The following is a 144179-nucleotide window of genomic DNA, read 5'->3' on the forward strand; positions in this document are numbered from 1 at the left end:
GACGACATACTGATATTTAAAATAGAAATTAAACTACACAATATTAGCTTGGATACAGGAAAATAATTATACTGAATTTAACGTAAAAATATATAAACAAATAATTATACTGAATTTATCATCTTTTTCCTGTTAATTGCCAATAATATTATTAATTAAATGTTGAATTATTTTAATTTTAAAGTATGCATATTTAATAGAGGTAAAGTAAAAAACTTGTTAAATTTTTAGACATAATTAATAAAATTTAAGCTTTTTTTTTTAAATTTTCATGAAACATGTTGAAAGTAATTAATAAATAAAATGGAAGGAAGCGCATCTTTATTCAGTTTTGAAATGTGTTGATTCTGAATTTTTCAAAAAAATTTGATTTTTTATTTCTTTTACATAAAGATTAAAAAAAAACAGTACTGTCTAGTAGGAAAGCTTGAGAGGCACCCCTTGCTGTCACTGTATACATATGAACGCCCACAAACACAGATTGAGCACAAGCAGTAGTAGTGTGAGTGTGAGAGGAAAATGGGAAAGAAGAGTACTTCCAAAATTAAGATAGAGGGAGAGACCTCTCTGTTCCGCGAGAGAATAAAAAAGGAGGAATCACAAAGAGATTCCTTTAATTTAAATTAAATTTTAAGTGTTAAATTTTAAGAATTTATAATTTAATCTTTTAATTTTACAATTCCATTGATGAATTTGTAACTTATATTTTAAATTTTAATAGAGAAAATATTTTTTTCTATTCTTCAACCATGTTAATTTAAAAAATAAGTTACAAATTTATCACAATGTAGTTGTAAAATTGAAAAATGAATTTATAAATTTTTAGAGTTTGACCCTTGAGACCTAACTTAAATTAATTAATCCTTTTGATATCTCTTTATTCTTCTCCTAATAAAAAAAGCTGAGAGCTTCTAGGTCTGGAGACTGGAGAGCCTTCTAGGAAATCTTCCAAGAAGATAAGAAAGATCTACTTGAGAATTTGGACTTGTTCAAGAACACCGCCATTAACATAGCAACTCGCTCTAACAGTCCACAGCTCTTAAAGGAGTTGCTGGAAATGCTTTCAGAACAAGAACGATGGGTTGCCTTCACGAAGAAGTCCTGTGAAGGTAACACTCTCCTTCATGAAATCGCGTTGATTTGCAAGGTGGTGGAGATGGCAGATGTTGTACTTGACTTCCAAAAGAAGATGCCGTGGCCACTCCCGCAGGCAGTGGCTGAGGAGGAGGAGGAGGAGGAGGAAAAGGGAAGGCCATTGCTAGAGAAGAAAAACTCGAAAGGAGAAACGCCACTGTTCATGGCAGCTAAGTAAGGGAACCTAAAGATGGTGATCTATTTGGCCAAAGAAGCAGCAGCAACTCAGCCTCAGAGTGATATGAAAATTTATCTTCGTAACCATACTCAGACCATTCTTCACGCTGGCATGAATGGCCAATATTTTGGTAACTATCTTTCTCTTTGCAGTACTTGTTACTCTTATACAAATCTAGGTTGTGTATATTACTTTAATATATACTAGTATATCTTGATTTGTTTATTATGTTGTGAAATGTTAGTTAATCAAGGCTTTTTGGCTGTATCATTTTAATTTGAATAATCTGGCTTCACTACATATCACTTTCGACCAATTTTCTGTAGATCAAAGTAAAAAGAAATTAATAGATTTTAGACAAATAAAGCATCATTTTTTTGCCTCTTTCTGTACCGAGAGAGAGAGAGAGAGAGAGAGAGAGAGAGACATACATACATTGATCTGTAGATAATTTTTTTTCAAAAAAATAATTTTCAAGGTTGTTTGTTATATACATGTATATATTTGTATAATTTTAAAAGAAATTCTATTTATATAAATAAAGTAAAAAAATTGTGCCTTTTCTATTTCTAAATTATGGTGGTTGGTTCTTATATATTTTAAAATGACAAAAAGAAACGAAATATAATTAATATTTTGACATATGTAAGTGGGGATTAAAGTAATTTATTGGCTTGTTGATTAAGAGATTCCTTAGCTCACCTTAGGAGAGAATCTTATTACTTGTCCCTACAGTGAGATTCTGGTAATATAAATTCTAATCCTAGGCAAGTGTTGCAGATATACTAAAGATGTGTATATATTTTAAACTTATACATACAAGCCTTGTAACATGCGTGAAATCGGCAACACCACTAATGACTGGTCAATTTCTATGCACTTTAATGTGAGTGTAGATGTAACCCTTTGGATAATAATGAGGAAGGATGGGGGTAGTCTACAATACTGATAGAGAGGAATAAAAGTGGGTTGACGTGTCTTCAGCTTCTCGCTAGAATGCCCACTGCTTTTTAAAGCCAGTAACCAATGACATCCCTCCCCAACCTCATCTATAACTATGCCATCTGATCTCTGTGAGAGTGTGTGTGTGTTGGTGTTGTGAATGCAAATGAATGTGGATCGTAACGTAATTCAGATGATGTGTATGTAGTGCTTCCTGATGAAAGATATAAAATTGAAGGTTACGATAGCTTTGAGTTGTTTAGGCCCCCAAGTACAGACTTAGAATCTGGCCACCAACATGATGCCAAGCTGCTAATTTCAGGTACTAATATTTGATCATGAACGCAAATAATATTTAAGTTATTTCTCCATCACAGTTTCCAGAGAATATAATTTTGACCACATAAATGTATCATCTATCTATCTATCTATGTATATATATATATAGTTATAACTACTTTACTTTTCACTAAAAATAAGACCGTGTTATTGTCCGATCAATAAGTTGAGACTTCAAGCTCAGCATTTCCTCAATGATCCATATTAATCTATCATTGTCTGAGAATAATTAACTGATATGCAGGTCTTTTAAGGATCAACTACGCTGCTTGGAAATATCTGGCTAAAGGTACCAACATTTACATTGCTCAAAAATTAACACACACACGCTCACATTTAAATAAAAGTAATACAATTATCTGAATGCTCGACCAACATGAACAAGCAGTATTCTTGGGGATTGATTTTGTCTGGAAAAGAAAGAAGCATCATCAGCTAGCAGAGTGTCTGGCGAAGTTTCTGGTGAAGAATGACTACTCGTGGCAGGTATCTTACAATCATATCAAGAAAACACTCGTCGTATTGCCATCTGTTGTTTACAACGTAGCTAAAAGAAAAAAAACAAGTGGAATGGAAGGAAGAAAAGATGCAAGAGAGAGAAGACACCGATGATGATGACCAAGATCCTGACAAATAAGGAAAGAAACACCATTATGATAATCACACGCCATTGCTGGTAGCTATTAGCAATTGGATTATAGAAATCTTCAAATTGTTCCTTGAAGATGAGCAAAGCATACTGCACATGGCCGTCAAGCATATCATCAGCTAGAAATCTCCAAACTACTCAAGAAAAACCCATCATTTGACACATTGGTTACTCGAATCTCCCGAGAGAATCGCACCATGTTGCACCAAGTTGGCAAGGATGGATTATTACAGAGCAACACACCTTGCAGGTTCAGCTTTCCAACTTCAAGATGAATTAAAATGGTATAAAGTAAGCACTCAATTCTAGCAAGCTCTTGTTCATCCATACTTGATATTATTCACAAACCACTTAAAAATAATATTTTGTTGTGTGTGTGTGTGATGTGCAGCCAGTGGAAAAAGTTATTTCGAGACATCAACACTTGCATTATGACCATATGAGACTTACTCCAGGAGAGGTTATGGACATAGAGCATGATCAGATGCTTACAGACACACAATCATGGGTCAAGTAAACCGTCGAGTCTTGCTCAACCATATCGGTCCTTGTGGCCACGGTTGTCTACACCATCCCGGTTGGAAGATAAGGTGGCACGTTGGGTTCCTTAGATTGCCGGTGTTCATCTTCTTCACGTCATGGACATTGTGGCCCTCGCCTTTTCTTTGGCTTTCGTTATCATAAATTTTTAGGAAGTGACATTAAAGTTCAATTGTTCAACCAGGGTCAAATTAAAGATCAAACCAGTATCAAACTAGGATGATTAAAATAATATATTTTTATTATATAGTAAATAATAAATATCTCGTAGAAAATAATACCTACTTTTGTTAATTTTTTTTGGGACAATTATATTAAAATCCCACACAAGGAAATTAATTACTACAAGGTCTATTGATAACTGAACTAATACAGTTTAGTTCAGTTGTCAATGGACCTTACAGTAATTAATTCTCTTGTATGGGATCCAACTGTAATTCCCCCTTTTTTGGAGGAATTTACAATAAACAAACCTTACCTACCTATTTGTAGCCTGACACATTATTATCCTCTTTGCAGTTAAAATAAAATAGGAACATGTGATCTTAATTTTGAATTTCTTTACAATATTTGAAGACTTTTTTTTTTGTTTTCCTGTAATCCTGTCAGACTTGCCTCTACAACCATCATCTCATCATTTAAAGTTTTCATCTTTCTTGCATGCATTTTCAATTCATCTTCTTCTCTCTTGTTTCCTTATCTTTTTTCTTCATCTTCTTCCCCCTACTTGTTAAAAAGATATGCTAAGAATGCTTAGAACAGTAACGCAGAGAACGCGGGGGACGTCGAGGGATGAGAACGCTAGAGGTTGAAGATGAGAAGCTTGAAGAGACAATACGGAGAAGTCTTAAGAACTCTGAAACCATGAAACGCGAGTAGAGAAGGACATTGGGCTTCTGGTGTTTTGTCTAAGTTTTTTTTTAATATATTTTGACTCCCAAACCAATGTTGTGTGGGGGATCAAAAAATATATATAAAAAAAATACAACCCCTCTAACCCGTTGGACCTGTGGGGTAGGGGACTATTTCTAAATTACTCAGGTTAACTTGGGTCAATCCTTACCACTTTAAATCACAAAACTAGATTGGACAAACAATTTAGTTGCTGGTTCACCAATTTGACTAGCTGATCCAGTTTGATTTTGCAAATAATGAAGTTTTCGTTTATATTTCATGTTGGTCGCCCTTTAGTTTTGGGTTGTGACAATTTACAAACTATAAGCCACATTAAGTTCCTCACTCAAAGGATAAATCAATGTCTTATACCTTTTTCTCTCTATCCTGAATCCTGATTAATTTAAAGAAGAAAAAATAAAATAAAAAAGCATACTATATATTTTTTGTAAAAGGAGATTCACACTCAAGAACTTTTAAAGGGAATTATTTAAAGATAAGAATTAATAATAAGTTGCCATTTAAAAAAAAATTCTATTATCATTTTAACAATAAATAATTTTGTATTGGTCCTTGCCAACAAATAATTCTTTTGGAAATATATTGGATGTGATTCTCCCTTTTATGAATCAATGTTATATATCCTTCCCCCTCTCTCCGGACCTGATTGATTAAAAAAAAAAGAAAAAACATACTATATACTTTTTACAACAAAAAAAATGTTATATATCTTGATTTGTGTGTACATGTTATTATATATTGCGTAATGGGTCATGTTCTATTTTACTTTATCTTTTTTTTTTTTAGTGAAAGCGACATCATTAATCTAAAAAATGGTATATCAGGAAAACATAAAGATTAAACTAGTTATGTCAGGAACTTAAAAGTAGAAAAACTTTAAGAGTGTGGTTCACCAAGGTCCTAATATTCACAAGAAAGGAATCAACATTGTAAGTTTCGACTGCAAAATTTCTATGATTCCTTGCTTCCCATAATTTCCAGCATATGATGCTGGTTCCCACTTTCCAAGAATGTCGAACCTTGTAGATCTGAGGAGATTGACTAACTAGAAATCCACATTCTCCTTGCAGAATTCAGTATACATGTCGTGAGATAGGACTTTCTTTCAAACAGAAGTAGCAAAAGAGCAATCCTTGAAATCTTGGTTATTAACTTATTATCCTTTGTCTTTACTTTCCTGTGACTTGTTTTTATTTGGTTTGGGTTTTTAGTTGTTATTTGTTTTTGTAATTACTAGTTAGACTATGCTGCTGGCTCCCAAGTAGCATTTTAAAGGTCCATTTACTTTTGTAATCGTTTTATAATTAATAAAATGACTTTTATTCAAAAAAGTATATATTATTATATAATTCAAGTTTCAATTAAGCTGATTTTTTTTTCGAGTAATTAGTTTAGCTGATTTTAAATCAAGTACTTAAGAAAAATACTTGGCATCCAATTTTGGAAATAATGAAATCTACTTTCTTTTCAAGACACGATTGTTGGTAATTAGTCTGATGGATGTACAGTTGAACCATGTGATGAGTAAAGAATATAATATTGCTACTTTATTTCTTTCTTTATTTTTTTTACCAACAATATTGCTACTTTATTAAAGAATATAATACTGTGCCAAGGGTTGATTATCATGTTTGGTGTTGATACAATGACCTCCCATGTCAAGAATTCCTTTTTTTTTTGGCCTAACACATGTCAAGTGTTTGAATCATTGATATTGAAAAAGAATATAATATTTTTACTTTCTTGCAAAAATAAAAAGGATGATAAGTAAAGGCATTTAGCTATGTCAGGTGTGATACCATTATCCATAAAGCTATCTATTATTAGATAGCTAGTAGCATCTAACATTTTTTTTATTACTCATGTATATCTTATTACTGTTTAAAGCAACTATATAATAATATATTTAACTTTAACAGAAGATATTAGTCACTCATAATTTGACAACACATAATTTGAATTATCATTGAAAGAGATGTCCATGTTTAATAAAATGAATGATGAGTAAAGGTACTAGGTATGTTCTAAGTGATATTATTATGACTACAATGTATAAAATCTCTCTGAATTTTAAGACAGTTGTATATAACTCCTTTTACTTTTAAAAGTTTAAAATTAACTCTCCTAACCTTTAATTTTATTTTTCAAAATTTGCTATTGTTAATTATGTTATTTTTTCATGAGATTTAAAATGTCATTCAACTAAAAAATATTATTAAACAAAATATTATATTGTATAATTATTTATAATAATTTTTTTTATATTTTTGAATAGTTGAGGCATTGATAATAGGCAAAACAATGTTATTATTACCATATAAAATTTTAAATATTTACTTTTGTGTTAGTTTTTTTTATTTTTTTGTTATCAATGGTGAATATTTTCTAATATTAAAAAATAAATTAATCTAACGTGGTAATATTTAAAATTTTAAATATTTTAGCCATCTGCATTACATTAATCTAATATGAAAATATAAATAAAAATTTATTTTTTTAAAACAATAAAATCATGAACCATTGATAACAAAAAATATGGATAAAAATAATATGAACATAAATATTTAAAATTTTATACAGTGATAATAACATTTTTTTTTGTTATCAATGCCTTAACCATCCAAAAAATATAAAAATTTATTATAAATAGTTATACAATATAATATTTTTATTTAATAATATTTTTTAAATGAATGACATTTTAACCCCCATGAAAAAATAATATAATTAACAATAGGGGGTTTTGAAAAATAAAATTAAATGTCAGGGGAGTTAATTTTAAACTTTTAAAGGTGATGAAATTATTTGCAACTGTTTTAAAATTTAGAAAGGTTTTATGTATTTTAAACTACTATTATCTATAAATCTATCTAATATCGGCTAGTACCTATAACATATATTTTTTATTACTAATATATATCATTTTATTAAAAACAATTGAATACTTCTTTTACCGATGATTTGAAGATTAATTCATTAATTCGTAAGGGACTAACCCCTTCTATTAAATTCAAATTGTCTATAAAGCTACCTAATATTAGACAGCTAGTAGCATCTAACATATTTTTTTTTTATTACTCATGTATATCTTCTTACTATTTAAAGCAATTATATACTAACATTTGGCTTTAGGAGAAGGGATTAGTCACTTATAATTTGGCAACACATGATTTGAGTTATTGTTGGAAGAGATGTCTACATTTAATAAAAAGAATGATGAGTAAAGGCATCTAGCTATGTTCTAAGTGATACTATTATCTATAAATCTATCTAATATCAGCTATAGAGTAGTATCTATAACATTTTTTATTACTCATATACATCCTTTTATTAAAAACAATTGTATACTAACGAGTTTAAATTTAATAGAAGGGGTTAGTCCTTTACAAATTGACGAATTAATCTTCAAATCATTGGTAAAGAAGTATTTACATTTAGCGCATAATTATATCCCGAATTGAATTGTCTCAAATAAAAAAAAAATACTTGCATGCTGGGGTGGATTTAAGACGTGTCTGCACTTACCTCCTCATAATCATTTAAGGGCTTTGCGAATTAGTTAAAAAAAATTTTGTAGCAAAATCTTTCCCTTGAACTGTAGAAGAAGAAAATTTGGCCCCCCATGCATAAAATAATACTGAATACGTCAATGCTTGTATGCAATAAAAAAAAAAAGCCATATCATATTCACAATATGTTCTACTTGTATGGAATGTAAATATTGGACCTTATTTTAAGAGAAATTGAGTCTTTCCACTCAATTCAATATCATTTGTATTATTCTCTACACTACAACACAAATAATCACATAAAACTCATGAACCCAACTATACATATAAACTTAAAAGTTACTATGATGTTATGATTAAAATTTTAAAAAAGAATTACACACGATTTAGTGTTATAAATAACAGTAATTATTTTATACTGCAGGGATAGTAAAAATGAACTAAATAATAACCCAGTTTTAAATTATGCTGGTTCTTAATTTAGGAAAAAATATTACCATTTTCTCAGTACAAATAACTATATACACGAAGGCATTATTGCCTAAATAAGAAAGCCTGTGAGAGTTTTTGGCTAAAAAAAGAAAGAAAGAAAGCATGTGAGAGACTCCTTCGCAGTGCATATATAGCGTTGATCAGCATCAGTAGCGGTAGTAGCGTGCGTGTGGAAGAGAGGAAATAAATGGGAAAGAAGAGTAGTGAGGCAGACATTGGTGCGTTCAGCGACACAACAAAGAAAACTCAAAAGGCTTACTTTGATGAAGATTGGGAAACCTTCAAGAAAATATTCAATGATCATGACAAGAAAGATCATCTGCTCGAGAATTTTGACTTGCATGAGAACAACGCCATTGGCGTCGCAATTTACAGTGACAATCCCAAACTCTTGACGTAGTTGCTGGAAATGCTATCTCAAGAAGAAAAGTGGGTTGCCTTGACAAAGCAGAACTGTCAAGGCAACACCCTTCTTCACAAAATCACATACCAAAAGAAACTGTCAGCGGTGACGGAGATGGTGGACGTTGTGCTCGACTCCAAAGAGAATACAGCATCAGCTCCGCCGCCGGAGAGGCCGAAATTGCTGGAGATATAAAACTCAAGAGGCGAAACGCCACTGTTCAGGGTTGCCAAGCCCGGCAACATGAAGGCGCTGAAGTATATGGCCAAACAAGCAGCGGGAGACATGGATATTCATCTTTATAGCGATAACGAGACTATTCTCCATGCTTGTATTAATGGGCTATATGTTGGTAAGTATATATCAGCACAAATCACAGTAGAGAGCCTTATTATTGATATGTACTTGTCCTTCAGCACTGAGAGATGTTCAATTATATTGCATGTGTCTGTGCAGATATAGCTCTTTGGATAATCGATAACATGGATTGTAGTAGTCTAATTCTGGAGAGTAATAAAAGTGACATCACGTGTCTTCAGCTTCTAGCCAGAATGCCTCCTGCCTTTCGGAGCCAATACCAAAAAATGGGATTCTTCCACCAACCTCATCTATAAATGTAACCAACCCCCACCCAAAACAAAAAAAATCTTTATTTTCTTAATTTCTTCGCTAGCGTGACTTGGTTAATAATTCTCACAACTCCCTGTATGTGTGTGTAAAAAATGCAAATGGGGGATCTTAATTTTGGACATCGATGGACAGTGCTTCCTGATTTTAAACTCATACACCCTCTAATCCAATACATAAGTAGTTTTTGGAAAAAAATTCACATACTAATAAAGTCCTCATTTCCATAAAAGTATATATTGTTTTTTCTTTTATCTTTAGTTTTAATTACCAATACACTTTATAATGAGTAAGAGATATATTTACATAAATATCTAGATTATTAAATATAAGAGGTAAAATAGAGAATTTTTTTTTTACATGTACTAGGTTTCTTGGATTTTGAACTAAGATTAGTTGAGTAAAAATACTTATATTTTCTTGTGATCATTGCATGCTCCTAATTTGATTCTCTTATTTTTGTTTTGTTATGACCACACCTTTTAATTTGAAGATGATATTCTTTTAGGCTAATTAAGGAGAGTCCGGAAAAAAAGACGCTTCTTTAAAAAAGTTTACATGCATGTTAATTAAGTGAAAGCAAAACATTCTTATCAACAGGCCATCACAATTTTTATTCAAAATTAAAGCCATAAATAAATTAAGAAACTGATTAAATAATTAATATTTTTTAAAAAAATTGACTAAATCTGGGGCATGTATTGGACTCATGAACATATGGGTCTTGGCTAGCCCATCAAACTTCATCTGTGAATGAACCTTGATGTTCTGTCAAAGAAAACTTTAAATGGAAAAATTTTTAAGAGGCTAATACTGATTTAACATTCATGTTCATACTTGAATTCCAACAACCATGCATTTTTCTTTTCAATTCCTTCTTTTACTTTTGCTTTTTGGAAGCAACAAAGAACATATATCCCAGGTAATGCTTTTAGAATATTAGACGACATACAGTAAAAAAGCAAAAGTAGAACATTACAGGACAGTGTCACTTCTATTACAAGATTATTTATATGCTCTACAATTAATCCTGAAACATATATCCAGCGTTAAAGTCCCAACATGAAATGGTTAATATATAATTTTCATTTTTAGTGCTTTACAACTAATATGAAATTATGTTCACTGGTTTTAGCAACATATTATTGTTACTGTTATTTATATTTTAACACAGGTAGCTATCGCACAAAATTTAATGTTGAAATGCGCCATAGCTAGCTAAAAGTTAGATTACGTATTCAAAAGAAACAAAATTCAATTAGACGATGACGTAATGATATTTAAAATAGAAATTAAATTAGAAAATATTAGCTTGGATACAGGAAAATAATTATACTGAATTTAACATAAAAATATAGAAACAAATAACACAATTCAATGATTATTTTTTTCATTTTTATTATTTTGCTGCTGTTAATTTCCAAGAAGATTATTAACTAAATGTTGAAGTATTTTACTTTTAAAGTATATATATTTAATAGAGATAAAATTAAAATTTTATTGAATTTTTAGATATAGCTAATAAGATTTAAAATCTTCCAAGATTTTGATAAAATATGTTGGAAGTAAGTAATAAATAAGATGGGAGGAAGTGTAATGTTATTCAGTTTTGAAATGTGTTGATTCTGAATTTTACAATAAATTCTATTTCCAATTTCTTTTACATAAATAATTATTTTTTTAAAGGAAAAAAATACTGCCTAGTGAGAAAGCTTGTGAGACATCCCTCGCTGTCACTGTATATATAATTAGATATAAACACCCACAAACACAGATTGAGCACAAGCGATAGTAGTGCGTGCGTGATAGGAAAATGGGAAAGAAGAGTACTTCTGAAATTAAGATAGAGGGAGAGACCTCTCTGTTCAGCGAGAGAATAAGAAGAGCTCAGAAAGCTTCCAGGTCTGGAAACTGGAGAGCCTTCAAGGAAATCTTCCAAGAAGACAAGAAAGATCTGCTTAAGGATTTAGACTTGTTCAAGAACACCGCCATTAACGTAGCAACTCGCTCCGATAGTCCACAGCTCTTGAAGGAGTTGCTGGAAATGCTTTCAGAACAGGAACGGTGGGTTGCCTTCACGAAGAAGTCCTGTGAAGGTAACACTCTCCTTCATGAAATCGCCCTGATTTGCAAGGTGGTGGAGATGGCAGACGTCGTACTTGACTTTGAAAAGAAGATGCCGTGGCCATTGCCGGAGGCGGCGGCTGAGGAGGAGGAGGAGGAGGAGGAAAAGGGAAGGCCATTGCTGGAGAGGAAAAACTCGAAAGGAGAAACGCCACTGTTCAGGGCAGCAAAATATGGGAACCTGAAGATGGTGATCCAATTGGCTAAAGCAGCAGCAGCTCAGCCTCAGAGTGATATGAAAATTCATCTTCGTAGCGATACTCGGACCATTCTTCATGCTAGCATCAATGTCCAATCTTTTGGTAACTATCTTTCTCTTTACAGCACTTGTTACTATTATACAAATCTCGTTGTATATACTACTTGATATATATACACACACATATTCCTTCTTTTCGTTAAAAAATGTGAAACATTTTTAATTGAATCTTATCTCCTTAATAAAGTAGTTACCTATTTTTTAACTAACTCTGTTTTTTTCATATTTACCCTTATTAAACACCCTACAATAAATATAAAGTTATTATTAATAGGGGTACTTAAAAAAAAGATAATAATTACGTCTCAAAAGACTAAAAATGCTTTATATTTTTTAACATTCAACTCCTCAAAAAATACCTTATATTTTTTAACGGAGGGATTACTGGTATATCTTGATTTGTTTATTATGTTGTGAAATGTTAGTTAATCAAGGCTTTTGGCTGTATCATTTTAATTTGAATAATGTGGCTTCACTACATATCACTTTCTACCAATTTTCTATAGATCCAACTAAAAAAAATAAATAGATTTTAAACTAATAAAGCAGCATTTTTTTTTCTCTTTCCGCACCGAGAGAGAGAGAGATACATATTGATCTGTGAATAAGTTTTTTTAAAAAAAAATCCAAGGTTGTTTGTTCAATATATGTGTGTGTATGGGTATATGGATATATTTGTATAATTTTATAAAACATTATAGTTATATGAATAAAGTAAAAAAATTGTGCCTTTTCTATTTTTTAATTAATGGTGGTTCAGTGGTTCTTATATATGTTAAAATGTCAAATAAAAACAGAATATAATTACTATTTTGGCACAAGCATAAGTGGGGATTAAAGTATTGCATTGGCTTGTTGATTAAGAGATTCCTTAGCTCACTTAGGAGAGAATCTTATTACTTGACCCCACACTGAGATCCTCCTAATGTAGATTCTATTCCTGGGCAAAAGTGTCGCGGATGTACTGAGAGTGAAAATGTGTTGTGTATTATACTTCCTCCTTTTTAAATTATAAGATATTTTTAAATAACATCTTATATATCAATAAATTTAATTAAATACACTTTAACAATTTTATTTTATAAAATAAAATATAAATTTTTAAAAATACTCTTTATTTAATAACCTTAAATCTACATTTAATTAGTATTAAATAATAAGAGAGAACGGGTGATATTAAAATAAATCTATTTAATAAAATATCAGTCATCTCAAAGTGTCTTATATCTTAAAATGATAAATCTCTCTCAAAAATGTCTTATAATTTGAGACGAAGGGAGTATAAAATACAAGAAATCAGCAATATGTGCACTACTAATGACTAGTTAATTTTTATGCTTTTTTTATGAGGGTTTTTATGCATTTTATTTTCACTGTAACGACGCGTACACACAGATATATATATATATATATATATATATATAATTTTGATGAAATTCATGTGAGTGCAGATGTAGCTCTTTGGATAATACTGAGGATGGATGGGACCAGTCTAGTGACGGAGCGAAATAAAAATGGGTTGACGTGTCTTCAGCTTCTCGCTAGAATGCCTACTGCTTTTCGAAGCCACTACCAAATGACATCCCTCTCCAACCTCATCTATAATTGTACTCTCTCTCTCTCTCTCTCTCTCTCTCTGTGTTGTGAATGCAAACGAGTGCGGATGGTAATTTAGATGATGATGTGTGCGCGTGCAGTGCTTCCGGATGAAAGATATGAAATTGAAGGTTACGATAGCTTTGAGTTGTTTAGGCCTTCGAGTACAGACCTAGAAACTGGCCACCAACATGATGCCAAGCCGCCAACCTCAGGTACTAATATTTGATCATGAACGCAAATAATATTTGAATTATATTTGAGAATATTTAACTGATATGCAGGTCTTTCAAGGATCAACTACGCTGCTTGGAAATATCTAGCTAAAGGTACCAACATTTACATTGTTCAAAAATCCACACACACGCTCACATTTGAATAAAAGTAATACAATTATCTGAATGCTTGACCAATATGAACAAGCAGTATTCTTGGGGATTGATTCTGTCTGGAAAAGAAAGAAGCGTCATCAGCTAGCAGAGCGTCTGGCGAAGTTTCTGGTAAAGAATGACTACTCGTGGCAGGCATCTTACAATCATATTAAGAAAACACTCGTCATATTGCCATCTGTCGTTTACAATGTAGCCAAAAGAAAAAAACAAGTAGAACGGAAGGAAGAGAAGAGGCAAGAGAGAGAGGACGCTGATGATGATGACCAAGATCCTGACAAACAAGAAAAGAAACACCATTATGATAATCACACGCCATTGCTGGTAGCTGCTAGCAATGGGATTATAGAAATCGTCGAACTGTTCCTTGAAGAGCATCCAGAGTCAGTGAATCACGTTAGTGAAGATGAGCAAAACATACTGCACATGGCCGTCAAGCATCGTCAGTTAGAAATCTTCAAACTGCTCAAGAAAAACCCATCGTTTGACACATTGGTTACTCGAATCTCTCGAGAGAATCGCACCGTGTTGCACCAAGTTGCGAGGATGGATTATTACAGAGCAGCGCACCTTGCTGGTTCAGCTTTCCAACTTCAAGATGAATTAAAGTGGTATAAAGTAAGCACTCAATTCTAGCAAGCTCTTGTTCATCCATACTTGATATTATTCGCAAACCACCTGAAAATAATATTTTGTTGTGTGTGTGTGTGATGTGCAGCGAGTGGAAGAAGTTGTTCCGAGACATCAACATTTGCATTGTGACCATATGAGACTTACAGCGGGAGATGTTCTGGACATAGAGCATGATCAGATGCTTGCAGACGCACAATCATGGATAAAGCAAACCGCCGAGTCTTGCTCAACCGTATCGGTCCTTGTAGCCACAGTTGTCTTTGCAGCGGCCTACACCATCCCTGGCGGGAGTGAGGGTGGCACGCCGGTGTTCCTCAGATCGCCGGTGTTCATCTTCTTCACCGTCATGGATGTCGTGGCGCTCGCCTTTTCTCTGGCTTCGGTGGTCATGTTTCTTTCCATCCTGACGTCCCCATTTGAGCTATGGGATTTTCACAAGTCTCTGCCACGTAAACTGAATATAGGGTTTGCTTTTCTGTTTTGCTCGCTGACCACCACAATGCTTGCTTTTAGTGCAACGATTTTGCTCACTATAAAGTTGCAGTGGAAGCACTGGACTTCGACTTTGGTTTATAGTGCAGCGTTCTTTCCTGTGACCATATTTGGCTTGATCGAATTCCCACTTTATATGATGCTTCCGAGCCTGTTCTTCAAGGTATATAAGAAGACCATGAAGGTGATTCCAATTGATAGAGCCGTCAAACGTTGTTACTGTAGAAGGGTTCAGAGAGCAACGTATTTGTAAGACAACAGTACTTTGTGCAAATTTCAAATCGAAGGTGTGTTGATTTGTTTTTCTGCAGTGTGTTTTTTTTGTGTGTGGGGGGGTGAGAGAGAGAGAGGAGTTGGTATGCATGTGAGGAAGCCATGTCGTTGGTGTGTTATATTATTCTTAAATAATACAAGCGAATGCTGAATTTGGATATATTCGATAACAAGAAGATTGTAATGAACAACGTTAGATTTCTTTTAATTATTTCATTCTCCTATATCTATTCATCACAAGACATTACTCACTTTCATCTGTTTCAATTTTTTTTTCATTTTATACCTGTTTCAAAAATCCAATGTAACATTTATTAATTATTTATTAATTATTTTTAATCTCATACTAGCACTTTTTACTAAAAAAAGCAAATCCCATTATTATGTTATTTATATTTCTTAATATATGTGCGTGTCCTTTTTTTTTAAAGAGGTTTCCCGATAGCAAGGATATCTCCCTGCAATACTAAACGCAATGCATATTAGCGTTGATGAGGCCTCCCAGGAGGAAGAGAGACAAGATAAGGGGAGAGAGGTTTTTTAAAATTAAAATAAAAGAAAACATGAAGAAGTAAGAGGCAATTAAGTTCAAATATATCAAACGTATACACACTCACTGTTCATTTCAAATAAGCCCTCCAAGAGGTCTGGTTGACCACACATGATGAGCAATATAGATGGTATAGATTAATATATTTTTATTTTATTTTATTTTTTATTATATAATTATTGAAATAAAAATTATAAAAAATTAACAAATTTATTTTATTATCAACGTAGATAATATAGATTTAATCTTATAGCTTAATTTAACATTAAAAGTTTTTAGAGTTTTTATAAATTAACTATTCATAATTGCTATGAACAGTCAAGTTTTAAAATTTTAACTGCAGCTTTTTTCCAATTTTTTAAGTGGCAGTTTAGATATTATCTTTATTTTTAATATTATTACTAAAATAAAAAATTTAAAAAAATTTAATGTTAAATTTAAACTGTTCTATGTACATCTGAACACTAAATTTAAAAAATTATAAAAAAATATTATTAAATTGGATAATTATAATATTTTTTTCATCAAAATAAAAATTGAATTGTTCAAATTAAATCTATATTATCCAAATGGCTAAAAAGAAAGATTTATTAAAATTTATATATTTTTTAATAAATATTAAATAAAAATAAAATAAAACGGTTTAGGTTACTTATCATATAATGAGCATCGAAACCATTTCCTCATAGAGTCATGTTGATCATATTACTTAAACCATATACCCATATTTTCGAGATGGAGATAGTAATATCTATATTTATATATATTCGAGTCTTAACTTCATATATACTACTCACGAAGTCTCTTTGGAAGAAAAGCAAAGACAGAATATCGATATAGAGGTCGTTTAGTTCTTGGGAGGTGTGACCCTCGTGGTAGGTGCTAAAGAAAAAAGTTCTGCATACAGAAGATATATAATAAAGAATTGAAATGGAAGCAAAGGAAAAAAAAGTTATGGACATGGAAGATTACTAAAGAAGAAAACAAAAATCAAATGACTATACATATCACTCACCGTTGCAAGTGGATTGGTATAAAGTAATCAAGTAACCAACTAATAACTTTTTAGTATAAATGAATAAGCTCCCGATCGAAATATGAATAGTATAATTAGCGCTTTAGTGTTCAACAAAACCAGTTCTTGTTGAATGTTTCTTTAAACTGATGAATACATAAGATAATATTTCTTGTGATTGTTTTTTCCCCATTCTCCCACTCCCCCTGCGTTATTATATGACAAAAAAAATTATTTACAGTTAGATTTCTTTTGATTATTTCATTCTCCTAATCCCCTTACATGCTATATTTTATATATGTTCATCTCAAATAATAACAACATTACGAACTGTCCTTTCTTTCATTTTTTTTTCATTTTACCTCTCTTAAAAAATTTAATGACTCTCTTGTTTTTTTCATAACATCTAATTACTAGCCCCTTTACCAAATCCAACTCCCATTACTATGTTAACTATACTCCCTCCGTTTCTATATATAAAAAAAATTGTATCACGTAATTTAAAAAAATTAGTTAATCATCATAATTATGTCTAAAAATAAAAAAATTAAATTAAAATATCTTATGTTAATCAATATAAACATACATTAATTATTTTTTATTAATATAAATTATGAAGGGCGATTTAAAAAATGTGTAATAAATGTTTATTAAAATATGTGATTTTGCTTATAAAAAAGCAAGTAAAAAGTGATAGTTTCTCTTATAAATAGAAGCGGAGAGAGTATTTCTTAATTTGTAAGGCATGTACATGCTTTAATATATCTACATTTTAAGATGGAGGTGTAATGTTAGAAAAGTTAATCCATAAGTCCCTCTAGTAGTTTTCATTTATTTTGAATTAAATCCTTATAGTTTAATTTTTTTAATCAAACCTTTATAATTTGATTGATAAAACATATCAGTCTTTGAATATTAAAATTATCAATTAATGGTCAACTTTTGCCAAAAAAAATACTTTTAAAATTTATAGAAAAATTGATTTAATATTTTTAGCCAAAAAAATAAAAGGAAAATTTGATTTAATATAATATTTATATTTTTATTAACTTTTTATGAAAATTCCATATATATATTTATTTAGAAAACATAATCTAATTATATAATTTTTGACTAATAAAAATCATGAAATAAAAATTACAAGATTTGTTCCTTATAATTAATTACCTATCTTTCGATTTTAACTTCGGGTGGCACTAACCATTGACGAGGCCTCTAGCCTCTAGGCAACAAGTGCTGTAAATGGAGCTAAGAATACAAGCGAGTTTAGCTCTTAAGAGCCGGAGTCCTAAAGCCTGGTTCTTTATTTTAAATCTCATTTCTCAAGCTCGGCCCTTATGTGAAGGGCTCAGGGCCGGGCCCACAAGTTTTTTTTCAAAAAATAAAAAAATTAAAATAAAATTAAGCATTATAAATTAATTGAAATATTCTAAAATTAAAAAATTAAAATTCTCATAATTTTTTAGAAATTAATCAACACACATTTAGAAGTCTAGTAATAAAATTTAAATCTTGGTTAAAAAATAGTTCATTTTTTATAAAATATACAAATATAATAATTATAGAAAAATGAAAAATATCAAAAATTTTATACTACACATTGATATTTATTAAATTAATTTTAGAATAAATTAAAATTAATAATAATATAATGTGTGTAGGATCAGGTGAGCAAGTAATTGGTTTCAAATATATGTTCCATCAAAAATAATAATAATAATAATAATAATAATAATAATAATAATATAATAGGATTTAAAGGGTCACCCGAGTCCTTTTTTACAGGACTTATCAGGGCCAAGCCCTTAAACCTGATTACTTTAAAAAAATTCATTTTCAAAGCCCAAAACCTTATTTAAACAGGACCTCTAAGCCTGATCTTTCAGGCTCGACCCTTATTTTTAGCTCTAGCTGTGAAGTGGAAGGCTTTTTTGTTTTATAATAGTGAAGTTAGAAAAGTTTAGGCAGATATACACGATTGGCCTGAAAAATAGATGCACACGCGACACGATCACTATTAAATGTTTAATCTCAAATAGGCCCTGAGAGATAGATTAGTGGCATTAATCAAACTATATGGGCCACCTAAAGCCCAAAATTTAGGTCCTCAGCACAGACGACCAAGCACATTTGCATCTTAGCTGAAAAAATTGAATTTCTCAATATTACCCAGGCCCAAAAAATGAAACAAACAAAACACATTTCCTTTAAAGGTTCTTTTAACTTTTTTTTAAGGTTCTTTTATTTTTTTTTAAGGTACCGCCTCTCAAAGGTTAATAAATTAATTAAATAATTGATAATTCATTTCATTTAATTAACTTAATCATGACGATGTTGGCAAGCCCTTTAACTTGTATCTGGGAATGAACCTTTCATTTCCTTGTTGGTAATGGATTTTTTTTAATGTTAACACTGATTATATGGCAACATTCATTATGTTCACACCTTAATTCTAACAACCATTGATACTTATGCATTATGTGGTGCTAAATTAAAAGGCAGAAGGCAGTGTCTTTTCAATTTTTAACTTTTTTGCTTTTTGCAGGCAAAGAATATAAATATATATATATATCGATGCAACATCACTTTAGAATATATTAGAGAACATATGCCAACTCTTTTTTTTTTTTTCAAGAGGACATATGCTCTTTAAAAAAAATACTAGAGGGTGGACACACTCCAATAGAAGACTCTTTTATGATTCTCAAAGGGTTTTAACCCCTAAAGTTCTAACTCGAGGAGCAATAGAGAGAGAGAGAGAGAACAAAATGATAGAAAAGAGTGGTGAAAAAGAGATAGAGGGTGGGAGCATGTTCAGCAAGACAATGAGAAAAGCTCAAAATGCATACTGGGCTGCAGATTGGGAAGCCTTCAGAAAAATCTTTGAGCAAGACCCGAGAGAATTACTTAAGGATTTTGACTTGTTCGAGAACACTGCTATCAGTGTCACAATTCGCAGAGCGCTGATCCCAATCTCTTGACGACTTTGCTTGAAATGCTCTCCGAAGAAGAAAGGTGGCTTGCCCTCACCAAGCCCAACTGTCGAGGCAACATATTCTTTACAGTATCGCCTTGCGAAGAAGATTGTCTGTACAAATGGTAGATGTTATACGTGAGTTCGAAGACAAGTCACTAGCGGTGAAGAAGGAAAACACAGAGCCAATATTACTGGAGAGGAAAAACAAAAGAGGCGAGACACCACTGTTCAGGGTTGCTACGTATGGTAACCTCAAGATGCTTAAGCATTTATTCAGTAAACATATTGCAAAAGAGGTTCAGCCTCATTAGGATGACATCTTTCAAATTCATCAGTACAGTAATATCGAGACTGTTCTTCATGCTTGTGTTAATGCCAAACATTTTGGTATGTATCTATGTCATCACTACTATTATATTTTTTTCTTTGTATTTTAATTAAGATATATAGTTCGTACTTGTGCTTCAACTATATTGAGGATATATGACTGTATTCAGAAGTAGCTCTTTGGATAATCAGGAGAATGAATGGGATAAAGCTAGCTCAAGAGCACAATGAAAGGAACCTCACATGTCTTCAGCTTCTTGCTAGCTTGCCTGAAGCTTTTCGGAGCCACTACCCTATGGGAGCCCTCAAGAACCTCTTTTATTATTGTACTCTCTCTCTACATTCTTTTTACTTCATAACTGTCTATCTTCATTTCTCACAACTCTGCTTTTATGTGACTTGGATAGACAGGGCTTCCCAATGAAAGATACCAAATAATTGAAGATTGTGATAGCTTTGAGTCATATGGTCATCGCTTAGACATAGAAACTGGCCTATATGAGAGTGCCAAGCCGCCCACTTTAGGTGCTTCTTTGTTTCAAAAATGTTAAATTCATGGGCTCTTTTTTATGATCAAAATACTATCTATATATATTGTCTGAGAATTAGTACATGACTGGCTTGCAGCGGGTTATCTTTCAAGAATCAACTACGTTGTTTGGAAAAGTCTAGCTAGAGGTGAGAACATATGTTTCAAAAATTAATACACACATATATACACATTTAATCCCAATATATTGACATGATGAATTAGTGATATTGAAGCAGTATTCATGGGGATTGAATCTCTCTGGAAAGTTAAGAGGAAGCATCAATTAGCAAAGCATTTGACGAAGTTTCTGGTAAAGCATGACTTCTCGTGGCAGGTCTCTTATAGTAGTCTTATAAGCAATTCACATGTTCGACTGCCACCTATTTTGTACAACGTCAAAAAAAGGAAACAACAATTGGAACGGAAGGAGGAAAAAAGAGATCTCCAAGGTAAAGATGAACAAAGCAAACACCAATATTATAGCACACCATTGTTTGTAGCAGCTAGTACAGGCATCGAAGAGATAGTAGACTTTTTCCTTAAAGAGCATCCAGTTTCTTTAAATTACATAGATGTAGATGGCTATAACATACTGCACATAGCAGTTAGGCATCGTCAGTTGAAAATCTTCAAGTTGCTAAAGAAAAATCCAATTTTTACTTCCTTGGTTTATCGAACTTCTATTGCAAATCGCACTGCATTGCACGAAGTTGCCAACATGGACTATTACAAAGGATCATCCTAACCCGGTGCAGCATTCAAACTACAAGATGAGCTCAAGTGGTATAAAGTATGTATTCTATGACTTCAATGCTTCTAGCTCTTTAGTTGAAATAATCCTTACCTGTTTAAAATAATATTTTATTATGTGTGTGATGTGCAACGAGTAGAAAGAGTTGTTCCTGATCACCTATACTTGCATTGTGACAATCAAACACTGACAGCAAATGATGTTTTGAACATGGAGCACCTTGACATGCTTCAACATGCTCGATCATGGATAAAGCAAACCGCCGAGTCTTGCTCTACAGTAGCGGTTCTTGTGGCTACTGTGGTTTTTGCCGCCGCTTACACCATCCCCGGTGGGATTACTAATAGTGGCTCGCCAGCGCTCCTCAATTCACCTGTGTTCATCTTCTTCACTGTCATGGACATCGTGGCGCTTGCCTTCTCCTTGGCTTCGGTGGTCATGTTTCTATCCATCCTCACATCACCGTTTGAGCTATGGGATTTTCACAAGCCTCTGCCACAAAAATTGAATATAGGATTTTCTTTTCTTTTCTTAGCACTGACCACCACAATGCTCGCTTTTTGTGCAACAATTTTGCTAACAATTAGGTTAGAGTGGAAGCAATGGACTTCAACTTTAGTGTATAGTGCTGCGTTCTTCCCTGTCACCATATTTGGCTTGATTGAGTTCCCACTTTATAAGAAGCTTCCCGGCTTTCTCCACATGACATGCAAGAAGGTTATGAAGGCTGTTAATCTAATTGCTCGATTATTCGGGATCAAGAAAGCAAAGAATTAGTAAGGCCACTGTATTTAGCACAAATTTTAGATGAAAGTATGTGTTAATTTGTGCTTTTCTACTAAATAAATGAATATCTATATGAGGAAGCCTTATGTGTGGTTGGTTTTTTCCTTTACTCTTAACACTATTATATGCGAGTTTCAAATACAACCTTTCTGTAACAAAACAGTCATCGAATACTTCTTTTATGTCTTTTGTAAATTATAATGAACAAATAATATTTATTGTGATTATTTCACACTTCACACAATTGAATTCCAACAACCATATATCGTGACATGTATTGCATGGTGCTGAAGTAAATTAATAAAAAAACAATAGAAGAAGGCTTTTTTTTTCCAATTTTCCACTTTTGTTTCTTGTAATTAAGCAATAAAGAATATATCACAGCACATACTTTGTCTAAATTAAGAATTTCATTTTGGTTTATTATCTGATCAAAATCGACTTACGTGGAAAGTGTTCTTTACATAGGCTGTAGAACCGGTATATAGAAAGTGGTGAATTTATGTATTTGTCTTTCAAAAAATAAATAATTACAAAATTCTATCAAATGATAAAATTGAAAAAAAAAAATCTTAATCTACTCCACAGCACCATAGAGAGCAGCCTCGTAGGCTTTACAACCTTAAAAGTTAGGAAGAGGGGTCTCTCTAATTTTTTTCTCTCCATTTCCCTCCATTTTCCATTGATACTCAATTTCCTTTTTTATTTTTTTTCATTTTACCTGTTTTAAAAATGTCAATGTGACCTTTATTAATAATTTTTTATTTATCTATAATATCATACTAGCCCTCCTGCCAAGGGCAGAACCCACAAAGAAATCAAGGAGGGGGTTTTTTTAAACATACATATATGTTGACCTTTATAAAGTAATCCTCCACTCATATATTATAAGATGTTGTCAATTATTACATTGAAATTAAGAAATGACAGTAAATTTATTAAACATGTTTTAAAATAAAAATATTTCTCAACCTTATTAAGTTGGAAGAAAAAGATGCACAGTATATAATGAATCAAAAAATTAAATTAACAACAGGAATAAAATTTTAAAAAAAATGTAATAAATAACTCTCAATATGTCTTATACTAACAATCAAATTAAAAATTAAAAATAACTTATATATTGGATAAGAAAGTATAGTATAATCATTCTGTAATATACATGGACAGATTATTTGTAAAAATATATAGTCTGTGCGTGTTTATGACATACAAGTGGGGTTAACCTAGTGTGAAAGGACGTTGAAAGTTTAGTGTATGCTAGCTTGGATGCTGTTTGTAGGGGTTTGGTCCCGTGTCCTGTCCCGTCCCAAAAGTTATCCCGTCCCGTTAAGAGTCGGGACGGGACCGGGACAAGATCGGGACATCCCGCCATCCCGATAAATGAAATAATATTAAAAAAAAATTTGAATAATAACGTTCATTAAAACTTTAAATTATATAATTTATTAAGTTTAAAATCAAAACAACACAAGCACATAAATAACAATAATTTAAAATTAATTATTGAATTATATAATCACAACTACATATTATAATAACAAATACAAGTGATCTTTATGCTATAAGATTAGCGACAATAGGCAAGTCAAACACAACATCAAATCATTGTTCTTTTACTTTAGTGAAGATCTACTAAGCTAATTACTCTTCTAAAAATAAGCAATAAATATGTTATAAATAAAAGTTATTAAATAGATAGATATAAGAATAAATTATATTAATATAATTAATATATTATAAAGAAAGATATCACCATGTTTACTCCATGCCATTAAAATTATCAATATAAAAAAACTTTAGTTTTAAATAAGAATTGCAAGTATTAAAATTATAATTGATATAATTAATATAAGTATAAATTATATTAATATAATTAATATATTTAAAATAAAAAATAATATATATAATATTCAGGATGGGACGGGACGTCCCGATAGTAATCCCGTGTCCCGTCCCGAACATCTTTCCTATCCCATCCCGATTATTTTTGGGTCGGGACAAGACCCATCCTGAAATGATCGGGATGATACCGGGCCAATCGGGATGGGTCCAGACTGAACACCCCTAGTTGTTTGCTCTTTTGCTGTATGCCTATCCTACTTATATTATATGGGAAGAATGGCTATGCCCCCACAACATAAAAATTTGTATTTAGAATTTAGTAGAATTTAAAAATACATTACAAACTTAAGAGTCCTTTTTACAAATTTTGTTATGAACGAAAAAATACATTTGTTCTTGTCCTAATAGAGTGTTCATGTATACATAACACATACTCACAAATTCTCAACACAATATTTATGAATGTATGAAGTAAAATGTACAATTAAGCAAATGATAAACAACATAATGTCAATCAATCCTCAACACAATGAACATATGTAGACGTGAAATTTTTGTACAACATAAAATCCATAATGAATAATGTAATTTCATTAAAACAACACACTTCACATTAATATTCACTGAATGTTTGTGTATTCATAAACATTTTGTTAAGAATTTGTGAATATCTTATTATGCATATACAAGGACATTTTATTAAGACAATGAGCAAATGCATCTTTTCATTCATAACAAAATTTGCAAGAAGGGTTATCAAACTTGTAATACATTTTTAAATTTTACTGGGCTCTGCATGCAAATTATTGTATTTTAGAGGCCTTAAGGAAGATTTTCCTCATTATATATAAGAGATGGCAGAAGTTGGTTGGGGCCATATCTTCTCTTCAGACAAGGTGGATTTGCCACTGCTTCTCACTAGACCAAGCTCTCATTATCATGTTAACTAAATTCCTTAATCTGTAGGCATGTACTTTAATAAGTCTATCTGTTGAGATGGAGGTTTAATCTTGAAAAATTAATTCTCCTTCTAATTTTTATTAATTTTGAATTACATTTTTGTATTTTATTTTATTTTATTTTAATCACTATGCATCTTAAATAAGCCCTAAGATTTATAGTAGAGGCGTTAGTCAAACTATATGGACCACTTAAAGCCCAAAACTTAGTTCCTCAATATTGGAAAACAAGCCCATTTGAACCTTAGCTACAAAAATTTAATTTCTCAATATTACACTTTCACACAAGATTCAAGCCCAAAAAAGTGAAACAGAACAACATTACCTTTCAAGGCTTTTTTAAATTTTACTTTTTCTAGGTTGGGCCTTTCAAAGGTTGGTAAATTAACTAAAATAATTGATAATTGAGTTTCATTTGATTAACTTAATTTGGGCCATGCATTGCAATCATTCATGACAAGCCCATCAATATTCATCCGTGAATGAACCTTTGATTATAATGGATTTTTTTACGTTAACATTATTATAAAGTAATATTCATTATACTCACAACTGAATCCCAATAGCCATCGATACTTAGATTTGAGATGTTTATTATTCTTTTAATGTATGAAATCTCAGTCTTTTATTTGGAGGAATTGGATGAAAATTTTCCGACAATTAGTTGAAATGAGGAATTGAGATTTTGGACATTAGAGGAGATAATAGAAAAGGTTAACAAGCCCATTTGTAGCTAAGCTGTGCAAATTTAATATCAATATTACCCTAACATACAATGCCCAGGCTCGATAAAGTGAAACAGAGAAAACACATTACCTTTCAAGGGTTTTTTAATTTTAACTTTTTTAGGCTATACCTTTTAAAGGTTAATAAATTAACTAAATAATTGATCATTGTGTGTCCTTTGATTAACTTAATTCGGGGCTCATTCATGACCTTGGATCTTGGCAATCCCATCAACATGCATATGTGAATGAACCTGTAATTTCCTTATTAGTCTCTTCTAATGGATATTTTTTCAAATGTTAACACTAAGTATATTGTGACATTCATTACATTCACGCCTGAATCCTAACAACGATTAATACTTAGATTTGAGGTATCTGTTATTTAAGGTGTCTGCTATCTCTCTTATATCTAAAATTTTAGCCTTTTGTTTAGAGGAATTAGATGAAAATTTTCTAACCATTAATTAAAATGAAGAGTATTGAATGAGGTGATAGAGAAGACAGCAAACACTCCGAATCGTTGATACTTATGTAGTGCTAAAGTAAAACATAGAAGACATTTTCTTTTATTTTTTCTTTTCAATTTGTTTTTTTAAGCTAAGAATATATGTATATGTGTGTGTGCACACTTTGATGTAGCATTCTTTTAGAATATTATTGGAGTGCGCGCGCGCACACACACACGTGTTTTTTAAAAGTGAAACAGGAATGTAAGAGGGTGGAGACATTTCTATATGCACAAGACTCTTCTATGATTCTCAAATCTGAGCTTTAATGCTTGGGCATTCTTTTCCAGAATAGAATGATTAAAAAGCCCATGTGTCTGGAGGTCATTTGTGTACTTTACATATATCACTAATATGAAATTATTTTCCCCGGCCTTTAGCAGATATCTGCTTACGTGTATATTCTTTCCTCAAAGTGAAACCTAACAGGAATCACTTTAATGTTCTTATTGATATACTGACTTGACATATAGTAATTTGGTTGGTTTTTTCACTCTTATTTTTTTCTAAGCAGTTAGTTCAAATGTTAGCTTTCTCCATAAGGATAAGCTAATTTTGATGTATAATTATTTATTTTTTAGACAAAGAATCTACTAATGATTAAAATTTGAGGACAAGTTTCCTTGGTCATCTTTATGATGAGACATCAGATATGAAACATCCAGATTAATAAGCTAATTTTGATGTGTAATTATTTACTTTTAAGCTAGAGAACATACTAATGATTAAAATTTAGGGGTGAGTTTTCCTGCTCATCTTTGGGATGAGATCTGAATCATTTAGATTTTGATCCAGATTTCAAAAATTATTTTATATTATATTTATTAAAATAAAAATTCATAAAAATTATAAAATAATTTTAATATTTTTTTATTTTTAATCTAGTCTATATTTAATTTAAAGGGTCTAATTTAATATTAAAAATTTTATAATTAATATATATTAATTTTTCAGACGTATTCTGCATAGTTCATATTATTAAATGTATAAAAAAATTAATTTGGACTATGCAGAGTATATCTAAATAATCAATATACATCAGTAATAAAAATTTTAATATTAAATTAGACCCTCTAAATTAAATCTAGACTAGATTAAAAATAAAAAATTTATTAAAATTATTTATAAATTTTGTTTTAATAAATATAATAATACTTTAAATTTGGACCTCCAGATTAAAATTTGGATGGTCTAGGTTTCATCCTAAGGATGAGCATTGGGATGATGAGTAGGGAAACTGGTCCCTTAAAATTTGTTATCTTTTCACTTGTATACTCAAACTAATTGAATATTTTCTCCAATGAATAGTGTGACTTGTCACATAATTAAATTTAAATTGTATTTCATTATATTGATTGATAAAAAGGCATTCTCCTACCATTTTTTTGTTTTCCTTTATTTTTTAAAGAAAATAATAATATTGTTCATTTAATTATTTGCTTTTACTAAATGGCTGAGTATATACATGTTGATCATGAGTATGCATAGTGCTTCTCTTAAAAGTTGGTCGTCAAGAGCTTTTATTAGAGAAGGGTATAAATTTCTTTTCTCTATTTACTTTTTTCTTTAGGTAAGCAAAGAACATGCATGCTTTCAATTAATTATAATATTAAAATGCTTTCAATTATAATTTTAAAACACAGAAACGTGTTTAAGACAACTATATATTTAAAAACTATATAAATCATTTAGGCTAGTTGTTGAGGGTCATCTTCAATTTACACACTCATAGGAGAGACTCCATCAAAGTGTGTGTACGTAGTGACAGTGTAAAGGGAGAGGGAGAGAGAGGAAAATGATGGGAGGGAAGAATAGTGAAATAGAGATTAAAGGAGGGAGCATGTTCAGCGAGATAATGAGAAAAGCTCAAAATGCTTATTACTCAGTCTCGGATATAGATTAGGAAGCCTTCAGGAAAATGTTTGAGCAAGACAAGAAAGAACTGCTCAAGGATTTCAACTTGTTTAAGGACACTACTCTCAGCGTCGCTATTCGTAGTACTAATCCTAAGCTCTTGAGGGCTTTGCTTGAAATGCTCTCTGAATAAGATCGTTGGCTCGCCCTTACTAAACCCAACTGTTGAGGCAACACTATTCTTCACAATATTGCCATGCGAACAAGACTATCTGTGCAAATGGCAGATGTTATACTTGAGTTCGAAAACAAGGCGGTAGCAACACTACCTGAGGATGAAAAGCAAAAGAGACGGTCGACATTAATAGAGAGGAAAAATAAGAGTAGCGAAACGCCTTTGTTCAGGGCTGCTGCATATGGCAACCTTAAGATGCTAAAGCATGTATTTGGCAAACATGTTGCGGACACAGCTCAGCCTCTTTAAGATGACATCTTTAAAATTCATTGCTATAGCAATACTAAGACTATTCTTCATGCTTGTATCAATGCCAGATATTTTGGTATGTATCCGTGCCACTACAGGATGATGATCGTGTTTTTTGTTGTATTACCTCAATGAAGAGATTGCTTAGTGCACTATATACTGAGGATATATATCTGAGTGCAGATGTAGCTCTTTGGATAATTAATAAAATGAATGGGACAAGGCTGGCTCAGGAGCGCAATGAAAGGAACCTCAATTGTCTTCAGCTTCTTACTAGCATGCCCGAAGTTTTTCAAAGCCACAATCCCATGGGAGCCCTCAAGAACTTCATATATTATAGTAGTCTCTCTCTCTATATATGTATGTGCACGTGTGTGCACATATTCTTTTTACTTCATAACTCTATCAATTCATTTCTCACAAGTTTACTTGTATATGTGTGTGTATGAATATAATTTGGATGGATAGTACTACTTGATGAAAGATATCAAATAATTGAAAGTTGTGATAGCTCTGAGTCATGTGGGCAACCCTCAGACATTGAAACTGGCCCACACGAGAGTGCCAAGCCACTAACTTCAGGTACTTCTTCATTTAAAAATAATTGTTATATATATTCAAGGACTCTTATATATGATCAAAATACCATGTGTGCGTATTTCTATGAATTAGTAAATGACTGACTTGCAGCGAGATATCTTTCAAGAATCAACTACGCTGTTTGGAAACATTTAGTTGAAGGTGCGACCATTTTGTTTAAAAATCGACGCACACACATTCACATTTGATCCTAATATACCAATGACATGATGAATTAGTGATATGATTGACCAACATGATTGAAGCAGCATTCATGGGGATTGAATCTCTTTGGGAACTTAAGAGGAAGTATCAATTAGCAAAGCGTCTAGCAGAGTTTTTGGTGAAGCATGACTTCTCATGGTAGGTCTCTTATAACAGTCGTATAAGTGATTCACAGGTCTGACTGCCACCTGTTCTCTACAATGTTGAAAAAAGGAAACAACAATTAGAACGAAAGGAGGAGAGAGAAGATCTCTAAGGTAAAGATGAACAGAGCATACACCAACATTATAAAACACCATTATTTGTTGCAGCTAGCACAGGCATTGAAGAGATTGTAGACCTTTTCCTTAAAGAGCATCTAATTTCTTTAAATTACATGGTTGTCGATGGCTATAAACATATTGCACATAGCAGTTAGGAACCATCAACTAAAAATCTTCAAGATGCTAAAGAAACATCCAATTTTTACTTCCTTGATTTATCATATTTCTATGACAAATCGCACCGCATTGCATGAAGTTGCCGACATAGACTATTATAGAGGATCATCCCAACCCGGTGCAGCATTCAAACTACAAGATGAGCTCAAGTGGTATAAAGTATATATCCTGATGCTTCAATTCTCTTTAGTTGAAATAGTCTTAAATTGTTACTTAAATCAATAACCAACTTTAGATTTAGTTCAAATCATACCAAGGTAACCTAGATTTCTCTCTCTTCTCTCTCTCGGTGATAGCCAAGATTTTGTTGTATGTGTGATGTGCAGCGAGTGGAAAAAATTATTCCCATTAAGCTACACTTACATTGTGACAATCAGGCATTGACAGCAAAAGATGTTCTGGACATGGAACACCATGACATGCTCGAACAGGCACGATCATGGATATAACAAATCGCCCAGTCATGCTCCACTGTGGCAGTTCTTGTGGCTACGGTAGTCTTTGTAGCAGCCTACACCATCTTAGGAGGTAGCGAGTGTGGCTCACCAGTTTTCCTTGGTTCACCTGTGTTCATCTTCTTCACCGTTATGGACATCGTGGCATTGGCCTTCTCTTTGGCTTTGGTGGTCATGTTTCTTTCCATCCTCACATCACCGTTTGAGCTATAGGATTTCCATAAGTCTTTCCCACAAAAACTAAATGTAGGGTTTGCTTTTCTATTCTTGGCGCTAACCACCACAATGCTTGCTTTTTGTGCAACCATTTTACTAACAATTAGGTTGCAGTGGAAGCAATGGACTTCAACTTTGGTGTATAGTGCTGCATTCTTCCCTGTCACCATATTTGGCTTGATTGAATTCCCACTTTATAAGAAGCTTCCCAACTTTCTCTACATGATGTGCAAGAAGGCTATGAAGGCTATTAACCCAATCGCTCGATTGTTAGGGATCAAAAAAGCCAAGAATCAATAAGCGAACAGTACTTAGCACAAATTTTAAATGAAAGAGCGTGATACTTTGTGCTTTTCTGCTAAATAAAAGAATATCTATATGAGGAAGCCTTGTGTGTGGTTGGTTTGTTCTATTACTCTTAACAATATTATATGCGAGTGTCAAATACAATCTTTCTGTAACAAAACAGTCATTGATCGAATACTACTTCTTGTATGTCCTTTGTGAATTCTAATAAACAAATAATATTTATTGTGATTATTTCATACTTCACACAATTGAATTCCAATAGCCATATATTGTGACATGTATTATGTGGTGCTGGAGTAAATTAATTTAAAAAAAACAATAGAATAAGGCTTTTCTTTTCAATGTTCCACTTTTGTTTTTGGTAAGCAACAAAGAATATATCATAGCACATACTTTTAGAATATTATAGGACATGCAATCACTAAAAAGAACAAAAGAGAACATGAATTAGAGGACGAACATACTTCAATATATGACTACTCCATAAATACTCATTTTTATTTGCATATCAAACATTACAATCCCCAACAAAGCCTTGTGTCTAGAGGTCATTTTTGCTGGAATTTTTTTGATAAATAGTTTTATTGTAATATAGGAAACTGCAGTCTTCATGAAGCCGATATTAAATTACCAAACTCATTATGGAGAGCGATTGATCTTCAAAGGTAGTGATCCTGTGGAGTGAAGTGATCGGGCATAATGGGTCAATTCAGTGGAGCTTAAGCCTATGGATTACACATGCATTGCTACAATATGAAACTAGCTAATCGCTTGTACATATTTTAGGACCAAAATATCAACTAGCTCATACATTCAAGATTGAATGAAATAAAATAATAAAGTAAAATTTATGCGTATATGGATATCTTCTACTCTTAATACATAGCATCGCCATTACTTCATTGAACCGAGTTCAAGGGATGCAATCCATAGTCATCTCAAATAGGATCTACTCAAAGACAATTAGTCACAATTAGTCAACATATAAACAATAAAGTGGAATGAAACCATAGTTGGTCACTTGAAGCCCAAAATTTATTTCCTCAGCACTGATCAACAAGCCCACTTGACCTTTATCTACCAAATCAAATTTCTTTCATTCATACTTCATTAACAGGCCCAGAGAGAGTGAAACGGAAGAAGCAAGATTACCTTCTACAAATTTTTTTTTTAAGACTGTTTTAGTATATGCTAAAAAAATATAGACATTCAAGGCTTTATCTGTCTGCCTCGTGAATTCATTTTTACAAATAAAAAACAAAAACAAATATAGGATGTGATGAACTAGTCATTCCTTATTGTGAATTCTGATCGCATGCTTGTTAATTAAGGTTTTCATTTTGGTTCGATAATTGCTATTATCTGATCAAAATCGACTTATGTGGAAAGTGTTTTTTACATAGGCTGTAGAACTGGTATATAGAAAGTGGTGAATTTCTATATTTGTCTTTCAAAAAATAAATAATTACAGAATTCTATTAAAATTGGAAAAAAAATCTAAATCATCATTACACAATCAAATTCTACTCCACAGCACCATAGAGAGCAGCCTCGTAGGCTTTACAACCTTAAAAATTATATAACTTAAGCAGAGTCGTTCCTCATATTAAAAAAAAAATTGCATATACACCATAACAAGTTTTTATTTATTTTACAGGATATAATTTGAAAGAGGACCACACAACCACGTCGGATTTTAGAGTTTTTTAAATGAATAAATAAAAGGACACGCGTTATGGATGGGTTGGATTCCATTGGCCAGCTCAGTCCAATGATTGATCCAAAAAGCCAGCACGGCGGAGGAACGAATAATTCACCATCGTGCTGCTCCAATTAACAATGGACAAACTAATTCAAATATTAATTATTCAATTAATTCAATCCTATTTATTAATTCCGCTGCAAAACAAAAAATAAAATCAATTATAGCTTTAATCACGGTAGGATGATTTTGATCATCATGACCCTAACATGGCTTCTTTTACTTCGATTTAGGTTGAACCCGGCAAGGAAAATAAAAGCAATGGTGTACACTGTGTAGCGTGTGCCCCACCTCAACAAATTACACCCTCCATCTGCCTTCTCTCTTTCATTTTGTCCCCTCCTCTTTAAGTCTGCCTTCTATTTTTTTTTTCTATTGCTGAGTTTATTTCTTATTGCAAATTATAATGGCAACGAATTGTCCTATTACACAAACACACACACGCTCCTTTGGTCTGATAAAAGGATTATTTCTATCTTTGATGTATCTCACAATAATTTTCTTGATAGTAATGTTTCTCCACGGAAGGAAAAAAAGAGTTTTTTCTTTTTATCTCTATTTGAAAGAAATTGGTGATGGTGATTTGGGAAGACTTTTTTGATATCCAGAGTAAAAAAAAACGAACAAATGGACTTATATGAAATAAATTTAATTTAAAGACTAAATAAGGTCGCCCGAATTATTTTAGTAAAACATGATTTTTTTTTTTTGGTTTTTAAAGTAGGTTAAGGTCATTGTAGTTTTTTCATTGAGTAGAGGAATCAATCTTTAGAGTTGTTATTAACTTTTAACCAAAACCTCTACTATAATCAAATATTATTCTTACATTAGCAACTTACTCCTTTCGTACTAATTTATAAAATAATTTTAAAGGTGATTCGGTCTTTTAAAATATAAGATAATTTAGCAAGAATGAGGTTTCATTAAATATATATTTTTAATATTGCCTTTCCCTAATTAGCATATTTATATTTATATTTTTAAAAATAAAATTATCAAATGTATTTAATATGTTTTATTGATATCCGTAATTTTGTTTAAAACTGCCAACTAGGCTGGGGATTATCATCATTAAGGATCTTGACTAAAATGGAGTTGAAAACTATAATAATTGGTCCCTTGATAATTAAAAAAACTGTAAGGATTATCTCGATTCAAGATGATGATGGTGATTTTAACTTTTAAGGACTAAAAACTATGTCTTTCTTATTTTAATTAATTAACGTTATGTATGTTAGTGGTTGGAGATCAGATTTAAGGAACTGCTAGAATCTTGTATTTTTTTCTAAACCAAAACAAGTCGATCGACCTGATCAAGAAAATCAAGCCAGTCACGCCAGTTTGCATCCCTAAATACAACTAATCAAGGAAGATTCTTACGCATGATGCTACGTAAAGAAAGAAAATGATCCTAAGTGTGTGAAGGAGAGAATTTTATATATTTATATATTAAGAAGGAAGAGAATCAGGTTGCTCTTTAAGTCCAAGGCTTTGTAAATTTTATATAGGAGATAGAGTTATATATTTATATGTAGGTACAACTAAGAGGCTAGCATTTTCAGACCTGATCTAAGTTAATTAGGTTAATTAGGTGCATTCCTATTCCTAACTATATAATTGGACGTGAACCTTTGTTTCAGAATATATATATAAAATAAGGTTTCCCTTTTGTGTGCACTACCTATTTGAATCATAAATTAATTAACTACGGATTTTAAAATTTAAAATAATAATAATGCATCTATTTAACCCATTATATCTCTAGAGTAGACCCCTTTGGTTCACTACTATGACAATCTTAATCCGCTAACAAACTTATCAAGTACTGTTTAATTAAAGTAATTAAAAAACAAAAACATTATCCCGTCCATTAGTAATTACGATCGTGTCACTGGAATAAATTTAATATGAGCAATGTCTCAGATTTATTTTAACCCATTCGAGGCCTTAGCAAGGTTTTAAGACCCGGACCGACCCGGACGGTCGGACCGTCGCTCGCTGAAGAAAACGGGCTGGTTCAACCAATTAACCCGGATTAACAGTTGGCCCGCCTAGAACCGGACGGTTTTTAAAGACTCAAAAAAAACTCAAAACCCGGAGCGGGTTTTATGGGTCAACAGCGGGTCGCAAAAAAATGACAAAATTGGTATTTTCAAAAATAAAAAACCCTTCTCCTCACTCTATCTAGCAGACCAACACCTATAAGGACCCATTCTTCTTCTTTTTAGTCTCACTTCTCTCTGCCTCGCGCAATGCACGCACTCATTCTCGTCACCTTCTCAAATCTCAGCCATCTGGGTTTTGTTCTATGTGTCATCTCCCTCAAGCCACTCAGCCTTCTGGGCTCTGTCTTCACCGTTCAGCCATCTTGGACTCGCCTTCTCAACCATTTGGGTCTATGTTCACCCTTCGTTGTCTTCACCATTTAACTTTAGCCATCTCAAACTCTCTCAAACTTCAAATGCTTCTTTATTCTTCATCTTCACTTCACTTTCTTCATTTTGGTTTGTGACTTCGTGTTCTTGGTTAATTTTAGTATAGGCATCCGGTTGTTGAAAACAGTCAGATGGCGTCGAGCTCAACCCCTTTCATGATTCTTCATCTTCTTTGTTGATTGCTCTCTCTCTCTCTCTCAGTCCCGGTGATATTTTCTTTCTCCCTCGTTTATATCTCTACCCAATTTAATGTAATCTCTATGGTTCTAAATGGAGTAGAATGAATGCTAATAGGTGAGCTTGCTTTTTATTATCTGAGCTGTTTATTGCAAAATGAAGGATTGTTAAATGGATGAAGATGAATCTATTTTTTATTGTCTAAGAGTTGTTTATTGCAAATAGAAGTTTTATTTTTTTCAAATGATTATGCTTAAATCCTAATGCATTCAAGAATCTAGTGTTGTATTTGTTAACTTGTTTCTTTTATATATATATATATATAATTTTTTATTTAATTATTAGATCACCGGTCCAACCGCCGGTCTGACCGGTTGAACCATGAGACCCGTGACCCATTAATATTTCCAGTTCGCTGTCCGATTCGGGTTTTAAAACATTGGGCCTTAGTCAACAATGAGTAATGCCTTTATAATTATGTGTATGAAACCGACATTAATAATTGAATATATATGGAATTGACACAATAACATAATTTTTTTATTTAAGTCTTGGTCTTGATTATATTATTGTACGAACAGGGAATAGCATTGCAGACAGGGCGAATAATTTAATTTGTTCAGATATATAATTACAAATTTTTTCTTTGGCCAACAGATGTATAATTACAAATAGACGTACATAATTGACAAATTAAATATAAATATAAGGATTTATCTGATTATTATTTTATAGGCCTTGAGGAGCATGATACGGGCATGAAAAGAAGAAACATGGGAAGACAAACATCTGATACGATTCAAAGGACTAAGGGGATGATAGGATGATTCACTGCATGAACAAGTTCAGGCAAATACCAATTAATTTTAATTAAAAAGGGAATTATTTATATATTAAAATTATAATCGTGGATTAGAATGCAATTTTGTAGAAGGCTGCGAAGCGCCACAAAGCCAGAATAACTCGGTCCATGCGCCGGCTCATGCGGCTTTTCGACTTCGCTTCAGGCCGGCCACCAATCGCCTCATGTATGCTGAGCAAACCCACAACTAAAACACCCTCTTTAGTCTGCTGATTATTGTCATTATTATTAGCTTACAGTAACAGTACCAACAACAACCAGACTTTATATTATATCTGGGAAATTGGAATATTTGATATTTTTATTTTATTTTGTATTTCGATTTAATCTTTTTTTAAAAGAAAGAATCAGCAATTTACCGTATTTCTTTTGATACATGGAGATTTTGATACGTGTTTTCAATAAAAAGGTAAATAGAAACCATAAATATTGGCACCGCGAAGAAGGACCAGAGATTCAAGAAGCTCGTGCTTGCGTTGCTCAAAAGTGGAGAGAGTATAAAGAAGAATATTACTCTGTAAAGAAACCCCGTTTCGTCTGCCCTTTGTTTTTCATTCCTTTCTCTCTCCCTTCTCTTTTGTCCTTTCTTCCACTTTTCCCTCATTTTCTTCCTTCCAATTTTGATTTCGACGGAGCTTTGCCTTCTTCATTAATCAAACCTCCTCACTCCCTCATGTAGCTTTCTTCTTTGGACCCATTTTCTGCTCGCTTCGAGTTTCTGTCATTTTCCTCCCTCCTCCTGAACCGCTGTGCTCTTTTAAATGTTCTTCACAATCCTCACGGGTTCTTTTCTATGCTCTTAAATTGCCTTTTTCTTGAATCCTATCTCTTCCTCAGACTTGTTATTGTTGTGTTTGTCTGCTTCTGCATCTTCTAGCTCCTCTGAGCAGGCGCCGGTATGAGTCAGCTTGGGGTGATATTGCAGGAATCGCTTCGGAGAGAGCGGGAGGAAAGAACGATTCTGGGTTTATTAACGGAGCACATGGATTCGGTGAACAGGGATGATAATAATGATGGAGAGCCCCGAAGGAGACGGAGCTTGAAAGAACGGCTAAGATTTACCGGAATGGGGTGCTGTGGGGCCACCTGGGGTTTCCGTCCGACCACCGTAAGGGACGAAGGAGGAGGAGAAGACGAAGACGAACGGCGGCAGCAGCAGCAAAGGCTCCAAGAGCAGAATCCGGGTCAAAGATCGAGCTCTGCAGACCCGGATTGTTTGAGCCCGAACCCGTCAGGTTCGGGTATGAATCTTGCGGCGGCGTTGGCAGCGGAACGTCAATTTAGGGGGTCGCAAGAAGCGGCGGAGACAGGAAGGCAAGGAGTCATGGGGAACAATTTCCGGCGTGGAAGTGCGGGAGCGGCGCCTGGGACGCCGTGGAGGGTGTCGCTGATGAGGCTGCTAGAGGAGAGTGAGGGAGGTGAGGCGGAGGTGACGGGGAAGGTGACTGAAAACGGAGAAGGGGGAAATGATACGGTGTGCTGCGTGTGCATGGGAAGGAAGAAAGGAGCGGCATTTATCCCATGTGGGCATACCTTTTGCAGAGTGTGCTCCAGAGAGCTGTGGCTCAATCGAGGGACCTGTCCCCTCTGTAACCGTTCGATCCTCGAGATTCTCGACATCTTCTGAAATTCCTCGCCGTCTATTTTCTTTCTTTTTCTTTTTGGGATTCCGCGAGAACTCCGTTTTCCATGGGTGGATGGAAAATTTTGTTCTCCTGATTTTTCAATTCAATGAACTCGATATCTCGCCTGTAACACTACCCTATACCTATAGTATGAATTTTGTTGTCACGATTTTTTCCCTTTTTATTTTTGCCTTTTAAAAAAATATTCTCTTCCTTCGTCCCATAATGTGAAAATGTATTGTCTTCGGCTGATTGCTGACGCGATAGCTGTGGCCCGTGGCAATTCTATGATAAAGACAAACTTGTATACACGACCTATAAGGTGATTAGATTAGATGTTTTTCTTCAAATTCGAGTCTTTTTACTTACCATTCATAAGTGATAAGGATAACTTATTATGAATATTATTACATATAGTGACAATTGATGATTATATTGCGTTCTTTATTTTTGCGGACATTTTACTTAAAATACTATTTATGTGTGTGAATTAAATCCTTTATTGCTAGGTGTGACAAAAAATTAATGAATTAAATTTATACTTGGGATAATGGAGTTAAACAATAGTATAAAGATAGAAATAGCGGAAATTCAACAATAAAACAGTAGTATGTTGAAAAAGGTCAAAAATTGGGGCTAGCTTTGGTGTAGGAAATGGTTCAACGTCGAGAAGGGCAGATGGTTGGGAGGAGGGAAGATTAGGTTAGAAAATATACCGCAGATTCTCATCCTGAGATTTTGGTCAACCAAGCTTGCTATTGAGAAGAGTCTAATTGTGATGGATGTGAATAATCAGCAAACAAGTATGTGTTTTTGGAGTGATGTGATGTTGCATAATATAATAGTATATTTTAAAATAATAATAATTATTATTATCTATAATAAAGACAGTTCTAAAATTACTTCTCTTCATTTTACTTTTTAAATATCTTTTTTTTTCACCTCCCTTCTTAAATGAATGATATTTTAAAAAGTTTATATTTCTTTTAGATCAATTAAAATTTTAAATTATATGTAATTGACTTCATTTGTATTTTTAAATTTTATAAAAAATCTTATAAAACGAAAAAAAAAAAAGTAAGTTTGCCACCCTGAATCCCGGACAGTATAACTATGATTAGAAGTAGTAATATTAAATGTTATCTTTACATGTTATCTCTCTCCTGGCGACCATATCTTTTATATCTAAGAATATAGAAGGGTGGGGCTTAGGCACGAGGTTGGGTTTAACTGGTTTCTCAGTGTATGCTCTTTTTTCTTAAAAAAACAGACAAAATCCTCTTAAATTGAACTCAACCCGAAAATGTGAAGCAATTAATAATACAAACAACTAATGAGAGTTGAGTTAATGAAAGAAATTAGTTCTTTACAATATGACAAGTTAATGTTTAAATATATTTTGGGAAAAGTGCCAGTATTTAATACTCAATTATACCTCAAATAAGATTACTTTTAATAGAAAAATACTTATAAATAATAAAAAAATACAAGCAAGTAATAATTGATAACACCAAACAAAAATGAGTCTGGTGTTACATTAATCGGTGCAATATAGATCAAATTATGTTTCACACACACACACTCAATATCAACTGGTATTTAAAAGTTATAAAGCTCTTCAAACGGCAATTTTCCTTTCATTTTGACACAAACTTTCGAATCTATAGGGGAATTAAATATTTAATTGTATTTTCCCCAAAATTAAAGATTGCACTAAGCGAACCCAATGTTGAGTTTTGATAACTTTGATCCCATTCACCATGAATGGGATGGTCAAACATTCACACTTGAAACTACAAGTCACTGATCAAAGGCCCAGAAAATTATTCGATCAAAAAACTCAAAAGGCCTAGCAATTGTTAGAGCTGGTTACATATTTTCCTTTTGGGATCAGGCCCACTTTAAGTTAGGGCCTGACAGATAGTTTCTTGTTCGACATGGCATACCGCTATAACCAATCGCTTGTGAATTGAAGTGGTTCCCCACAATGCCTTTTGCTGAGATCCTAGGCTTCCACACAAAAGTTGGCCGATCTAATTAATAAAAATTTCACTCATAATTTGCAAGATTGTGAAATTAAATACTGTTATTAATATGAAAAATTTATTAATACGTGATCTATAAATATTTCAATAAGCATTTTTTAATTTTAAAGGCATGTCCTGATTTTAACAAATTTTTAAAACTCAACTCACTTAATATTTTTTTATATAAAAAGTTGCATATGAGACTTAAATTTTTCTAAATATAGAAAATATTATTTTAAATAAGTACTTTAAAATAGACATGACAATACTTGAAATTAATTCATTTAGGTAGTCATGTACAAAAAATGGTTCCACTTTGGTGAAGGAATAGCTTCTCTTCGTTGCGTTTTTCCCCGTGTACAATAAATGTGATATATTCTCTAACAAATTAAACTGTTGAATAATAACCTAATAATTTATTTCTTAAACCTCATATAATGGATATTAGAAATATGTGTAAGTGCATTCTAAAAATATAATCCCTTAAAAAATCAATAATTAAATTTAAAAAGATGATTTTGTAGAAATTAAAGTTAGAATTAAAAAAACCTCGTGTATCGTTTAATATTAATAGTCAAGATATTTTTTTTGGACAAATAATAATCAAGATATTAATATTAATAAAATAATCAAGATACTAAGAAATAAAAAAATGAAAAATAACATGAAAAGTGAGCGAAGCACTAATGTTCTTACAATTTGTGATTGTAAGATGATATTTTGGTATGTGCTACGTGGTTGGGAGGAATTCGAATCTGATTCTCAAATTTTAGGTGATGCTCTTCCTAGGCATCATGGTTTAAAGATTTCAACTAGTAAAATTTCACTAATCTTAGATAATCACTTTAAGATTGAGAAATTTGTGTCCAAAATACAAACTAATTATTTCAAATACTCTTGTAGATATGTATTATTTAGTAGATGCTGGGTATGCAAATGGTTCAAGCTTTTTAGTACCATATCAAGGAACAAGGTATCATTTTACTTTATAGAAAGAAAACACACTAACAAATTATAAAAAGTTATTTAATATTCGACACATAAGAAATGTCATTGACAGAACTTTTGGATTAATGAAGAAGAATTTTTTTTTTTTGCCAATTTTTGTTTTCCTTCTTTTGAATAATTACTTCTTTTTGTCTAAAATATGGGATAGTTTTAACTATCTTCATAGGTATTAAGAAAAATCGTTAAAAATGATTTGTAATTTGAATAATTAAATAAGTAAAAAATATCATTTTTTTTCAAGATTAACCCTTCAATTAAAATTATCTATCTTAATTATCTTTATTTTTTATATAATATCTCCTTGCAATATAATTAATAATGACATTTGTGGAAAAAAAATCAATGCATTAGACTTTTTACAAAGCATCTTAATTTTTAGACCAATATAGTTGATAACAAATGTCATATTACCCAATTTTTTAATATAAAAGAAATTACTATGTGTATCTTTTTTATTTATAAGAAAAATTATAAATTTTAAGAAGTATTTATTATAGGTTTTTAAATTGTCCCTCATAAAATTAATATAATTCTTACTAAATAAAATCGTTTCCTTAATTATAGGATAATTTAGTCCAATTTTTTTAATTTCAAACATAATTAAAATACTTAATTAATCAAAATTTTTAAATTGTTGAATTGATATTTTTTCCTATATTTAAAATCACACGGAGTATATTTTAGACTAGATAGAATAGTTAAAAGTTTAAACTCACATTATGATAATATGAATATTGTATACAAGTTTTTCTTTTATTAAAACTGATTTGTAGTCAAAGAGTTCTTCTGTTTTTTTTTTTTGTTTTTTCCATACAAGCTTTTCTACATTTTGCTTTACTTGGTATTGAGAATATTTTATTTTGGCACTTGAATATTTTAATAAAGTTTTTAATATTTTGTTTTATTGTTGAATGATTAAATTTTTGAATTAAAGTTTAGTTTTTATCTATTAATCAAATTTTATAGAAAAAAATAATTAGAATATAATATGGATGGAGGGTCAATTTTGGTTGATAAATTAAACATAAAACAATAAAAATATAATTTTCTATAAGTAAGAACAAATAAAAATAGAATTTAATTATGATTATTTAAAATTTTGTACAATATAAACAAAAATTTTAATATTAAAATTTAAAGTTATTTAAATATTTAAATAAAAAATTTAAAATATATAAATTTAAAATGTGAAATATGACATCTAAATTTTAAACCCAAATCTTCAAATTCAAACAGTACTACCCAAACGTATTCAGCACTCATTACATTGTTGAAATAAAACTACACCGGCGAATATGTGACGTATTGCTCACGAACTACTTGGTCAAAAGCTATTTGTTTTGGCATCAGAATCTTTTTTATTTTCTTTTTTTGTTTTGCATGAATGAAGCATTAATTAGTATAGCCAATACGTTTCAATTTAAGTTTAATCTCCTGCCAAATCTTGTGGAGATATGATGTCGAACTAATACTGTCCCCACGTATTTGTTCTTTCCAAAGTGGCTTTTCAAAAAATAGAACCTGAGATCTTGGTTTTAATTTCTAATTATTGGGATGAGATATTAACACTGTAGTATATGTTAAAGGTCATGATGTAATTTTTTTTGGTACTTAACCACGTCAACCAGCAAATTAAATCATCTCTTAGCATGACTCTAACCCCTTACCAAATTTTACTAAGACACCTATTAGACACACACATTATATGCTTTAAGAAATCAATGCTCAATTGTAGCAGTGTTATTAGAAATGTACTGAAAATATACTTTCCAGATAAGCATTGGAATTGGTAGTCAACAAATATACTCTCTCTCCTGATACTGATTACCTTTAACTACTTTTGTACGTCTTTAAAAAGGAAGTTAAAAAATTGTTAGATCAATCATTAAATTTATAAAAAAAATTAGTACTTTTCACTATTACGTACTCTTGTTGATTACATTAATTTCCAACACAATCTTAATTACCATAATTCCAGACCAAGGGCATATGTGTGTATATATATATATATATATATATAACAATTAATTTAACAAATACCTCATAAAGTGACTTATTTTTTAAACCAAAAAAATTCTTTTAAATTTGGCTAATGTTAAACATATATTTGCAATTAGAAAATATGGGTAAACAATTTTGTTTTGTTTTGTTTTTTGAGTTTATACGCATAGATAATGGACAAATTAAACATAAAATCTAAGATGATCTGTAATGTGGTATCCTCTATGTACATATGGCCGGTTATAATAATTGGTTGCGTAATCCAACTAAAGATTCTACGACACATTGTCGCGCTTATATGCCCTTGAATTATTATTATTTTTTTGGCCTGAAATATATACCCTTGAATTATTACCATCGTCAATATAATATAAGATCAACAATATGCTTCCAATTATATATAGCTCATAAAACAATATTAAAATAAAATATATATACTCTTTAATTTAAAAATGTAAAACATTTTTAACTAAATATTATCCCAATAAAATAATTAATTATTTTTAAATTAATATAGTTTTTTCATATATACCTTTATCTAATAGGGCGTTTAACTTTTAAATAAATATAAAGTCATTTATTTATTAGGAGCACTTTCAGAAAAAATAATAATTATATCTTAAAATATTAAAAATGTCTTATATTTTTTAATATATAATGTCCCAAAAAAAGCCTTATATTTTTTAACGGAGGGAGTGTATGTGTGTAAAACTAACATAACATAAATATTTTAACATATATAGAACCAAAATAAATATGTACTTTTATTTTTTAAGTTTTGTTCATGAATTTTTCTTGGCATAAAAACCATCAATTATCATGTTTGTTAACAACTTTTCAACAATCTCCTTTTTAATATAAACTATTATTAAATTGGTAAATAAACTCATTTTCCATCTTATTGATAAGCCATGAATCAATAATTTTTTCTTAGACATCAATATTTCACTCCTAAAAGAAATGGATTGAAAAATATATTATGTAAAATATTGAAAGGAATAAAAAAAAACTAGACAAAAACCATAACACAAATTACACTATATTACACACACATATATAAAGTATTTCAAATCATAACACAAGTTGTAAAATAAAATAACAAATAATGAAAAACCAGGGCATATGAAGATTATTGGAGTAAATCACCTTAACATTGTCTTTTATATTTGCTTAATCGATATACTGCTAAGGTCATGAGATTGAGATTGCAACCAAGGTCATCGATTCTACGAGAAGGAGATAAAAACAAAGAGAAAAAAGAAAATGAAGGCCAAAGCATAGAGGGATTACTTTATTGATTCATCAATTCAACCAAGATCATCGCTTAATTGACAGTGATGGGATAATGAGATTGCTCAAATATTTGATAATGGGGCGGTGGCAATTCAAATTCTTACACGCAACATAGTATATGACATATATTTCCAAGCTAAAATGAGGAAACTTATCTAATAGAACATATTATATATGAGTAAACTTACCTAATTATATATAAATAAAACAATTTTTAACTTTCTATATTATTTTATATTTATTAAAAAGAAAGCAAATTTTATATTTTGTATAAAATACACACAAATATATTTTGATGGGGTAAAAAATATATAACTCTAACATTTTATTGAGAAAAAATGGCCCCCAGTCCACCCCTATCTCCACCACTAATTGGATAAGAATGGGCTTCCCCAAGCACATAAAGGAAAGACACTCACATACTCTATACGATTATAATGGATAATCAAATTTTGTTTTTTTTTATATATACGGTGATCAAAATATTGGTAACCAAGCATACGATTCCCACTGTCGAGTTTGGACTTTGAAGCATTTTTTTTTTTCATCATTCCGTGCAAGCAATATAATCCATGTTAATTTTGACAAATTTAAATAAGTCTCAAATAATATAACCAATTTTATTAAAGGACCAAAATATTGAATTAAAATTAAATAAAGAATAAAATATTTGAAAATACGAAATAAAGATCCAAGATCTTTTAGTGAATATTGATATAAAAGTTCATTGTTCTCTTTTCATGATTTGCGACTTAAAAAAAAAAGAGATTCACTTATTTAAAAAATAAAAAATTATCAAATATATTATTATTATTATTATTATTTGAAATTTGTCTTTCTTCACAAAATTAATTAATCTTATTTGGAAATTCATGTTTTAAGGGTTGCAAATAAAGATATGAGATTAGCATATCATTGAAAATGATGATATGTATGATAAGTTTTTCCTTTACAGATTAGTTAAATTAAATTCATTAGCAAATTTTTATTTTGATGGTTGCAAATTAGGGAAGAGAGTACTAACAAAATTGTAGGCCAATCCACTAAAGAATCTTTGATCCTTATTTTCGATTTTTATTCAAGTTTAATCTAATCTTTTAGTCCTTTGATGTCATTCTCATCCCAAGTTAATGTATAAATTAATTATTTTTTATATATTTGTGATTTATTTGATGTAATTTTTCAAGATATACATTGTACAATTTTTTTAATAGAATATTTTAAGTTTTATACAACTAACTCTCCTGGGGTTGATTATATTGTTATTTTTCCCACAGTACATGATAAAAGTCGGCAATATTTATTATCTACATATGATCTGAAGTTTGAGATTAGGAGAACTTGTGGAGCTCATTGTCACTTATATATCACATTCTGTTAATAAAATGACGTGCTAGCTAATGATATGAAAATTATATATATACGCAAATTTAAAATCAGGGTCATTCTCATGACCCTCGCTTTTAAAAGTCATTTTCTATTTCTAGTTGATGTGTTGATCCAGCCACCACTTGTTTGGAGAAGAAAAATAACAGTAATATATAAAAAATAAAAAGAATTGGTGTAACTAGCATATGCATGCATCTTTCCAAAGTCAATTAGATGGGTCGATTTCGCAAGTATAAATAATATATAGAATATAATAATCTTATAATAATTATCACAAAACTTGTGAGTGGTGCACAGAGGATTGGTTCTTTCCTACAGTGAGAAGCTCATTATTCATAGTGACTCACAGTCACGTCCCTTTCCTTCAGTTTTGAGCGTACAAGGCAGATCAACTGAATTGCTTTGGTAAATGCAAACACAATTTGTTCGTAGAAACCTCAAATTTAATTTTACCACAAAAATATATGTTGACGACTCATGCAAAATGAAATCAACGACGAAGATCGAAACTCCTCGAGCTTCATGCTTCATACAAACCACAAAATTTAATTTCACGTGTTACGCTCAAAGAAACAGTGCAGAAAATGCACGTGCTTGCATGGACCAATATAATTCAAGTGCATGCATATATATGTTTAGATTGTGGGCTTGGTACAATGGAGGGGGCTTCTTTCATCATACGAAATAGAAAAGTAATGTGTTTGTGTCTGTTATATTTAAGTGCTGTAACATGGAATACTATAGCTCTTTCAAAATTAACACCAACCCACGTTCTATTTAGGTATAGTATGGCAATTTTTTTGGGTATGACTATTTAACATCAATCGGACATGTGCAATAAAAATCATAAGAGGTGTCAGCGAGGAAGGTTGAACAAATGGTCTTGAGTAGGTTTATGAAAACGATTAGAAGATCGGTGAGAAAACAGTTAACGAAATTGTTAAACAATATCTTTTGATTAATGATATAATAAAATATGTTTGTTGATAGAGTACGATAATGTCCTATAATAATCCATGTAGCTAACCTTATACTTGATGGGATAAGACTTGTAGCAATTGTTGACTACTATTTGACAACTAGTATTATTATTGTCGAGATTAAATGGGGTAATTATTATATTCCAAGGCATGGCAGTTTTAATTTCTTATGCTTGCTCTAATTTTTCTTAAAAAAGTTATATATCCCATATATTATAATGGGGATGAAATAAATTTCTTATTTAAGTCTCCTAGCATTGAAATTGACTTATTATTTTATTACAATTTATCTATGACTTGTTATCAATTTTTTAATAAAAGCATGCAAATTAAATTTGTACAACTTAATCATCAGATGTGATTAGGTTCTTTTAATTTTACTTAATGCGCTGGTTTTTAAATTGAAAATCCTCTACTCAAAGCAAAGCAGGGGGAGAGGGCGAATAGATCTCAACACATTAAAAAAGACTAATTTTATTAAATATAATAAATACTAATCAATGTATGCAGATGAAAATTATAGTTTTGATTATCCAAATTTTGAGCAACTTTTCTACATCTTCTCATTTCTATTCCTGCAGAGCAGCAACTAACTAAGAAACTGAGATATTTCATATTCGTTTCAGCAGAATTAATCTTAATTTTATATAATTGGATCATTATTTTCACAAGTTTTTTTTCCAATGGGTGATAATAACATTATTATAAATCCACCTCATGGTAATATAAAAAGTTACAGTGATAAAAAAAAAGGAAAAATAAACGTACGTCTATATGAACATTTAATTTAGTTGCTATGCTGCCTATAGCACCACACCTCCTGAGTCCTATGATTTAATTATATAAATACGAATACTATTTTAAGAAGTAATATAAACGTATGATATTATAATTGTCATGGGAATTAGCAAAGGAATCTAAGGATAGATTTGATGGGAACAAATTAGATTTTGTCTCTTGTCATAGCAATAAGCAAAAGTGTGTTTTTGCAGAATTTGATTGGGTCTATATAACTATTCGGCGTGCTATAATGTAATCCATTGTGGCCGAAACTTTAGGCCTATCAAAACTTCCTCTCTTTTTCTTTTTAATCTATAACCTATCAAATTTGATTTGATCATTGCATTGTTTAATCTTTTCACAGTTTTTTGGCCTAACTCTTTTCTTTTTTTTTTTTTTGTCAAAAATACAAAACCTTTTACATGGATTGAAGCAAAAGATATGACTTCCTGTGTTAATATAGGTTGGCTACGTTACTATTAGTTTCACCTTAAGCATTTGTTAAGCTTATCAACTTAATTTGCCCTAGTTTAGAGTTCATTTTACGTTAATTAATGTGCCAATAAAACTTGTCCGAAGACGGGGCATTACGCATCAGCAGATGAGAAAGGATATTAGAAAATAACAGTTTATAATCCTGTATTATTACCTCTCTAGCACTTATTTATATATTATTTAGATTTGTGCTGAAATATTCAATTGAATTGAATTTTTAAATTTAATATATTTTATTTTAAAAACAGGGCACAAAAGAAAAACAACCTTGTATTATAAATTTAAAATATTAACATAAAATTCAAAATATTAATTAATAAATTTACAAGACAAAATTGACACAAATTAGATAAATATCAAAAACAAAATTAATACTCTCTTCATTAAAAAATATAAAATATTTTTTAAGGAGTTAAATGTTTAAAAAAGTAAAACATGTTTAGTCTTTTGAGGTACAATCATTATCTTTTTTTAAAAAAAAGTGTTCTTATTAATGAATAATTTTATATTTATTGTAGGGTATTTAATAGAGATAAATATAAAAAGATATGGTTAGTTTAAAAGTAAGCAATTAGATTTAATAAAAAATGTCTTATATTTTTAAACGAGAAAAGTAGTATTCACCGTAAATTCCAGAACAAAAACATGAATTTACCCTAAAAGAAAAAAAAATGATGATCGTCTAGTGGATATGTACGGTATATTTCTTTAGTCTTTTCTTTCAGTTCAATTCACTTGGTTCAAGTCCAGGTCACAAAAAAAAAAAAAAAGTCCAGATCAATAATTCGAAGGCGATGTTTAAAGTCACAAAATTTCTACTTTCTAACGAAAACAATATTTACCTAATTTTGGTTGACATTATATATTCCCTTTCATGCTGGAAAATGATATGTCATTCTGTTATATCGATGTCTAAAAGTATGACTAATTACTAAAAATATATACTATTCGATTCTCTTATATTATATGTATTTTGTGTCGAACTAATTAAGACTTGTGATGAGCCTTCATGATCCGTCAGGCTGGCTAGCTTCATTATCAATCACCCTTTTGAAAATGCGAATATATTCGATCCTTTGAATAATTAATGTTGGAAACCACACTTTTGTAATTAACACACAAATTTTAGACCCCAAAAGAGAACAATATTACTATAAGACAAACGTATATAGCTAGATATGACTTCCGGCCAAACCTCTCTCAGATTCTTCAAATGAATATTTAAAAATTATATCGAATTTCGAGTAGTATATAATTATACATATATTGTAAAAAAATAAAAAAAAATGATTTATTATGTATGTAATATTTGCATATATTTGTGTGATATTTGATGCTTTGAGTTCAATTTTTCCGATGCATTTCTTCAAAGCTCAATGGACTTGAAAAGGAATAAAATACAACACAGTGATGTCACACACACACACAACACACACACGACGTTGCGGCATAATTTAAATTCTAAATTTTTAATGGGTCAACTTGAGTCTTATCGTCTTTTCATCTAAATTTTTAATAGGTCAACTTGATTCGAGAGCCCTATAATCTTTTCAGCTGAAATGGTTACTTAATATTGATATTACAGTATACATATTCATGAAATTATTGTTGATTGAAAAGCTAATTAAGTGCATGCTGCATATATATCATTCTATACAAGTAGCCAAATAATTGTGTTCCAATGTAAATATATATGTATATATGTGTGTTTGTGTGTGTATTATAATCCTATGTGATGTAAAACAGATAAAAATAAAAGAAGGTAGATCCATGCATGGATGCATGCTTACAAATAAATAAAGGCCGGGATCAGTTAAAATCATTAGTTTATATACATATATATTAGAATGATATGCTAACACTTTAACTCACTTTTTTGGATATTATGGAAAATATTCTAAATTAATTTTAGTTTTTTCGTTCTTGGATATTTGAATCATACAAGCTTTTGATGAAGATCCTTGTTCATTTAATGGCAATTTCCTGTTTAAAAATCTTTCCATTCTTGCCTATATATATCTGGCCTCTAAATTTTCTTGAACGTTTGGTGCGAATTTTCTTTTGGATTGTTTAAAAATTGAAGTGGGATTATATGAAGACACTGAAGAGAGCTCTTATATATATATATATATGTATTTGCCAACAAGGCTAAATTTTGCAAAGTTATTGATATGATAAGAAATTCTTAAGAATCACATATTATGTCAACCTCATTAGTGCGATAATCAAGATATGAACTTTTGATATATATATATATATATATATTCTTGATTTAGGTTCTAATAACAATTAGATATAGAGCTTTTATCAAATGTTAACGTTATGTAATATTCCTCCTATTTTTCCCCCATCACCGTTTCTCACTTTCTTTCTTTTTTTCTTCCCCTTTGCTTTTTTATGTTATTTTTTCCTATTTTCTGTTTTGCGTTAGAGATCTTGTGACTCCGATATCATATTAAATTTAATTTTGTATTACAAACTAAAGTTACTGATATGATAAGATTTGTAAGAATAATATATAATCCCCACCTCTTAGTGAATGAGGACAATAATGAAGAACATAGTCAAAGCAATAAGTTATGCAAAGCTCATATAAAGTGGTTAATTTAATCACACTTACATGACGTATTTGTATTTTAAAAGTACACACACGATATGTTGCTTTGTAAGAATGAAGTGGACACACACACACACAAACGCAAGACTTTTTCATATGAATTTTGTGATAAATTATATATATATATAGAGAGAGAGAGAGAGAGAGTTAATTAATAAGTTGATTACAAAGAAAACACACGCATTGGTGGCCTGACTGTCACATTCCTGATTCATGAACATAGTTTCTTTATGAATGGTTGAAGGGCTGCCAATTGTCAAGCATAGATATTGAAATAATGAAAGCAAAAGGAACAATTCAAAGAACAGAGAAGAAGATCTAGATTTAATTCTATATATATAAATGGGCATGCACTTTCTGTTCTACATCCTGCTCCCACATGTGCTGTGCGCGCTCTTCTGCTACACAATCATGCAATTTAAAACTATTTAAAGGCCTTACACCCATATTCTGAATCTATGATAGGTTACATATATATATATTTTATTCATAAAATCCCATCCGAATTAATTTTGATCGGATGGATAAAATCATAATTCATACTAATTATTGATAGCAAAACTGTACGCAAATAATTGAGCCTCGGAACGCTCAGAGGTACTGTGATGTTTCTGTACGCCTGACAATAAAAATATGAATTATGGATCACAGTTTACTACTGACTTGTTATATTATGTCCAACACTAGAGATTAAACTAAAAACTCGGTGGAAAAACCTAAGAACTACTGTCCTTATTAAGAGTCATTATGTCGTAATTCACTTTGATTCTGTTGATCCGAATTAATTTTACAAAAGCTAGGTATGGTAGCGATGGAGTCGGATGAGTCGCGTCAAAAGTGACATGTTTTTGTATTATAATGAAGTTATAAATTAATAACTAAGCGCCCACTGTTTGGAGGAAGTTGCCCACTGATCAGCAGTAACATGGAGGAAGAAGCTTTTGTTATATATGCATATGGCTGCAGCATCTAAACCCTAGAACCCTCTTGTGTACGTGTTTCTCTATTATTATTATATGTATAGATATATCTATCTATCTATCCACAGCCCCACACACACTTTAAGAATGGGAGAGGCATTAAAAACTCTCCACGGGATCTACCAATTGCATCAAACTCACCTTAAGGAAACACGAACTAACAACAAAAACAAAACTGCCTCACTTCCACTTGTCAGTCTTGATAGATAATTCATAATATTTTTTTTAAAAAAATCAAATTAATATATACATTTATTAAGTGTTGGGCTCGTGAAGCATCTTGTCAGAAGGGGAGAACACGGCTAAGCAACTCAATAGTTCCTAAAGAATATATATATATACACATACATACACACACATATATAAAAGCAAATATGATACTATATCTTAATTTAAAATATCAAGACGTTTAATTTTTGAGTTTAAGTTTTTTCTATTTATATACTTATCTAACCTAAACTTTGTTTGATGTGAGATTTCTTCCTTATACTAATTTTTAGCACAAGAAGTGAATTCCACTAACAATAAAAATTATGATCTCCCCCAAGCTATTGATGAGGGCAAATGGTAGATCTTTCCGAACTAATAAATTACTACATACATAAGAATTAAGATTTGAACCCAAATAATTTATTAAAGTAACGAGAATTTCCACCACTCACATCTAACTGTAGTTGATAAGGCATTTATTGAATTAGATGCATCATTTCTTACATTTTTTATTCACCTAATTTCATGATTGCTTGCATGGTGTTATATTACGAAGTGTTCTTATTTAGTATCTAGAAATTCAAGATATATAACATGAATGAATTCGACGATCATATGTAAACTTTTTTTATATTACAAAGTGTTCTTATTTAGCATTTTTTTTCGGACAAATTTTTTTATAATTTTTTTTCTAAATATTGAGCACAACCATTTAATCAATCATGTCAGGTTAGTTACTCATGAATTAAACCTACGTCAGTTTAACAACCAGAGAAGTTAAAAAATCTATATTTCTGAGAAAATAAATGTATTTTTGTAATGTTTCAAAAACAAAACGTATAATTTACTCAATTGAAAACGTAATGGAATTGGAGGTCAGCACATACATCCTCAACACACATCATCACTTTAGCGTATATATTCATATATAGTTGAGAAGGTCTTCGAAGATGTGACCTTTCCTTGTTCGAGCAACTCTTTACTAATGTAAACAATTGACCTTATCAAATAAATTACGTACTTAGGGTTATTTAGCAAAGCTTAAACTTCTTATTCTGAATATATTGATTTTTTATCATTAATTTGATAAATATTTCTTAAAGAATCTTGCAATGTATATTTAACAATAGTTGTGTTCACCTCTTAACACGTTAATTAAACTCCCGTTAAATTTCTCAATAAATATATATATATATATATATATATATATATTACCACCTCACTAAAATGTGTTTTCTTCTAATAGATATTTACATTCATTAAGAAATTAATTAGTATAAGAAGCTAATAAGAATTAAACATGGAATTATAGATGCGTTACAGAATAGTGTAGATCCTATATATCATTTTAAAGTACGTAAATACAATTAATAATCATTCTTAATATATGGAATAGAGGGGAATTAATTGACCATAAAAAAATTCCAAGGAGGGTAAAATGGGAGGAAGCAAATGGGGAAATTAAATTGGTGGGTCATGGCGGTCCGAATCTTGGAGGCTCGTCATCATTTAGTGGCGTGGAAAACATCCTCCGAAATATCCGAATTCATGTCTCTTCAACTTGATCAACTCACTGAGGCACCGTTCATTCCTTTACTTAGTGCCCTTGGCGGTGATTAAAAGGAAGGGTATTTTATAAAAAAATTAACACATTTTTTTGACAAATTTCTTTCTTAAATAAATTAATTTTTTAAGATTAAAATATATATTTAGTCATTAACTTTATACAAGGTTTCATTTTAGTTCTTTAATTTTATAGTGTTTTTCAGTTATTCATCATAAAAAGTTTTTAAAATGAACTTTTAAATATTGATAAAATATTTTCAAACCTGATATTAGGATTAAAGAATTGCAAAGATATTTCATAAAATTAAGGAATAAAATTGAAATCTTGAATAAATTAAGTTAGAAGATCAAAAATACATTTTAGCCTTTTCTTAATTTGTATGAATTAGTTATGCATCTCCTTCTCCTATATAAGTGAAATGGACTCAATTTCCTTTTAAGGACCCGTTTGGATACATAACTTTTAACTTTTAAAATGTACTTTTGTACTTTTTGGACATAGGATGTTGTTTAGAAATTTCATGATTGAACAAATTGACTTTTTAAATATACATTGAAAAAGCTATTAAAAGTGAATTTGAGAACTTAACTTCTTGGAGCTTTTCAAAATGACTTTTTGATATTGAGTTTTTGAATTCACTATACTACCCTTATTCCCTTACATTACAATGCTTATGGCATGCTCTATTTTATTAAAATTTAAATTTAGTGCAATAGCCACAAGGCCAAATAGATCATATAGGGAGGCAATTTGTAAACCTTCTGTATATAAAAAAATATTTTTAATCATATTTATAGGGTATGCCATTAAATATTAATGACTGTTAAATTATTTATTATATTTTTTCAATATTACACTTTACATTTTTTATTCTTATTATTTAACATATTAAATTTTATGTTATTTTGAATTTTTTCACATTTTTAATATATTATATTTGTATAATAAAATTATAAATTATCATAAATCAATGTTCTTTTTTATTATTATATATTTAAAAGTGCATTTCAAAAGTATAAATTATCATTAATCTAAATAATTTTCAGTTTATCAAACTGACTTTTGAAAAAATATATTCAAACACAAATTTCATTACAACAACTAACTTTTACCAAATGAACTTTCATCAAATGAACTTTTAACAAACTGAAAACCAAACAAACACTAAATAAGGTTAAGAGTTTGAACTTCGTGGACGGAAAAGAAACCATACTGAAAAAGCTATCTCAAAAAATTGGATCTAAATATACTTAAATTTAAAAATCTTATAATGATTAATATTTCATAATTATATCACAAAATTAAGTTGATCGAGATATATAATATGCCTAAGAATATATATGAATATATGCAAAAAAAAATTACATTATTTTGTTCAGTTCAAACTATGCAGAGGAGTTTGGATTAAGAGTTACAGAACTGAAATTAGAATAAACATAAATCTGAGCCATACTTAATTACCAGACAGTAATGACTTGGAGAAAAGCCTTTTATAATTACATGGGCTTGGTTTGCTTTTATTGCCACACGTTTGATCAGTCCCCTTTAATGGCATGCTTTGATTTCTTTTTCCTCCCACGAGAATGATAATGGCCTTGCCTTTAATTAATTGTCATTATTGAGAATAAAACAAAATACCAGAAAGCTAATTAAGGAATTGCCAAAAGAAAAGAATTTATATATCTTATTCCTTCAAACTCGCTTGCCTTTTCCATTGCTACTTAAATCTCTTTATGAGCGAGATCCAGATTAATCGGCTTGAAGGAACTGTTTTACTTTTTATGTTGCAATCCAAAATTTCCACGTCTCTTGTTTATTCTCGTCTTAAAGTTATCCGAATCAGACGTATACAAAGTACACAGCACTTAATTAGTTCAAAATTCTCTATTTCCTTATATAAATATATTAAGACCAATTCTCAAATACATAATGAATTATGCTACATCTTAACTTAAAAATCTTTAGATCCAAATTTATATGTCATTCCTCTTTATTTTATATTAATTAGTTATTATATTTAATGTTTATCAGATGTGGAATTTCCCACTTTAGCTTAAGTCTACTCACACTGAATGTTCTGGCAAAATCAAATCTCAACAATCTTTGAGTTTTTCTTTTTCTATACACTAATATATGCATGTCTGTGTGTATCATACCTTATTGGAGCATATATTTAGGGAAAATTTAAGAATGTACGTGATATGATCATCATTAGCTTGTACGTACACACACACACACACACACATTAAAAAAAAAAAAAGCGAACAGCTCATATGATCGGATAAATTATTCCTTACATAAACTGACATTTTTATCTTTTCTGTAATAGGCATATAATCAAGATGTCTTGGAAATCTTTAAGGTATCTTGCAACTTGATACATGATATGGTGACAAATCAAGCTGCATCAAATGCAGACTTTTATATAATGCATATTTATATGTTTGTAGAAAGATACGTTGTGTGTGTGTGTGTGTGTTTTCTTCCTAGCTACATTAAAATGCTACTGCAAGTGTGCGACTAAGATATATAGTACTTTGTATTAAATAATGAATGAACCGTCATTTTTATTATTAGACGAAAATGTCATTTTAATTTTTATGCGAATCAATAATGTCTTTCAGTCAGTAGTAAATATATACAGTTTCACTACGTGCATATCGAAGATCATTTTTATTAATTATAAACTAAAAAATACTCCCTCCGTTAAAAAAATATAAGGCATTTTTAACTGAATCTCACCCCCAAATAAAGTAGTCATTTACTTTTAAACTAGCCCCATCTTTTTAAATTACCCCTATTAAACATTTTATAATAAATATAAAGTCATTATCAATATGAATATTTTTGAAAAAAAGGACAATAATTACACCTTAAAAGACTAAAAATAAAAATACCTTACATTTTTAACATCTAATTTCTTATAAAATGTCTTATTTTTTTGAACGGAGGGAGTATATACAAAAATTATTAACAATTATAGGAATTTTATCATTAATTTTTATGTCAATACACATATTATATAATAATAAGAAAGACAAACAAACAAATAACCCATATCAGTCATCAGTGTTCATAGATCTCATATTCGGCATCATCAAAATATTAAGTATTCAAAAGTTGAGACCAACCTCTAAATTTTACATAATCATTCAGAAAACACAAATGGAGAACCTCGCGTATGCTTGTATTCATTGAGAAGATGAATACAGAAAAAGAAAAGGAAATGAAAAAAAAATGTTTATTTAAATCAAGGAACTGATCTTTCATTTTATTCTTTAAGTGAATCCAAATATTCTGTTAGTGATGTTATAGTTTACATATGTTCTTTATATACATATATATATATATATATATATATATATATTTTTCATGCATAAACATACATATAGATACATTGTATTCTTATCAGACCTGAAGATATATATATACATATAGTGAAGAACGTTTATTTTTAGAAAAAGAAGGACATTTGGGTGGAAGGAAATGCCTTAAATAACTTGATATGAAAACCCTAGATCTGTTGATTAAATATAATTAATCGGTTAACAACTAGGATTAATCTATTGCAAATGATAATATTTTGAAGTAGCTAGCTAGAGAGATTGATGCTAAAGCAAAGATATATACATTAATTAATGGTTACAGAAATATAACTGCAGATGCTATTTTCCACTCATGGGATATATTGATTGATGATTTGATTAATGCAATTTGTTTGATTCGAAGTGTGTATACCCACTTCGTTTAATTACTTTTTGAGGGACATAGACATCTGAGAGAGTAATTGATTTAAGCTTGATCATGATGTTTATGCTTTAGCTTTATGTGTCTTTCTTTCATAGGCTTACTAATGAAACTCTACCTTTTCATAATTCCTTGTTTCATCAATATGTCTAGCTACGTACTCATGAAGTTTGGCAGTATGGGTAGTTTATTAAAAGCAATTTTGTTTGAGATAAGGACTGGATATTCAATGTGATTACCTTTTTTAATAAAAATTTAAACATTGATTTATCACATTATAAGAGACTAACTTTTATGATTAATTATTTTGAAATATTTTAATTTTTATCTTCATATGTAAATATTTTAAAAGAAGATATTAGGTACACATTAAATCTTATGTCAAAATCCATCAAAAGCATAGTTTTAATGGTTTACAATGTGCAATTAGACGTATTCTAAGTAGGAAAAAGAAAAACAAAGCCTAAATTAATTAAAAATCTCCTATGATAATAATTGAGTCCTGGTATGAAAAAAGAAAAGAAGATCAGGGTTATATAACAGAAGTAAAAATATTAAGAAAATAAAAACTGACATGTAGTCATAATTTATTATATATCAACATTTAACTAGATTCGTGAATTAAACTATAGATTGACTTGATGGAGGCTGTGATAATAAAATGTGGGTATAAAATGATTTTTTTTCTTATTATTGTATTATCAGTTTTCCCTCAGCATCTTTGCTTGCTTAGCTTAGAGACAGAATAGGCCCTTTGGGTCAAATATAAATTTGAATGACAACCATAAGGTACTGATCATAGATATGGATTGTTCCTACTTAACTAATTTTAATACAAATTTATACATCAAAATTAAAATTTGAATTTGGACCAGCCAAGTAAGGATTGTTTTGCCGGATCTCATCACAATATATAATAAGCATTGAATACAAACTATTTACTAGTCAAAGAATGTTTTAAAAATCTTACAGATTATCTACCAACAAAATATTCACTTTAACAAAAGGAAAAAAGAAAGAAGGGAAATGACATTGAGGAGGAAATAACAACTAACAACATACCCAACTAACAGTGGCGGAGGGAGGGGGGATCAGCAGGACCGTGGACCCCCAATTTAAAATTTTCTTTATATTATATAGGTGTTACATACTTTTGATCCTTCTAAAATTTATGAAAATTTTATAGTATATATATTTTTTATTCTCGGCCTCCCTTATTTTTAAATCCTGGCTCTGTTCCTGCCAACTAAGTAGGGATCCTTGCATTCCTCCACAAACATCTTCGCCACATATTCCTCATACTCGCCACCCCCAACATGTTTAGCTTCACATTCATCTGCCTTATATTTTCAAATTTCAATTTCAATCTTCTTTAGAAATATTATATATATATGTGTGTGTATAATCTACTACTCTAAATAAAATCCAAAAATTATAAGTGAATAATGTTATAATGCAATAATATAAACTACTTCATGTCCATGCATATTTGAGTCACATTAAACTCCAACTGATAAGTTAATTGGGTACTGAATGATGGCAACTTTTTTTAAAGATGTCTTGGAGATTTCACATGAACTTGAATAAGAGTGATCATATCCTTGAGCAGAACTTAAACTTTCCATTAGCTAGAATTTAATATGACTTCAGATATTCGTAAGTTATTTTATCTAATGCAGATTAAATTACTTTTAAACTCTAACTGATGCAAGTTGAGCCAAGTTGAACTACAAATGAGTGCTATGTAGCTTTTCTAGAAACATCTCTTGCTTCAGTAAAAACTTGAATAAAAGATATCCTTCTGAAGCAAAATCTAATTCTTTTTACTAAGATCAACACTTGAATTAATTAGTTGCTTCTTTAAAATACATGAATATATTAGTATCTTTATCTCTTCTACTTTGAGATTATTTAGATTCGCGGCTGCCCTTTATTTTTCTATTTTCTCTTTCCCTTTCCCGAGATTGGAGTTTCCCACCCAACTTTGTTTATTGCTGTTTGCTGCTATATTATTCTTCGGAAGTGTGGTATTATAATTGTCGAAAGCATCCTCCTCTCTTTTTTATCATTTTAAAATGACATTTTACCATTAAGTTTTCGACTTCAAGATTTTGACACATACTCTATATTTCTTCTCTTATCTTTTGCGGCCGCACATCCGTGTGTTAAATTTGTTAGAAATTCCATGTCAAAGTGGTGGAGTTGATAAGGATCTTATTTCTTGCTTGGATTTGATGCTTGCATTTATATATTTTTAATTGATATATCATAACAAAATGCATCAAAAAATAATAAACTAATGCTTCACTACTCATCTTTCCCTTAAAAAATGACTATCATGTCATGAGAGAGAATTCAATAATCTCTCAATCTATTTATTATACATGGTCGTTCCAAATGTTTTAGATGGTGAAACTCAATATTCCAATTGAATGCATTCTAAAGGTATCTTCAAAAGAAAAATAAATAAATCAAGTCAATTATAAAAAAAAAGTTATGAGAATATTTCGTACAATTTTTATTTTTGTTATTAAGAATTTATTGAAGAAGACAGCATCATCATAACTTTATCTTTCCTTGGTATATTAAATTAAATTAAAATGTTTCGTTCTTCCTTTTTTTCTAGGAATAGCTCCTTGAGGTCCTATAAATTGCACCCCAGGAAACAGCAATCCTCACAATTCATTCACACAGCATATCCTCGCACAGCCCATTAGCCTCTGAGAGAGAGAGAGAGAAAGTGAGAGAGGAGAAAAATGGAGAGGTTTCCAGTGATTGACTTGGGAAAGATGATCAACACTCAAGAGAGAGGAACCACCATGGAAGCAATAAAAGATGCCTGTGAGAACTGGGGTTTCTTTGAGGTACTATATGTACTTGTAATAACGCTTTAACATGATATTTCCATTAATTTCTTCTTTGTTCTTTTGTTCACATTTCTGGGTTCAGGGAAAAGCTTTCTGTTCTGATATACAAGTTTTGTTCTGTGGGTTTTCCTTGTTTCTTCTGAAGCTGCTGAACCATGGGATTTCTGCTGAGCTGATGGACACAGTGGAGAGGCTGAGCAAAGAGCACTACAAGAAGTGTATGGAGCAGAGGTTCAAAGAAATGGTGGCAAGCAAAGGCCTTGAATCTGCTCAGTCTGAAATTAATGACCTAGACTGGGAAAGCACCTTCTTTGTTCGCCATCTTCCTACCCCTAACATTTCAGAGATCCCTGATCTCCAAGAAGATTACAGGTCCCACATCACAATCTCAATCTCATTCACATGCTCTCTCTCTCTCTCTCTGGTTAAATTTGATGCAGAGTCTAATTAAACACACTTTAATTGAAAAAAACTTGGACACTTGAGATAAAGTTTTTGTATGGAATCAGTCACTCCTTTTGAGATTATTCGTGTCAGTAGGTTTCTTCTTTTTGGTACAAGTCCGTGTGACTGAGTCTGACAGAAGCATGCTTCTTGGTGCTATTTTTTTTCTTTTTAATTTTCGGGGTGTGTCAGGAGGGCAATGAAGGAATTTGCAGCTGAACTGGAGAAGCTGGCCTTGGTGCTTCTTGATTTGCTGTGTGAGAACCTTGGGCTGGAGAAAGGGTATCTGAAGAAGGTGTTCTATGGTACCAAAGGTCCAAATTTTGGGACCAAAGTTAGCAACTACCCTCCTTGTCCCAAACCAGATCTGATCAAAGGTCTGAGAGCTCACACTGATGCTGGTGGCATCATCCTTCTCTTCCAAGATGACAAGGTCAGTGGATTGCAGCTCCTCAAGGGCGACCAGTGGATCGATGTCCCACCAATGCGCCACTCCATCGTCGTCAACCTCGGCGACCAACTCGAGGTAAACCATCAATCTTTCAACAACGGAATCATACGAGTCTCTGATACTCACATGATGACACAACATAACACCTCACAATATCCACCACGTGTCCCACTGTCCACACAACTTCATGAGTAATTATATCCACTCTTTGACAGTGTCAGTTTTTACCTTGCCAAAATATCAAACATCTTGTGTGCAAGATTCGTACCAACCAGAGAAATGTCACCAATAGGATGAGATGATCATGCATGGGAGTTCAAGATCACCAATCTAACAGTCTTTTTGCTCGGATCATGACAGGTTATAACCAATGGAAAATACAAGAGCGTGATGCACCGTGTGGTTGCCCAAACAAACGGAACCAGAATGTCCCTAGCTTCATTCTACAACCCAGGAGATGAAGCCGTGATCGCCCCGGCACCGTCGCTGGTGAAGGAAGACGAAGCAAGCCAAGTATACCCAAAATTTGTGTTCAATGATTACATGAAGCTCTACTCCGGTCTGAAATTCCAGGCCAAAGAACCAAGGTTTGAAGCGATGAAGGCCGTAGCAACTGTGTGAAGAAGATGATTACTGATGAATTCTAGCAAATTAAGTTATGTTTAATTATTGGTGTACTAGAACAGCTGTGTCATGCATGTGTAGTATAACACTATAAAAGTGCTTTTTATGGTTATAATAAGTATGAAGGTAAAGACGCTAATATAGTTTGTGAGTATGATGTCAAGTTAGTGAGATGTACTGTTAATGAAAATAACCAGATCTTGTTACCCACCTTATAAGGAACTGTCTCTCATGATTATTCCTCTTTGGATTATTCATTATTGTGCTGTTTAATTATAATGTCTTGTGTTGACAAAAATGGACATGTGAATTAGAAAATAAAAATAATAATTTTATGAACAAAAGTACCAAAGAGACAGGCAAAAGCAGTTGAGGCCTCTGGGTGATCTTAAGTGGCTTTGACGTCTCCCAATCACAGGTCGGTTACCGGTGCATGAAATGAAACTCTTAAATTATTCTTCTGCCTTCCATGTTGTAGCCAATTATAGGTCACATAGTTGAGATTTGAGTAATAATTTAATCTGAATGCATATGTGTACAATTTTGTCTCACACTTTTAAAGTGAAAAAAGGGGGGAAAATTCAAGTGGGATCGTCAAGTAACTGAGATTACAAAGACGTATTACATCAAAACAGTTCGTAATTATTTAAGCCAAAATAGTTGTGAGGGGGTATTATTGTATTCTTTAAACTAAAAGGAAACAACAGGAAAGAGGATCTTTTCTCAATTCCTCTGTTTCTTTCCATAAGGGATACGGCTCTTCTTGTAATTTTCAGTAACATTTTTCTCTTCTTATTATTTTTAAATAAATTATGAAAAATATCTCTTGAATTTTGTTAGACTTATGAGTTTTTTTTTCATTATCTATAAACAAATTTCTTAAAATGAAAAGACGAATTACACTGACCTTTTGAGTCCTATTAAAATTCTACAAGTATTTATTTTACTTTCAGTGCATGTATAAACTCTTTTTAGGGGGAGGGGCCAGAATGAACCACGAGGCTTCTCTTTCAACAGGCCAACAATACCCCCCCCCCCACAAAAAAAAGGAAATTTTATTCTAGACAAGATGTGGGCATGTTTTGAAAATAAAGAAGAAACCTGATTTTTTTTATTGGGCAATGCACCTATTATACGGAGCTTTTTAGACCCTCCGTAGTCTGGATCAAGTAGAGTCGGATTGCAATGAAAGCAAGTTCTCCTAATAAGTATTTAACGAAATTACATAACTAGGACTTCAACTTAAAATCTTATGTGATCTTGATAAAACAAAACGACTTTTTATAATTCAAGTTTTTTGTTTTAAAATTTAAGAGGACATCTTCGTAATTTCAACAAAAAGTTAAGGTACATCTAGGTAATTTCATCTTTTTTTTTTTTGGGTCGGAATATATTTATTTGTTTATTACTACCTAAAATCCTATTATGAGAAACAAATGATAGATTTTTTTGGCCAAAGAATAAGACATTAACTGTTTGCAGTTGAAGCTAGTAGATAATCCCAAGGAAAACACTAGTTAAAAATATTATGAAAGACAGCAACCAAACTAAGGATGTGTATAATATTGGGAATTCAAGCTTTTTAAGAAAACAGCTCAGATAAATCAGTCTGAATTTAAAAAAAAAAAAAAAGAAGAAAGAACAAAAATCAGAGTAACCATTGGCATCAGCAATAGAGATAGAAAAAGTAGGTAAGTAGTTGACAACAACTGATACCTTATGGTTTCGCTATTTAGAGTTTACACTACCTAAAACTAGAGGCCAATTCCAACAAGTCACTGTGCCCATTTTGAACCATAAGTCCTATTCATCACCAAATCTTCCTACTTCCCTGCTTATGTTACTCAGATTCCAAATTTGATAGGTTGACAGCAAAGAATAAAACAGAATAAGAACAAGACACTTCAATGGATTTTAAAAACATCAGAGGTTATTATCATGCTACTGAAAGTTTCTTTTCCTGGTAAATAAAATACATGGTTTTCTGATGGAAAAATAAGACTGTTATAATCTTTCTTCGTCACTGAACCAAAAGCTGTAACTGCTAACCGTAATTCTACGTCCCTAGCCCATCGCAGAGCATATGTGGAGCCCACCTTTTGTTTTTGCATAGTCATTCAAATTATCACATGAACAAGAGACCATGATTCTGCATTTTTATATACCCCTTGTTCAACAAATTAAGGTTGAAAGGTAGTTTTTACTAACTAACTTGACAACCTTTTCTTCAAAAGTTCTTTTTGTGTCTACAGTTTCGGTATCTGCTAAGGATCTTACTGGTGAAACCACTTGTTCAAGCCTCGGATTTCAGATTTTCATCTCTCTCGTTTTGGACTCTGGCAAATTATTGAAGAAGTGAGATAATAAAGAATAACCTACCTGGTCAATAGCGTCATGCTGCCACATGCATGCCAAGTTATACTAGCATATTTCAATAAGCCTATCAATATCAATATAAAATTAACATCAACTAAACAACAAGATGCCTCTATTTTATACAGTAACATGATGAATCCTTTTATTCTATAAATTCTGTATATATAAAATGACTTCAACAAGTGAAAGACAAGAACAGAGATGGTTGTGTATGGCTATGATTATACTTAATGAGCGAGAGCATAGAGAGCTATAACTGATGAACCCACCATATATTCCTTTAAGTTCAGGCATAAATTCCAACCTCAACTCCTTTAGTTTTGGAAAGAGGACCTTAGCTGCATAATTATTGTTGTCTTCCTCCCATATATCATCAAGTCCTTCATACTGTTACGATGTCTGACTCTAATTTCTTCAAGGTTTATAGTTGCAGTAAGAGATGCCCTGAGAATAGATTTTTCATAACTTGGGACAGTAATGATCTTCAAGCTCGTAAGAGTAGATGGTGTCACCACTTCCCCGAAAATCATCCTTAAATTCATCAAAAACCTCAGAACTATTGTCTCCAGCATAGACAAATCGTTTTGTCCATGATCAACAATGTATTCTATACTGTAACAGCACACGGCAGTGCATTTTTTAAGCTTCTCTGCATTAACAAGGCGAGTAATTAGCCCTGTCATATCATGACAATCATAAAACATCAACTCAACAGTATTTTCTGGGACTAAAACGGGACTTCCTTTCACAACGGTTAACACCAGAAATGATATTCTTCTTTTCTCTGAGGTTTCTTGGATCTCTCCAGGTCCAACATTGAACTTAAACTTAATCTAGCTGAACTAGTGACCTGATCTTATAGATCATGGACTTCAAAACTCCAAAAGTCCACTTCACGAGTAGATAAACTTGCGAAGGATATGAATTCATCTATGCTGAATTCAGCATTGGTTTGTGGCAATGGCACTTGAAACCAAGAACATTACATACTGACAGTTCTTCTATAAGAGCTAATGCTGAGAGAAAGCCAGATGGCAAACTTTTAATCATAGTATTTGAGATATTTAGTCGTCTGAGGTTGCCTAGTTGTTCTGTTCCATGAGGAATGTTGTTTGATGTTCCGGGAACATGAAAGATCCAAAGCCATAAGCTATTAGTCTGAGCAATGCAATCTCCTATTCTGAAGCATCAGTAACATTTCTCAAAGCTCCGCCCACTGTGATTATGCCAAGGCGAACCCATACACTCTTGCCACACGTCTTGCAATTCTCTCTATATCTGGAGAAGCCAATGCTTCATCTCCATCTCCAACTTTGTTTCTGAACAGTTGCCAAGCTTAATTCTAATCAAGAACGTTTACTTTCACATCCTTATCTGCCGACATACCTCTACAAACACTCAACTGTTCGGTGCTTATCACTCGTTTGCAGCCATTCTCTATGGTTGGTACAGGTATTCCAACTCTTTCAGGAGAGAGAGCAGCTCCCACAAGTCATCTAGCATCATAACAAATCTCCCCCTTCTTTGGAAAGCTTCAGGAAGTGAAACAGCTCTTATTGTCTCGTCTTGAAGGCTGAGAGATCTAAACCAAACTTATCTGAAATGATATTTGTAATTTTTCAGGGTTTGTTTCCTTTGGAGAGCTAACCTATACAACACAATCAAAAAGCCTATCCTCTTTCAACAGAAGGTTGTTAATCTTTGCCATTATTATTGTTTTCCCCACACCACCCATACCTTAAATACCGATTTTTCTCAGTCTTTCGTCCAATAAGAACTCCCAGATTTTGCTTAAAGTTTTCGTGGTGGATTTAAGTTCCGCAAATCTTGTTGTGGGGAGAGTGTGTCCTTTTCTTGGTGAAGTTTCAGCCAATGAATCATCTGAAAATTGACCCTTCTTCAGAAGCTCTCCCACCTCCAAGATCTTTTTTTCAATGATTTTCCCGATTTTTATTCTTGAACAAACTTAACATGGTGAAAAACACCTGATCTTTCATTCCCTTGCTCAATTTCCCCAATGATCTTTTTTACTTCACTTGCAAACTGTTCAACATTTTTCAGCCATAGCTCTACGTCTGCCCTTTGGATTCATTCCTTTCCAAAGCCTCATTTGCTTTAGTTTCATATCTACCTTCCTAGCATCTAGCTTCTCCATCAATGAGCTTGTTCAAATTCTTTTTGGGCCTTCTAAGGTGTCTAAATTTCTGGGCAAATGCTGCATTCAGCAAGGTCTGTGCACAGAGGCAGCTCATAAACCAGAAATTGTCCTAATAGTACCAAGGGCAATTTCAAAATGCTAATGCCTTAGTGTCTAGGCGTATTTGTATCAACTGTTAATATAAAATTAAAAAAAAAACAGAGAGAACAAAACTATTTGCACACTCAAACAGACATGACTGGTGAAGAAACTCATCTGAAAAAGTAAAAAATGTGATGCTGAGTTGGAAGACAATACCCTTTCCAGTTTCCCTCATTTATTAGAAGAAATTTGACAAACTTGGATAAAGTTTGCTAAACTGTTCATTTGTTTTCTATTACGTTCTTCAATACAATTATAACATGTGAAGAATTTAACAACTAAAAAAGTTGTCATAAATTTGCATTTGATCAATTAATTTGGATATCTAGATAAATCGTAAAAGTGATGTAGAAAAAGGAAGTTTTAAACTCAAGCCACTAACCTTCGTGAAGGGATCACTCCTTGTAGAAGGTTTCGCCAGAAGAACAACAACTGCTTACTGCTCGATCTTCTATGATGAAGAAGAGGAAAACACAAAGTCATTGAATAACTTATGATATGCTCACCTGATAACTGAAGTGATGAAACAAGTTAAACTGAATCATTGATCAAAGTCATAGACCATAATTAGTGGTCCTTAGTTGTAATAGACTCCAATTTTAAATTTAAAGCCTGTCCTCCAGAAATGTGTTGCACAGCAATAAATCTTGACTTATAGATTGTGATTATCTTAAGGGCATTGGTTTTGATTGGTGGATCATTAAATACCTTCCCGAATGAATTTGTGCTTAAAAGAAAATGTTGAAGTTGAATAATAAAAACTGAGTATTAGGCCATCAATTTTCAAAACGCGTGGGCCTGTTTTTGCAAAAATCTTTCAGCCCGATTTCAATTTTCTACATTTGTAAAACAAAATTGACCTTTTGTTTGCACTATGCAAGTTTATTCCTATGCGCAGATTTATAATTTCTAAAGCAACGATACTTGAGGCTATATTATCCTTCAACTTTTCATATTTTTCTTCAACCTATACGGATGCAACTCGATGGAAACTACAAATTTAAGAATTAAGACTGGTATTTTATTGTATATCATGTAGCAATAGCAAAACATGCCTAAAAATAACAACGTATCGGCAGCATAACATAATCTCCATTTTTAATGACCTGCTTGACTTCCCCTTTTTAAAGTCATACCGTATGATTGTCGTTATAAGGTGTAATGTATTAATCTGAAATAATGATGCTATTGTCTCGCTCATTAGAGTAGTCACGCTTCTCAGAAGTTGCTGCATCATCTTTTTGTAGTCTCAAGAGAAAGTCTAAACATAATCTGATGCATGATGACCTCATTTTTCCCCCAAAAACAATTGCCTCCATTTATTTTAATATTTTGACTTTAATATTAACAATTTAAATCTCATTGATCTCCTTTACTTGCAATAACAAGGTGTGAGGCTAAATGTAGTGTTTATTTACTTTGAATTCTACAAAAGAGAAACCACAGGCTAAATGAACACTGAGGCTCATTGCTTAGCGAAAATAATACAAGACTTACATGAATTAATTTTCTTTAAAAGACCACCTGGTATTGGTGTTCTGCTATAAATGAATTTTAACTTCAGCCTATCCTCGAGTTGTCTCTGCCAAAGACTAGTGTGGTTGCCCAGTTAACTGCCACGTAGAACCTGTTCCTCCAGCTTACTACACGTGTCAAGTAGGCAGAACGCCATATCAACCAACTGAGAAAACCAGCAAGGGACAACCCTCTTTCATCCTACAAAGAATACGAATATTGAAAAGAAACAGAAGTTTAACACCAGGGTGACACAAAATAGTCAATAAAAAGAAAATTTGTAAGCATGTTAAAGGTAAATTTCACTTAAAAGTATAAACGACATTGTCACAAATCTTACGGTGCAATGATTACTTTGTATAAAGATTGAAACTATTTGATTACCTTTGACTGACGTAGATCAACCAGTGCTTTATAGTGACCTACAGAAGCCATGCTTCCAAGATGCCTATAAACAAAAGGCTCTCCAAGTGGGATGTCTTTTCCAGAGAAAGCTTTGCCTCCATTCTGTTTCCCCATTTTGTTGAACAATTCCACAAGAAACTTCCCCTCCCTTTCAGCGACCTGTTAGTGACCAACCCATAGATAAGCACTTAATATGAGGGTGATGTCTGATATTTTATGTATTTATGTATGTATTATCATTCATCCCGAATCAAGGACATTGTTGATCAAAACAGACCTGACCGCTTCTCAAGTCAATCACTTTATTCATAACAGTAATATCCAAAAGTTAATGTGAGGGTGAAATCTGATCTATATTGATCTAGAGGAGAGCAAATCATAAGAGTGAAAAGTTCTAATGGAAAGAGTGAATCATCTAACCTGAGCTAGAGCTGGAAGAACAGGCCTGCCTGTGTGTTCAAGAAAACCAGCACAATCCCCAAGTGCAAAGACATCTTCAACAGATGGAACGCGCAGCCATTGATCAACACCAATTCTGCAATATTTAGCAACGATAATTCATCAGAAAATATTAAACATAGAGAATGACTAAAACAGTGATTATTCTGCTTCATTTACCTTCCTCCAGGAGACTTTGGAAGGTTTAATGATTTTACAAACTCAGAGGGGCCAACCCCTGTGGACCAGACCAATAGACCATAGGGAACATCAGTTCCATCACTCAAAACTATCTTCTTTGGATGTACCTCCTTTACCGCACCCCTCATAAGACGAACTCCAACCTGTTAAAAAAAATGCAGGCGTCAGGTTCGAACTTGAAACTGACTTCAAATCAAAAGCTTAAAGTGCTAAAAGTGAGGATTTACGACTAGTTCTACTTATATAATCTTTAACATGTTCCTCACATTAAACTCCTTTTAAACTCGAATGGCCCAAAAGCTCATCTTGTTTGAAAGGGTTTCAGGGTGGAAAAAGCACAGATTCACCCTATTTTGTGACAGTAGGTCTAGAACTCAAGAGTCATTTGATTGACGCTTTGAAACCATATCAAGGACCATAATCCAAAATTTAACATCCAACGGACAGACTGTCAAATATAATATCAAAAGGCATACCTTTGTTATGACAGAAAAAAGGGCTTACCTTTGTTAAGTGTTTTGTTGCATATTGTCGTAGACTGATATCAAAGGATGACAAAATCTCATTTGCCTAATCAAGAGAAATTCAGACAACAGCTAAATTATGTGAACACCAAATTTAATCATTTAGTCAAGAGTGGAGTTCAAATGTGAAAACAAAATAAAGCATGAACCTCAATGAGTGTGACGCGAATGTAATCTTTGACATGGGAATATCGTTCATGAACATCTTTCATGATGAAATCACTCAATTCACCGCTGAATTCCACTCCTGTTGGACCTCCACCAATAACTACACAATGTAAAAGGCGTTTCTTTTCTTCTTCTGATATGCCTGTGGTAATGAAAGCATAATGTTTTGGTCAGGCTTTGTAATAATTAATAACACGGCCCCTGATGAGGAAAGAGACAAAAATAGAAAGTTGAAAGGTTAGATTTACCTACTTAGATATTCGCTGTCAAGTTCTATTACGAGTTTATAAATAATGTGACTGTTGAGTTTCAAAACGTTCAATTGAATGTTTATATTAGGGAACTTGAAAACAGTTAAGAAACTTTATCGAAATTGTGGTAAAAAAGAAGAGGGTTTACACACCCTTCTCCAAATAAAGCCAGAAAGAAAAGATAATTCAGGAAGGCAGAATATGTGAATGATAGGCTAATATCCAGTAATTCAATTTAAATTTTTTATAATCTGTCTAATTGACCGCACAGACAAGAGAAAAAAGTGAAATAAATCATGAAGGATATGAAACACGAACCAGGATTTTCAGAGAGCATCAGGTTAAGGAGAAGCTTCTTCCTTATTTCTTGAGCATGATACACTTCACGAAGGAAAAAGGCATGCTCCTTCACTCCTTTGATACCAAAGGTTAAAGGCTCAGCTCCAGCTGCTATAACAAGTTTGTCATACGCGACCTTGAACTGGTAAGGCTCCTTAGGTAATCCACCATTGTTAATTGCCTCACAGTAGACCTGTTCACATGGAAGAAAGATCAGCACTTGGAATTTTATTATACTTTCAGATTGTCTATTTCATCTGGTGCACGATGAATTAAATTCTTTATGTATTTGGGATACAAAAGTTTTTTTTTAAAAAAAAAAAAGCAAGAATTTATGCGTTGTATGCATAGTATGAAAATTCAAGTCAACCTACTCAATTCGACTGGTAAACCGTTAAACTAGCATCTTGACTGATTTAATGAAATATTTTATTCATGACTGGTTTGATCATAATTTGACTATTATTTTGATCATTAACCCTTAAACTAATATTTTGACTAGTTCAATGACTGGTCTAGTTTTAGTTTCTTAGTTGTACATATCTAAAATAAAATAAGAATACCATATTCCCCCATATATTCCATACTCTGATATCTTATGTTATGGGTTTCCAAGTAGTTGAGGAGATTAAGATTTCTAACTCACTTCATGTTTGTCTGTGTCAATGCCAGTGCAGGAGGCTAGAAAGAAATAGGAGTTTGGACTCGTTGATAATGAATTCTGTATTCTGCTGACAGGCTCAGCAACAGACCGAAATTCTAGAGTTCCAACACACGTGGAAGCCAATAAAGGAGTAAAGACCATGTGATTCCTCGGGGATATGCAAACCACATCATAGATTTTGGTGTCTAACCCTTTGAGGAACCGACATGCAGCCCAACCTGTTCCAAGAACAACCACCCTGGGTTTTTCACCTGGTTTTGTTGCCTCTAGCCCTGCATGCCTTGTCTCTCCCTCTTGTTCTAACTCTGACTCTGCCTCTGACTCCATAACCTCTGTATGTTGGCAGATGGAAATTTGTAATGAGGAGTTGATGCTATTCCTCTGACTGTAAAATTCATCTGATTCTGCTTCTTCATCGTAGAAATATATGTAAAGTTCCCACATTCTTTGACATTTACTTGGCAAGGTAATGAGTTTTTACGTGTGTATGCTCCTTCATAGAACAAATCCTTGCCAAGTGCATTTCTGCCAAGAGCAATTCCCGATCTTTTCAAGCTGGTTCCAGCAATCCTTGCCAATGCCATTGTTGAAGAACGAACTCTGCAGAAAATTAAAGCTGATTGGTTTCAATGTATTTAACTTTACAATGGAGGAAGAATGAAATGAAAACTTATAGCAGAGATAGGTTACTTCAAGATTACTGGCAAAGGCGCTAGTGACGTGCCTGGAATTTCGAATGAATAAGCAAAGATTCCAAAGAAAAAATTATCATAGAATGAGATGTTATATTTGTTCCATGTAAGAGCACCAATATATATACGTGGTGTGTACACTTCAAAACACGAGCCGGAGACAAAAGGGAAGACGATTGAAGTTTAGTCCCATGTTGACAGCCATCATTCCCAAGAATTTTTTTTATAAGAAAACAAAAGTGAGATAAGCTTTGCGCGAGAAATACTGGCAGATACAATGAAAAACCCTATAAAATTTAGAAACTCCCAGAATGGCAACCGATTGTGGAAGCTACATACGAAGTACCTACCACATCGAATTTTACAGACATGCTAGGGACAATAACATTAGAAGATATGCCCAAAATTACCATGATAATGCTATCAAACATGTTGCCTGAAAATTAAAACGTTTTAAAATGAAAAGGAACTTATTTATTAGATTATCAAAGATCTGGCGACGCGGCAGGCTCTTAACCGAAGGAAACCATGATTCTAATTTTTGTTCAGCTTGCACATTCAATGTTTATAATACCTAGTGATGAATTTGTAGTGAAAAAGAAGGGGGAAAAAATAATGTTCAAAAGAACCAAAAGCATATTACCAAACAGCTAAAGATGCAACGCGACAAAAGGCAAGCTTACACGCAGCATCTTAGAGACCAAAACTCAAAAAAACTTCAAATTTCATAAATCTTCAATGAAGTTATATATAGACAATTTCCATTAATGATCATTCATAGTTAAAGAAAAGGAAACGCGACCTCTGATGTTTTTGGGTCTTGGGCAGTCTTCTTGATATGATGAATCTGAGAACAATGCTTTTCCCACTTATTCGTTGAAAGTTAGCTGCGTTGGGTTTGGCGCACTACCAAACAACTTGGAGAATAGTTTAAGACACACAGCGTTTTATACACTCTTTGTTGGGGAAAAAAATTCTGTTTTTTAAGCAAAAAGGGAAAATTAATTAAGAACAGGGACTTGACGCCCAAGAAACGTGGGGGAGTTGAGATTCACTGATCCAGGAGCATTTATATATCATATCCTCAAATAGAGAATTATGAATTATGCGTCAGACATGAGACAACATAATAAAAAAAGAGAAGAAAAATTAAACTCTGTAAGAATTGCCTCAAGTTCCAACGAAGAAGCACATTTTAGGCATATTCTCGTCCCGGCAAGGAAGCAGACAAGTAGTAACCTCTAGATGTACAGTGAGGAGCAAGAGTCATGATGAAACGACACCGTAAAAGAGGAGTGTAGAAGACAGTTGTAGCCCAAAATGTCGTTTTCGTGGGGAGAATATGCGGGGAAGGCCAGACTTTTGGGTCCAACGTTCCTGGAGACGAAGAAATAGATGGATACAGAGTACTTGAATGGAGAAGCAGTCAAGGCTACCTGGGAAGCAAAGAATCTGGTCTGGTTCTACTAGGGTTTGCATGAAAAACGCAGGAAAAACAAGTAATGAGATCAAGGGCTGAGATGTGATGTTGAACCCACCGAACTTCTAGATTATCGGGATGGCGGCCTAGCGTTGAGAATGAGAAAATCAAGGGGAGCCTTCCACTTATCTCTATTTTTTATTTCACAACAAAAAATCCTGTTGAGCTGTGCTTCGTGGTTCACGAAGGTAAGGGTATACCTTTAAACTTAAACAGTATTATAAAAATATTTATACATTTTCCACCAACAAAACCTTTATATTAGTAACATGATTTAAATTTATAATCTTATATATTATGAGTTAAATCCTTATTAATTAAACTAACATTTGTTGGTAGATGTTTTTTTTTTGAATGAATATAAAATATTTGTTTTACGTTACATAAAAATTCATGGTTCAATTACAGTTTTTACTATTAATCTTAAACTAATGTTTAAACTAGTTTAATAGTCGATCCCAGTTTCAGTCTTTTTTGTTGATGCACTTGAGAACAACATCTATGTGGGTTCGTATTTGAATTCGTGTCAAAGAAAAAAAAAATTGTGAGAGATGTTGTAATTAAGCCTAGCATATGTTAAAAACAGACCTAATAGTGCTATATATCATATGGTTATATTTAAAAAAAAATAAGAAGAAGAAAAAGGCCAGCAAAGGATGATCATTGAATCTAAAGCTAAAGTGTATTTTACTATGAAATTGATTATAAACACATACTTTGCATAAAATTTTAATTTACATCTCATTGTTTATATTTTATCAATGATACTTCTTCAATTAAAAAAATAATAAAATATTTTTTAAAGAATTAAATGTTAAAACAGACATTTATAATGTTTTGATGTATAATTAATGTGTTTTTTTTCAAAAGTGCCCCTAATAAATAAATTACTTTATATTTATTTTAAAGTAAAATATTTTATTAAATAAAGATAAATATAAAAAATGATGTTAATTTAAAAATAATTAACTACTTTATTTATGTTGAGATTCGATTATAAATGTCATATATTTTTCAATGAATAGAGTACAATTTACTATAAATTTTGTATTATATATAAGTTTATTATAGATATCAAATTTTAAAAGTCATAAATAAAATAATTTATTTCAAATTCATGTAATGATAAATGAGAAAAGGCATAGTATTTAATTTAATGTAAAACAAATTTTATGATCTCAGATTATACGTTGCATCGGTGGATTTGGTGAGTGTACAACACATGCAACCTCTTTTTCAAGAACTGAAGAAAATTTTTAATACTCCTCCCATTCTGTTATGTTTGTATCTTCAAGAGAAAGAATTGTTTCAGATGACAAGTCTTTTTTTGACACTCAAATGGATATGAGTAAAGCTTATGGCAATGTTGAATGAGATTTTTTGAGGCATGTACTCTTGCAATTTGGTTTTGCTAATCGTTGGGTGGATCTAATTATGCTGTGTGTTGAATTTGTAAATTTGAACTTATGTTTGTCAGGTTGCAAAGTGTCTTCTATCAAACCTAGAAGGGGCTTGAGGCAAGGTGACCCTCTATCACCATATCTCTTCGTCAAGTATAAAAATGAGTAGAGCCTGCCCTGAGGTAGCTCATAGTTTCTTTGTGAATGACTCACTTTTCTTTATGAACGTTGCTATGCTTAATTGTCATTATCTTGCCGAAGTTTTAAAAATCTATTGTGACGCTTTGGGCCAGACTGTAAATCTAGATGAATCTACCATCTTTTTTTTTTTGAAAATACACCTGTACAAGCTCGTGATGAAATATGTGCGGTACTAAATATTTATGCCTCTAAAGATTCTAGAAAATACTTGAGTATCCTTAGTGTTTGGGGTAAAACTAAGTACCAAGCTATCTCCTTTATCAGAGTTAGAGTTTCTAGTATAATTAATGGTTGAGTAAGAAGTTTCTTTCACAAGCAGGTCGTGAAGTCCTAATCAAGGCTGTTATAAATGCCATTCCTACATTTCCTATGGCTTGCTTTCAATTCCCTGTGAAGGCTTGTAAGGATTTAGATGGTCTTATCTCTAACTTTTGGTGGGATGGTACCTTTACTGGAAATAAATTACATTGGATTGCCTGGCACAAAAGGACTAAGTCCAAGAAAGAGGAGGGATGGGGTTCAAAGACTTTGTTAATTTTAATTATACTTTGCTTGCTAAAAAAAACTTGGCATCTAATCCAGAATCCTGATGCATTATGGGCTAGAGTTTTGAAGGGGATTTATTTCCCAAAGTATCATTTTCTTGATGCCAAGAAAGGGTCTCATGCCTCTTGGTGCTGGTTGAGTTTAATTAATGGTAGGGATTTCTTAAAACCCAACATTTGCTTGCAAGTTGGTTATGGCTGTTCTATTCGAATTTGGAAGGATAAGTGGATCCCTTCAATTTCTTCTAAGCAGCTAACTACCACTGATCAAGCTTTGGCCAAGTCTAATACGGCTGTGGCAACTTTCTTTAATTGAAAATAGACAATGGAGGCCTGAAGGATTGAGGACTCTTATGGAGGATAATAGTCTAGATGCCATTTCACAAATCCCCTTAACAGCATGTGCTTTTAGTGACAAAGTGTGTTGGTGTCTAGTGGATAATGTATTTACACTATTGAGCTTAGCTATGCGAAGGCTATGGAGAGCTAAGTCTACTAAAACTGATACAAGAACCTCTTACGCTATTACTAAGGTTTTTTAGGGAAGATTATGGAAAATCAAAATCGTCCCTCATGTTACACATTTTCTATGGTAGGCCTTATCCAATGCTATTGCAGTTAATGAAACTTTGGCGCACAGGCACAGATGGCATTTTAGGATTTCTCCTATTTGTGGAAAGGAAGTAGAATCAATCGAGCATCTTTTCTTTCTCTACCCTTAGACGCGGAATGTATGGTTTGGCTATGGTCTATCTCTAAAATTTAATCCCTCTAGTGTTAAGAATTTTAAAGGATAGTGGTCTGATATAAATAAGAGGAATTTTCAAGAATTTGATGTGATTCTTAAAATTGGATTCTCTAGTCCCTATGGAAAGCCCACAACAATAAGCTTTTTAAACATATTGTGCCCAATCCTATGGAAGTAATTGAATCAACTAGATCTGCTATTGTAGAATTCTGGTCAGTGTTCGAGGCAGATGCTGAAGCTATTATAGACTCTATAGAGATCATGAGGAAATGTTGTTGGATACTTTAAGGTAAATTGTGATGGAGCTTTTCTACCTCACTCTAATGATGCAGCCATCGGGTTGGTGTGTCGAAATGATGCTAGTGACTTTTTGTGGGGCTTTACTGATAAAGTGAAATCCATCTCTGCCTTCATGATCGAAGCTCTAGCACTTAAGCAGGCTCGACTTTTGGTTATTGATCTGAGCTGCGACAAAGTGATTTTTAAAAGTGACTGTCTTTCGCTAGTCTCTTGCATTCAAAAAGGTTAACCCAATCTTGGTGACTGGAGGTGCATAAACATTATTGAAGACATCATTAGCCTTATGGCGGCTAAAAATGGATTTTCTATCACCTTTGTTCCACACCAAGGTAATTATGTTGCTGATTTCATTGTAGCTACTACTCTCAAGGTTGTGAGTCCGTTAGGATGGGTGTCCTTACCATTACTTCCTTTGTCCTATCCACTAGCTAAGGATGCCATGACTATTGAATCGCCTTTGACTGTCAATGAGCCTTCAAGTTCAAAGATTGACACTGGCTGATGTTTTTCTTTTCATGCTTTTTTATTTGCTTGTTGACTTTCTTTTTGCACTTTGTTTCTTGTTCTCTAAAATTTCCTTCTTATTATGGAATAGTATGCTTGCTTTGGCCAAAAAAAAAAAACAAACAAACAGATGACACTTCTTTTCAAAATTTCAAAAACAGTATTTAATAACATTTTATTATGTTTTTAGAGCTATTAAAAGAGAGATAAATTCAATAAAATATGTCATACATTTATATATTAAGTAAAGGGACAAAAATACTTACAAATTAGTCAATCACAGGCACATAATATCCTGAAGTGAAGAAAATGATAAAAATACCCACAATGGTATATAGATAGGTGTAAAAGTAACTAAACATTAATTTTAACCTAACGCCGTTTAACTTTGACAGCTAAATGCTGATTATGCATGCCACATGTCAATTTTTGCTAACATTGACTAATAAAGGGGCAAAAATACCCACGAAATCATCGGTCAATAACAAAAATACCTACAAAATTGTAGGTTATGAGCAAAAATACTTATAACGTTATCAGAGTTAGTGCAAAAGTAATCTATCTATCCAATCCCTTAAATGTTAACATTTAGCTGACATTTAAGCAAAAGTTGAGTATTTTTCACTTATATAAACAAAAAATATTCCTAAATGAATTTTCATGGATGTTAATCAATTATCGTACGAGTACTTATAATGTTATTTTAATATGTGCAATAGTGAGCAATCCATCAAGCTCAATGCCACATAATTTTTTCCCATCGCCACGTATCTCACCTCCTTCCTTTCTCTCTCTCCACTCATTTTTTTGTCTACAAAACCTGAGATTTAACATAATAAGATAGGTTATATAAAATCAAAGATGAGACTGAGCACATCTAGTTTAAAAATATTGTCACAACCTTAAGTAATTGCATTCATGATAGGTTCAAAATTTTTAAATGATTCGCCACTACTGCAAAGAAACAAGTGATTTAATTTGATATTCAATTAAAATAATATTTTTTCACATAATATTGATACAATGACCGATTAACTTCTAAAAAATTTCATCTAAAAATATTATTTGTTGACATCAGCAAAAAAAAATGGTCAACTTTTGCTTAAATGTTAACTAAACAATCAATATTTAAGGGATTGAATGGATTGATCACTTTTGCACCAATTTTAATAACATTATGTGTATTTTTGCTCCTGGCCTACAACTTCATAGGTATTTTTGCTCATGGCCGATGACTTCATGGGTATTTTTGCCCCTTTATTAATCTACATCAGCAAAGACTGATACGTGACATGTATAGTCAGTATTTAACGGTTAAAGTTAACGGTGTTGGTCAAAGTTAACAGTCTAATTACTTTTACACCCATCCATGTAATGTTGTGGGTATTTTTACCATTTTTCTCACTTTGGGATACTGAGTGCCCGTTGCTGATCACTTTGTGGGTATTTTTGTCTCTTTATATTATATTTTTTATTAAAAAATTGACAATAAAATTCTTTTAAATTATATAAATAATAATTTAATTTTTTAAAATGTCATAATTCTACTAAAATCTCTAAAAAAACTTTTCTGTTATTAATAAATTTATATAAATGACCAAATTACCTTTGTTGAAAAATAAAATGATCACAAATTTCGTTTAAATAATCACAATTTTTTTTATATTAGCAACAATGCAATAGCAAATCACAATTTCACATATCAAATTTTTGATATTGCTACAAGAGCAATTTAGTCATTTGTGTAAATTCGTTAATGATAGAAAAGTCTTTAAAAAATGTAATAAAATTATGACATTTTAAAAAATTAGATTATTATTTATATAATTAAGAAGATTTTTATTTTTATTTTTATTTTGTTCTTTTTTATTTTAGATGCAATAACCTTAATAGGGGAGGAGAATTTAGTTGCAAGTTGTCAAAAGGAGAAAAGTAAGTTCTAGAATGGTAAAAGACGTAAGTTATACAGCGTCGAGTCCTGGGCGAATTTTATAATAGCATGAAATATCAATTCAAAATATCACTTGAATTTTATTTTATTTTTAATAAAAGAATATCATGTCCAAGTTATTTGGACAAGAGCATTTGTTGATCGTTGATTACGATATTGGGGGGACTTTTAGCAATGAAAGGTGGCGCTGTACATTCTTGACCTAACCATCGAAATTCTCACTTTTATTTTAGCATTTTTGACCACTTAAACGTTGAACACGCTGCAAGGACCATGGATCACAGAACTGAGTGCTTCGCAGATACAGTGATCAATTTCCACTAGTATGACTTGCTCTGGAAAAATAAATGTTGGATGTTGAATGTTATTCAATTTGTAAATTCTGCATGATGCATAATGCTTTTTAGTATACTTCCTTTTTTGTACAATTCTTTCGCTTCTTTACGATCCTATTCACCAGAGTGTTTCTTTCGCTTCTTTTCATTGCTATTCACCAGTCTCTGAGATAATATTATATTCCAAGTTAACGGATCTGTAGAAGTAGAATTGCAATTCTTTGCTATTTCCCACTTTAATATAACCAAGCAATCCAGCTTTTTGAGCCTTACACTTTGTTGACACGCAAGTTCTTTGGTTTGTTATGCTGTTGACGGTCGTTCTTAAAATCCCAAAACAGAGATAGCAAAACAAGCCCAATCTTTCAATCCAAACCATTAGTTCACATATTGAATTCAATCACCTCAGCTATAACGAACTCAGCAACACGCAACACATGCAGTGTCAAAGAACGACGAAACTAAACCATATCTTATCAAGATCAACAATGATTGTCAACAAATTGGAAGATCCCTCTCAATCCAGCAGAGGAAAAGAATTCTGATCTTTAGGGTGTAATATTGATTATTCAAAACTCGTCATAAGTGCAAATAATGTTAAGAAATCATCATCTCCTTCAGATTACATAGCACTTCGGCAAACAAAAAAAACTAAAGGGGAAAAATCAGAGCTATCTAGTTAAAGCAACCAAAATTTCCATTTTCCATTTAAAAAAGAATTCTAAATTCCGTCCGCGTTCAGGGGGCGATTTTTCTTCCTTGAAGACAAGACACCACGAGCAGACACAAGATATATCAAAATCATCTCGCATACCTCATGCATGACTGGTCTCACTGGTCTTGTCAGTTTCGCCGGTCTTGCTGGGTTGAGGATTCTGAATCTTTTTCTCATCTCCTTCCTTTGCATCCCCATTAGAGCAATGATTCTTCAGAACCAAGGAAATGTCAGCCTCAGAAGCTCCTGCAAGCTTAAAGCGCTCCACGGCAGTATCCAGATTTTTCTTCCAACCACCCATCCCTAGCTTGCATTCAACTTGGGATCTTTCAAATAGCATATTCCCCCAGAAGAGGTGAATCTGTGATCTCATGACAGCTGCTTGCTCTGCAGCTTCTTCTGCAGATATATCACAATGGACACCAACTGCAGATGTCTCGCCTTCAGTACCACCTCCCTGTTTTTTCCTTCTTCTCAGTAGTTCCTCTTTCTTGCTTGCACTAGGATCTTTTAGCTCATTTGCTCTCTGTGCCTCCAGCTTTTCCCACATATCAGTTGCAGCTTTCATCTTCTCCTCTGCACTAACAAAAAGTTGAAGTGTTTCAGAAGAATCCCAGGATGATAAGTCCATCTTCTTAGCAAGAGCAAATGACCAATTAAGTTTGGCCATTTCAAATTGTTGCTGTCCCAGAGCCAGCAATCCCTCATAGAAGTCTGGTTTTATTAAAAGGGCTTCCTCATACTTCTTTCTTGCCAATGAATATTTTTCCTTGACCCACTCATAAGCCACTTGAAGCTGTTCTGCCACTTTGTCCTTTTCACCTGACTCATCTAAGGGAATTCGTTTTCTAGCTGCACACATGTGAATGTTTCCCCAATTGAAGAATGCCAAAGCAGCTACCTCTTGGAACTTTGAAGCGGCTTTGTCAAAGAGATCTTGAGCCTCCTCACTAGTTATTGTTTCCTCCAGCGCCTCTGAACAAAGCTCCATCCCCAGCTCATGCAAGTCAATATGAGCATCTGGATCAATACCCACATGAGAGCGGAAAAGCTGAGCAAATTCAAACAACCAATCATCCATTTCCACTTCCTTGCATTCAGCATCTTCTGTAGTAGTTGGTCTCCCCTTCGGAGCTTCTTTCCCTATCTTATCGACCTCAGGCTCTGGAGCCTCTGGGACAGATTCACTGTGAGAAGTATGTGAACCACTCTCATCTCCCTTGATGCCTTCATTCTCAGGTTTTACTTCCTCTTCTTCCAGTAAAGGAGGCTCCTGCTCAGGACTAACTTCAACAACATGAAGTCTCAATATGGCAACTGAATCACTTACATCTGCCTCAGGCTCTTTCACAAGATGGCTATCAGCACAAGATTCTGCCAGTCTAAGCTCATCAGTAGATGTTATTGTCACCAAATCACCATCACTATCCTTATACTTGATCAGAACTGACTTTGATGATGGAAATCTTTTACTCACTGTATCTCTTAGCGTTCTAAAATTGCAATTAACTGGCATCTGAGCAAGCCTAATGTCATGATCATAAATAAGTTTCAATGGCCTCCATCGAATTGCAACATCTAAATGCTGTCCATGTGTAATTGATGAATATGATGAAAGTTCATTGTGGTTCTCTTTTCTTGAATTTGGTGATCTTGCTGAAGCACTTGAAGGCTTCAACACAACTTTTGGCATTTGTGACTTGGTCTCAGGACCATTTTCAGTAAATAAAGGTGGCTGGGACTTCTCTGTCTTACTGTTAGCAGGAGCAACTGATCCAACTGCTGAGTTAGCCGCCTTCTTTGGTACCGGCCGGGCCGGTAAACATGGCCCTAGACCAGCAATAGGGGCACCACGAACTGCAGAAGCACCAAGGGCAGCAGGGGAGGGCCGACTCTGAAGATCCTGCTGGGCTTCCTGGCGAGGACCTAGTGCTGTCCTCAGTCTCTGGGCAATCTCCAGAGCATCCCGATGGTTAGGGTCCGCTGCCAGTAACCCTTGTACATCCTGCATGGCCATTTCATACTTACCTATAGCCTCAAATGCCCGAGCCCTCCGAAGAAGTGCCCGGACATATTGGGGCTGGACCTGCAATGCCATGGTGCATTCAGCAATCACAGTTTCATAATCTATGGGCTTCATTTGCATCAAGCATGCTGCCCTATTGCTGTGAAAGACCGCTCTCTCAGGGTGAGTCTTGGGGGTAAGTCGAAGAGCATTCTCATACTGCTCAAGAGCACCAGCATAGTCCTTATTCTGAAATCTCTTATTCCCTTCTTCCTTGAGCTCAAGGGCTCTTTTCAAAAAGATTGAAGAGTCTAAATCCACACCACCATTAGAACTTGGAGCTGAATTATCAGCAACAACTTGATTTGAACCACCCTTCTTTTTTCTACCCCCGGATTTCCCCATATAATTCTCCCTCTCTCCTGCTCACTCAGGCACACACAGTGGCAGAGTCCCAATCAACTATTCAAACAAATACTCAATCAAATAGAAGATAAAGTATCGAACCAGCAAACTCGCGACCTTTCAGAACTTTAAAATTCTATCCCACGAAGCCGACACCAAAGAGAAATAAGGAAGACGATGTACTTACAAGTTAAGATAAGCTGAAAGCTTCTTTGTTTCTTTCCTGCGAGAAGGGGTAATCCCTGCGATTGCCCAGCTGATAGCCAGAGGAAAACTCTAGAAGGAGATAGAGTGCGGGGTTTTAGACATTTGGCAATAAGTTGAAACCCTAGAGAGAAGGGTTCCTTTAGCATTTCAGATGATATACCAATATTAGATTCAGCCATCAGGACCCGAAAATGGGCCCCACGCATTCCTCATCCTCAACCGTCAGATCTGAAGAATCTCAACACCTCCTGATCTCGACCCTGATGGCGTCAAGCATTCGCCTGCCGTTTCTGCGTTGACGCGTAGCCGATAACTGATGAATCACTATTGCCTGTCCGTGATCGAAGGCTATTTTCGTAAATACAGCAGTAGGGTAGACAAAGAAATGCTCTATAAATTGCCCAAAAAACTTGCGGGCCGCGCCGTGTGGCTGCTAAGAAAGGCGATTTGTGGATTAGGGTTATCAGGCGTTGTTTCTATTCATCCCATTCTTGGCCTCTTAGCCAAGATCGAATGTAGGGGTTGTATTCGTTCATTCTTGGTGTAATTTAGAGGCCTCTGTAGTCGACAAGAGATAATGGAGAGACTGTAACGAGTGTCTCTGCCATGAACGAACAGAGAGGTACAGTGATAATTGGCGAGTCATCGTTTCGGTCGTCATTTGTTAGGATTGGCGAATCGATTGTTCCTCGTCTACATTGCTTAACTCTCCTAAAATTCTTCCTTTCTATTTTCTTTGAGATTGAAGTTGCCGTGCGAATCAAAATCAAAATCAACTGAATAGTCCGTAGGTATCCTCATTTAGATTTTCTTCTTTGGGGTTTTCAATGTTATCAACACTGGAATTCGGAGATTTAACTTAAAGAGGAGAAATTGTGTTTAATTAATTTATTAACTATTGGACGGTTAAATTAATGAAATAAAATTAATAAATTTATTCAAATCAGGACAAAAATTTAAACTTCTACAATTTTTTTTTTTTGGGGTCAAAAGCAGATTATTGGAACCAAATGATGGCGGAGGTATTTGGGAAGAGGGAGGCACTCTTGAGGTTTATGTAGATTCCAAAATGTTCGCAGGTGCGCAGTGGAGTTTCAAGATTTTATCTTCCTCCCAAGGACCTCCCTCATTTGATTTTTTTTGACAATTTTTCCAAAAATATAACAAGTCAGGAGTATTTGGCAGCTTTTCTATAGAGCTAGAAAATTGAGTGTCTTGCAATCCCGTTGTACTCTTGCTGTTTGCCTTCCAGATTCCTCCTTCAGGTGTAAATGTTTTAGCTGCATTGATGTCGTTTTGGAAGTACTAAAATTGTGCTAGAGGGCCTAACTCTGTGTATTTTCTTTCAAGCTTTGCTTGCCTTTCTATAAGAAAAAAAAAAAGAACTAAAGTGTATCCAGTATAACATAGAGGTGGATAAATTTGAGCATCGGTATTCATGTATGATGTGAATGTAACGCGGAATCACATCTGCTCTCAGACCCAAGTCGGAGCCGTGACCAAATAGCACCGAAAAATAAACCAAATATAAAAAGATGGTCCGAAGATTCTTTCAAGAGCAAACTATATTAAGATAAAATGACCAAGTAAAATTAAAGTTGCAGATGACACAAAGCGTTGCACAATCGAAGGAAGCTTGCGACAATGGAAGAAGCTGAGACAAACTCGCAAATTAAAGGATGCTTTGCGTCCAAAGCAAGAGAGCAAGAGAGTGTGCAACCATCAACATTGATCAGAAGATAAGTGATCGAAGAGCAACCCTGTCGAGCAAACTCATAGGATTGTTAGGTTGCCATATATTAAAACAGCTACTTCCAAACATGATGAGGGTACCCCAACGGCAATGGGTAATCATCTTCATTCAAACAACCCTTAGTAGTTATCTAAAACAAGGAAAGAAAAAGAAACCTGCAAGAAGAGAAGGACTACTCTGACCATGACAATTTTCAAATGCTAAGAAGTGAATTTATAAATTTGAGGACGCAATGCAACTAGCATTAGCATTTCTTTATCTGTCATCAGCTTTACAAGAAAAGGGGATCGATTGATCACAGAAATGCTTGAATAAGTACAAAAACCATCCAAACTACTCAATGTAAACTAATAAAATGTTACATTGGAGGGGTGTTGGCCAAGGAAGAAAAAGGAAGGGAACGTGGGGTTTTTTGGATTTTTCTATTTAACCTTTAGAGAGAGGAGGAGGAGGAGAGGAGAAAAATGGGGGCTTTGTTCTGATATGAGTCAGAGTAATTAGATTGAGCTTCTACGTTCACTCGTTGGTAATATGTCCCAAAAAAAATTGGAAGGCATCACAGTGCTTCGCTGTAATATTCAGGGGAGGATGGAACACCATCCTGAAATTTGTCAATACTGTGTTTTTGTGCGGATGAAAATGACGGTGGCTGGGGTTTAAAACCAGAAATATCAAACAATTCTATGAAACTCTGATCTGACACTCTGGCTTTGGCAGCTGCAAAACTTCGATACTCATCCAAAATGGATGATAGACACCATCTTTGCAATCTTCTTAAGCATCCCACAAGACACCCAGTGCGGTGCTGCTTGCAATAAAAACAAAAACATACATACATATATATATATATCAAAAAATCCAAATACCAGTACAAACAATCCCGAGAGAGAGAGAGAGAGAGAGAGAGAGATCAACAAGTAAGTGAATACCTTCCCTCTTTTGCAATGAATGAGCAATGGATGGTTCTCAACATCTGGTACAGGGATAGAAAAAAAGGCATGATTTAGGTTAATAAATCCCTCAACAACCTGTGCTATATAGTTCGTGCATTAATTCAAGTTCAAGTACTTGTGATACCTAGTATAACTTTCAATGCCTCACGAATTGCATCTTCCGGGACTTCCGTCAAAGAATCCTGCTCATAGTAGTGTTGTCAATGTAGAGATCACTACTTTTTTTTATGCTATGTAGTCAGCATTAAGTAAACCAAGACATCTCAAGGGCATCGACATTATAGAAAAATTTCATGGCAGGTTGCATAAAAGCAAGTGCAACAATTGCATAGGAGGCCAGGTTTTATAAATTTTGCCACAGAATTTGCTTTCAGATAAGAAAAGTAAAAGCTGCATTAAGCAAGGAAACCTGCAACGGCAGGAACTACCTAGGAGTAGCACTTTTAAGAGTACCAATACTAACTTGCCTTCTATGAAGACCAGTTGAAACAGATTGAATAACATGATTCATAAAATAAGGTTATCTGTTTTTTAAGCATTTTAATCCCGAAGCTTTTCTGGATTACTTGAAACAGGCTCCAAACATTTACAGTCCCAATCCGCATGAATTTGCACAAAATCAAGCCAATGGTCCAGCAAGACCTGGATTCTCTTTGAAGTTCCAACTAAAGTAGTTTTATGGCAATGTGTGAGATGGATTTTATGGCAAATACAAATGATATTGTCAGCAGGGTATAGGTCAAGAAATTAGTTAACTTGTCTTAAACATAAACATGATAAGAAATTGGCAAGCATAAGAAGACTATAGGAAAAACAGGTCAGGCAAAAGCTGAGAACCAAACATGAGAATGGTAAGAGAGCGGCTGGATAAGAAGGTAAATATGGATGATCAGCTTCTGGAGTGAGGAAAGAAACTCCACAATGCCTGTTTTAACTCGTAGTATTTGGCCCATTACTTATACACAGGTCATGCTTGCCAACTCTCTGCATCTTCTTAGAATTCAACCATTTCGACGTCGTTATTATCCTTCGTCAAATCTAATCTCTCTGTTTGAGGTGATACCTAGCCGTACGATTTTTTTACACCAATTAATTATCCGTGCGAGTCCTTTTCGAGAAACTTCCTTGGAACAAGAATTTGCGAGGCCAATCCATTCAAAGAAAATTAATAAGCCTGCAAAACCATCCACCATTAGTGGCAATGGGTTGTGCAAGCTAGGGAAACCTCAAGTCAAATGTGGCAAACACAGTCCAGTGCCAGTAACCTAGATTCCAAGGAAATAAAAAAACCTCATCTAAACTATCTTGTAATGTGACAATATTTTATGAGATCATCTTCATTAGCGCTTTCATGATGACAGCCCATTGCTCCCAAAACTAACTCGTGTTAAAGCATCATGCAGTGGTGTGCGAACCAATCGGCTCAAAGTTAATGGCCAACCAACAAAAAAGTAGTCAAAAAATAAAAAATAAAAAGGCAAATAAAATGATCCAACTGTAGAGGAGCACTTCAGACTATATAGGGCAGTCAAAAGAAGAGAAAAATCAACAAACCTTAGAGCCATCGATTCCAAATTGATAAAGCCTTATTCCATTGGCCTTCAAAAACTCTAAATTGGTTTCTGGATACTCATCAGGGAACAAACATCTGCACAAAGCAATAATCCCGACTATGTTAAAATTTAGAAATCCGTGGGTTATACAAATAGTGAAGGGCACCAGATTCATTTACCAAACTAACAATTATTATAAATTGAACTCACATAATGGAACGTAGGCGAAGGGTTTTCAAGAATCCGAAACTGGCAGAATCAGGAAAGCCAGATCGAAAAATGCCATAATCGACCATCCCGAAGTTGAGAGGAGGCATCAACATCTCCTCCCCACCCGTTCCGGTACCGTCTCCGTTCTCGACAGGCGCCCGCTGCTGCAAAATACCGCCGGCGAAGGATTCGGAAGCCTCGCTCGCCATGCGCAACAACTCGCCGTTGGTGATATCCAACGTCATGATTTTGGCGCCAAAATCTCGGGCAATCAAAAAAGCAATCAGAAAAGACGTTTCAAAAATCAAAAAAGTGATTCTCGGAATCTATATAGAGAAACTTTGACAGCAAACAGACTTTTAAAATCCTAATCTGATTCGTCAAAAATCATTGCATAAAATTGCGAAGCTGACCCTAAAATTATTCAGAAAATAATTTCAGCAAAAAATCTAATCGCAATATTAATACCCAAAAAAGCGCTGGCAACTGAAAAGACAGCGATAATGGAAGAAGATAGTGTTGGAATTGAGTTGAACAAGCCGTTAAGCAGCGCTGGTGAAGATAACTGAAGCTAATTTTCACGTAACAAGCAAAGAGAGCTAGATTTCTGTTTGTTTGGTAATGTGCATTGAATTGCCACCGAGTTGAAGTCCTCTGAATCTGATAACAACTGAGTTGAATTTTCTTGGCTGACTCTGATTACAACTTTGTAAATATACTTGATAGGGAAGAAAATGCTCTTGGACATCTCCATTTATACACCCAAACAACGTGTTGGGGGCTACATTTTGGTCATTGGCATAAATTTTTTTTTTCCACCGTAATTTTTGAATTCTTTATTACAATTTTTATCCTTTATATAATTTTTAATATAATTTTTTTATAATTTTTTATTAACTAACCATCAAAATTAATTTTTATTGACAATATGACTAAATTATATCATTTTTAGAAAGCTGAAGAAACAATTTATATAATAAATAAATTTGTTGTCTATAATGCTACTAGATTTAAAAGTTATTGCTCATTTACTCTTAAATTAAATTTTATATTTTGAAGAGTGAATAAGAAAAGAAAAATACTAAGATACTATTTAAATAATTTTAAATTTTATTTTGAATTTGCTCTTGTTCGAGAGTTTGTTAAAAAAGATCTAAAAAATTACATTGGTGGGTGGCGGGTTGGGATGCCATATGCGTTTGAAGATTGTTTTTCTAGACCAGCTTTATACATTTGAAGATTCGATTATTCAGCTCTATTTACTTTCTTTTTTCTTGGTTTTTTTTTTACCAAAATAGCTCTATTTACTTTAAAATCCTATCAAATTGGAAAGAAGATCATTACGGTAAAATCACATTTTTTATCTTTAAAAATTATTTTTTTATTTCAAACTTTGTAAAATAAAAGAAATTGAAAAATCTACTGCACACAAATGCACAAATATAATATTTTTTAGAAAAATTAATATATAATTTAAATCATAAATTATAGGTCTAGAAACAATTTAAACTCTAAACTTTTAAAAGATACATTCTGAATTTTAAATAATTAAAGTTAGGCAGTTTTACCCTACCATTAAATTTCAACAAATGTTTATTAATTTTTTAAAAATTAAAGCCTGATATGTAATTTTTACCAAATTTCACTCTCGATCTCTCTCCTATTCAGCTTTGATGAAAATCGCACATTAAACCTCAATTTGACAAACATTTGGTTAAACTTAATGGTGGGAACGAAATTACTTCAATTTTAATTGTTTGAGGTTCAAAATATACGTTTTAAAAGTTTAAGATTTAAATCATCCTTAAATTTAAAATTTAAGGTTTAAATTATATATTAACTTTTTTTTAAAATCACTTGTATTTCAAAGAGTGAATAATAAAAGAAGTGATAGGAAAATGCTAATTTTTTTTTATTACTTACAAAAATTGTTTTATTGGAAACAGCTATGATTGATGTGCGGTTAGACAATATATGTAGGCATATTTTTTTAATAAAGATTTGAATCTTAATTCTCTACATTTATTATTTATCATATCTCTCTTTATTGATACTTTTATAGTGCATTTGGATTGATAAGGATTTAAATTTAAATTTTGATTTAGATCCAATTCTCCGTTTAGATGCACAATTCAAATTTAAATTCATTTTTTATTCTAATTTATTTGTAATTTTAAATTTCCTCCACAAATCCCTTGTTCAAAATATAAACCTTAATTTTTGTCTCTTCAAATCCCTTGTTCTTTTTGTGCTTTCGTTGTTGACTATCTTTTGTCATTTCTTGTTCTCATCTCTCTTCAACTAAAAAATAGAAGCAAGCTCAATAGTCTTTTTTTTTTTTAACTTTGAATATCAACCTTATTTTTATCATTAAAAAAATTACCTTAATTTATTTTAAGTTTAAAGTTCACTTATTCTGTTTAATTAAAAAGTATAAAAATAAGCACAAAGTTTTCTCCTTGACTTCTACATTAGATTCAATTTAGTCAATGTACTTATGTTGCGAGAGCAGTTGAGTCACTTGTTAAATTTATAACAAATAAGTATAAAAGAAATTCAAAGTGGAAAGTGAAATTGGCACGAGGACTATGTTAAGAACATAACAACAATTATCATTTAAAAAGAAAAGATAATTTTATACATATATTCTTGTTCATTTTTTTTAAACAATTTTACAACTCTTCTAGGGAATTAGTAAACCATTTAAACACGAGTTGCACATAGTTAAAAATTTTAACCCTTTATTTAGATGAAAAAAAAATAAAGACAAATGAAAATCTAGGAAGAAAAACTCTTAAAAAATTATTGTTAATTTTTTCTTTTAGTTTTCTTTCTCCCTTATTCTCTCCCTACTTTTCCATCCATCCAAACCAAACCGATAATTTTATTTAGATAAAGGAAAAAATGGAATGAAAATAAGAAAAAGGAAAAACTAAAAGGAAAATTTTCCAAAAATAGTAAATTTTTTTTATTATTTTTGAGTTGCTCCTCCTAATTTTTCTTCCATTCTATTTTTTTTCCAATCCAAACAATGCATAAGTATTTACTATTATTATCACTTGTATTCATTTTCCCCCTTTTGAAGGACAAATATTTTCTAATCAACAAACAAGTCAGCCAACATTAAATCCCTACGCGATTTTAAGAACACACATTCCAATGTGAGTTTTTAGGCCCATATAAACATGCTTGAAGACATTATTATCGCATTAGAGCTTAAGATTGTCTCAACAAATAGGAAATTAATTTCTGTCCGCGGTAGCCTTTCTTTCCCAATAGACGTACATCAGATAGTGTTTCTGTGTATATAAAATTTTAAACAATATAGTAATAATTGTAATTGTCCACTACCTCGTTGGTTTTCCTGTGTTCTGTTGACTGTATTGTCGCATACTTCACTTCACCTTATGAGGATCAGAAGCAACAGATTTCTTTATACAATCTACAATTCCTTCACAGTCCGTCGCTCCAAGAGAACAGACTGAGTCATCTTCGAAAGCAGCATGTTCTACATGTGAATGTGGTGACCTGAGGTTCCCATGGGTTTGACAGGCCTTCATTGTCTTACAGTGTTCAGCTTCATCATCTCTGATATTTACAAAGACATCGTACAGATTCTCTGCAGGGGAAAGTCATGATGGCGCATAATCAAATAATTAATTTTCTAGTTTCAATGCATAGCCTTAAAAAGAACCCGACATGGGCATATATGGATTTTTCCTGAGGCAATCATCTTAATATATGGAAATTCCAACAAAATCTAACATGAATTGTTTCAATTGTCAAAGAACGCAAGAACTCAAAAACGTTTTAGTTTTTTTTTTCCCCTGTAAAGCTAAAAGTTTAGGCGGCTAAATGAAAGCCCACAGCTCGAATGCGGCGGACAAAGTACGGGTTTAGATCCCTTCAACTCTAAAAGCTGGTTTAATGAAAGGTCATAGTTTTGTTCCAATCTTTAACTGGTTGTATCAAACACATCGAATTCATCAATCAGTATATCAATGCAAATCAGCCAAGGGTGCAAAATATACCTATCTTGGGCCTTCGAGAATTTGGTAATCGGGAAGTTTGAAATTCATCTGGGAGAATGAGATCGGAAAAATGTGAAAAATCTAGTTTTCTCACCATTAGATAACCATATTTCATCAAAATGAGAAGCTTACCAAATAAATACAAGTCACCTCCTGTGTAATAATTCACAGCCACCTTAGGTGCAGGCATTTTTTTCAATTCCTCTACAAATAAATAAAATCATGTCATATTATTGAATTGGATAAAGAGAAAGAAATACATAACATACAATGCATGAAGAAGAGTGAGGAAATGCGATTAGACCCTTCATCATCCAATATATAATCAGACATCCAAGAGTAATCATAGTAAGATCATTCTTATTTTTATTCATTTTTTTTTTAGAAATTCATGTCACTTTTTGGCATGTGTACTGATCAATGAGATCAAATTGCCACATGGTCAAAATCAATATTGAAAATAAGTTCATAGAAGCCAGACAATTAATTGCTGGTCTCAACATAAAGCCAGAATGAGCTCAACTTCTCATTATTCAGCCCAATATCCCATCCTTTTTAATTATTTTCATATTTGATTTGTTGTAAGCAAGAACTGATATTGTGATAATATTCTGAACGAGCCACTTAATGATGACAAGGTATAATCAATATTACCAAAAACAAGTCAATCTTGATAACAAAAGAAGGAAAGGGAAAAAAAAAAAGATTTCTCCATACCTCCTTGGACCTTGATAAATTTGTCATATGTTTCAAATGCATGACTCTCTACGCATTCAGAAAAGTGATCTGCACTAGTCATAAACCAAATCAGCAACTGAGAAAGCCAAACAGACACGTACCAACTTGTAAGAATACACATGTCATCAAACATATATTTAATGTTCTGACGACTTGGCTATTGTGACCAATGTCAATTTATACTTTCTTTTTCGTTTGAGCAGCACACGAGTATTATACTATTATTTAGTTCAGTATTCTAGTTGCTCATCAAGCTCAGTAACATTGCTTGATGAAATTTTACTTTAATCTTTTTCTGCCCGTGATGGTGGTCCAAAGAAGACCATAACATCACAGCTACTTGTTCAATTACTCTTCAAGTTGATCACCCTTATAACTACTATTTAAAGATAAGCAGGGTTCTTCTGTCTTTTCCAGTGTGCCATTTTTAACCATTGGTACCTTCAAAATCACTTATCACACAGCTTTTTTCTGGGACATACTTTAATAATCTTCCATGATGATCCGACATTTCAAACAGCCAAATAAAAGATGAGGCACGGATTATGCCCCAAAAAAAAAAAAAGATGAGGCAGGGACAAAAGTGCAGCAAATTCATATAGTTATTACTTACATGCCATTCTTGGGCTTATTGCATACATAATAACTGTCATAACATAATAAACTATGGCAATATGTTGGGCGAGAAATCGGTCAAACCACCAGGAATTGCCCCCTAGTTCCTGCAATCGGATGAACAAGCATCTAAGTTCTCACATCCAAAAAAAGATATGTAAATAATGTCAACCGCATATGCATGTTTGCAAATAACAGACTTGCAACTAGTCCGGCAGTTCCTAAAGAGTAAAGATCGGTCCTCCAGAGCAATATCTTCTAAAATGATACATATCAATAGTCCAATGTTATATTGACTTTTCAGACATTTAGCATAAGATAAGTCCTGCAGAGCAATGTCTTCTCAAACGCTACACTTTAGTAATCCAGATTCCAGCCTAAACAACAAAAACTACAAAAAAACATACTTTGCTTCTACGGGTTTCATCCCTCAATAGAATTTCAGAAGTTTACAAGAAAATTTCTTGTAACACTTAAGCACTGCGTAGTGCTCAAATTAACATGTTATTTTAAGGGACACGTACTGTTTGGCTACATTTTACTAGCACCAAGTATTTAATACAATTACCACAATGTTCCAAGTACTAAGCCTCTACGAATAAGAACAATAAAAGGATGAACAACTAATGGGATTTTAATTAAATTACATGGCAACAGCAATATGATTGATTTTCCTTAGCTGATAAAAATTTTCAGAAGATCTTACTTCCATGATGAGCAAATGATGCATTTCATTCCAGCTCTCAGCAAAATGCACTTTCAAATAGTCAGCTTGTCTCCACCAGCCAAAACTCTCATACATGTGGAGAACAGATATAAAGGCTGCCGTGCATAAAGATATATACAAATCAAAAGCCACAATGACAGTGCATGGTTATTACCAACATTTACATTAAATAGATAATTAACAAAGATGAAGGGTCCATAAGAACTTTCATGAATTATTTTTTACTAAATTAGATCTGATCCCAACACTAAGGTGTATTTTAAAAGAAAAACTGGAAGCTGAGATACACATCCACTTGTGTGATTTAATAGGGCAAAATATTTGTGCACATTTGAGCAATTTGCCATCAAGTTCTCCAATAAAAGTATGACCAATTATTTTTCTCCAGCTCAGCATTACATTATTAGGTCTTCAAAAAAAAAATTTGACAAATGTTGTACTGTGTTCATTAGAGTAACAACAAACAACTGAAGAACTTTACCAAAGTCCAGTTCATTTTTATATTAAAAATAAAATCATGATCATGATAACATATAAATCTAACAGCAAGGATTAAAGCACCCTTTTTCAGATATCAAGATTTCAAAGTCCTAACTTCCTATAACTTATTCAAAAAACAACAATAGAAAAGGATTAAATAAACAGTAGTTACCAAAGTAAGGAACTCTTGCAATAGTTTCAAGAACGAAAAACCTTGCATAGTGTCTATCGTGATAGAAAGCATCGAGTATCTTTATTACAGAATCCTGAAAATTTTAAGGGAACTGAAGACATGTTAAAACAAATGGCATGATAAAATTCAGTTTCTTATGGCTAAGCATCCATTAAAGCGGTATAGGTCAACGAAATGTTAACCATCAATTTAATCTGACACCTAGGAGAATGCAAGTGAATCATCTGATCAAAATTAAAGAGGATTATGAATCTTCGTCCACAAAGTATGGCCTTTATCATCAATTGGCATGAAAGTATACTAGTATCTATGTAAAGTGCAATCAAGTCTTTATGAATAGGTATTATGCGTGCATTTTATTAGCTTGGAAATATGATGTTATTTATCAATGATGGTTTGTAATTAGAATGAGAATTCAAGGTTTGGTGAATAAGCTTCTACAAGCAACATACAAAAAAGATGGTTTGTCATTCCCTAGTTCACTCATGAATAACTCAAGTCTGAGCAACAGAAAAATATTTTTCATTTGTTAAGTGGTCAGCAAGGTTGGACGGACCTAATGCTAATTAATACTATCGCTGACTGACATAAAATACATTATCACTTCCGAACATGTGATAGAAAAGATAAAATGAAACATATCTTAAAATGTATAACATTATATAACAATGAGCCGAATCTGTTCATATGTTCTGATTCATTGATTGAAGGAGGTATTTCAAGCCACCATGTTAAGATATTGACAAAGAAATTGTTACCGTGAGAAATATATTAGTAGATTGTTCAAGCTTGATAACCCATTTCTCCAACGTATTAGAGGACGAACTCGAACTTGACTCCCCACTACTTCCTTTATTGGTATCACTGGGAGAAATCTTGGATGGGACTGACTCTTCTACAATTACTTTCTCCTTATTATCTTGTAGAAGAGTTGCTCTGACCCTGGAAATGCATCAATGCAGATAAAGTCCTCTTGTAATTTACACGAAACAAATAAGGAATATAACATCAAAAAATTGCAATGTCCCCTTCATATTCACAAGGAAGGAAATCGCTAATTACTATTCTACTATTACCTTACAATTATCTGATTTTTTTTTAAGATATCAAATTAGCAAAGCTTATAAAATAATGCGTATTAATTTACCAAAAAAAAAAGGGAAACAAGAGGGAAAATTTCTAACTTCGCACCAAGTAACGCTTGAAGTAAAATTTGGGGGTATTTTCTGTATTCAGAACAATTCAAATTCGAACATCATATCTATATATTCATATCCTACCCATACCACGTATCAAAGAGGACCATACTTTGGAAACTGATAACGCACGAAAAGGAAGATAAACCCCACAAACCTGGGAGCCGATGCACGAGTTGAAAGGGGATTGTTGTGAAGGAAATTGATCGATGAGTATCCAGAACCTAAATTCTTCGAACTCCTTGCTTTGGCAGCTGAAGAAGACGAAATTGAGGGTGCAAAGATTGTAGAAGAAAAACTCGTCGCCATTACTCACTTTCTTAAGCAGTAGGAAAATCAAGCTGAATCAATGAGAGTTTAGGAGTTGATTGTTCGGAACTTCGAATTGAAAAAGAGAATAAAAAGTCTCGCACTGAGCCACTTAAGTCATGTTGAATTCTCAGCGATGAAGAATATTGTCGTTTTGCGAGTTTGGCTAGCGGGCAGCCAGAGAAGACGCATATTGTTTCGGCTCACTAGATAGTCAACAACTGCTACAAGTACCATCCCATGGGCAAACGCTGTAGCCCGAACTCGGATGCCATTAGTCATGAATGGAAATGATCTCGCCAAAACGCCCCAGCAAAACGACCCAGGGCTCTCGTCGTTTCAATGTATGCCTTTTTATCCCCCTCCATCCATCCTAAAAGGCAGTACGAAAGGTTTTTTAAAAAAAAAAAATAATTAATCTATAACGAAGGCAAGACATATTTTAGGCCTTTTTTTTTTAGTTACTTAAAGGGACAGGCCAGGCAGTAAAAAGTACAAGTGGGATTGAAATAAATTATATGATCATTCGTTATGTTAGACAATTATAAGGATACAAAAACTAAAACGAGACGAGCCGATTTAGCTTATAACTTGGTAAATCGGTTAATTAGTTGGTCCGATTTATGATCTAAACCAGCGTAGTGTCAATCTAAACTAACCTTGTTATAAATTGATAGGTCAACTTGGTCCATTTATTTGAAAAAAAATATTTTATTTTTATATTTTTATTGAGATTTTGCTGAATTTACTAGATTTTTGTTAGGATTGCGCCCACAAGCATAAGATTTTTTTCCCTTTATTAAATTTTTGTTAGGTTATTTGAGCAAAACTAATAATTTTTATTTAAATATTCATTTTTTATATTCAAATATGAATATTTTTACACATCTAGATTATATTATATTATTTTATTTAAGAATGGTTTGACTCTTGGTTGACCATTAGTTAAACCATTAACCATTGACTCACTGTATTGACATATTTAATGATAGATTCAGTTTTTAGTATTCTGGTATTTATGTGCAAAAATATTCATAAAAATACTATAGTGTAGAATATGTTATCAGGCTTTTGTTATAAGGGCATATATTTTTTAGTTTTTTAGAGAATCATATTCAAGAGTCTAGCAATAAATTTATTCATATACAAAGACTGATATTTAAAAAACAAACAAGTTAATATTTATATTTTAATAATAAATTATTTTGTATTGATCATTATTTGTGAATAAATTTTTTACGAAGTTTCTGGATGTGGTTCTTCTTGTATTTTTCTACTAAAAATGTTGAAAAAGAAACAAGGAGAGGCGTTTTCTTTTATATTAAATTTATATTAATGTAATAACCATTTACTAAATTGTTAAAAAATATTTATAGGTGATGGAACCAATTCTCACCATCTTAAACAAACTTTTGCTGGTTATGATAACGAATTGACGTTGATGCTATTTTTTTTTTTTTAAAAAAAAAGTGGGCTTATCGATGAATGGGCTAAAACCATAGGCCGAGTATGACCCAACTTCTACCTAGTGTACACAAAGTAGACTCCGCCTGGGCCCAGGGACTTGGCAAGTTGGCATTCACGTCATTGTAGAAGCTGTCAGACCACGTGGCTTGCTTTTTTTTTTTTTAACGGGAGCCTTAATCAATTTTTCTTTGGGAAAATGACAATATTAATGACAATTATATATATTAAGTTATTTAAATTTCAATTAAAGAACAAGGTCAGTTCTTATAATTATAAAATGTAAATACTTAATTGAAAAATTCACTAACTACAATTGAAATTATTGATACTATCAATTGAGAATTTATGAAAATTAACTAAGAATTTCAATTTTTTATTATTACATATAAATAAAATTTTAAAAAAATTAAATAAATATATTAAAATTATTTATAACATTAGTTAGAAATTCATCAAAGTCAATTATAAATTACAAGTTAATTACTTATAATTTTTTGCTTTCAATATATAAATAAATTACTTAAAAATTTTACTAAATACATTTAGAATTATTTATAACATTAGCTGAAAATTTAAAAAATTAATTTTAAATTGTAAGCCAATAGCTTGTAATTTTTCACTACTATTTGGAAAATTAACAAAAAAATATTTAAAAATTTTCATCATGTTAATTGAAAATTTATTAAAATCTATTGTAAACTTTAAATTAATCAACACAAGATAATTTATTGTAAATAAAGATCATAATTTGTTATTAAAATTTTAATGTTCTTATAGAATCTTTAATTGTCATTTTTTCTTTATCTTTTATCATGAAAAAAGGAAAAATAAATGTAACGATAGAGAGGGGGGGGGGGAAGAGTTCTCTTAGACGAAGAATGATCTCAAAGAATGTTTCAAACAGCATCTAGTGTCTCATGCTGGGTTGAAAAAATTCTAGCAAGTTAATAATACCTTAAGCAATAACACTACAGCATTTTAAGGTTATGAAAAATTATCTTTGCAACAAGATGAAAAAGTGTTGTCTAATATAAAAATAGACAATAGCTTTTTAAGTGTAATTCTTAACTCTTACTTTAAGCAATAAATATTGAGAAATATTAAAAACTCATTGCTTGTTGTAAAATAGGCGACAGTTTTTTACTTTTTGGCATTCTATTTATTAAATAAGCAATAATTTTATGAATGTCGCATAATTGGCAGCATAGAATAACCGTTGCTTCTAGGAATTATATCTTATCTCAAATTGGCATTTGGAATTTAATTTTAATATGAAGGTAAAAAATGTTTTCTAAAAAAATGATGCCACTTCCTTTAAATTTATCTTTTCATAAATTTAAAAATAGAAAATGTAAAAAATTATAATACGTTTGGGTAAGAAAATTCATGATCTACTAACTATTATAGTTTTGTCTTTCAATAACATATTTTAAAAAAACCACATTTATTATTTTTTATCTTTTAAAAAGATAGCTTCTAATTCTTTAATTTCTTTTAAATTAAAAAATTTAAAAGTGAGAAAATAAAAAATATATTTAGATAAGAAAATTTAATTTCTTGATTATCTCCTAGCTTTATTTATCAAATTATCTGTATAAATCTCTTTTTATTTTTAAAATAAGAACATTTTATTAAAACTTAAAAAAAATTAAATTCAAATGTTCTTATTTTTTAAAGGAAACAAAATAATTAGTATAGAAAGCAAAACGCTAGACTTAGCAGAGGAGATCAGTGGACGATTGTTAATTCTTTCACTCGTTCGTTATTTGCTCAATCACACAACTTGTTCCCTCTTCGGGCAAAAGTGATGAAGCGGTGAAATCGATAGCAGAGGAGATCAGTAGACGATTCGCTTGTTTGACACAAGAATCATTTATCGAGAGGATCTGTATTTGATGACGTAGAACGCTTACTTTGATCGAGAGGTCGAACCCTTGCATCTTTCATCTCCGACCAAGAAATTTTCAAAGGCGAATGTTCTACAGCGAATAATTTGATTAGATGTGGAGCTTTTGGGGAAGACTGATCGAACTATAAAGCAAGCTCGAAATGGAAATCTGCAGGGTTTTAATTGCAAGAGGCGCTAAGTTTCTGAACGCCATCTCTTTTGATAGCTGAGCAAAGCAGTTATTTTCTCAGATCAGACACTGACCCTGTTGGAGAAAAGGGTGAATGAACATAATCTTGTTTCTTTTTCCTAAAATATTTGAATTTAATCCTACTTGTTTTATTGACTTCATTCTCTCTTTGATTGTGGGAAAAGATTGAAATTATCATATTTGTGATTCTTTGTCTAAACGGGATAAGATTGGTGGCTGTTGTTTTGCATTGTGAATATGAAAGATGTTGTTCTGTTCTCTACTTTTATCAGTGAATGAGCTTCTATGTACTGGGTGTTGGGTCCAAAGATTCTGTTTTGGCATATATCTCAACAGAACATAAGGCATAGCATTTATCCATTTTTAGCTAAATTATTTAATCCATATTAGGATATTTTTTTGGTAAGCTATCCATGTTCGGGCATTAAATTGAGGTTCTATTAATTTTTTTGGTCGGAATATCTATCGTTAATACAGCAGGACCAATTGTTGTTGCTTGTGCTACTATTTCAAGTCCATACGGGAATTGAACTCGTATGTTTCTGTGATCATGAAGAGATGATAGAATATGAAAGAACTATTGGTTTGTGGCTTTATCCCCAAGCAGATAGCCATCTTTATCTGAAGAAATACCTGGGAAAAATTAAATTTGATTGTGATTGTTAAGTTTGCAATATGATTTTAAATATTATCATTCCTGCATGATGAGCTTATATAAATTTTAATTTGCACCGTACGCTCCCAGACCAGATTTTTTTTTTTTTTTTGGGGGGGGGGGTGTTGTGGCGTAAACATAAAGTATGAGAATCCCATTTGGTTTGCAAGTTCAGTTAACAAACATATATTTTAACTTCTTGTTTTGGTGTTTCATTTCTCTCTCTCTGTTTTTTCCCTTTTCTATTAATTTTTGCATGCTTCTATCCAGCTTTTCCCTTTCTTTTTCACATTTTTGCGGATATGGTTTTCTTGTGTTACATCACTTTACTAATGATCCCAAATATCTTTGAATTGTGAATTACAAGATTGCCAATATATAGAAGTCGGGGACACTGATATATGCATATATAATAATGGTTTTTAGGGAATACTGATGAATGTCATTGATGGGCATTCTTCTTGATAAAGTCGTAAATTATAGATTGGAGGCCAGAGATTCAAGAAGTGAAGGCTAAAAATTTGCTGCTGAAAAATTATTGTCAACCACTCTACTAAATAGCCAAAAAAATGAGTTAAGTCACGACTCCTGACACTTAAATTTTGTGGATTGAATTGTATCATGCATGTTTTTGGGGGCTGTTCTGCTTTTAGTTGTAAGTGTAAAGAGGGTGGAAATTTGGGAGAACTTGGGATTACTTTAATTGAATAGTTGTTTGTTATTTTAACTTATGTTTCTTGATAGGTGGAATAAGCTTACTGGTTGAGAATCTAAAAGATAAGTCTATACCAATAAAAGTAAGCTGATTTGTTTTATGTGAATAGGAAATTGAGGCAGAGAAGGAACTAAAAAAAGCATTCAAGCTCTTTGACAAGAGTCCAAATGACTATATATAAGTAAGGTTTGTGTGTGTGTATTTGTCATGAATTTATTTCCATTAATATGATGCCTTCTTATTAACAAGTTTTGTATTGTTGCTTGTTCATATTAAATATTTCTAATAACATTTAACTATTTTTTTGGGGCTAAAGCTTCTTTTGAAAATGCTTGTAGTTGGCAGGAGGATGTCAAAAATAAAAAATGATTTGTTTAAGGATAGTTGGTATTCTGTGTATATTTGATTATGGGTTGGGTTGTTAGTTTTTCTGAACTTTATGTGCTGTAAAAAGTTGCTGTATTGGAATTTGTTGGTGTACTAGAATGATGTTGTAAACACACTGTTAAATTCATTGTATTTTGAATGGTGAGAATATTTTTTGAGTTATGTAACGCTTAGATCGTTTCCATATTTATATGTAATGATTGTATATGTATTATTTTTTTATGCATCCAATTAAAATATATATATATATATATATATATTTTAAGGATTGGCAGCAGGTATAAACTGTTGGCATAGACAGGCAGCAGTTTGTAATTGTTGCTAAGTTTGGCAACAGGTTGAAACCGTTGCTTATTACCACCTTAAACCCATTGCCTATAGTCTCATTCTAGGCAATGGTTTTATGGTTAGTGGCCTAAAATATGAGAAAATCATTGCCTTATGCTGTAGGCCACAGTTTTCACCTTATTGCAATGGTTTTTGACTGATGGCACACAAAAAAAAAAAAAATGTTGTTATGTAAGATGAAGGCACTCGCTCTCATTTGGAATGAACATTTCTAAGATCATTTCTTTATTATTAGTTGTATCATAAAGATAATTGATCTTATCATTCTACTCTTGGTCATAGTTCTCAAACACATTTTGAAATAAGCTAATAATTATATCTAGCTTGCTTAACATGCTTATTTCAAACGAAAATAGATGATTATCAGATTATGGTTTAGACTTGGCCATAGATGTGGCGGGTTTTCTGCTTTCTAATCTAAACTAATGTCGTTTTCTCTTGTATAGTGTTGATTATGGCTTTGTATTTTTTTTTTTAAAGTAGAGTTTGCTTTTAGTGAATTTACATTCACCAAAAAAAATGTTTTTACTTTTTATATGATTATACAAAATTTCATAACTTTATTCTTATAAAAAAATGGGGAATGATTTTTTTTTTTTAAACTTTCGTGTGTTTTTTGACTTTTTTCAAACCCACTTATCCATATGAGTGCATGAAAGGAAAGGAGGCCTCTTCATTTTTTTTTCTCTCAATTTTCTTTCATTTTTTTCAATTTCGATCATTCAAATTATTTTATTAAATAAATTTTTTAAATAATAAAATTAATAAATAATAAGGATAAAAAAATAGAGTAAAATGAAAAAAAAAAAAAGAAGTTGAAAGATCTCAAATCTGCATGAAAGATACCAGCCAAAAGGGGGGTATTGGGAGAGAGACTCAATTCACGAGGTTCGAGAAGCTTTTTGATATTTAGAGTGTGTGTGGTTCAAGAGAAAAGAAAAGAAAAGAAAGGAAAGGGAGGTGAGGGGAGAGGAGGGAAGGAAGGGAGAGGAGAAGGAGAGGAAGATGAGGGGAGTGGAACTCCCCCTCAATTTAAAAGGGAGGTTTTGGAGAGAAAGGAAGGGAAAATTTTAAAAATTTTTCCTCCCCTTCTCTTAACTAAAGGAGAGGAGGGGAGGAGAGTCCCTCTTCTTTTCTCTCTTCCCTCTGACTAAACATACCCTTAATGTGAAGTAATGTAAAATCATAATTCAGATAGACGGTAAATATTCTCGCAGTACACTACCATACAGGTTTCTTTCTTTCTTTTTTTTATTGGAGCTTGTCAGACAACCAAGTCATCATCCCATACAGTTGAACGCTTGAACTGCCTGGGGACGAGCCTCTGCGGCCAGGCTGAAATGGAAGATTGACAACCAAGACTGCCATACAAGTTTATTTCTTTTTTATTTTTTTATTGGAGCTCGTCAGACAATCAAAAATCTGTTTCAATTTTAATTGGACATAATTAATTAATATAATTCATTTTAATTATAATTTGTTGTGTTATAATACAATTTATTTGGATATTATTTTTTTAAAATTAATTTTAATATAATTGAAGATATTTAAATAATTTAATCAAAATTAATTTTAACTATATAAATTACTATAGAAAATATTGCTTTTTAAAATTAAATTAGCAATATATTTGTATATAATATTATTAAATTTGTTAAATTTTATCTAAGAAGTAAAATATATTATTTAAATTACACATATGATTAATTATAAAAATTTAAATTATATTAATATTAACAATTTAATATACATAAATAAATAACTTAATTCTTAAATGATATTAATATTTGAAGAGTGTGTATAGTTTTATCGTATTGAAAATAAGTGGCTCATAATATCCATAAAAAGCTATACATGTGTGTGAAATGAGAATTTTGGCAAATGTTTCAATACTTTCATAATATGTCCATTTAAAGGCCGAAAATGTAATATACACACACACTTTAATAAAAAAAATTTTAAAGTTAGGAGGTGTCATGACCTTCCTCGATCTCCTGTAATTTTTAATTGTGAATTCAATTCAGCTCATAATCTCATAAAAAATTATAATAAAATCTCACATGAAAAATTAATTTCTACAAGAATGTAATTCTCCCTAATCTCAAATTGGTAATAGCTACCCTGTAATAATAATAATAATATAAACAAGGTCGAAAGTTGAACAAGCCCCAAGACCCTAACACAAGTCAGAATTGGGCGAGGAATAAATTATATTCACGAGTTTTACTGATGAGGACGCGACAGTCAATTTATGTCCTGTCAGTTGGCATCCTACTATAATACTTCCTCAATTTTAAATTTTAAATTATAAAATACTTTTTAAAATATTTTTATTTTAAAATATAAAATATTTTAAGAAAATTAAAATTTTATTATCCTTTATTTCTCTCTATCTAATACTAATTAAGTATACATTTAATATTATTAAATAAAAAATATTTTAAAAGTTTATATTTTTATTTTTAAAAAATTATTAAATATATTTAATAAAATTTATTAATATATAAAAAAATTTTTAAAAGTGTTTTACATTAAAAAATCATTTGTATTACTAAAAGATATAAAAATAAGCACGGAGAGTCGTGATTCATTTTGTACAGATGCACAAGATCTGGTCCGGGTTCAATTAAAACTAAGTGAACCATTTAAACACTATAAAATTGAATTGGGTGAGAGTTAGTAAGGCAACCATCGTATTTTCGGCGGAGACATCGGACAAGTGGTTGGTACGTGGCAGATAAACAGCGAGTGCCCAATAGACAAACATTATTACATGTGCGTGATTGCAGTGAATTCCGGTGAACCATAAGAAGGAGAATCAATTGCTGGTAAGAGAAGAAATTAATTATAAGAGGTGGAGGCAACAAGACACGCAAACCTTTAATGTGATGGGAGGAGGAAATGGCGACAGGTGGAAGTTATTGCCGGAGACGCAGGGGCAAGTGATTGCTCATTGCTTGCGTCGTGTCGTCATCACCGACCCACCCTCGTCTTCCGTAAGTGATTCGCCATTCAACCCAGCCGATATCTTCGGCCCCTGTTCTTGCGCGTCGCCCTTCCGCTCTACCACATTTTTACACTATTCATTAAATATATCTTAAAATATTTTTTAAAATTTTATCTCTATTAAAAATAAAAAAATAGAAATATATAGTATACAATAAGTTATAAAATTTTAAAAAATAGTAATAAATGACGGATTTTAAAATATACCCTGTTAAATACCAGAGGGAATTCGGAATCCATGCCTCACAATTCTTTTGAGTTAGGATGATCCATTTTCAAGCTGCAAGACCAAAAAAAAAAAAAATTATAAACAAGTTATTCTAATGGAAGGGTCGCCTTCCTTATCCCCGACCCTCGTTTTAACGTATGTCATTTTTTAATTTACGCTTTTAAACAAGAAATTAGTTAAAATTTTCATATTTTTTTAATTGCACCTCCAATGGAATAAATATATGAAAAAACTAATATTTTATTCTTTCAATTTTTAAGTCAGTTGTCACTCAATCCTTCAATTATAATTCGGTGCGACTCAATCTCTCAATTATTACTCGACTCAGTCCCTCAACTTTTAATTAACTCATAATTCAATCATTATTTTTAATTTTTTTAAAAAAATTTCCTATCAATAACAAAGATAAAAGAAATGCTAATATATTATTTTAAAATATCCTCTTCTTACTCTTTGATGTGAGATATAATTAAGAAAAAAAAAAGTTAACAAAAGTTGAGAGACTAAATTATAAGAGAGTCAAAAGTTGAGGGATTGAATCGCAACGAATCATAGTTGAGGAATTAAGTTATAAATGAATTAAAAATTAAAAAATTAAAAAATTAATTTTTCCTAAATATATTATTTGGCCAAGTATCCTAACAAATCTAATATATTATTACCACCAACTTAAACTAATATGAATCTTTATTATATGAGATTGTTATTACTAATAACAATCTCATAAGTATTTGAATAATATCTTTGATGTGTTTATTTAATATGATTGTGTATCTTATTACTCGAATTTGACATCACAAGATAAATTGGTTTGACTTTCCAATTAAACCAAACATCTATGATTCTTTCTACCAACTCTTTACACTTCTAATCTTAAAATATACTTTTAATCCTCTAATTTTATATAAGATTTTAATTTGATCAGTTAATTTATGAAGTATTTTTTTAATTTTTTAACTCTAATATCGTTAGTCTTAGATAATTTTTTTTATATCAATCATTATTATTTTAAAAAATTAATCTTAATATGTTAATACTTGAAAATATTTTATCAATATTTCAAAATTCAGTGTAAAAATTTATTGGGATAAAATTAATAATGTTAGATTAAATAATTAAAAAGATATTTTATAAAGTTAAGAGATTATGTACAGCTAAAAAATTAAATGTATAATTTAGTCATTAATTTATTATACACATACCTATCCACCAATACGGAATTGATGCTTGGCGGTCCTTTTGCGGTAGGATGAACCATTTGGAGCTTCAAGACGAAAAGAAAGGCATGTTTTCTTTACAAAATCGATCTTCATTAAGTTTTTTTTTTTTTTTGGGCCTGTCGATTTTCATTAAATGGAATATGGAAATCACACTGATTTTTGCTTTCAGTATAGAAAAAAAGAGCACCTTGGCCCCATGTTCGAGAGCAACAATAGCATGGATTAGAACTTTACGTGTTCGCAATGGCCTGTCCTCGATCCCAATAATACACATCAATCTTTTTCCATCATCGCAGCGACATGGCATAATTAATTAAGTGCTTTTTCACTGGTTCTCCCCCCTCTTTTCTTTCAGGAGATCGGATCCTAATGAGAGCCTATCCTAATTTCTCGTGCCCTCACGGTATGAAATTTAATTAAAAATATTTTATATATAAAAATGGGAGAAGTATTATTATATATGCTTTCCCATTCTTATTAGAGACACTTGTAACTATTTTGTCAAATTAAAAAGAGGTAATTAAATTATTAATTTTATATAAAAATATAATAAACTTTAATTTTTCTTATATTTAAATAAAAATTTTTTAAATTTGCAATACATTTTTCACTCATAGTTAATGAATTTAAATAACAATAATATGAAAAATTAATACCTTATCAAGTGTTTTATATTAAAATTCAAAATATCCTTTTAAAGGGTGGCTTATAATAGGAAGGGAGTGCTTCTTATTTATTTTTCTATTAATTACTCATCTATTAAAAAATATAAGATATTTTTTAATCGAATTTCACATTTAATAAAGTAGTTATTTATCTTTAAATTAATATTATTTTCTAATATTTACTCCTACTTATAAGATTTTTACTCTAAAAAAATATAAAATAATTTTTTTCCTTAGGGACATTTTTAAAAAAATAATGATTATACTTCAAAATACTAAAAATACATTGTATTTTTTAATATCAAACCTCTTTAAAAAAATCTTATATTTTTTAATGGAGGAATTAATATTTTCTTTCTTAAAAAATTATTATATATAAATATGTGTGTGTGTGTGTGTGTGGGGGGGGGGGGGGATGCATCCATGTGTGTAAAAGTAGAACGAATTAAATGTAACCCTTTCAAAACCTTTTTCTATGTCACAGGAGCCCAAGTTCAATGTCTTATATCCATCTTCACTCGAATTAACACCTATTTACCCTATATAGAATTGCATGTGCGCATATATGTGTGCATGACATCTATGATAAATTGCAACTATATATAAATACATACATACATACAATATATATATATATATATATAATAAATTTACAAAAATGATGTCAAAAATATAAGGTATTTTTTAAAGAGTTGGATGTTACAAAATATAAGACATTTTTAGTTTTTTAAGATATAATCATTATATTTTTTCAAAAGTGTCCATAATGATAATGACTTTATATTTATTATGGAGTGTTTAATAGGGGTAAATGTAAAAAGATAGGGTTAATTTAAAAGTAGGTAATTACTTTATTGAGAGATAAACTTTAATTAAAAATATTTTATATCTTATAACGAAGGTTATAAGTTATGGTTTTATGGACAATATAACATGCATGTAGGAAGTTAGCAATATATAATACGGCTTCTTTTACTAGTTGCTAGGCTTGATCTTTCTCGAATATAAGGCGGTGACTGTGAGCAATGCACGCCCCCGTAATTTAGTTATATATTTATATTACAAATTATTATTTATTTATATTTTATAGTGTAGTTTGATTCTCAAATTTCGCGTGATGCTCAACAAGCCATATTTATTTTACTCTATAAATAATAGACGTTTATCACTCACTCTTTAAGAAAACTATTTTGTATATTTGTATTCCTTGTTTGTGAATAGTAATACCTACTATAAATTTTTATTATATTTATTGATTATGATTATTGAGAAAATGATAGCATGCTTTGCATGTTATTACGTCCAAGAAAATTGGCCATGTCAAACACATTCATGACATTCCTAACAGATTGCCTGCCCATTTTGTTGGGTCAGAGAACAGATTTCTTGTGCACCTCCAACTCATTTTGCTTTTGTTGTTAACTGTGAGAATGATGTGGGGCTGTTCCAAGTCTGCACCAAAAAAATTAGGTAATGAATTTTGAAAAAGCTCAATGAAAGTATAAAAAATAAAATAAAATTTTACTTAAATTTAGTTAATTATCTTGTGTTTATCAATGTTCTAGGCATTCTTTGTTATACTATATAGATTAAAAAAAAAAGAACGTGCAATCATTTTTTTTCTTTCGGTTAATCTGGTAAGGTTTTAAGCCGAGTCACTTCAATCTAATAAAAATTAATCAATATTTCATTTTTATCATTTGAATTGAATTATTCTCATAAAGCATATTTTTATGTTCATAAAAAAAAATTTATATCACAGCTTTTTTACTTTTAAAAAGCATTCCTTCAAGTGCAAGAAAAGTCGTGCAATCTGATAGGATCTTAACAGTCAACCATGCATGATCCCACGCTAACCAAAAACATGAGGCCAAGTAGCAAACAACCACGGATGAAAATAGGGTATATTAAATTAAGTTTTAGTTAAAATTACCTAAATTTGCATAGTAAATCATACGCTTAAGTTTGTCCAGTTAGATTTTAATTAAATATACCTGAGCCAGTACAGTAAGTTAGATACTTGAGTTTGGCTTAAAATGTATATAAGTTTTTTTTTTTTTTAAACTCAGCACAATAAGTTAGATGTTTGAGTTTGGCTTAAAATGTATATAATTTTTTTTTAAACTCAACGTTGAGTTTACTTAAAGTTTGATCTAGTCTGAAAGCTTATTTAAAAGCCTACTTAAAAGTAAATTTTTTTAAATAAGTTGACATTTTAATTTTAAATGTCTCAAATATACTTTAAAACTATTAATATAAATATATAATCTGATAAATCAATTACAATATATAATAGTTAACAGGATTTACCAACTATAATATAATAATAAAGTAATAACATTAAAATCAATATATAAGTTCAATCTGATTGAAAGACATAATTAAAAATAAAAAAAAATAGATTGATTAAAGATCAAATTGTAAAATTGACGTGTGTGTGAGATATTACATAATACACGCACATATATAAATAGACTAGCCTATTGGGTTTGTAATTTAAGCCTTAAAAACTTAAATTTGGTTTGAGCCTATCTAGTAAATAAGTTGGGTTTTGCTTAAAGCAGGTCAGGGATATTTCCACTTCCAAAAATAAGCCAAGAAATTATATGAATCTTATAAAAGTGAACAACAAGCGCGTCAAATGAGTCTCTTCTATTAAATTTTGTGATAAAAAATCACTATTAAATTTTACATAAGAAATCTAAATTAAAAAAGTCTCATAAAATTATTCTATAATCTCATGTACTTCAGTAAAATTGTCAATTATTATTGGACAATGGTTAATTATTGTTGTTCAATTGTCAATTGAACAATTTTATTAACAACTATCTAGTATTAATTGACAATTTCAATATACTAATTGAAAATTTTAACAAAGGATTAAATGACAATATAGATCCTAAAGTATAAACCCACAAGTGATTTAAATTCAAAACTTATGTTTGATATATTTTAAACTTTAAATAGTTAAATCAGAGGCAATCTATATATAATAATTCAAGCAAATTAAGCTTATTTGAATCAAATTTAAGTATCCTACCATATAAAATAGCTTATATAACAAATTCTAACAATAGTCCCTTGAGCTTTCCTACTTACTTGGATAGTTTGTATATTTGAATTGTTAAATATTATTTTTATTTTTATTTAATTTAAATTTTTATTTTAATAAATTAATATTTTAATTTTTTATAATTATTTTATTAATAATAAAAAAGAAATTTAAATATTTGAGTGAAACTCACTTGAGTTTGGCCCAGCTCAAATCTCTTTCGATTTATTTGCATTGATCCAAATAAATCTGTACTAAATAAAATTTTTTATACTCCCAAGATCAACTCTAACATTTTTTAAATTTATTTAGATTGGAATTTGGTCTAAGTTAGTGCCTTTTGGGAAATCTAACCCATATTGTTAATTTTAAGCTCGAGGCCGTTAATTATAAATTCTCTCTCTCCCTCTTCTCTCTTCGTCTCTCTCTCTCTCCTCTCGCTGTTTTCCTCCTCCCTCGGCTCCCTCAACTGGTGGTTGTTTCGTTTACGTCCCTGCCACCAGTACTACTCCCTCCCTCTCAGCGACTATGGCTTCCCTTTGGTTGGCAACATTTGGTTGTGCCTTTGAATCTCCTTCAGAAGGAAATTGGCCCAACTTCCTATACTCCAACAGTAAAATAAACCGAAGAGTCTCTTCAAACACGGCCTCGTCGCAAGGAATCGCCAGGGGCCCGTGATTAGAGAACTCGTACTCTTCCTTAGCTTGAATCTGAAGCTTCTCGAAGACGGCATGGTTCAGGTAGGAAGCGCGTACCTCAAATCTCCGGGACTTGTTGCCCATGCATACGGCTGCTTGTTCGGCTGGCCGACATGCGAGCCTTGTTGCGGCACTGTCACAGCAACTAGAAAGTGATTTATTTTACTGCATTTTCTGAGTCTGGCAGACGTGTTTCTCGAGCTTCCCTGCATCTGGAAGAAGGAAATAAAAATTTGCGGGGGGTTGAAAGAAGCGGAAGACCCGTCGCTTCTTGGGGGGCAAAACCTAGAAAGTTCCCATGAAATTGACCATAATTATTACAAGTCACTGCTTCTGCGTTGGCCATTGCCGTCGGGAGGGAGGCAGGCAGGCGAGACTCAGAGAGCCACCAGTTGAGGGAGATGAGAGAGGGAGAGGAGAGAGAAAGGAAGAGAGAGGGAGGAGAGAGGCATGGAGGGGGGGGGGGAAGAGAGAATTCTTGATCAACCGCTGTTTGATTAAAATTAACCGTAAGGTTACATTATTGTATAATTAATTCTTCAAGATTCAAAATATATTAAGAGGAAATACACATTCATAATTCAAATCATCCTTAAATTTATAATTTAAATTTATATTATTATTTAACTCTTTAATAAACGAAGACATTTTAAAATTATTTCATAATCTTATGAAGATTTTTAAATATTTAAACTTTTTATGTAAAACCTGAAAATAAGTTTTCATCTATAAAAAAATAAACATCATATCAACAACATCACTATCAACCTAATCAATATTATTTTTTCTGGAGACACCCAATTACAAAAAATGTAATGATATAATAATTACTTCACCAATCCTCAGATAACATGTTTTCTACCGCTACTCATCATCCATTTTGGTAAATAAAACAAAAACAAAAACAAAAACAAGGGGATGCTTCGTATATCAAAGGAGAATTATGTTAATTTTTCACACAGTAAAATTAATTATTATAAAATTTATTAATAATTAAAGAAAGGTCATCTAAAATAACTGACCTTATCAATTGTTAATTAATTTTAAAGTAATTAATTTGTTTTTAACACGAGACTTAAATGTAATTCTTTGATATATTAATTGTCAACTGGATGATGCTTGAAGCTGAAGATTGAAGATGCTTATCCCAACTACACCTTTTTTTTTTCCTTTCCCTTTTAAAGAATGGAGATCAACCTAGAGACAACTAGCAGACAGCGATAATTGAAGAGATTAAACTATTGCTAGACCTTCAGCTAATCGTGATGACCACACATGTCCAGCTCAAATCCTCACAAATCACAAATGCTTCAAGAACTTCAACAGTTCAACCCCCTCTGTTTTTTTTGAATTTTTTTGGGTAGGGACATCTTACAGCTAGAAAGAGAATTATATAGTTGACAAACAGTGATTGCATATCTCCAATCTTTGTAACACAAATCCTAAATTCTCTGATTCAACCAGCCAAATCATCATCATCATCATCTTTTCTTCATACCATCTTCTCTGCCTTTGTATGTGTTCATATCGTTTCCAAGCTCTGATCGGTACAAATTTCCCCAGATTTCCCAGGCTATGGAAGATGAAACCAGAGTTTTTCTCCCTAAAACCAAGCAACCTTCAGACTTCTTCGCTCAAGAAGGTGCCGAATTGAGGAGATTCAGATCGTACCTGCGATGGGTGTATGTGGATCAATCCAACTTTTGCCGGGCAGCTGTCTCGTGGTCCGTGTTCTTCGTCGTCGCATTCGTGATTCCTATTCTATCCCACTTTCTTCTTCTGTGCTCCGACTGCGATTCCGATCATACTCGCCCGTATCACATACCCGTTCAGATTTCTCTGTCTGTGTTCGCCACTCTCTCCTTCCTCTGCCTATCCAGGTGGGATCGCAAGTACGGTATGAGGAAGTTTCTGTTTCTGGATAAAGTAATCGATGAGAGTGACAAGACACAAAAAGGATATGCAGAGCAGCTTCAGGTTTGTTTTTCTGCTCTGTGTCTTCTTCGTTTTTGATTGAAGTTCTGAACCAATTATATGCGAAGATAATTAATCGCCATGGATTCGGATTCATCGCAATCTTGAATCTTCCTTCTCCATGGATTATTCATTGCGCTATTGGGGGGAATTTTTAAGCTTGAAACAGGAATAAACTTTAGATTTGTTAAGTAAAAGTACAAGCTACAAACACAAACTTTGCCACATTTATTCCTTTTTGGGCCAGAGCGGCACTTCTTGTTCGAAATGCGTCCAAATGCGTCAATTGTATATTTTTCAACTCCAAAAGCTAACAGCCAAAAAATTATCGAAGGCAGGAATAAACAATATAGCCCTTTCTTTGGCATTTTTATTGTACATAAATAATTAGAATATACTTAAACAAAAATTACTAGATTATACTGTAATTAATAACTTTTTATTAATATAATTTTGAGAATTAAACTCAAAAACTAAAGTTTTGTACACAATGGTTCCTCTATAGTTTTAAACAAAATTAAAATCAAGTTTTTTTAGTGAATACAATATTTACCAAGAGTTTACATGCTATTAAGCTACAATTTCATTTATTATTAAAAAAAAATCTTAACATGTCAATATGTCTACATTCCACATTTATGTGCTATTATGAATTTTTTTTTAAATTAAAAAGAGTTTCTCCAAATTCGTGGTAATCTGGGAAATTGCCAAAGTAGACTCGTTATATTTGAATGATCATGCATCACCTATTCTCTCTTGTTTAACCCCTTAAAAAAAATTATTAATAATAATAACCTCAAAATCAAAATCAAAATCTATCTTGCAGAGAACCATGAAGCTAATACTGCTTTGGGGGCTTCCCTGTTTCTTAGCCGAATGTGCCTACAAGATATGGTGGTTCACCTCTGGAGCATCTGAGTTGCCATATTACGGTAACATATACGTGAGCAACTTCTTACTGGGCGCTCTTGAACTGTTCTCTTGGGTTTATCGGACCTCCATTTTCTTCCTGGTCTGCGTCTTCTTTCGGCTCATCTGTTACCTGCAAATACTCAAACTTGAAGAATTTGCTCAAGTTTTCCATAAAGAAACTGAAGTGGCGTCTATCTTGGTGGAGCACCTCAAACATAGAAGAAACCTCCGCATCATTAGCCATCGTTTCCGATTTTTCATTTTGGTTTCTCTGCTCTTGGTCACTGCAAGCCAGCTCATTTTTCTGCTTATGACTACAAAAACTGGTTCTGATGTCGACATCCTCAGGGCAGGCGAGCTTGCGGTACGATCTTCTTTAATTTTATGAACTTTCATGTACGACACAAGTCTGAGTTAATCTTTCCCATAATTTTAGAACTCTTATAATCAACATGCTCAGAGTTCCATCTCATTCTCTTACTTTAGGTTCATCAAAATATATATATATATATATACACTTGAGTTGGTGCTTTAGTTAGAGAGATTTGCTCCTTCATTAATGTGTACTATTGTGCAGTGCAGATTAAGATGGATTAAAAGAAAAATTATAATTTGTTAAGCTCTTTAATTTGATTATGACAATATTGCAGTTAGTCTCCATAACCCTGGTGAGTGGGCTATTCATACTATTACGAAGTGCTACCAAGATCACACATAAAGCACAATCTATCACTGGGCTTGCTGCAAAGTGGCACGTCTGTGCAACCATAAATTCATTTGACCATGAAGGCGAGACGCCTCGTGCACCGGAACAGATAGCTTCATCTCAAGTTATAGCTGCCAATGCTCTGTTGGGATCAGATGAAGATGAGGTGGGAGATGAAGAAGATGAGTTGGATAACACCAAATTGCTCCCAATTTACGCCCACACCATATCTTTCCACAAGAGGCAAGCTTTAGGTATGCTGGAATTTACATGGTGAATAATGATGGTTTTATGTTTGTTTTTGTTTACTGTGATTAATTCTTAGTTGTGTTTAGTTTATGAAAGATAAGTAAACTGAATTGATTAAAAGTAGTTTAATTCACTTTTCCAAAAGTGAGTGAAACCTGGGTTGGAGGAGGATTACATTAATTTATGGGTCTTAGTTATAATTAATTCCTTTTTTTTGGGTCATAAATCAAGCTTATATGTGTGATGTAAAATTGTTGATGGTATTAAGTTATGAGTTGTTTGGTTTTGATGCAGTGACGTATATGGAGAACAACAGAGCAGGAATCACAGTGTATGGGTTCATGCTTGACAGAATGTGGCTCCACTCTATTTTTGCCATTCAATTAGCTCTTTGCCTTTGGCTACTCAACAAGACAATTGGTGTTTAGAGAACACTTGGATTATATAGATTACAGAAAGGAAGTACCATATGATCTGGCCAAGTACCTTTTGTTGATTCTCAGATCCATTCGTGCACTTGGATCAAGTTTCTTGATCTTTTGCATCATGCTGTGTTATAGGTTAGTACAAATTTTGTGGTTGGCTAGTGGTCCCTACATTTTGTCGTGTAAAAAATTAATTACTGTGTGAAGGTTCACGATTGAGTGAAACAGAGAGTTATTAATATATGGGATTTATTCTTTTTTATTGCCTCTCTCTTTCTCTTAATTCAACAAGAATTTTAGAATAAATAATTGTAGGAGGTTCGGGGTTATATTTTGTTTAATTCATTTCATTTGGCAAGCTTCTTATGAAACTAAGCTAGGATAAATGCAAACTATAAGTCGAGAACGTCACAAACCTTCGTATACTATGAATAGTTGAAGTTATTGAAATAAATGCCACATCAGCAGCTAAACTTACTTGGTAGTGATGTGAGATATGATTCATGCTTGATGCAAGTATTGAAAGAGGGAGAGGAAGAAGAAGCAACAAACTTGGACCGCTTGAGCAAAGAGCAAGAGGGGAGAAAGATGGATTAGAGTTTAAGGATAAGCCTCTAGTTATTCTTTTTCCTATCCTATCTAATCTAACTCTTCCCAATATAGGAAAGGGGGTACACACATGCATCACCCACACACATTGTACACAGTATACACAACACCTACCTATCTCCACACACGCACCAAATATCTTTTTAAATCCCACTTTTTGGTGACATGGAGATTGAACTCAAAACGAATTGTATTGCGGGGAAGTTAATGCCCCACTAAACCAAAGGGTTCTGGCAAAAACACCTCTAGTCATATATCAAGGGTTATTCATGTTAAAGAACATAGCCTTTCAATGGGTGATGTTGTATTTTTTATCTTCTATGGTGTGAGTTGGGATATCATTTTAAATAGTCAATTAAACATCTTGACTAACTACAATTTGTTTAATTTCCTTTAAAAAAAAAATTACAAGTACCCTTGTTCTTGCCTAAAAGTGTTTTAAAAACAGCATGTGTGTAGGTGCTTCTGCAGGTATGAAAATGATTTAAAATATTGAAAGGAAAATTAATATTCCAATCCTTGTAGTTTTATTTAATTTTTAATCAGGTCCTAGAAATGTTTACAGATATTAATCCATTTGCCTAAAATCTTTTTAAAATGTCATGTAACAATGTTAATTGGTTCGTCAGCAAAGAGTTGCCGGTCTTATTCTTGCCTGTTCAACTTTCTTGTATTGACCCACTACCACTTCTGAATTCTTCAAATAATAAATCATTATCCTCATCACCATCAAAGTCTTCGGGGCTATCATTGGAATCACTCTTGAGTTTGTGCCTTTCTCCCAGGAATCCATCCACTTGCAGTGGACTCGAGAGTAATTGAACAGAGCAAGCATTGGGTGCGTTGGATCTCTGCGACAACGCTTCCAAATCTTCTCCATCTTGTGGTAGCATTGGATGGTGGTTGTAGGCGGTGACACTAAACCATCTCGCAGATCAAAAAAGCGTTTTGCATTTTAAGCTGCCTTGCTGTGTAGATCATGATTGCCATGCTCTGGAAATTCTTCTCCAAACCAAAAGATAACATCATGAATTTTTAACTTAATAAAATTTATTGTAGAAGTTGGGGTTTTATTGAGAATTTAAAATATGGGTTGATGTTAATTGGAGGTTTAATTGAGGAATTAAATTATGTTTGAAGTTATTGGAGGTTAATTGAATGTTTAGGCATTTATTATACTTAGAATTGGGCATGGGATCATGTATTAGGATTAGATAGGGTTTAAAAATGGGTATTGGGTCAGATTTGACTTAACAATTGTGGGCTTAAGTGTGTGATAGTTGTATTTGTGCCATGCATCGCAGCACATGATATTTCCTTCCATGATGTATAGCCATAAATTTAAAACATTTGTTCTATAGAATGATAGAATAAAAGGGATTTGGTTTCAATGCTCATCTTGGTGCTGTAACATCCTCAATTTTAAATTAAGATTAATTAAGTTTAAATAAATTAAATAAATGTATTAGTGAGGTGTGTGGCTAGAGAAGTTTAACTTGGTGTAATTGTTATGATTTCAACCTTAAAATGAGGTTGGATCAATGGCAGGCCACTTAGGTAAGGAAAGAAAAAAAAAAGTGAAGATTTGCTCTCTGTGCCACATGCCACGGCACATAGAGGCAAATTTGAAATCCAAAAGGCTCCTCTATGCCATGTGCCACGGCGAAGGGCAACGTGCGTTGCGGCGCACGGCCAAAATTTTGATATATCAGTGTCATATTTGCATGAGAGAAATAGAGAAGAGGAAGAGAAAAACGAAGAGAACAAAGGAGCTGAGCTAGGGTTTGAAGAAATTGACTTATAATTTTGAGCTCATAAACACCAAAGGTAAACTTCCTTACTTAAATCTCTATCTCTTCTTCCATTTTCTTGATGGTAAAAATTAGGGTTTGATTATTAATAGTAATTTTTGGTCCATAGAAGTTATGGGTCTGAATCCATTGACTTAAATAGAGTTAATGAGAATAGATTAAGCTAAGTAAACTTGGTATTTATAGTTTCATGATAATTGGTGGTTGCAGGATATTAAATATTTTGAAATTCTCATAAATTTGGTAGTTGGGAACAATGTGATTTCATTAATACCCATTTAAGAGCTCAATATTATTAAAAAGAGTTAAAAGAAGCTAAGAAGCCTTATGGGTACTTTTACATGAGTCAAGAACAAATCTTGAGTATTAAAAAAATGAAAGTGTTAGTGAAAAATAGCTCAAAAAATAAATATTGATGTTTTGCATGGTAAATGCTTATAAAAACTATCAGTGGCACCATTCAAGCTTCTTGACAACTTTGGGAGGAGTAATTGAGGGGTAAGACCTTTAACTTCTCAAAGGTTTGAGGTAATCAAACAAATTTTATCTTATGCTTTTGGTATGTCTATTAGTTTATAGATTTATGATTTATCATTGAATTATGTAAATTAAAAAGAAATGCAAGTGTGGCTTGATTTGTTAGAAAATTCACTAGATCAAATTTTTGAGTTTTATGCCTTGTGATGCAAAATTTCTTAGAAAACAATATCAGTGAATTTTTGTATTATGTTTATTGGGGAGTTCAATAATTTTGTGAATTGAGAAGTAACAAATATCTTTGTTAAGTTCAATGATGTTTGAAATAGTGGAGTTTAATGATTTTGAAAGTGTGAAATACAATAATTGTGAAGTTGGAGTTCAATGACTTATTTGGTTTGAAGTTTCATGAAAATATATTTAAGAAGTTCAATGATTTGTGTAATGATGAAGTTCAATGAAAATTAATAATGTGAAGTTCTATGAATTTATATGTGTGAATTATGGCATGAATATGCATTGCATGATCTTCAGAGGCAGGAGTTCGCCTAAGAAGAGGAGTAAATGATAAAATCTACATGGTAAGACCCATCCGTGAGATGATTTACCGGATTGATTATATCTATATTGTCCCACTTGTTTAATGAAGGACTGTCCCACTAGTTCAATGAGGGATTCGAACCTAACTAGCTATCCACCAGTTCAATGAGAAGGCTAGTTTAGGGTGTATGACCCATAGTGTGAGAAATGAGGAAAATCGTGTTTCATAAGTGAGTTGGGTACGCTTGATTGGGTAATCCCTTCACAAGTATTTAGGCTAGGAAAGTCATGAAATATAAACTATCCCATTGAGTTACAGCCCATGGTTTCATATCAGAGGAATAAAGATGATGTAAGGGCGGTGTGATCATGCATATAGTGAGTAAAGACACCTATTGTCCATATTGTGTTCTTAATGATGATATCATGAGTTGAGTCTTAATGTCTTTTAATGTATTTGTCAATGATTTGTGTGACCAATTCTCTTTATATAAAAAGCGCTAAAAAGCATTGTTTCTCAAGTGAACGCTATTATGTGAGTGGAATTATGAATATCTATTTTTAAATGTTTTTCATGGATTTAATTATTGACATTAACTGCCACTTGCATTTAAACTAATTGATATGTATTAGTATGGGTTAGTCGGACCTTGATTACTGAATAGTTGTACTCACCCCATTATCTTTAATATTACAGGAGATAGTTCAAGAGGTGTGGACAGAGAAAACACCCAGAGGCATAGGACCGTGATCTTTTTACAGTAGGCCTCTTTATTTAAAGTAATTATATGTTTATGACAATTTCAATTGCCAATTAAAAATTCTCATTTGTTCATTACTTACATTATGTGAATTGTAAATTGTAAATGTATTTTGGGCCCTAGGGAGTGAGTTGATGAATATGTGTTTTGTGATAGGGCCAAAATACTAATGTAAGTAAAAGTACGGCATATTATGAGATAATTTGGAGAACTTGATGAAAATTGTGGTAAACTCTCCCTTTTTATGTTTTTTTGATTTTAAGGGGTTGAGTAGTGAAAATTTAATCTGAAAGTATTTCATGTGATATGGTACATTGCACAAATTAGTCTTAATGATTTGAATGTGGTCAAATTAGTGTCGGTGGCTATTAGCCTATGATTTTTGGTTTAGAATTTGCAAAAATTACTGTAAAAGTGTAAGTTTGAAAAGGGTGTTCAATTTTTTTTGGAAAGAATTTGAGTCTGAGACCTATGTCATTAGTTAGAGCTCGAAAAGAGCTTTCTGTAGACACCTAGTTTTGCATCATTCAGATGTCGGATGGAGATTTAGGGCACATCAAAAGTTGGCATAAATGCTGTCAAATTGAACAAATGTGCTCCACCAAGTAATAGTCCCATGCTTTCGTATATTTGTAAACTCTGATTTGTCTAATTATAAGACTTTGAAAATAATTTTAGTTTTATAAACTTGAGATCCCTATTTTGCTAACCATTGAAAATTTTGTATTTGGATAATTACTATAATCACATTCCCTAATTACTTGAGATTTGATTTTAATTATGGGATTAGAAGGAAGAGGATATTACAGGTGCTTAGCATCAATTAACACTGCATTGGCAATGTTAATTTTTTTTCTTTTAATTTTTTAAATTACAAAGTTATTACTATAATAATAAATAAACATTATAAAATTTATATTTAATATTTAATAAATAAATTTAATTTGTTAAAATTTGATCTCAATAGTTCAGATAAAACTTTTGATCTAAACAGTTGAGAATTGTACTAAAAAATTACAAAAAATGACCTAAAAATTTTAAAATAGAAGTTGAGTCTAGCATAATAAACCAGTTTTTTGCTATATAACAAAATAATGTTTAAAGTTCTATTAAAAAGAAATACTTATATTTAATACCTGATCATGCCTTGTGTGATATTACTTCTCATAGTTGAACAACTGTGCAAAATTAATAAAATAAAAAAATTTTATATAAATACATTTAGTTATAGTTTTAATTTTTTTACTACAATTCTCAACTGTTCAAACTAAAATTTTTATCTAAATTGTTCAGGTCAAACTTTAACAAGTTAAATTTATTTATTTATCAAATATTGAAATAATAATTTTATAATATTTATTTATTATTATAATAATTTTGTAATTTAAAAAATAAAAGAAAAAAATTAACGCTATAAATACAGTGTTAATTGGTGCTGAGCACTATGGTGCTTATCTTAGGATGAGCACCGAAACTGGATCTGAATAGAAGAGGGGGTGTTTGGTGAAGTTTAAGGTGCGTAAATATTGCTCACTACCAAGATTTTTGTGACTCTTCCATTTGAACTTCAATTTGGAGCCTTAAAATGTTAAGGTAACTTTCTAAGCTCTTGTCTACCCATCTCTCTCCATTTTAAGCTTGATATTATCTTAGGTCTTACTAGAGTTTCATTTTAAGGTTGCCAAGCCCTTATATTCGAGCTATATAGGTGATTTGAGATTAAATAAGTATTATTTAATTTGTTTTGATGATTATAAACATGGTAGGGTGATTATAGCTGAATCCTAAACATTAATAGGTGATTTTAGTGTTGATTTGTGTATATAAAAGTTAAACAAGTGATTAATAAGTGCGATGATGATGATTTGGAGGTTGTTGGAGGATTTAAATGGTTATGATAGCTTTAGGCCAATTAAGTTAATTAATCTAACCTTAGGATTGTGGTGTGATTAGTGTGTAGATACTTTTTAGTCAAAATTTTCATTGTATTAATAATAATTAATGTTACATCATTTTGTAGATTGTAATATTGACACCATTGGTAGTGAAAGTCCACTTATTCAAAAAGCTCTATCAGCAAAGAGTAAGGGTAACTATTGTTAATATGTGGTGGTGTGCGTGTTTGTGATTGACTATGTGTGATTTTACAGTATTTGACAAATTAAATTGTGTGTTGGAAAGTATGCCTTGCTATTTGGAAAATTAATTGCCAAGTAAGATACTATATATGTGTAAATTATGTTTGGCATAATTATTATAGTCAAAAGCATGAAATTGTTTGGAATGTTTTTCTTGTTCAAATATATTGTAACTTGTATGACTTGTCAAGTTTTTGAATTGTGCTGTTGGAGATTTTGTTTGGAGATTATCTATCACGTTGTAAGCCCTCATTAACCTAATAAGTGGTTAATAACTTGGACAAACTCACATATGACTAGGCAACTTAGTTTCGAGTATGATATATAGAGAGATATAAGGTGTAGTCATACATTTTCTTTATTCAGGTATTTAGATAACATGTGTTTATAAATGTTTTGTATACCCCACTTAACAATCGCATGGTTAATTACAACATATGTATCATTACATATTAATTTTAGTACTAAGATCTTGTGTCTCATTCCCCATGGTTACAAATTTTACATGAAAGGGTTCAGTAGGAGAAACACTTGAGGTGTATATTTGATGTGTATGGACACCAATAGTTTTTCATTAGCCTCTTTTGTTTGGGTCATGTATATTTTCCAACCATAGGGTATAATTGATGTAAATGAACGTGTAACCCCCATACTTTTAATAAAACTCACATTTGGTTGCCATGAGTTAGTTTTTTAGAGTCATGGCTATATTTTGATGACTGAATGCTTTAAAATAAATTTGAAGTACATTATTATTAGCTTATTACAATTAATGTAGTTTCTATTATATAATTGTGTTAGATAATTGTAGCTTAACTATGAGAATTCTGAAAATATGTGTCAATATGTTGATTTAAATTTTTGTTTGGAATGTTTGTGAGGTGGTCAAGTATCCTATGCACTTTGGCTTTGGGTAGTGTTATTGTTTGGGAAAGATTGTGCTTTGACCCTTAATGGATTTTAGTAAATAAAATTCTTATATGAAAGAATTTTTGTATTAAACTAAAGCCATTAGTTATCTCTTTTAATGAGCTTCAAGTGAACAATTGAATTACACCAATTAGACATGCATGTGAAAAGTTATGCCCATTTAAAGTTACAAATTATTGTTCATACTATTATAAGAGCTGTTAGGCCTGTTCACCGCAACAAATGCCTCATCGATCATGGCAAACAACATAGAAAGGGAAATTCCTTCTTCATGTTATGTGCTGTAGTGCATGATATACATGCCACAGCTTATGGCATGCCCTGGATAGAAATGTCCCTATTCATTTTTTGATTTTTGAAATAGTTTCTTTTGACCTTTTTATCCCTTCTAACTTATTTTTGGACAATTTAGCCCCCGGGAACCATATTTCGCTCTTAATTATCTTGTTTGATCAATTTGTTGAATTTTAAACACTCATTTTCATCGGGATCCCATTATATGTACAAATTATTTAACTTAGTGTTCTATTTATTTACTATTTGTTAAGTTATTTATTTCCTAAATTAGCATGGCAGGCTTACTCTATTATGATTAATCTTTTTATCATAATAGATCTTTTTCTACCATGATAATCCAATCTTATAAAGCTATTTCTACCATGTTAAGCTTTTATAAAAATGATTTTGACTCTTAATTATCATGATAGTCTGTTTTTCTTCTACATAAGTTTTAAAAAAATAATATTTAAAGTTTTTTTTCTACCATAAAAACCTTTAATTACTATGGTAGTATTTTAAAAAGAAAGTTTTATTCTTTATTACCATTGTAAACTTTTTTATTATCATGGTATATGTTTATTAGATAAAGTTGTTTGTGAAATGATATTTTTGTGAAAAATTTGTATAAATTAAAATTTAGAGTGTTATGCTTAAACTTATTGTTTGGATTTTGTAAACTATTTAGAGTTGTGCATTGCATATAATGATTGACAATATATGTTAGTTGGTGTTTCTCCTTGTATGGCTATTGTTTGTCTTAAGCTAACTTTCTTGTGTGTATCTTGTATCTTTAGAAGGGAAGGGAGGATGCATATTACAAGTGGAAATTAAGGGGTTCCAAACAACAACAACAACCCCAACCTACGAGTGATGACTTGAATATGGCCGAATTGAAGAACTTGGTGAAGGCCTTAACAGATAAGGTTTAAAAGCAAGAGCGAGAGTTGACCAAGCTTAAGAGCTAGAAGGTCAAAGACAATGGAGAAAGATGAAAATTAAAGAATCACAATGGGGCTCACACTGAAAGCCAAACTAGTGAGGGTAGCTCTACCCCACTATCCCTAGAGATTGAGTCCAAATGAAAGAGTTTGAGTTTCGAGCAACAAAAATTCCCACCATCCATCACATAAGTGTGGAAAAATTTCAGGAAGTTCAACCCTTTCATATTTGATGATAACCTCAAGGTATTTATGGTTGAGAAATTGGTAAAAAAAACTAAGTCTATTTTTAGAGTGGTTGAATGCACTAATAACTAACAGGTACAACTAGCCGTGGTGCTTTTGGTGAACGTAGTGAGAGATTAGTGAGAAATCACAAGATCTTGAGATGAGTCTACACTTATCTGATTAAAAATTTGATGAAATTACAAGAACTCGTGAATTAATTTTTTTTCCTCAAAAATTCAAGTGTTTTTATGGGGAAAAAAAAACGCTTTTATGTGATAATTCATGACACTGTCTCCTGAGAACAAATTATACCAACTGACAACAAAATTTTGTTTCTTCCATTCAGAATAAATAAGAAACATAATAAGTTGTTAAAATCATATAAAATGTATGACACAGTACGGTCGCGATGCATGGTTTGAAAATAAATGACAACCCTCGACAGATCCATTCTAAAGGCTCTTCCTTCTTTTATTTTCTCTTTGGAAGATCAGATGTATGACAAACCTAATTGTCTCTAAGGAAATGGAAGCATAAAGTACTTTTCATGTGACGAAACCTTGGACTATTTAATCATTTAGTTGCTTCAATTTGCTTTCGAGATAACGTTTTTAGTTTGATTCAGACTTGAAAAGAAGCTAATTCAGCCAAATATCTTCTGGAATTGACCCTCACCTGGCTTGTGAAGATCGAAACAAATTTTACTGTCCTGCGTCATTACACGATCCTTAATATCTTATCCGGAATTTTTGTAAACAAGGCTCTCGTGGAAGGAAAGTAAGCTATCTAACAATGGCAATATAATTATTAATGACGTAAAAGCCACTCTTGGAAGAAGCTGGAATGTGTGTGATTAAGACGTGTACCTACAAAAACAACACAACAAAAAGGCAAACACAAAGCTCAGGTCAAGAATTTCCGAATATTCATTCGTCTCCTAATTTGCTACGCAATTTTCAAGTGCTAAAAGAAAGGGACTTCAACTTTGGGCATTCCCGAGAATGCTTTGAAAGTATCAAACATTTGTCTTGCAGTGTATATCGTCATTTCTAGGGTCAAGATTTACGCCACCTTTCTCCTCTCTTCATGTTGCTTGCTAAGTCACTTGTTCGCTATCAGTATTTGTATTTCTCTTTAACAATGAAATATTGCTTCTAGAGTTTCTTTATTACAGAGACAGAGACTTCAGAACAAAAACCAGAGGACAGACGAGATCCTAATTGATGACGGTAAGTGCTCCTGATTATTTTTGGGACTTGAAAACGCTCTTGGACACTACATAATTCCAGATTCAAAATCTGCTCTGCACGTATGTTGAAATTTATATTGAACCAAACCCTTTCCCTTAGATTGATTTTTGTTCTTCTTTGCATCATCATATATGTGATTATGGGAATTGTAAAAACACCATAATTCTTTGTTGGGTGCATTCACGAGAGTGCGTGAGATGCATACCCTTATTTGATAAGTTCTGTTTCATTCTCTTACAATCAAACTTGTAATATGCAGCATCGTTCCCACGTGCCGAAGTTCGGGAATTGGGACGGCGATGACGAGCAGTACACAGCATGCTTCGAGACCGCGCGCAGAGAGAAGGACTTGACGACGATGACGATGGTGAACCCAAACGATCCAGAGCAAAACCCAGAGGCTTTCAATTTCTTGACAGGAGCCGCCGCCGCCGCAGCCGGCGATGGCTCGGTCTCCCGCAACTCAAACAGCTCGTCGGCAAGAAGCGGCCGTAGAAGGAACCTTTCGCATCAGAGGAGCAGGGAAAGCTATGGGAGCTTAACACCAGCAGAGTCTGTGAGCTCGAGAAGTAACTATTCCGATCATTCTGTGCTGCAGAGATGCGAGAACAAAAGGATCATATCTAAAGGAGGCAGTGTTGGTCATACCGGCAGCTTCTCTTCCTCAAGCAATCATCGACGGGGAAGCGGAAGCCATTCTTCTCGTGACTACGAAGTAATACTCAAATCTCAGGTCACTTTGAAATCTAAAAGACACCAACACTTATATGCATTTTTATGGATAGAATTGACTGATAAGAATGATTCTCCCATAGAAATTTCTGGTTGAAACGTAAATGTAAATGGCGGATTGTGAATTGAAGTGATGGATGACTTGAACTGCAGAATCAAAAGGGAACGGCAATACCAAAATTTGGGGAGTGGGACGAAGAGGATCCAAAATCAGGAGAAAGTTTCACTGTGATCTTCAGCAAACTTAAACAAGAGAAGCATGCTGAGCCTGGTCATCTCCCTGATGCGCCTCCACAACTTGTTCATTTCTCGGATGTGCATCATCAGCGTCACAGGCCTTCCCATAAAACCACTCGGTCCAAGGTAACCTCCGTGTAATTTCTTGCAAATTTTTTCTGGTTAGGTTCTGCAAGTGTTGTTGGATTTGAACCGAGCTGGGAAAATCCTGCATTGGATGATTAATACTTCTTTCCCAGCTATTTATAAGACATATTATAAAAGTAATTTTTAATTTAAAAAATAACATATTTTGTAATAATTAAATTATTTTTTTAATTTTACTCCTATTAATGTAAAAGCATTTAATATTTAAAGCTAACAGTAAAAATAAAAATGTATATTATTTTTTTATGATATTAAAAAAATTAACTTTGTTAAGACGTGTAAAATAATTAAAAGTAACAAGGAATATATAATAAAAGAATGAATCTATAAATTTAAGTTTGAAATTTTTTTAGTTAAAACATAATTTTTATTGCTACTCTTTACCCATTTGTTCTCATGTTTAGGTGGTTGCACTCCATTTCTGATCAGGTTACCAGACTTTTTGCACAACATTGAGAAAAATTCAATTGAAACTTCAATTCATGCAAATCACAATTTCATAGTCCATTTATTTAACTTAAAAATAGATGATTTTAAAAGTTAATTTGTAGCTTTTATTTTTCAAAATAAGAGGGCTTAAATGCATTAACCATCACCTTCCACGTTACCTTACTCTCGTCACTTTGATTTAGACAATCGATATCCATAATGATACGAGTATCCATCACCAGCAAAGGTTTTGGTTGGAATTCAAGTTATTTAAAGATTATAATATATTTGATATTTGTAATTTATTTTTTAATAAAATAATCCTTTAAATTTGATGTCGCATACGTAGGTTGTATTATAAGCTTTTGAACAATGTTTATGTTTGGAATATGACTATCAGACTATATCTCTTTACGAAAACTGCTGACTGTAAATGACGTTGTTTATACGTGCAGAACTATTGTTGTTTTTTCAAGTGAAAGCAAACGAAGGTGGAATTGCTATCATCTGCTTTGGCCCCCACAAACCCTACCATGTATAATTATCTTTTTGCACCATTATAAATTGTCTTCACTTCACTTTCTTTTATCTTTTTTTCCGAAGATGTTCTGGTTTGGATTTTCACAGCCATATAGTGTTCCTTACCATTATTTTAATCACTGAATCTTTTGTTAATTATGTTATATATGCCACTTCAATCCCCCTCCCTAAATAAACAAGCCATTTACTTTATGAGGGTGCTTTTGCACTTTCAAAAAGCTCAAAGTTATTTGGGCATCAAATTTTACCCAAACTATGGTACGTCGCTACTATTGTAAGTGGATCCCATGAAAGTTATGAGGTGGAGTTTTTCAAATTGAAATTATGGTGTTGGATATTTAATGGGAAAATAAATGTATGCCTTTCTTATATTTGATCATGATACCCTAAATATTATACCAACACCCTTCACCCTGCACACTCATATTTGTATAATAAAAGTTATAAATCATAAAAATCAATATTCTTTTTGATAAACTAACTTTTTAAAGAAAATATATATTAAAATACAAGTTTAGTTATAATACTTGATTTTTACCGATCTGTTTTTTGTTAAATAAATTCTTTACAGTTTGATTTTGAACAATAAAAAATCAAATGAGTACTAGATAACGTGGGAAGAAAAACACGATAAGTGTCTATATATATTATTTAATTTTTTATGTCATTTCTTAGATGGAAACTTGTTGTTAAATTGATCGTACTAACATATAAAATCAATTAAAATTGGTTGTAATAATAGTCCAATAAGAAAGTTATTGTTTATATAACTAATAGTTTAATTAAATTTTGTAACTGCCATGTATGCATTATGCAATTCGAATTCTTCTTTTTGGATTAAAACTCATTTGCAATTCAAACATAAGTTTTATAAGGAAGAACACATACCCTTTAGTATGTGCTTAGTCGTCGGTTTGCACTTGCTCCAACAATGCATGTTTGAGCAATTTCAAACAGAAATAAGTTTACACATTGTTTTCTGATACAGTTATTTAATGTCTAACATTATTAGACGAAATTCAAATCATGCCCCACAGGAGATACTTACCCATCTTCTGATTAGATAAAATAACAAATTAATTTTTTTATGATATGTATAAGATCTCCTCCTTTGACTTTTTATATCTTCCTCAAGCCTTTCAAAAGTATTATTATTCACTCACAATTCACAAAGCTAATGGGATTCCAAATTGACTTAAAGAAAATAAAAGTCTGTTTGATTCATGTTCCTATTTCCTGTTTCTCAAAATTGTTTTATAACATAGTTTTTAGGATTATCTTCCAAACAAAAAAAATTAAAAATGCATTTAATTATGTTAATTTAAAAATAGTTTTAAAATAAAAAATGAAAAAAATAACTAAGAAGTTTCACACAAGGATTTCAATTACCTTAAAATTCTATGAAATGTATAAATTGCTACTAAGTTTCAAAACCTTTGAAATTATAACTTGGTAAAGAAAAATAATAATTTGAAAAAGAAAATGACAACTTAATATTAAACTCATACCCAAGTTTTTATTTTTCTTTTGCCAATTTATTATTTTTCTTTATCAAGTTGTAATTGTACAGTATTTGAGACTTTAGAGAATTTTGTATATTTCATAGAACCTCTTGATAATCAAAATTCTTAAAGGACCTTAGAATGATTTTTCCTTAAAAAATAGGTTAACAGTGATGGTCATAGGCTGTTAATAGCAATAATTTATTATATAAATTGCACAAGCTAATTATAATTTTTAATAATTTAATGTAATATATTCTGAAAACAAGAAAAATAAAATGAAAACAACTTAAACAACTTAAAGTCAAAAAAATGAAAACAATTTTAGAAATAATCAAATCCAAAACACTCATTTAAATGGGTTTTTAAATTTTCTCATGTTAAAAAATAAAAAATAGTTTTTTAAAATAGAAAATTCAGACTTGTCTGTTTTCTTTTTCTTTTTTAATTTTTTTTGTGAAAATAATTAAAAACTGGTTTGGTTAAGTGTTTTTGATTTAATTGTTTCCAAAACTATTTTTCATTTTTTATTTCTAAAAATAAAAAAAACAACTTCAAGTTAGCTTTGTTTTATTTTTCTTATTTTTAAAATGCTTACATTTAATTATTTAAAATTACAATTATTTTGACCAAGCTATCATAATTAACACCGTTAACTGCCCATAATTATCACTATTTTTTAATTTTAAAATAAATTTTAAATTAAAATAACCAAACAAATTTCATTTTTATTTTATTTTAAAAAACAATTTTAAAAAGTGTAGTACAAAACAGCTTTTAAAAACAAAAAATAAAAACAGGCCCTTTGGTGCTTTGTTTTTTCCATTACCGGAATAGGGGCTTGATGTCTTTACTTGCAATGCTTCATTTCATGCTAAATAGTATTAGTGTGTGTTTAGTTTTTTATTAGTAAAAATTAATTGTTATAACAAAATTTATATTTAAATATATTTTTTTAAAATTCAATTTAAATGTTTCAAGTGCTCTGTGAATGCCTCATTTGTCATTTTTCAATCCAAAAGACTACAATTTATTACATTGAGAAAAGTATATTTAAAGTGAATTTGTAATTCACATCCCAAACAACTTTATACTTTCTAAAAGTGTAATAATACTTCTAAAAAGTGAAAAATGAGAATACAAACAAGTCCTTAATTTATTATTTCAAAATGATAATTTTATGATTGATGCAGATGCCTCATTACGTGGTGGTGAATGAATCGACTTTGACCGTTTCAGGCATTTAACAAGCGGGAAACACATGAAGGCTTCATATGGATGACATCTCACAACATTTCATTCGCAAATAGTCCCATCATTCTGTCTTTTCTTTTTAGTTATTAAACATTTTAGAAGACAAAAAATTTGTTAGGCGAAATATAAATATATTACATCTCAATGGAAGCATCTCTATCACCTATCAATCTATTAATAAACAATAAAAAACAATGAAAATATTTTATGAAATCATCACCATCAATTTCTTTCGCAATGAAACAAGTTTGGAATAAAGATGTCTTGCAAATCAATCATTAATCAATCTGTAGCTGCGCAACAGTGTAAATACTAAACAGTTCTGTAGTTTTTTTTTTTGCCTGAATATTTTATTTTATAATCGGTTATTTACCGAAACATATTCCCTGAATATTTCAATTTTTATTTTGGGCTAAATAACAATTTAACCATTAAATTATATAATTAGCAACATCTGGTACCTTAAATTTATTTTTTATGTAATATTTTTTTAAACTTTTGAAAACGATAAAATGTTGCCTCTATTATCAAATAAAATTAATTTTAACCATTAGGTAATTTTATACAAGCAATTGCTTCTATAAACTTAATCACAACTAATTTTTTTATAGAAATGCTTATTTGTATTTTTTTCCTTTTATGTAAAATTTGATGTTATTTTCTACAATTTTTTAATTAATTAAATATTAAATATAATATTTATTAATGTGAGGATACCATTTTTAAATATTAAAATAAATTTAAAATCTCGAATGCTCACCAGCATATGGTTCAATGATAAAATTGCGTCCCTTGCTTTTATCTTCGAAGTGGAGCCCAACAAGTTTGGTAGGACCAAATGGGGCCCGCCCTCGTAACTGATACCTGGCAGTGGCGCTCTAATTTAAAAGTTTAAAATCTTCAATTCAAAATGAGCTAAACGCCTAAACCGAAACGTAATCCAGTGGGACCCGCTAAACAGCCACACCAACATCAAATCCGCAACGGTGTAGTGACCATCGTTTTAACTCCAAAAGGACCCTGCGAGAGCTCCGTTTTGACACGTTTATTTCCCGTCAATATCACGCACACCAGTTTAATCATGCTCCGCGACGCACCATAGCGAAGCTCGATCTCCACGCCTATTGCGGAGCGCAACGTTTCGAAAATTGAAGAACAAGTCATCTATAAACGTTGTTCTTTAGGAGATCTTTTCGAAGTTCGCAAGAAGTAGAGTTGATTCAAAGTTGAAAATGAAGACTGGCAGTGATTTGATTAGTTCGTGTTCGAAAGAGCAAATGAAGATCTACCAGGATTGGTTTAACTTGGCCGATTCAGGTTTTCCCCTCCCATTCCTGTTTCATTTTCGCATTAATACAGCACCGATAGCTGAAATTTCTTGCACTGTATCGACTCCGCTTTTTCCCCATTTGATGTTTAGATGGAGATGGGCGGATCACTGGTAATGATGCCACTAAGTTCTTCGCCATGTCCAATTTATCTCGTTCTCAACTTAAACAGGTGCATAGCTTCGTTGATTTTCTAATTACTGCGCATTTTGGAATTTGTTCAGTGATCCCCCCCCCAAATTTTTCTTGTTGAGTTTTTGTTTTTTGAGTCATTCATCAATGTTCATATAAATTGTTACTTTTTAATTGAGTGTGTTTCAGAAAGTAATTGCCGAGCTATAACTGATGTTGTTTGTATCTCTTAGGTTTGGGCAATTGCAGATACCAAAAGACAAGGGTTTTTGGGTTTCACGGAGTTTGTTACAGCAATGCAGGTTGTTGTGTGTTTGAAATATGATTATTGTCCGTACCGTATGGCGTCATATAAGAATCTGACCTCGAAATTATGTTTCTGAAATCAAGCAGCTCGTTGCCCTGGCTCAAACAGGATATGAACTGACCTCAGATATCCTCAAAACTGAGAGTAAGTTGACTAATAAATGCCTGTAAACATATATCTACCACGCTTGTCCATGTAAAATAGAAGAGATATTCATCGGTATGCCAGTGGAAGATAACGAAGCCTGCCTGTCAAATTTAACAATGAAGAAATGGGGTCTTTGATACTGAGCATTGATTTCCTGATTAATTCGCGGGAGAGAGAGAGTTTGGGAAGGTTTCTTCAAGGAAAGAAATGTTCGACGTCTAAATTTTAAGTAATATTGCAAGAGCAAAGTGATGTTACAAATTCTGTTTTACTTGATTCTTATAGAATTGACCAATCAACCAGTTATTGATCCTGAGAGACAGAAACTTGAAGTATTCTGGTATCAATTTGGATTGGAGATTCAAAAACGTTGATGACAATCCAATCCTGTAGATAGAAATATCATTATTGATCGCTTCAAAGAAATGGCCTCCTTGTTTGGTGTAATTTTTTGTCATTGTTGAGATAACTAAATCTACTTTTTTAACATCTTTCGATCCATTTATCTTACTTGTTTATTACAGTTGACAAGGAAAACATCAAGCCTCCAGTGATGGATGGAATTGATGCTTTACTAGAAGTAAGTACTAAGTTTTTTTTTTAGTCTCTCTTGGTACTTGATTAGATTACATTGTTTATGTGGATAACATATAACTTATAATCTTCCTTATCATCCTTTTCGTTTTCCCCTCGTTTCAGAAAACAAAGAGTTTAACAATCAAAGTCCAACCAGAAGTAAATGGTAACATACAATATTCTTTCATAACATATGGCATTACATTGTTTAATTGACAATTGATTAATTTACTTTATTGATAAAATGTGGGCGCAGCTCAGCCTCAGCCGTTGCCACCTACTCATCGGCTTGCTTCAAAATCAAGATCTTTAAAGAAGGTGCGCCCTCCTTAATTCTCCTTTGTAGGCATAGTTCAAGTCATCAAGTATGACTTGCTTGGTTTGAGATCATTTAATATTTCATATTTTAGTTTATAAGAATATTTGATAATTGATTTTCTTGTTCCAAAATTCTTTGCGGAACTTTTGAATCTAGTCTATCCTTCTATTACTTATTTTGTTGAATCTTCCAAAATTGCAGAATATATGATATATAAAATTTCTGCATATAGATTTTTTCTTGTTTGCCTTAACTGGTTTCGTTAGCAATTGGTGGTTCTGAACTTCTGATCGTAATAATGATTATTTAAAAATAAAAACATTTAGGATGTGAAACTATGATTTTATATATATTCATGCTCTACTGCACATGACCTTACTCTCAGATGTATAAAACATGCTTGCATCTTATCTGTGGCTCGATTCACTTTAACAATAAATGTTAACAATTTGCTTTTTTCAGTTGCCTCTTAATTCAATCACGTCAATAATTGATGGCTTGAAGAGATTGTACGTTGAGAGGCTGAAGCCATTGGAAGTCACTTATCGTTTTAATGATTTTGAATCCCCCTTGTTGGTAAGTGGCATTTGCCTATAAGCGCAAGATGCTAAGTTTTGCTAGTTGGAAACTCCGACCAAATTACTGTTCTAACCTCCTGATGATAACACGATAATACTAAGTTTGCGGGTATTTTTTTATGTCATTTTCAGACCAACAGTGATTTCGATGCTAAACCCATGGTCATGCTTCTTGGTCAATATTCCACCGGAAAAACAACATTCATAAAGCATTTGTTAAGATGTGATTATCCAGGTTGCTTAACTTTGCATGATCTTAAAAGAAGATTCTTTGAGTTCTTTCAATAATTCTATTACATAAAATTACTATATTAATGTACTTTTTACTTCTTGTTCAGGAGCACACATTGGACCCGAGCCAACAACTGACAGATTTGTTGTTGTCATGGTATAACAAGCATCTTATGTTCTTCCATTACCTTCAGAAGTTTTTTTTTTTTTTAAAAAGTGCAAATTGAAAAATAGGTTTCCATGGAAGCTCTCTTATTTGGTGAATGGGATACTGTCAATTTGTCTTACCGCTTTTCCTTGATCCATTTGCATATGTCTGAATTTATGTCTTTATATGATGATTAAAACAATATCTTTTAATTTATAGTCGGGACCTGATGAGAGGAGTATTCCTGGAAATACCATAGCTGTTGATGCTGATATGCCTTTTAGTGGTTTGACAAAATTTGGAGGATCATTCTTATCAAAGTTCCAATGTTCTCAGTTGCCACACCCAGTGAGTTTCTTAGATTCTCTGAATCATATTGTAGTCTTAAGTTCTGAAAATTTGCTATTTGTTTGTGGCTTAAGCAATTTTTTTTACTTTCAGCTTTTAGATGAAATCACATTTGTGGACACTCCTGGTGTCCTATCTGGAGAGAAACAAAGGACTCAACGAAGTTATGATTTCACTGGTGTTATATCCTGGTTTGCTGCAAAATGTGATCTCATTCTTCTCCTATTCGATCCGCATAAACTTGATATCAGTGACGAATTTAAACGTGTAATTGCATCTTTACGTGGCCACGATGACAAGATTCGTGTGGTTTTGAATAAAGCAGATCAGGTCGATACTCAACAAGTAAGGCGATAGTTATCGGCAGCTTAACTCAGTTTGATTGGATCAGGTCTTATTAATATATCGTGTCTAAATTTGAGCATTGCATTTTAATATTGTAGCTCATGAGAGTTTATGGAGCATTGATGTGGTCTTTGGGGAAAGTCTTGAATACCCCGGAAGTTATGCGTGTTTACATTGGGTAAGTTTTTTATTACTTATTAGATGTTTAATAATGGTGACATTTTAGTAGAAATTGTGTTGATGGTATATTCAGATGCTTCTCAAATTTGATTTCTTGTCATCTCGATGTGTCCTCTAATTATTTAATGTCGTTTTGCTGTATAAGAATTTCACTTTTTTCCCCCGTTTTATAGTTCATTCAATGATAAGCCCATAAATGAAGGCTTCGTTGGCCCATTGGGAGCAGAACTCTTTGAGAAGGAACAAAATGATCTGCTTGCGGACTTGGTTGACGTCCCGAAAAAAGCTTGTGATCGTCGGGTACGTATGACACCGTTTTTATTAGACTAGATAACCTGATCCTTCATACGTTTATAGTTGTCAGGTATTACTTTCACTTGAGGATCTGAATCTGATTCGATATGGAATTGGAATGTAATGCAGATCAACGAATTTGTAAAACGTGCTAGAGCTGCTAAAATCCATGCATATATTATTAGCCACCTTAAAAAGGAGATGCCTGCAATGATGGGCAAAGCCAAGGCTCAACAAAGGCTTATTGATAATCTTGAAGATGAATTTGGAAAGGTCTGTGCTGTGCCTGTACTTTCATTTCTATCCCTTGATTCAATTGCGTAATTACTTATTATCTATCTTTTTACTGAGCAGGTGCAAAGGGAGTTTCACCTACCTGCTGGTGATTTTCCCAACGTGGAGCACTTCAGAGAGGTTTTGAATGGATACAGCATTGACAAATTTGAGAAACTTAAGCCTAAAATGATACAAGCTGTAGATGACATGCTTGGATATGAGATTCCCGAGCTTTTGAAGAAGTTCAGAAACCCTTATGATTGAATAGCGAGGAGCTGAGAAATTTTGCGGCGTCATCTGTGGCCTTTTCTGGTTCGTCATTTTACTGTTTGGATTTAATCTTAGCATGCAACCCACAGATGGGTAAATGTGAACAATGAATGGTTGGATTCATTTATGTTAAATTGTTAATGATCTAATGCCCATACTGAGTATCATGATTGTTTCACAGATTATTATTTAGTGGTAATAAATTTGTCAATAATTTGTATTATCTTTGCAGAATTACCTTTTCGACATGTAAACCGGTTATTCTCTTTATTGACTAGAAAAAAAGGTGGAGTAATATTAATAATGTGGCGGACATAGAGTCTTGCACTGAGTGTAGGATCGAAAGAAACTTCTCACAAGATTATTATAAAATAGTGAACAACCTTGATTTTTATTTTTGAAGGGAAGATCTAATCAAATAAACATACATAAATTTTAAATGAGTTTCTTATAAAATAAATAATCTATAAAAGAATTACCTGCCTTAATTTAATTGAAGATAAATACCTAAAAGTATTTGAAGCTACGCATATAATTTTTTTCCTTTTATTAAACAAAATAACCTCTTTAAAATTACTCTTGTACAAGGATGGATAAGCGTTAGTGACTAATTGTCCTAGTAACAATAAAATCCTTTGAATGCAACATTGAAATGTTTGTGTGGGTGTGTATCTCTTTTTTATGGAAAAGGGCTAGTATACGGTAAATTTTTTTGTAAAAAAAAAAAACATGGGCAAGCTCGATTCTCTGAATCATTTTAAGATAAATTAAATGAGGATATTTGTTATGATGTCCTATGAATACAATAGGAAATAAAATAAAATAAATTAAATGAGTGCTTCACATCAATATCGACTGTATGGCCAAATATAGGGTTCAGTTTTGGCATGCATCGCTTGTTAAGCATCTGGACCTTCCCAATGAAAAATTTGGGTAGTCTAGATTTATAGATTTATTTTTTATTTTTATTTTATGTTATTTAAAAATTATAAAATTTTAATGAATCTATTTAATCATAAATTTAAACAATACATATTTGATTTGGATGATTCAATTTAGTTTTAATTTTTTAATTTTTTATAAATTAATTATCCAAATGTACTCTGGATAGACGGGATTCAAAGTACATTTGAATAGTTAATTTATAATTTTTAAAAAAATTAATACTCTCTCTATTAAAGGGTTGGATGTTAAAAAATAAAATATTTTTAGTCTTCCAATGTATAATTATTATTTTTTAAAAAGCGCCCCTATTGAATATTTATTTTAGGATGAAACACCCTATTAAATAAAGGATAAATATAAAAAGATAGATTTGATTTAAAAATAAATAATTTTTTATTAAGGGTAAGATTCGAGTAAAAATAACTTATATTTTTTAACGAAAAGAGTATTAAATTAAACCATCATCTCGGATCTGCATATCCAAATTGATGATAAAGTAGATTTATTAAAATTCTATATTTTTATTTTAATAAAAATAAAATAAAATATAAAATAAAATTGATAAATCTGGACTATTTAGATTAAAATTCTGGACAGGCTAGATTGCTCATTAGGCATCACATGATGAGCACTGAAACTCAACGCGCTACATATATGCTGAAACTTAATAAATGCATTTTGAAATTGACATAAATAAATATATATTATAAAAAATGTCAATAATAATCACAAGATACGCCATTTCAAAAACATTTGAATAAAAATGTCAATACTTTTAAAGTCTAAACTAACACCAAAGAGGTTACACTAATAATTACTCCTCATTTTAAAAATGTAATATTTTTAAGTGAATTTCACTTTAGTAAAATAATCAATTATTTTTAAATTAATATTATTTTTTCATATTTATTTTATTTAATAAGATGTATTAATTTAAAATAAATATAAAATAATTTATTTATTATAGATATTTTTGGTAAAAAAAAACATGATGATCACATTTTAAAATACTTAAAATATCTTACATTTTTTAACATTTAACTCTTCAAAAAATATTTTATATTTTTAAATGAAAGGGCATAAAACATTATTTCAAAAACATTGAATAACCAACTAAAGTTGATGTAAACCACAAAACTTCTCGTCACTTAAATAAACAATTAAAGTTCAATTACCGACTCTCGAAGTAATCTCAGCTGCCAAAAGAACATACTCCTTACTACTATTAAAAAAACGTCTGAATATCGCAGTCCAAACTAAATAAAGCAAATCAGGACCCTTTTTTATGTCATAAATAACACAATTCAAGAAAAGAAATAAATTTGTAATATAAAACAAATCAATATGTACATCAATAAATATTATAATAATAACTCAACCGAAAAAAATATTATAATAATAGGGTCTCTCGTTCTACTGTCGGAAATAATATGATAATAACACTAGCAAACTCACACTTAACCATTAACATTTTTACTTTTATTAGCACCAACAGTACATAGAAGCAAGAATTAACAGAAGAAACACGAGAGCTGCTTATAATATTTACATGAGAAGGGCATAAAGAAAATGAGCATCTTTTCCAAGCTACTTGCAGAGCGGATCTGAACGGAATTCCATAAGCATCTTTTTACATCATATGGATCACATGATATTATCCTCATTAGTATTCTTCAATCGTCATTGCATCTTCCAACCCAATTTACAATAACTCCAGGAAGCGTTTCTGAAACTCGGATTCTGGAACAAAGCGTTTCTCCAGATTCTGTCATTTCAGCATGGTGACCAAGCAAGCAAGCAGAAGGCGAGGAGAGTTTCTAGACAGGAATTACGTCGGCGTCTTGATTATCGTCACATGTGACAACCAGACCATCCACATACATGGGCAGAAGACAGCGGACCCACTGACAACCTGTGGACACGGGCTCTGGTGATGGAACAATCATGAGCACATTATCGTGCCGACGAACTACTCCCATCACACTCACGGTGCTCCCTTCTTTGATGTACCTACAATTTCCCAATTTTCCATTTTAAGTATCACAGAGCAATCAATAATCATACATGAATCAATGAACTAGAGATTCAATACATAGCATAAAAACTGAGTCAACTCGCCCAGTAGAACTAGAAAACTGTTAAACTAGGATTTGACTGGTTTAATGAAATGCTTTGTTTGTCTAATTTGATATGGTTTGGACTACAGTTTTAATCATTAACCTTTGAATCAATGCCTTGACCGGTTTGGGTTTTAGTACCTTAATAGTATGATGCAAAGTTATAAAAATATGACCATGTTTGACATTTTTCAGAACATAGTTGCAACACCATGAAAACTTTAGCGTTTAGATTTTCGAAGGTCATTGCAAAGGAGCTTATGGAAATTATGGTCACAAAATGGTATACTCCGTACCCTTCCTTGAGGCGCATTATGCGGTCATCACTAGAGAGTTTACGGTCCGTGAGCCAGCTTAAGAAATTTGGAGATAATTCCCTGTTCTCCTTTGTTACGTCAACTACAGTGGCTGGTTTCACAAAAGGAGCTACCTTGGCACCATAGCCTGCTTTCACTAATGCCCTTAACCCAGACTGGAAATCCGATATGTAGAAGTCCGCCACATATTTCTGCTCATAAAAACAATAAATTTACAGTTATTGGGTACGAAAAACCGACCTGCCACATATATTGGATCAGGAAGTGGGCGCGCGCGCGCCCGAGGTAGCAGTTTCTTCAAATATGGGAGTTCTCAAGTACTGAAAAACACACCAAAACTTACGATTCTCTGAGTTCGCTGATAAAGAGGTGTAACACGAGTAAGCAGTACTCGGGTACATTAATGAATGGAAACTACTGTGCTATCAAAGTGGACATACCATTTCAGACAGGTAACAGAACACAGTAAAATATGGAATAAACGAAGTCAAATGTAACTTTAAAAATTCCGGCTGTCAGGGGCAGTTAAAATGACAGATGATTTTACCTTATGGTTTTTAGTATGACCATCCTATAGCATATTTCTTGATTACAAATTTAGGACAAGAAATAAATTGTCTTAATAAAGTAGAACAGTTAGGTAACAAGTTAAACTATGCAGGGCGCCAATTCAGACCTTGTTGGGGCCAAGAAATGTCTCATAATCAGCTTTGCGTTGGAACTAAAGTGACATGTACTCTTGGACTGGTGAAGTACCTGATTCTCCATGGGCATTAACAGTGACTTGAGCTCCAAGCTATTCGTAATCTTTTTTAGTGATCTAAGAAAATCTTTCCCACAAACAATTTAGTATTCGTTAAACATCTCTCGCTATTGTAAATTTGAGGTACCAAAGCAATATAGTGATGCTCTGGTGCAACTGGTTCTTATGGCCTACTCTGGTGTTTGTGACATGGGATTTTAATTTATTCAGTTGTAAGCATCCTAAATAGCATAATAATATTGATTGTATGTTGGTTTATGTCACAGACTCAAGGTGAAATGTTCTATTAACAGGTTTTGAAGTGCTTGAGAAACAATATATCTATGTGCCAAATGCCTTGGTTGAGTTTTATCATCATTCTTGGATCCAAAATCAGTTCACATAAAGCATCAATTAAGTAGTTCAATATACAAACCTCAGAATATCTAGAACCCCAAGTGAAACAGCGGTGTTTAGGATTTGCTGATTTTCCTCCCCACCCCCTGTATTCATATAATTCTGTTGAGACATATACACATCTTGTTACCTTTTGGTAAGAAGATTCCAAAGGAATACTGCCACAGGTTACGACCTGCATGAAGAGAAAAGAGGCATATGATAAAAATATGTACTAGAAAGGCACAATTTTTGTCCTTCTGAAGACATTTAAATTTAAATTGCATTGACTTGAATAGCTTTGATATCAATGAAGGATATAAGACACAATTACGCAAAGCTTTAGATGCTTCAGCAAAGAACAAAATTTCATTTTAAAAGAAAAGAAAGCAAGGAAAAAAAGAGAAAAATTGCTATTTCAGTATTGGACATGAAAATCCAAACATCAGACAATTCTGTTTCAGTTTTGCCTTCTTTATAGGAAACAAAGGCATCAAAGGAAGGCATGTAACCCTCCCAAAAAGTTAATAGAACAAGTAAAAACACTAAACAAACATTAGGCAAAACAGCTTTTCATCCCCTTTGCAAATCCACAGAGAAAACTCGCTGGGGAAAAAACAATTGTGCCAGTATACAGGATGATAAAGTACTAGGTGAGTTATAGTGAACACTCTCAGTGAGCATAACAAAACCAATGAAGAACATAACAACTTGACAAAATCAATATATCCCCAAAGTCCAGCAGATAAATTTGCTTAGCAGCTTGCTGAAGGTGTTGAGGCAATGCCAGCTACAAACCTTCAGTTGGTAAAAGAGACAAAAAAGGTACAGAATAATGCAGCAAAAACGAATACTCAAAAGTTTTCCAATTATGTGACTTCGACTGCCCTAAATTCCGGAAGGCTTCCATTCATGGAGTCAAGGTTAAGATTCAATTACTTTAATGCATTGCAATTGCAAAGAAACGTTTCCTCTAGAGAATTCTGTCCATTAACCCTTCAAGAAGCAAGTATCTGGTCCATCCTGACCCTACCTCGTAAATGCATCTTAACCTCCCCACCCCCAGAAAACAAAAAAGCAAAAAAATCTATGCTGAATTCATGTATATAACCAAACCTTCCGGCATTATTTTTGTTGTCCCTTTTTCTTTTTTCCTTTTTTATTTTTCCCCTTCTTCTACGGAAGTGCAAGACAGCAATTGCAATTGTAGAAAACGAAAAAAAGAATACCAGTTTGCGATTAGAACCCTAGTAAACTATAAACCCCATAGAGAACCATTCAATATTAGAATAATCTCAAAGAGGGAGTCGCTATCATTATTATATGTCCATCCGTCATACAGCATTCAAACCCATACCTAACAAATGAATTTACAAATATATATATATATATATATATATTATACACCACCTCTCCACTATTTAAAAAGGAAAAAAAAAATCATCTTAGATAATTGCAAGCTGAATAGAATAAGGGCACAACTGATTACCAAACACCACCGTTAAGCATTATCGAGTCATTGTCTGAAGAAAAGAAATGCTTGGGTTAATGCTAGTGCTAGGCCAACAATATGATGAAAGTATTAGCAATAAGCACAGATGAAATTACCCCGGTGACCTTCACGTACTGTCCATCAATTGCGCCCCTAAGCTCAGCATCAGGATACCGTTTTACAAACCCTAAGAGCCCTCGTCTTCCCCAAGCGCAGTTCCAAACAAACAAAACCAGAACCGGCACGGCAATTCCCCCAAGAGCCACCAGAATCGCCGCTTTCTTCACCGCCACCATCAAAAACACCCCACAAGCAGGCCCATTGCAACCAACACCATGAATACCCACACAATCGCTTTAGAAAGTCTGAACCCGACATTCAATTCGTCGTTCAAGCTCGTCACGGCGGCGCCGTAAATCGTCTTGCCGACCGAACCTGCTTGTTCCAGGTGACCCGACCTCCTCCCGCCACCCGACGAACCCAAGGGGCCGGATCCTGCTGGACCCGAGGTGATGAGAACTGTGGGCTGAAGCGGAATCGGGCCGGACGACTTCTTTGGCATCGGACCCGAACCGCTGTGCCTTCCAATTGGACCGGAGCTGGATGCGGATCGCACTTGTCCACTGCTATGCTGAGAAGACGAAGAGGGACGCGAAGGTTTCAGAGGTGGGGCATTCGAGGAGGGAATATCGAACATTTTGCCAAGCTCGCCGGATTTCTGGGGGTCACCGCCGGTGTATGGAACGGCGCGGGAGGCCATTGTGGGTTGGCGCTCCTTGAGCTGCTCGGGTGGACCCGAGACGTACAGCCCACTACTGAGCTGGTGCGAAGGGGTACGGGTCCCCATTTCTCACAGAAGGAGGGAGAGAAGCTGCAGAACGAAAGGATGAAGAAGCTCCTCACTTCTCCTATACTATACAATTTGTGTGACTTACTGTGAGTGTTTCAGAGTGAGTAAGTGGCGCGTGGTGATGGCGGAAGAGGGGGTGCCAGTAGAGAGAGAAAGGGGGGAGTAAGAAGAAGGAGAAGAGTGGGGAATTTCTTTGGAATTGCGGAAATGGGATTGAGATTCCTGATAATGACACCTGTATCCTTGTCTCTCACAGTGGCAGTTTTGCTTAATTGAGCTTCGTTTGCTTTGGAGATCATTTATTTGAGCTTTCTCAGCCTAAATTAGATTTGGAAAAACGTTGGTGAGGGCCCCCGTAGATTAAATTTAATTTCAGGCAAAACTTTTAAAATTTCATCATACATGTGGAAAATTAAAATAAAATTAAAGAGTTAACTAAAAATATAAAATAATTTTATTATTTTTAAGAACTAGACGCATGATAACTCATGTAGAGAAATTAATAATTAATATATAAAAAATAAAAAACTAATATTAAAATTCACAACTCTCATTAATATCATTATAAATTTACAACCCTCACTCCACATAAATCAATTATTCATTTGTTATGTGTCAATTATTATTATTTTTATATGAATTGTTCATATACATAACTTTATTTGTTTATATTCATAATAATATTATGATATTAATGAGAGTTATAAATTCTACCCATATCATTTGTTCATTTTTTATATATCAATTATTATTATTTTTACATAAATTGTTCATGTATCTAGTTTTAGAAAGAATAATAAAATTATTTTAGTCAACTATTTAGTTTTATTTTAATTTTTCATATATACAATGAAATTTCATAATTTCATGGGCTTGGTTGAAATTAAATTTAATTAAGAGGGTTACTAAAACTTTCCCATTAGATTTTTTGCTTTCCTCTTCTAAAATATTGTTTGCCGCGTCTGTCATCTGAAAAGTGGGAGAATATCAATGAAGGATGATTAAAATAGTTTAATATTAGACAAGAACTTATATACATTGGACACTTGTTTAAACTTAAACTTTTATTTATTAATTATCAATATTTACTTATCATAACTCCTTATATGATATTAAATTATTTCTGAGATCATTCCTTGATATTCCCTATTAAGCATAACTTGTACAGACAAATAATAATAATAATAATAATAATAGAAATAAATAAATTGGAGAATGGAAAATGACAATTAGAAACCCTTTAAAGCTATTAATTATAATAAAAAATCATAAATTATTGAAATCTCAACAATAAACCATGATCCTTACTTGAAATTAAAAATGTGCATGAGTTTACAAAATTAACCTCCACTTGAAAAATAAATAAATAATGTTACTAAAAATACTATCATAAGATGAGAATACTGTTAATCTCAATTGAGAGATTAAGAGACAATAGTTCAAAATAAATTATTTTTCAACATGAAATTAAAATTCACTTATTATATATTCAGGATACTTGTGAATATATAATAGTCACTTGAAAATTTATTATGGCCACTTCTTAGGAACATTTTAAACTATTTATATTTTTTAATTTTAAATAAAAATTATGATTTATTATTAAGATTTTAATAATTTAATATCCTTAATTGTAATTAATGGCTTTTAGAGAATCCAACTATCATTTTCCCTTCAGAGGGAAAGTTTGTGCCTTCATATTCCAGGCAAAAATAGATCATGTTAATTTCCAAGGCTGGAAGCCTAGAATGTGTTTGATTACACACAATATGTTAATATGATACTCCAATGATGGATCTAGGGAGCGACTAGATTAGTGAGAGGGTTCGTAATTTTCATAAGAACAAGATCCTCATTTGGTGTAACTCAAGTTTTTGTTGGTTTAGACAGAGGTGGATTCTGATCTTTTTTGCTCCATCCATGCCGTTTCCATTTTTGGCCTTTTTAATTCCTTTTTTAAGAGCAAGGAAACAAAGCAACTATCTCGAGCCATTTGCTCATTTCTGATTTCTGCTCCTCAGCAATGCAGCAAAACAAAACACATTTGTAAGTACAAGGCTACGAAAAACTGCAAAGAAACACTATCAAGTTATACTAGACTTGCAAAGTTTTTGTATCCTAGTAGCATGTGGTTAATTATAGTAATATTTAAGTTGTCACAACTTGTGATATCTTGCGAGCAAATAAATCAGCGCATCTACCTATTTATTCATATGAACATGTGGTCAAAGATGAATAATTATGCATTACCCAATCATGATGATAATGTGACAAGTGTTTTCGAATAATGACTCTCCCTAGTTATCCTTTCTTTTTCCCGATCAAAGCTTCGTCGCTTTTATCTTTTTATAACACGTGTCAAATTGAAAACAGTTTGATTAATCCAGTGAAATGATATTGCCAGCAGCATCTCTCTCATGGAGCATTGGATCCTATCCTCTCACCGCATGCCCTTTTTTTTAAATTTGTGGGTAAAATACTAATCAAGGACCTGTAAATAAAAAAAAAAATTCCTGAAAGACTAAAATAAAAATAAATTTGAAAATAAAATGGCCATAATGTTCTTACTTTTTTTAGAAAAAGAAAAAAGTTGCCTCTACTATCATCTACACCGACTATTGAACTGACAAAGACTATTTATTAAAATTAATGACAATTTTTATGAATAATTGGTAAAAAGTGATTGAGGAATTTGATTTCATGATCTCTTAATCATCTAAAAAATTTGGTGACCATCAAGATCATTTAATCAGCATATATAACTAAAGAGAATATATTTTTTTTGATCTTATTTAAAAGACAAAAAAATTTAATCATATTCATAAATTAGCTCATTAAATTTTTATTGTAAATTTTTTTATTTGACCTTCATTGAATATTAGAGAGAGAAAATGTGGTGTTAAAGTATGAATATTAAATAAGAGTAAAGTTAAGAAATTATTAAATTTCTAAATAGCGTTAATAAATTTTAAAATTTTTCTTGATTACGTTGAAACATATTAAAAATATCTTATAAATAAAATTAAAAAATATATAATAACTTAGCTCATACAAGTATTAATTTTTTATTTTTGTACAAAGTCACTTCGCCGTTATCCTTCAAGCACTTATTGACTTTGAAATTTTGACCGTTTTGCACCCCTTGGAATCCTACATGGCATATTTTAAAAAATTAAAAGTTAACAAGAAAAAGGAAAAACAAATCCACGTTAGAAATCAGAACGCCAACCTCATCACCATTCACCAGGACACATGGGTGATCGTAACTTAGAAGTCAGAATGGCATCCTCGTTCCTCTAAAATTTCCACTGGCGTCAAACCAAATCTCCGTCCTACCTTCTCCTTTGATCACGACAGTCTGCTCCAGTGCTCCTCAACATACCCATTCATCTGAATCTGTCCCTCCTATCGGCTCTTTTGATTCTGCTCTTTA

The 144179-nt window shown here is 32.1% G+C and overlaps 10 protein-coding genes, 1 long non-coding RNA gene, 1 other non-coding gene and 1 pseudogene across 18 annotated transcripts; 8 read left to right on the forward strand and 5 right to left on the reverse strand.

Annotated features, from left to right (window-relative positions):
- The first annotated feature begins 11528 nt into the window (after positions 1-11528).
- Positions 11529-15677, forward strand: LOC129287273 (uncharacterized). The gene is made up of 6 exons (XM_054923482.1): positions 11529-12154; positions 13563-13718; positions 13809-13922; positions 13992-14036; positions 14134-14714; positions 14815-15677. Exons 1-6 carry the CDS (start codon positions 11542-11544, stop codon positions 15472-15474), a joined length of 2169 nt encoding a protein of 722 aa, XP_054779457.1. The 5' UTR covers positions 11529-11541; the 3' UTR covers positions 15475-15677.
- A 21039-nt stretch (positions 15678-36716) lies between these two features.
- LOC129286609 (uncharacterized) lies at positions 36717-38059 on the forward strand. Of its 2 annotated transcripts, XM_054922560.1 has the most exons (2): positions 36717-37051; positions 37194-38059. In XM_054922560.1, exon 2 carries the CDS (start codon positions 37251-37253, stop codon positions 37893-37895), a length of 645 nt encoding a protein of 214 aa, XP_054778535.1. In that variant the 5' UTR covers positions 36717-37051; positions 37194-37250; the 3' UTR covers positions 37896-38059. The 2 variants fall into 2 exon arrangements, with proteins under 2 accessions (XP_054778535.1, XP_054778534.1); XM_054922559.1 differs by having other exon boundaries at positions 36717-38059.
- A 21597-nt stretch (positions 38060-59656) lies between these two features.
- Positions 59657-61591, forward strand: LOC129284992 (1-aminocyclopropane-1-carboxylate oxidase-like). Its single transcript, XM_054920527.1, has 4 exons — positions 59657-59851; positions 60000-60226; positions 60491-60824; positions 61110-61591. Exons 1-4 carry the CDS (start codon positions 59744-59746, stop codon positions 61368-61370), a joined length of 930 nt encoding a protein of 309 aa, XP_054776502.1. The 5' UTR covers positions 59657-59743; the 3' UTR covers positions 61371-61591.
- A 5849-nt stretch (positions 61592-67440) lies between these two features.
- On the reverse strand, positions 67441-72664 carry LOC129285146 (internal alternative NAD(P)H-ubiquinone oxidoreductase A1, mitochondrial-like; annotated as a pseudogene).
- Positions 72665-79159: 6495 nt separating this feature from the next.
- On the reverse strand, positions 79160-82296 carry LOC129285480 (protein CLMP1). Of its 3 annotated transcripts, none has more exons than XM_054921217.1 (2): positions 82022-82296; positions 79160-81851 (listed from the first exon to the last, which is right to left on the reverse strand). In XM_054921217.1, the coding sequence occupies exon 2, from the start codon at positions 81832-81834 to the stop codon at positions 79525-79527; it is 2310 nt and encodes a 769-aa protein (XP_054777192.1). In that variant the 5' UTR covers positions 81835-81851; positions 82022-82296; the 3' UTR covers positions 79160-79524. The 3 variants fall into 3 exon arrangements, with proteins under 3 accessions (XP_054777192.1, XP_054777191.1, XP_054777193.1); XM_054921216.1 differs by having other exon boundaries at positions 79160-81891; positions 82022-82295; XM_054921218.1 differs by having other exon boundaries at positions 79160-81510; positions 82022-82281.
- A 315-nt stretch (positions 82297-82611) lies between these two features.
- LOC129287324 (small nucleolar RNA snoR111) lies at positions 82612-82740 on the forward strand. The gene has a single exon (XR_008587646.1). It is a non-coding gene; the product is annotated as a small nucleolar RNA snoR111 (small nucleolar RNA).
- Positions 82741-83058: 318 nt separating this feature from the next.
- On the reverse strand, positions 83059-87214 carry LOC129285482 (probable tyrosine-protein phosphatase DSP4). Of its 2 annotated transcripts, XM_054921219.1 has the most exons (6): positions 86979-87214; positions 86511-86772; positions 86302-86395; positions 84872-84929; positions 84724-84767; positions 83985-84599 (listed from the first exon to the last, which is right to left on the reverse strand). In XM_054921219.1, exons 2-6 carry the CDS (start codon positions 86753-86755, stop codon positions 84351-84353), a joined length of 690 nt encoding a protein of 229 aa, XP_054777194.1. In that variant the 5' UTR covers positions 86756-86772; positions 86979-87214; the 3' UTR covers positions 83985-84350. The 2 variants fall into 2 exon arrangements, with proteins under 2 accessions (XP_054777195.1, XP_054777194.1); XM_054921220.1 differs by lacking the exon at positions 83985-84599 and adding an exon at positions 83059-83801 and having other exon boundaries at positions 86511-87214.
- Positions 87215-89696: 2482 nt separating this feature from the next.
- Positions 89697-95050, reverse strand: LOC129284950 (ubiquinol oxidase 4, chloroplastic/chromoplastic). The gene is made up of 9 exons (XM_054920473.1): positions 94648-95050; positions 94053-94236; positions 93274-93367; positions 92601-92716; positions 91893-92001; positions 91259-91327; positions 90674-90745; positions 90542-90589; positions 89697-90129 (listed from the first exon to the last, which is right to left on the reverse strand). Exons 1-9 carry the CDS (start codon positions 94797-94799, stop codon positions 89906-89908), a joined length of 1068 nt encoding a protein of 355 aa, XP_054776448.1. The 5' UTR covers positions 94800-95050; the 3' UTR covers positions 89697-89905.
- Positions 95051-97976: 2926 nt separating this feature from the next.
- Positions 97977-100314, forward strand: LOC129286019 (uncharacterized). Its single transcript, XR_008587472.1, has 2 exons — positions 97977-98434; positions 99447-100314. It is a non-coding gene; the product is annotated as an uncharacterized LOC129286019 (long non-coding RNA).
- Positions 100315-110504: 10190 nt separating this feature from the next.
- On the forward strand, positions 110505-113868 carry LOC129287102 (uncharacterized). The gene is made up of 4 exons (XM_054923257.1): positions 110505-111317; positions 112141-112590; positions 112877-113186; positions 113476-113868. Exons 1-4 carry the CDS (start codon positions 110916-110918, stop codon positions 113607-113609), a joined length of 1296 nt encoding a protein of 431 aa, XP_054779232.1. The 5' UTR covers positions 110505-110915; the 3' UTR covers positions 113610-113868.
- A 9359-nt stretch (positions 113869-123227) lies between these two features.
- On the forward strand, positions 123228-125776 carry LOC129286916 (RPM1-interacting protein 4-like). 3 transcript variants are annotated; one of them, XM_054923019.1, is made up of 5 exons: positions 123275-123352; positions 123492-123546; positions 123827-124300; positions 124453-124662; positions 125568-125776. In XM_054923019.1, the coding sequence occupies exons 2-5, from the start codon at positions 123541-123543 to the stop codon at positions 125589-125591; spliced, it is 714 nt and encodes a 237-aa protein (XP_054778994.1). In that variant the 5' UTR covers positions 123275-123352; positions 123492-123540; the 3' UTR covers positions 125592-125776. The 3 variants fall into 3 exon arrangements, with proteins under 3 accessions (XP_054778996.1, XP_054778995.1, XP_054778994.1); XM_054923021.1 differs by having other exon boundaries at positions 123228-123626; XM_054923020.1 differs by having other exon boundaries at positions 123234-123546; positions 123827-124282.
- A 3695-nt stretch (positions 125777-129471) lies between these two features.
- On the forward strand, positions 129472-134110 carry LOC129286583 (EH domain-containing protein 2-like). The gene is made up of 16 exons (XM_054922528.1): positions 129472-129725; positions 129829-129908; positions 130102-130170; positions 130262-130319; positions 130847-130902; positions 131022-131064; positions 131155-131216; positions 131680-131793; positions 131928-132030; positions 132134-132183; positions 132394-132522; positions 132616-132867; positions 132966-133045; positions 133221-133347; positions 133471-133614; positions 133696-134110. The coding sequence occupies exons 1-16, from the start codon at positions 129641-129643 to the stop codon at positions 133879-133881; spliced, it is 1638 nt and encodes a 545-aa protein (XP_054778503.1). The 5' UTR covers positions 129472-129640; the 3' UTR covers positions 133882-134110.
- Positions 134111-136289: 2179 nt separating this feature from the next.
- Positions 136290-141008, reverse strand: LOC129286934 (uncharacterized membrane protein At1g16860). The gene is given in 5 exon segments (XM_054923042.1): positions 136290-136842; positions 137246-137457; positions 138445-138600; positions 140013-140200; positions 140203-141008. Coding segments are annotated over 5 exon segments (1290 nt in total). The 5' UTR covers positions 140744-141008; the 3' UTR covers positions 136290-136649.
- Positions 141009-144179: the final 3171 nt, after the last annotated feature.

Source organism: Prosopis cineraria, unplaced genomic scaffold (assembly GCF_029017545.1).
Source record: "Prosopis cineraria cultivar Desert tree isolate PC_DT_omini unplaced genomic scaffold, ASM2901754v1 PC11, whole genome shotgun sequence".
NCBI classification, from domain to species: domain Eukaryota; kingdom Viridiplantae; phylum Streptophyta; class Magnoliopsida; order Fabales; family Fabaceae; genus Prosopis; species Prosopis cineraria.

Excerpts from the sequence above, each read along its gene's own strand:
- LOC129286609 (XM_054922559.1), top strand. The coding sequence starts at position 37,167 with ATGAGTCAGCTTGGGGTGATATTGCAGGAATCGCTTCGGAGAGAGCGG.
- LOC129284950 (XM_054920473.1), bottom strand. The coding sequence starts at position 94,799 with ATGGCGACGAGTTTTTCTTCTACAATCTTTGCACCCTCAATTTCGTCT. Across the intron at positions 92,717-93,273 it reads TGCAAGAGTTCCTTACTTTG|CCTTTATATCTGTTCTCCAC; the intron begins GTAACTACTGTT and ends TATGCACGGCAG. Across the intron at positions 90,590-90,673 it reads AGGTGACTTGTATTTATTTG|ATGAATTTCAAACTTCCCGA; the intron begins GTAAGCTTCTCA and ends TCATTCTCCCAG.
- LOC129285480 (XM_054921217.1), bottom strand. The coding sequence starts at position 81,834 with ATGGGGAAATCCGGGGGTAGAAAAAAGAAGGGTGGTTCAAATCAAGTT.
- LOC129284992 (XM_054920527.1), top strand. The coding sequence starts at position 59,744 with ATGGAGAGGTTTCCAGTGATTGACTTGGGAAAGATGATCAACACTCAA. Across the intron at positions 60,227-60,490 it reads GATCTCCAAGAAGATTACAG|GAGGGCAATGAAGGAATTTG; the intron begins GTCCCACATCAC and ends GGGGTGTGTCAG. Across the intron at positions 60,825-61,109 it reads ACCTCGGCGACCAACTCGAG|GTTATAACCAATGGAAAATA; the intron begins GTAAACCATCAA and ends GGATCATGACAG.
- LOC129287273 (XM_054923482.1), top strand. The coding sequence starts at position 11,542 with ATGGGAAAGAAGAGTACTTCTGAAATTAAGATAGAGGGAGAGACCTCT. Across the intron at positions 12,155-13,562 it reads CATCAATGTCCAATCTTTTG|ATGTAGCTCTTTGGATAATA; the intron begins GTAACTATCTTT and ends ATGTGAGTGCAG. Across the intron at positions 14,715-14,814 it reads ATGAATTAAAGTGGTATAAA|CGAGTGGAAGAAGTTGTTCC; the intron begins GTAAGCACTCAA and ends TGTGATGTGCAG.
- LOC129286916 (XM_054923019.1), top strand. Across the intron at positions 124,301-124,452 it reads AAGTAATACTCAAATCTCAG|AATCAAAAGGGAACGGCAAT; the intron begins GTCACTTTGAAA and ends CTTGAACTGCAG. Across the intron at positions 124,663-125,567 it reads ATAAAACCACTCGGTCCAAG|AACTATTGTTGTTTTTTCAA; the intron begins GTAACCTCCGTG and ends TTATACGTGCAG.
- LOC129285482 (XM_054921219.1), bottom strand. The coding sequence starts at position 86,755 with ATGACGTTGGATATCACCAACGGCGAGTTGTTGCGCATGGCGAGCGAG. Across the intron at positions 84,930-86,301 it reads TTGGAATCGATGGCTCTAAG|GATTCTTTGACGGAAGTCCC; the intron begins GTTTGTTGATTT and ends TACTATGAGCAG. Across the intron at positions 84,768-84,871 it reads GGCATTGAAAGTTATACTAG|ATGTTGAGAACCATCCATTG; the intron begins GTATCACAAGTA and ends TCCCTGTACCAG.
- LOC129286583 (XM_054922528.1), top strand. The coding sequence starts at position 129,641 with ATGAAGACTGGCAGTGATTTGATTAGTTCGTGTTCGAAAGAGCAAATG. Across the intron at positions 131,217-131,679 it reads AATCAAGATCTTTAAAGAAG|TTGCCTCTTAATTCAATCAC; the intron begins GTGCGCCCTCCT and ends TGCTTTTTTCAG. Across the intron at positions 132,868-132,965 it reads ATCAGGTCGATACTCAACAA|CTCATGAGAGTTTATGGAGC; the intron begins GTAAGGCGATAG and ends TTAATATTGTAG.
- LOC129287102 (XM_054923257.1), top strand. The coding sequence starts at position 110,916 with ATGGAAGATGAAACCAGAGTTTTTCTCCCTAAAACCAAGCAACCTTCA. Across the intron at positions 112,591-112,876 it reads TCAGGGCAGGCGAGCTTGCG|TTAGTCTCCATAACCCTGGT; the intron begins GTACGATCTTCT and ends ACAATATTGCAG. Across the intron at positions 113,187-113,475 it reads CCACAAGAGGCAAGCTTTAG|TGACGTATATGGAGAACAAC; the intron begins GTATGCTGGAAT and ends GTTTTGATGCAG.